Below are 131,070 nucleotides of genomic sequence, written 5' to 3'. Positions count from 1 at the left end.
CATTGTCACCTCCCAGTGCCCAGATCAGTGTGCAGCGCATACTTGTTGAATGAATTCAATGTTTGTTGAATGAATGTATAAATGTACATGATTTTCTGAAAGTGGCTGTGGAATAATCCTTCTTTTGGAGATAACAACTTAATCATTTTAACTTCATTCTTATAAGTTTTCAGGGACTAGGGTTGAATGTAAGAGCTGGAATTGACCTAAAAGAGGGTCTAACAAACCCAAGTGCTAAATTTTACAGAAGGAACTGAGGCCAAAGAGGCAGCCTGAGTAGAGGCCACACAGATGCCCTGCATCTGTGACTCCCGGCCCACCCTCCTTTCTTGACCTGCCCTGTTGCCCGAAGTGACCATTTCCCAGGCCACTACATCTGGAAGCTTTACCATATTCCAAAGAGTCTCGTCTCTTTTTTAGGTGATTGAGTCGCATAACACTTGGAAGCATCCCAGAGCATGGAGACATTCAATCAAGAATGAGGAATCATTTTGTTCAACATAAACTTTTCCTCTGATCTTCTTTTTAGCCTCAGATCTTTACATCTTTGTATGAATCTTCTCACGTACCTCAGGGAGTGATCTGATTTCCCAGTCAAGCTGTTTACCTCTTTGGAGGTTACCGTACAATGTGGTTTAATTTTTTTTTCTCTTCTGTATTCTACTCCTTTATGAAAGGAAGATAATACTTCCTCAGAACAAAGGAAAGGAAGTAGTGGTTTTACTAACACACGCTACACGCTAGACGGAAGAATGAGCTGTAGTTCAGATCAATAGATTAAACTCAACTGCTTTCTGAAATAACAGAATTATCTTAGTGTTTTGATATCCAGAGGGACTTCAATCAAGATATGATTAACAAAGGATCTGATTGATGTGTCAAGAAGGACTTGGCAAAAATTCACCAAAGGAACCTTCTTCAGGGTATAGTAATATCCACAAGCTGTACTAGGATATAAACAGGTGTCTGTCACTATAGTGCTTTAAAGCTAAACATTCTAAGCAATGTTTCTCAAATGTTATTGTGCTTATGAATCACTTGGCGATCTGGTTAAGATGCAGATTCTGATTCATTAGGTCTGGGGTAGGACCTGAGAGTCTGACTTTCTCACGGGTACCCAGGTGTTTCACAAGCTGCTGGTCCCATGGACCATGCACCATGGACCACCCTCGGTGTTGCAAGACTCTGCACTACACTGTCCAATATGGTAGCCATTCTCCACATTGTGGCCATTTCAATGAACTTAAGTTAAAACAGTTCACTTCCTCAGTCACATTTCAAGAGCTCGAAAGTTCTATTGAACAGATTTACTAAGGAAAACACAATGTATTAAATAATTCCGAGTCGCCACGATCTTGCCGCCTCTCTTTCCTAGCTGTAGGCTGCCAGCTTTTATTGGGAGAATAACAAGCCTTGGTTGGATAAGCAGGTGTGTTTGAAGCTGGGGGAGATGGGGCAGAAGAGAACCAGGGCGAAGAGTTGTTGAGGCATCCAAAGAATAAAGGTATTTCAAGGAGGGTGAGGCCAACAGGCTCCAATTTTACCAAGAGGACAAATAAGCTAAGGTTTGAAAAGTGCCCATCGACTGTGGCAGCATGGGCAGAGGAAGCGGCAGTAGTTGATGGAATATAGGATTAAACTAGGGTTGTTGGGCTTCCCTGGTGGCGCAGTGGTTGAGAGTCCGCCTGCCGATGCAGGGGACACGGGTTCGTGCCCCGGTCTGGGAAGATCCCACATGCCGCGGAGTGGCTGGGCCCGTGAGCCATGGCCACCTAGCCTGCGTGTCCGGAGCCTGTGCTCCGCAATGGGAGAGGCCACAACAGTGAGAGGCCCGCGTACCGCAAAAAAAAAAAAAAAAAACTAGGGTTGTTAATGATGGAAGCTTTTTGCTTATTTCCATGGTAAAATTTTTAAATGCTGGTCTTGGACCACAAAGGAGAGACTGGCCATGGGGATATACTAATTTTGAATTTTCAAGTCAAAATGGGCCCTCTGGTAACCTAGTTCATGCTTTGACTATTCAGAGAACTCAAATAAATACCATTAGCCATCAGAGATTTCAGAGTCTCCAGTTCCGAGGAGCACATCTCAAGCCTTCAAAGAAACCTCAGATTTCCTTCCGGCTAAGCAGAAAAATATAATAACTTTGTCTTTGTTACACCAGTAATTACAGAACTCTTTGCTTTCTTTGTGGGCTCCAGTTAGGATGAAGAGCAATTTCACCGATCACCTTTTACTCAAAATCTCACCAGACCCTTAAAAATAAACTCTCTTTTCAAGGCAAGGCCAAGCCCTAAGGGATGTTGTCAATCGAAATCTGACACCTTGTTCAGGGTGTGAAGACCAGTTTTAATTCGGCGCTCAGCCCAGCCTCCTTTTCAGAAATTACATTCATTTCCCTATTATTAGTAAATTTAAAAAAAAGAATACAAAAGCTGATAGAACTTGGTGGTGGGCACAGCTGATTACATTCTCCTGCTACTACAGCAGAAAAGCCCTTTCAAGGAGAATGGCATGCGTTACACTTGAGGATGGACAGGGTTGGCTCTCCAGGAGTCGTGTTGAGCCTCTGTGACACTCTCAGAATATTGCCTTCCTGATTGCTCCAAATTGCTAACAGACCATTGTGTCATTGTGTTACCTGGTGGCACAGGAAGGCTGACCCGGTACTTGAATTGGACTCCTGGGACCTGTGGGACACTGGAGTTTGGACTCAGGTGGGCACCATGTCATTTTGGGCAAGACAGAATCTTTGAATCCCTTTATTTTTAAAATAGGCAGCATATTGACTGTGCCCATTTGACTGATAGCTTCTGTGAGGGCAAAGTGGAGATCTGAATCCTGGGGTCTCAGGCCCACTCTTCACTCACTCGCCTTTCCCCAGTTCCCCTTCTGGGAGCAGGAACCCCTCGGGCGTTGAGGGAGGGAGGGTTTCTGGGGCCCCTGAGTTGGAGCGGGTCACATTGCATAGTCTTCATGACCATGTAGCTCATGTTGAAAATTAAAGTTTTTGGCTTTTCTTGGGATTTCCCTGGCGGTCCAGTGGTTAGGACTCCGGGCTTTCATTGCTGACGGCCCGGGTTCGATCCCTGGTCGGGAAATTAAGATCCCACAAGCCACATGGCACAGCCAAAAAATAAATAAAGTTTTTGGCTTTTCTTTAAAAAAAATCAATAAATAAAATAGGCAGCATATAATTTTTTCCCTGTCTTAAGAAGCTGTTTTTAAAGGAACGAAATGCAAAACTGACAGATAAATCCAAAGCATCTTGATTTCCTAAGATAGCTCTGCAGTGCTGACCTAGCTGATGCTGCAGCCGTTCTCTAAGTTCATGGCTGGGATTTTTCTTTTCAGGAATTTTTAAAAATCTGAGTTTCGGGCTTCCCTGGTGGCGCAGTGGTTGAGAGTCCGCCTGCCGATCCTGGGGACATGGGTTCGTGCCCCGGTTCGGGAAGATCCCACATGCCGCGGAGCGGCTGGGCCCGTGAGCCATGGCCGCTGAGCCTGCGCGTCCGGAGCTTGTGCTCTGCAATGGGAGAGGCCACAACAGTGAGAGGCCCGCGTACTGCAAAAAAAGAAAAAAAAAAAAAAAGCATCTTGATTTCATAAGATAGCTCTGCAGTGCTGACCTAGCTGATGCTGCAGCCGTTCTCTAAGTTCATGGCTGGGATTTTTCTTTTCAGGAATTTTTAAAAATCTGAGTTTCTGATGATTAACTAGTGGATTTCAGTCATGTGGACATTGGCTCAGTGGGGACTTAGTGTTGTCATGATTAATTAATTTTGGCTTAATGATGGGCCCTGGGGAGAAAGATGGAGCCAGGAAAGATGGGACTGAGGAAATGGACTCCACCCAAGGGGCTTGCCCCTGAGGGCAGGTGGGCAGTCCAATGACCCATCCAGAGGAAGTGACGGACTCTGGCAGGTTCAACCTGGTGTCAAGGACGAAGAGGCGGGAGGAAATCCAGGTGGTTGGATGTAACCCAAATCCGGGAAGATAGAGGCAATGAACCTGGTGGTGTTCTTATTCTCACATGGGCCCAGTGAAAGGACAGTCAGAGGGTAAGGCAGAGTTTTCAGCTTTCACCTACATCAGAGTTAACTGGGCAGCTTATTAACACAGCACTTCCTGACAACCTGTGGATGGGGCCAGGCGTCCACACTTTCAACAAGCCACCAGGTCGTCCTGATTTATCCTGATGCTGTCCTTCAGAGGACCACTTCCAAGAAGGGTGAGAGTGGGCCTCATCCTTCCAGGTGTCAGGGGAGCACATGAAAGGGCTGGAGTTTACTTTGGGGCCATATCCCTAGAAGGAAGCTGAAGTTCTAGAGAAGAAACTGAGGCAGAGTCACAGCTTTATGGAGCAAAGCAACAGACAGGTAGGTAGAAAATAGCTAACTTGGTGGCCAGGCTCACTGCATACATATTGGCAAAACATCCTGCCCCATTTCCTGTCCTGATCATGGTCTGAGAGCTATGACCTTAGAGGCAGGGCTTACAGGCAGATCAAAGTCTGGGATGTGGGGATACACCACATCTAAATTAGCCTCACTGTGTGTTTCTAATTAAGTGATTTCTGCTTTGAAGTAACAATACCAATACAAGTGTCTTGAATAAGATGAGAAATTTCTTCTCTCACGTTACAAGAGATCCAGGGTGGGTTTCTCTCGAGCACCCAGAGCTGGCAGAACTCTGCTGGTTGCCCCGTGAGTCTCATGGCTTTCTTCTCAAGGCTACAGAATGGCAGCTGTTGTTGCAGTTTTCAGGTTCTCACACAACCTTGTGGAGAGGAAGAAAAAAGAACTGTATCCCCTTAGTCACTCATTATCAGGAAAGAAAACATTTCTGGAAGCCCTCCAGCAGACCTATCTTTACACCTTTTTGGCCAGAAAGGGTTGTTTGTTGACCCCTCCACCCATCTTAACACCCCCATGGTTTATATCCGGTGGCCGGAAAAAGGGCTCTCTTCCCTGTCCCCCACTACTGAAAGTATTGTGGTGCAGTGTACCGGGAGGGAGCAGGGAGATCTCCTCAGGAGGCAATCAGTGGTGTCTTCATCACTCCTCTCAGGAACATGATTAAAGGATTCTAAATGCTGGGAAAAGGTCCCTGTACAGTTTACTGCATGAACTCCTTATGGTCTGTCTGTTATCAAATGATGGCAGTAAAGTTCTCGTTAAGGAACTAAGCTTTTGCACATAACTCAGAGCACTGCCAGTCCTTCATTCATCCTCCTCTAGGACACAACGTAAATTCCCGGCACACACCCTCCTGTGCAGGACCCTGCGAGCCTTCTCCCAGGGTCATCTCAACCTTTGTGTTGAGAAGCACAGAGTTGTACTTCTTAACTTGGGCATTTTCTCACTTTCCTTTTTTTTTTTTTTTTTTTTAAGCAGTACGCGGGCCTCTCACTGCTGTGGCCTCTCCCGTTGCGGAGCACAGGCTCCGGACGCACAGGCTCAGCGGCCATGGCTCACGGGCCCAGCCGCTCCGCAGCATGTGGGATCCTCCCGGACCGGGGCACGAACCTGTATCCCCTGCATCGGCAGGCGGACTCTCAACCACTGCGCCACCAGGGAATCCCCTCACTTTCCATTTTTGAAAACAAAGATTCCTTCTTCCAGCCTCCTTTTTATTTCATATTAATCAAACTCATCTCAGATATTGCAACTCTAATGTACTTCCTCCTTCAAGGGAAAGTGAAGAAACATTTCTTCAAAAGTGCTGTGGGAAGGTAGGCTGGGTTCTGTTTTTGAAATGAGATGAAGTTGTGTTTTTCTGCCTGCTCATGAAAATGTCTTGCCTGATAAGTTCTGTGAGTAATGCAACTTAGAAACCCATAGACTTCCTGCTTGATTCCAGTGATGATTCATAATTTTGTCATCTAGTTTGTGCTTTAAAGCTATTTCAGGAAGATAAATACATGCGGTAAGAATGTCTTAGTTGATTTTTGTATTCCTTCTTTCCATTTCCTTTTCCAACATTAAAATAAAGAAATGAAACATGATCTCAATATCAAGACAATCTAAACTGTTGGAGGAGGTAATCAAGAGGATGTGACCACTGGTTGGCCCACAAACTGCACCCAGGCAGTAGAAGGCTCCTCCCTCCCTCCCCTGTCCTTGGAATGAACACTCCACTTGCCTTCCCGGAGCTGGAAGAGGAGATCTTATACAGACCTTGTAAAGAGCTGGAAGAAAAGATCTACAGTCATCAAGACAGTATGGTACTGGCACGCAAACAGAAATATAGATCAATGGGACAGGATAGGAATTCCAGAGATAAACCCAAGCGCCCATGGTCACCTAATCCGTGACAAAGGAGGCAAGAGTATACAATGCAGAAAAGACAGCCTCTTCAGTAAGTGGTGCTGGGAACACTGGACAGCTACATGTAAAAGAATGAAATTAGAACACTCCTAACACCATACACAAAAATAAACTCAAAATGGATTAAAGACCTAAATGTAAGGCCGGACACTATAAAACTCTTAGAGGAAAACATAGGCAGAACACTCTTTGACATAAATCACAGCAAGATCTTTTTTGATCTACCTCCTAGAGTAATGAAAATAAAAACAAAAATAATCAAATGGGATCTAATTAAACTTAAAAGCTTTTGCACAGCAAAGGAAACCATAAAGAAAACAAAAAGACGGCTCTCAGAATGGGAGAAAATATTTGCAAATGAAGCAACTGACAAGGGATTAATCTCCAAAATATACAAACAGCTCATGCAGCTCAATATCAAAAAAACAAATAACCCAATCAAAAAATGGGGGGAAGATCTAAATAGACATTTCTCAAAAAAAGACATACAGATGTCCAACAAACATGAAAAGATGCTCAACATGACTACTTGTTAGAGAAATGCAAATCAAAACTACAATGAGGTATCGCCTCACACCAGTCAGAATGGCCATCATCGAAAAATCTACAAGTACTGCTGGAGAGGGTGTGGAGAAAAGGGAACCCTCCTACCTGTGGGTGGGAATGTAAATTGGTGCAGCCACTATGGAGAACGGTATGGAGGTTCCTTAAAAGACTAAAAATAGCGTTACCATATGACCCAGCAATCCCACTGCTAGGCATATATCTGGAGAAAACCGTAATTCGAAAGGATGCATGCACCCCAATGTTCATTGCAGCACTGTTTACAATAGCCAGGACATGGAAGCAACCTAAATGTCCATCAACAGAGGAATTGATAAAGAAAATGTGGTACATATGTACAATGGAATATTACTCAACCATAGAAAAGGAGTGAAATAGTGCCATTTGCAGAGATGTGGATGGACCTAGAGATTGTCATAGAGTGAAGTAAGTCAGAAAGAGAAAAACAAATATCGTATAATATCGCTTATATGCGGAATCTAGAAAAATGGTACAGATGAACTTATTGGCAAAGCAGAAATCAAGTCAGAGATGTAGAGAATAAACTTACGGTTACCAAGGGGGGAAGAGGGGTGTGGGATGAATTGGGAGATTGGGATTGACATATATACACGACTATGTATGAAATAGATAACTAATGAGAGCCCTCAGTAGCACGGAGAACCCTACTCAATGATCTGTGATGACCTAAATGCGAAGGAAATCTAAAAAAGAGTGGATATATGTATACGTAAAACTGATCCACTTTGCTGTACAGCAGAAACTAACACAACGTTGTAAGGAAACTATACTCCAATAAAAATTTAAAAAAAAAAAGAAAAGAAAGAGGACGTGACCACTGGTTGTTGCCCCATGAGCTGGACCCTGGACCCAGGCAACTGAAGGCTCCTCCCTCCCTCCCCTGTCCTTGGAATGCACACTCCACTTGCCTTCCCGGAGCTGGAAGAGAACATCTTATAAATGCTCCGCCCCTATACTTATGGTGGTCCCTACAGCGTGTAGAAAGGGAAAAAGTAAGATTCCCCAGATGCCTGCTATACAGATGGATCTAAAGGAGGCAATTGGTCCACAGGGTCTGCAGTAGCTCTTAAGCCCAACACTGACACCATCTCGATAGAAACAGGAACAGCAGAAGTCTGTGGGCTGAACTCAGAGCAGTTTGGCTGGGGATCACCCAGGAGCCCTGGCCATTAACCCTCTGAACTGACAATTGGGCTGTTCTAAAGAGATTAACCCTGTGGCTTGGACAATGGAGAGCCAAGGAGTGGATGATATAAATAAGCCCTTGTGGGGTCAGGATGTTGCCTGCAAGAGCCTGAGTCCTCACTGTCTCCCATGTCCCAGCTCGTAAAGCACTGACACCCCCTTGGTAATCAGGAAACGGATGCCCTAGCTTGGGTAGGACCCCTAGCGACTGATCCTTCAGTAAATACAGCAGATTGAGTGCAAAGAAAGAGTGGTCACCGGAGCGCCCTGGTGGGATGCCATATTGCTAAGGATGCTGGGTTGTCCTTGAAAGACAGTGACTCAGTTAAAGCAGTAGCAAGATGTAACAAGATGTCCTGGGTGTTCTCAACAATGTCCCAGGCAACTGCCAAAGGAATTTGGGGGCATCCTCTGGAGACCGCAGCTGGTAAGGGATTGGCAAATGGATTATATTGGGCCCCCCTCTTAAATGAGGGTTCTAAGTGTGCCCTAGTTTGTGTGGATACCTTGTGTGGCTTAACACAAGCTTTTCCCTGTCGCCAAGCCAGCCAGGCTACCTCCATTGTGGGGTTAGAGGAGCTGAGTACCATGGGTGGATGCCCTCATCGAATAGACAGTGATTAGTGGTCACATTTCAAAGGTCGTGATAGGCAAGCCTGAGCAAAAGACCATGACACCGATTGGAGGTTCCACCTCCCCTGTAACCTGCAAACCGCAGGGTTGGTAAAAAGAAAGAATGGACTCGTAAAGCAGCAGATGAAATTACTAATAGGTAAAACCACTTTGGCCAGGTGGACTGAAGTACTGTCCCAGGCTTATTACATTTGAGTGATCCGACACTAGGGCCTATTGCCCCATATGCCAGACTGGGGACCCCTGCTGAGACATCCAACACCGTGCAGGCATAGAAGTCACCAGAAACAGCCATTGCCCGGACTCTCGCTGTGGATGAACAAGCTGTGCTGCTGGAAACACCAAGCCCCGTCACGCCTTGGTGAGGCATTATCTATTGGAAGTTAAGGTAGGACGTCCCGCTGAGATGGGAGAGCTACTTTGTACCCCTGGGTGGGGGGGCGGGGTGAAGACTAGTCAGTTTCCAGTGGGGTCCCATTGTCCTGCTGCAAGCGGAACACGCACCATTGAAAGAGGGGAGAAGGTGAGGGTCCTGCTGTGGCATATCCCGCCCCTCGTCCATCTCCTCTGTCCTGACAGTGGTGCCTCTCCGACAGCTATGAAACGCAACCAGGTCAAGTTCCTAAAGCCGCTAGACTCCCTCTTCTCAAGGCCAGCTGAGCATGTTCTGTTTTCCAGTTACTTTTGGCCACTCTCTATGTCCCCACCTGGAGGATATTATAGCACACATAGAAGCCGTAACTAAGTTCACTCACAAGCCTTAAATAACATAAAATGACGTAAAAATAAAGAAGAACCCAGAGGGACCTCTTGTAGAAAAGCGTACTCTTACTATTTGCAAGTTTTCTGTAACCACACTCTCTCCCCATCACTTTGCTACGCCAGCCTCTCTTTGCCAGGTACTTTGATTTCTTTTTTTTTTCTTTTGCCTAGGGTACTTTGATTTTTAATTTGAAAGAGAATGTTCTAGATAGCATATATCCAGAAAAAGCTACCTACGTCCCATTGTAAAAAAAATACATTGGCATTCTCATGAATCAAAATCTCTTACAAAGAGCAGAACGGTAATGGTTACCAGGAAGTGGGTGGGGAGGGATGGGAAGATTTGGTCAAATGGTACAAACTTCCAGATGAATTAAGTTCTGGGGATATAATATACCACATGGTGATTATAGTTAATAATACTGTATTCTATATTTGAAAGTTGCCAAGAGGCTGTATCTTTCTCATCATTAAAAAGAAATGATAATTAGGTGATGGAGATGTTAGCTAACACTATGGTGGTAATCATTTTGCAATATGTAAGTGTATCAAATCAACACGTTTTACAACTTAAACTTATACAAGGTAATATTTCAATTATATCTCAATAAAACTGGGGTGGGAGAGAGAACACATGTAATAAAGGGTTCTACTGACTTTCTATGCTGTGAACATGTTTCATCAGTGAGCGGATATGCTGCCCAGTAGGTGCTAAAGGACAAATGTAATTAAGATGTGCTACTTGGGGGGAAAAAAAAACCTCTTATGAGTCTGATTAGAGTTAATTCATTTTCTAAAAGTCTGATCATACCTGAAGCTATAAAACTGGTTTCTTAAATACACATATTTGGAGACTGTATTTTGCATCCCCAGGAAGCCCACTCTGAAACAATTTGGCACTCTTGTGCACCACAGTACTATCAGTTGGAAGAGATGTGTAGAGGCAACCCAGCTTTACATCTAGTTGTACAAATTGTTTTGGAATTAGTGGGAATTGGTTGAGTTTATGAAGAATCCCAATATCCCCTAGACTTTGTTTTTTAATCAAACATTAGAACTATACCAAGGAGTTCTAGTTGATTGGATGGCCTTTGAGAAATGATTCAGTCTTTACTGTATTTATTTATCAGTAATAAATGCTATTTTTAAATTATTATGCTTAAAAAGAGATTTTAGGATACCTATATAAGTATCATAAAGCTAACAAAATCACTCTAGTCAGAATATCTTGATTTCCTTAGATTTAAGATCCATTATATGGGATATATACATCTCGATTCTCTACTGGGCATAAAGCAAAGCCAAGACATTTGGGTGTAGAGTTTTTTAAATCTATAAATACAATGACCTATATAGACTATATAGTCACACCTATATAGTGCAGGTAGTCTTTTCTTTTGTTATTTAGAGAAGCTGTTTTTTTTTAACTGACCTATAGTTGATTTACAATGTTGTGTTAGTTTCTGCTGTACAGCAAAGAGATTCAGATATATATATATATATATATATATATACACATTAATTTTTATGTTCTTTTCCATTATGGTTTATCATAGGATAATGAATATAGTTCTCTGTACTATATAGTAGGACCTTGTTGTTTATCCATTCTATATTTAATAGCTTACAGCTAATCCCAACCTCCCACTCCAACCCTCCTCCACCCCCCTCCCCCTTGGCAACCACAAGTCTGTTCTCTATGTCTGTGAGTCTGTTTCTGTTTCATAGATAGGTTCATTTTTACCATATTTTAGATCCCATATGTAAGTGTTATCATATGGTATTTGTCTTTCTCTGTCTGACTGACTTCACTTAGTATGATAATCTCTAGGTCCATCCATGTTGCTGCAAATGACATTATTGTCTTCTTTATTATGGCTGAGTAGTATTCCATTGTATATATGTACCACGTCTTCTTTATCCGTTCATCTGTTGATGGACATTTAGGTTATTTCTTTATCATGGCTATTGTGAATAGTGCTGCTGTGAGCATAGGGGGGCATGTACCTTTTTGAATTACAGCTTTGTCTGGATATATGCCCAGGAGTGGGATTGCTGGATCATATGGCAACTCTATTTTTAGTTTTTTGAGGAACCTCCATACTGGTTTCCATAGTGGCTGCACCAACTTACATTCCCACCAACAGTGTAGGAGGGTTTCCTTTTCTCCACACCCTCTCCAGCGTTTGTTATTTGTAGACGTTTTAAGGATGGCCATTCTGATCGGTGTGAGGTCATTCCTCATTGTAGTTTTGATTTGCATTTCTCTAATAAGCCACATTGAGCATCTTTTCACGTGCCTGTAGCCCACCTGTTTGTCAAGAAGCCATTTTTTAAAATATAGAAAATGGTGTAAAATGTGCCTTTTGCAACTTTCAAAATTGTTTAATAAGTTTGAAGATATTTGAAATAGTATTTTTCAAGGAGATTGGAGTCAGGTTTTACTTCCTCTTTCTATTTGTACAGCAAGTACATTTTAAAGTTAAAATTACTTCTGTAATGTTGAAGGAGGTAGAGGAAGGTAACACCAATATCCTTAGGTGGTTTCCAGCGGGTGATTAGTGTTATGGGGTGTTATCGGCGTAGCATGTCCCCCATCTCTTCCCCATTGCCCACATCACATTTGGGGGATTATTTTACTTTCGTTTAGGAATTTTTATCCCCTACAGTCTGATTAACTCAAAACCATTCATTTGAGTTATAGTGGTTGGCGTACCAGCTAGCTAGGCATTTCCTTCACTCATGCTGCCTAATTCCTGGCATTGTACGTGTTTGGCTGGGGGGAAAAAAAAAGGAGGGAAGCTTTTTCATCTGTGCTTCCTTGATGAGCTAAGATTCTCTCCTGACTCACACTTTGGGATTCCCTTGAATCATTTCACTTCCTGCTCTTTGGGGATTCGTAAGGTGCATCATAGTTTCTGAATATTTCAACTGCATACAGTCTTGCTTTGCCTACTCTAAAGTCTGTGACTCACATATGTAAGTAAGTAATTTTCCTAGAGAGAACTAATTTCCCATTCCTTTTACTTTATTTTTAAAGATTTTTTTTGATGTGGACCATTTTAAAGCCTTTATTGAATTTTTTACAATATTGCTTCTGTTTTTTTTATGTTTTGGTTTTTGGCCACAAGCCATGTGGGATCTTAGCTCCCAGACCAGGGATGCAACCCGCACCTCCTGCATTGGAAGGCGAAGTCTTAACCACTGGACCACCAGGGAAGTCGCCCCCATTCCTTTTAGACAGATCTTTTCCTCTTCTTCTCAAGGTGTTCAAGTGTTTTTGATCGTTTGTTCATTTATTTAATCTGATTAATCTGAATTAATTAATAGCTTCTGCTATTACAGCCATATTACATTTGTAACTTGAATATTCAAAAATGGAATGAACAGGGAATTCTACTCAATATTCTGTGATAACCTATATGAGAAAACAATCTGAAAAAGTATATGTATATGGATAACTGAATCACTTTGCTATACACCTAAACTAACAAAACATTGTAAGTCAACTATACTCTGATAAGGTACGTGGGCCTCTCACTGCTGTGGCCTCTCCCGTTGCGGAGCACAGGTTCCATACACGCAGGCTCAGCGGCCGTGGCTCACGGGCCCAGCCGCTCCGCGGCACGTGGGATCCTCCCGGACCGGGGCACGAACCTGTGTCCCCTGCATCGGCAGGCAGACCCTCAACCAGTGCACCACCAGGGAAGCCCCAGCATAAACATTTTAATCAGGGACATCATATGATTGGATTTGCACTTTAGAAAGATTGTCTTGGCTGCACAGAAGAGAATAACTCTGGGTCAGAGGTCAGTTACAGGCTGGAAAACCATTTTAGACAAGATTTAAACTAAGGCAGTGGAAACGATGTAGAGCAAAGGAAAGGTGCGGGAGATTCTGCAAGTAAGATCGTCAGACTTCAGGGCGGTTAAAGGTCTGGGGGTTAAATGTATATGGGTGGACACGGCGGGGAGGGAAGAGCAAAGGAGAAGGAGAACTTGAGAGTTTTAAACAAATTTCTGGCAAGGGAAGAAAATCTGGATATTTGATAAAGTCTGACTAACTTAGGGAATAAAGGAAAACAAGGGCAGGGGATGGATGGTTGGAGGGTGACAAAGACTTTCTCATTGGTAGAAGTTTAACTTGGTTTTTCTGAGCCCTTTTCTGTCAAGGCTTCCTGCCCGGGCCCTGTCTTTGGTCTGCCAAGTCCAGTTTTAGCAAGAATCCTGCTGAGTCAGTTTAGAGAGAATCTCCCACCCTTGATATCTGATCACCCTCAGTGTCTAATCACAGTCATCAGTTTTTAGCAGGAATCCTGTGAAAATGGTTTAGCAAGAGTCACCCGTGCCCTTGGTGTCCCCTCTTAGTAATTTTCCATACACTGGCCCCTCTCACTCTGCTCCTGGGCTGCACATCTCCAGCTGCCTTTGTTGTATTTGCAGTTGAGCCCAATCTCTCTCCCCCACTGTAAAAGTCTTGAGTAAAGTCTTCCTTATCGTTTTAACAAATACAATTTTTTCTTTAACAATGGGGAAAATCTCTCCGGAACTAGTTACTTCCATATGCCTCTAAAGTTTAGTTTGTGCATACACCTTCTAACTAGCGTATGGCTAAATAACATGCCTAGATCTTGCACTGCAGGGGTTTATCGGGCATTATGCTGTACACAGTCCCGCCATTTATGCCCCAAGAACCTAGCAAGCTGGCTTCCTCCCCTTGATTAAAAAAAAAGGAAAAAAAAAAAGTGGCAGTCTAACACCCACTATGTGGCAGCTCATACAATTCCTTCCTTAAACACTTTACAGTCATCTTACAGGGGGCTAAAGCAGCAACACTCCTGTGAGACCCGGCAAGCCTAGAGGAAAGAGAGACTAATAGTCTTGGGAACACTTTGAGGTTGAGGTCTAGTAAAGACTACTTTTCTGTTTCTAACCTCAACTTATTTAAAGGAAGCTATTGTAACCATCCAAATTTGCTGTTGTAGCATGCAAGCTTCTTGATAAATAAAAGAATGGGCATGGCTATGCTGTAAAAAAATCTTTTTTTTAAGGACACTGAGATTTGAATTTCATGTCCTTGTCATGTGTCCCAAAACAGACTTTTATTTTTTTAACCGTTGAAAATGTAAAAACCATTCTTGGCTTACAGGCGCACAAAATCAGGCGGTGGGCTGCATTTGCCTTATGAGCTGTAGGTCGTTTGCAGACTTGGTAGTCATAAAATGTCGGGATTCAAAAACTGTCTTAAGTGTGGTACCTGGCGGGGGGCGGTGCCGTAGAGGGACTTCACAGGCTAACTTCTAATACTATAACATATGTGAAAGCAGTTTCCACTGATTTTTAGTCCAAGTGGCCAAGCCCAGGAATGGTGACAGCAGAGTGGTAGGGACCGCGGTCCAGGCCGCTCACCACCCTCCAAGCGGCTGGTGACGCAGTCCCCTCTTCGAGGACCGGACAGAGCGTGGACAGCATCTTCAGGGACGCAGAGATGGAGGTTTAGCTCAGCCGACCGTCGGACGGAGTCCCGCAAACACAGAGCAAAACAAACTCCCTCGGCCGGCCGCCAGGCGGCGCCTCTCCGGGTGTCCGCAGGCACGTGCACGCACGCACGTTTCCGGCCCGCCCTCAGCCGGGCTCTACTGCGCATGTCTGGGAAGGGGGCGGAGCGGCGACTGATGGGTGGGCCGAGGTTCCAGCGAGGCTGAGGAGGTCCTCGCCGGTGGGCGGGTACACTGGGGCCGCCCTGCGTCACTTCCGTCGGGGAAGGACGGAGTTGGGGGAGGGTGGCGTCCCGGCTGTCGCGCCGCTGTTTGTGCTGGATGCTCAGCTGATGGCAGCCGGCCGGCCGAGGGGACGCCCGTGCCGGGAAGAGGCGCGTCGCCACTGCCGCCTAAGTAGTTGAGGCCTGCATCTCGGTAAGTTGCCCGTGGGGGGCCGGCGGGACGGTAGGCTACGGGAGAGGGCAGCCGGGTCGCCCGGGCACTCGTCTGGGATTCCAGGTCTTATCTCTCCCCGGAAGGTGCTTCCAGGGCGAGAGAGCGGGGAGACGCCCGGCCCCGAAGACGTCCCCGGATCCGGGCTCCGGAGGCGGCCGGGCACCGGAAGGAGCCCTCGGGTCCCGGGCCTGATGGGTGCACGACGCTCTCCGCCTCCTCGGACCCCGTGGGCTTTGCTGGTCCAGACGCGCAAACTGTTTTGGTTTTTCTGGTCCCGCCCCGCGTTGCCTGTCCCACCCCCCAAGCCTCCCAGCCTAGGTTCCGAGTCGGCCTGGCTTCCCCTGGGTAGTAGGTTCTCCAGTAGTTCGCGGGAACCTGTTAAAGCGATGTCCTTATTCTACATCATTCTCCACTGTCGGCGCACCTGGTTTGTCGGCTGCTCCTTGTTTTTAATTATCAGCAGTTTCTTTGTAACCCTACCCACGTTGAATTCTGCCGTTGGCTGCTGTTGCTTCAGGCGGATTGAGGTGCGTGCTTTTTGAAAGGTGAAGTTGTGTGGATCAGTGTGTTGGAGTGCTTCCCCCGCTGTCGTGTCTGCCATCATGCCGGGAGGAACCTGGTTTCTACGCCCAATACAATAACTTTCAATGAAAGTGGTGACACCTAGGAAAAACTTGGACGTGGCATGAGGAACTATCACATTATCCTATTTAAAGTGAAGTTTTTAGTTCCAGTAACATCCCAGTTGGACTGCATCCCAATCTACAGTCCCAATTCTTGAGCTTTCAAAAATGACAAAAGTAGGTTTTAGTGTATCGAGAAACTGCTGTTAAGACAGTGAAATATTAATAATTTTGAAATCCGGGAGTTGAAAAAAAGTATATTACACTGTGAACCGAGAGTTTAATGCCGCTTATGAGGCAGGTGTTTCAAACCCATTGCAGTTATTGTGTTAAATGGCTTGTGCAAATTAGTTGTACTTTGAACATAAGAAGGTGCTCTTATTTCGGGATTTTTATTAAACTTTTTCTCAGGGTTGCTCATTTTTCTGTTTCTGTATCAGATCTAAATTAAAACCTTGAAAGTATTGTCCTTTTAACAAGTGATGTCGGCTGAAAAGATCACTTTCACTAGCTTGTATGTTTACTTGTTTCAGTGTACCTTGAGTTGTTTTTTTGCTTAGCAATAATGACAGGATTTGGGCCAAAGGGTACATACTGTCTTGCTTGTGAAACATTAATTTGTGTAAAGGTCATAGAACTCTTAGCCCAACATCTTCCTATCATGTCTTAGTTCTAACCTTTCTTTCCCATGTCTTATATTTTACTGTATTCATTATCCTTGCTTTTTAGAAGTGCCATTGCCCTGAGTTTTTCAGGATATCTTTTGTCCTGTGCTTTTTTTGTTTTCTTGGAAGACTACCTTTTCCTAACTTTGAATGGCAGTCAAGGCTCTACCCTCGTTCTCTCTACGCCAGAGTGTTAAAATTTGAAACCCGAGGAGTATTTTAGTAGTTCCATGAATATCCTGAAATGTCTTGGAAAATAAAGTGTATATATGCAAATAAGCATTTCTCAAAGAAGAGGAGCTTTTATCAAGTTCTGGGATCCCCACATTCTCAAGAAGTGTTACTGTACACCCTTCTTCGGTAAATTCAGTCTTATGGTTTTAGCTGTCATTGTGGTAATAACTCCAAACATGATTCCACAGCCTGTGTTCCTACAGTACATCTCCATTTGAATATCCCACTGTTAACTGCATCCTGTAAGTCCAAGAGATTTTTATTAAATTGGCCCCCTTCCCAGTTATCTCGTATTCACAAATGGCACTCTTGCTGTTTCTCGGTTTAAAAACACTTAAGTTGTCATGACTCCTCCCTCTCCTTACCCCATTCTTTCCTGTCGCCAAGTCCTGTGTTTTGTTGTTTACCCCACTTTCAAAGTGTGGCTCAAAGTAACCCTCGTTTCCATTATAGTACCTTTACCTTAATTCAAACCCTTGTCACTTCATGTCTGCATTATTGCAATAACTCGGCGAAGTCCTCCATACATTCATTCTTTCCATCGTCAGTGAAGCCTCCACCTATTTCTTAACCTATTTCTTCTAGTTAAAACGTCCTTCCGTCCTCTAGTGGGGGGTCTAAGCCTCACTCTTCTGTTTATATCTCTGTTGTATCTGTGCTACCCTGTAAATAGGGAGTCTGGTCCTCCCTGCTCTTATCTCAGTTGAGATGGCACTTCCCAGTTTACCTTCTTTATCTGTTTGCAATCTAACTTTTGTCCCAGCTGAATTTGCTCTCCAAACCTTTGTCTGCATTTACTAGTGTTGTGATTTGGGAGCAGTTAAATTCAGCTTGTTGATTTTGTTGACAGCTCTCTCTGTTGAGTAATTTTTACTTGACAACTGTAGTTTCTAGATAGATGTATTAAAATAGTATGATCATGAGATCGTCTTGTTTTCCTTTAATTGTTCCCTTTTCCAAATTTGCTTTATATGCTGTATTTCAATGCCAAGTCGATAGGTGTATTCATAATTGGTCATGGGGATTATCTCTTAACGGAAAGAAACATTGCAGATCCCTTACCTCTAAGCTATGTAGCTCTGTCCTCTGCTTGACTCTTAGGCCCATGTCTACCATCTTTCCCACTTCTAACTTTCCTTTAACTACCTTATTCTTGCTATTCCTGAATAGACAAAGCTTATTCCTGTCTCCAAAGCCTTGGTTGCTTCTCCCTCTTCCTTGAATGCTTTTTATCCAGAAACTTTTAATAATTTAGGTACCGCTTGATTCAGGTCTCCAGCAACATGTCAACTCAATTCTTCTCCCGACCACATCAACTAAAATAGCACTTTCTGTGCCCTTTCTCCCCAACCCCCAGCTTTATTTTTCTTCATGGCACTTCTCGACCTGTTGCTATACATTATATTAGTTATTTGTTTATTAGTAAGTAGTCTTTTTCTCCAAGACCTAGGAGACTACCTGAGGTTTAATAAGTAAGTGGATTATTCCTTTTACTATGAAATAGTATCCCTTTTTAATCTTATTTCATGCCTTTGCCTTAAATTTGCCTTAAAGGGCTTTTTGCTTTCTTTTGGTAATATAGGCCTGGTATATATTTTCCCTTATTCCTTTATTTTTAACCTTTCTTTATCATTATTTTACAGGAGTGTCTAGTAACTAGTATGTAGCTGGAGTTTTAATTTCTAAAATTTGCTCTTCCTGTACACTCTTTGTACAGTTCTCTTTTTTTTGTTTCCTTATTTTTGTCCCCTCTATCATTGAATGTTTTAAACCTACTGAATTTTTTTCTATTATTTCTAATCTTGGTTACACGTTTTCCTGTTAGGTATACTTGCTGGTACTCCCTTGAAGTGATTCTTCTTTGACTGTGAGTTAATCTTCAGTGGTGGCTGCTGAGTGTGGGAGTCTCTTGCCGTGAGCTTTGAAAGTGTCCTTCCATGGTAGTTTCAGTGAACTCAGCAGAGGCCCCATGGAGTTCACTAGCTCTGACTAGTTTTCATTTGCTTAGGGTTTCTGCACCATAAAGGTAATGTGACTGCAGATCCAGGCATGTGATTCCTCTTCAACTGTGGATTTCCCACTGTTGGTTTTGTTTTGTTTTGTTTTGTTAACTTTATTGTGGTAAAAAATATATCATAAAATTTACCACCTTAACCATTTTGAAGTGTATAGTTCAGTGGCATTCAGTGCATTCATGTTGTAAAAACAAATCTCCAGTACTTTTTCAGTCTGCAGAACTGAAACCCTACCATTAAACAACAGCTCCCCTCTGACCCCTTCCTCCAGCCCCCTGTAACCATTATTCTACTCTCTGTCTCTGAATTTGACTGCTCTAGGTACCTCATGTAAGTGGAATCACACAGTACTTGTCCTTTTGTGTCTGCCTTATTTCACTTAAGCTCATGTCCTCAAGGTTCATGCATGTTGTAGCATGTGACGGGTTGTCCTTCCTTTTTAAGGCTGCATAATATTCCATTGTGTGCATAGACCACATTTTGTTTATTTAACTGTCCGTGGACATTTGGGTTGTTCCCACCTCTGCTATTATGAATAGTGTTGCTATGAATAGAGGTGTACAAATATCTTTTTGAGGCCCTGCTTTCAATTCCTTTGAATATATATCTAGAAATAGGATTGCTGGATCAAATGGTAGTTCTAGTTTTAATATTTTGAGGAACTGCTATACTGTTTTCCATAGCAGCCACACCGTTTTACCCTCCTAGTAACAGTGCTCAGGAGTTCCCAGTTCTCCACATCTTTGCCATCACTTGGTATTTTCTGGTGATTTGTTTTCTTTTTGGGGCTTAAACAACAGAATTTATTTCTCAGGTATTTTCTGTTTTGTTTTTTTGCTTTGCTTTGTTTTGTTTTTTATACTAGCCACCCTGATGAGTGTGAGGTGATACCTCATTTGGATTTGATTTGTATTTCTCTGATGATCAGTGATGTTATTCATCTTTACATATGCTTGTTCACTGTTTGTATGTCATCTTTGGAGAAATGTCTGTTCAAATCTTCTACCCACTTTTTAATTGAGTTATTTGATTTTTTTGTTGTTGAGTTGTAGGAGTCCCTTATTGGTTTTGAGTATGGCTTTTTATCCACGAGTACTTTAGTTGTATTTTATCATGTTGTTTCTGTCTTGGGGATTGTGAGGCTTATTAATTCGGCTTATTACATTGACTGCAAGTCCTGAGGGGTTCAGGAGAGCCAGGAAAGCAGATAGTATGCTTCTTTTCTCTCCTTCCCTCTATAAAATTGGGTGGTTTAAAATAATATGCTTACATTGCTATTTAGACAGATTTTAGTTTGGACTGTCACCTTCTGAAGAGTCATGATGGGTTCTTGGTTTCTGTCTTGGTTACTCCATCTGTCAGCGATCTGCTGGAAGCAGATCTAATGTCATTCCTTTGCTTATCATACTTCATTGACAGTTCGATCTTTAATCTCCTTGGCAAGATTATCAGACCCTTCGTAACCTGGTCCACCCTGTCTTTGCAGTATCCCCGTATACCTCTCGCTCATCATTCTCTCCAGGTCCTGGAATGAAAACAACTACTTGCAATTTTTGCTTATATTGTGTATATTTTCTTAAATGCTTTTTTTGTGTTTCCTTGTGTTTGTTTTTCCCATTATCTAGAATTCTCTCCTTCCCCTCTTATCTTTTACAAGGTAATGAATTCCTTTTTTGCTCAGTTTTCAGCTTTTTTCAGACTTACCTGGGTATCTATTCTTACCTTGTGTCTTCCATTCACAGAGCACCATCTGTTAAAGTGCATTAAAGTGTTTGCTTTTTTTTTTTTTTAAGTACAAAAGTGATACCTGCTCTTTGTAAGTAATTGAGTCTGTCCAAAAGTAAAAGCCCTTCTCATTCTCTTTTGATTTCACCTCTCAGTTCACAGGAATTAATAAACAGGTACTTACCCTTTCAGAATCTGTGTGTGTAGCCACAGATTTAAACTGCATATATAGGTTTTTGTTTTCTTCTATTACATAATATCTTCGTGTTTACGTCTTTGTATCCTCGTGTGTATTGTATATATGATATCACAGCTTGCCTTTCGCACTGTACTGTATATGAAGGATATATAGGCAGATCATCTATTCTCCTTAACTGCTGTGTAACATTACAGTTTAACTCAGTTTATTGTCTGTATGTACCATAATTTATTTAACCATCCCTTGCTAGAAGAAACTTAGAGTTGTTTTTCCGTGTTTTGTTATTTCAAGCAGTGTGGCAGGGAATGTGTGTATATACCTTTACTCCTATGCAGTTATTTCTGTAGGATAGATTCTTAATAGTGGAATTGCTAATCAAAGAATATGTGCCTTTAAAATTTTGATAAATAGCATTTAAAATTTCATTAGATACTGTCAGATATTTCATTAGACACTGTCAGGTAGCCCTCTGTGTCCCATTTCCCCAGGTATTATCAGTACCGGATATTATCAGTCATTTATATTTTACCAATTGAAAGAACAAAATAATCTGTTTTAAACAGCATTTATGTTGTGGTTATGAACCCCTTGTCTGTTAGAAGTGGCACACAGCTTATTCTAGTCTGACTTCTTTGATTAAATAAGCACTTTGTACTAGACAGCAAAATCTTCCTTACAAGGCTATCTTGAGCTCTAGTCTGAAAGTTTCTTGGTATCTTGCTTGTGGTCTTAGCATCTAGCACTATGTCCGGTGTAGAGTTGTCGTTGAACGCGTGCCCAACATACAGTGAGGCCAAACAAACTGAAATGTCCCCGTTTGGAGTGGGAGAAAGGTTTATTGCAGGGGTCATGCAAGGAGAACGGGTGACTCCTGCTCAGAAGACCTGAACTCTGATGGGTTTTGGGAAATAGCTTTTATAGGCAAAATTTGTGGGGAGGTCTGCAGGGTGTGTGCCCCTCCTCTGATTGGTTGAGGTAACAGGGTGGTGTTCCAGGAATCTCAACCATCAGTCTTCTGGTTCCAACCAGTCTGGGGTCCTAGTGCGTGTGCTCAGCCTGAAGTTACCATCCTCCACCTGGGTGGGGGCCTGAGTTCCTGTAGAAGAACTCAGATATGTACCAGATTGTTCTGTACATCCCCCCAGGAGGAACCAGGACCCTGCCCCATCTCTGCACTGTTGTTTCTTTCTGCATCACCTCATTCCCTGAATTAGTAACTGTTTGAATCTGCCCTTTGGAACTCAGGGAAGGTCTAAGAGGCTGAAAGCCTTTTTCCTACAAACAAGAACCTGGGGACACAAAGGCTTTTGTGCCTGGGAGGGTCCTGCTCAGTTTCAGCCCTGCTTTTCTTTGATATGCCTCAGTCTTGAGTGGAACAGCTGTTGGAAAGGAAAATAACATTTTGGATAGAGAGGTTAATCATAAACTCAGCATAGGACCTGGGTTTTAGGGGGACTCAGTTTCAGATTAAATATTCTACAAACGGTTTGCAATGAGTAGGAGTGTAAGACTTGACTCTTGTCTTAAAAGAACTTATAGTCTAGTGTCACATAAACTGTCAACATTTTAAATAGCATAGGAAGGAAAAAAAGCAGCATAATATCTAAATTGTGTCAACGAAAAAGTAATCAGTAGATCTAAGAAAGAATTGGAAAATTTTATTTGAGCCAAATTTGAGGATTATAACCTGGGAAGAGCATCTCAGAAAGCTCTGAGAACTGTTCTGCCAGTTAGAAGTCAAGACACAGTTTAAGTTTTTTGAGACAGAGGCTGTATGTTAAATGATGTATATTGACAGTTTACGTAATCCAGATTTAAGTGCCATCGTGGTGGATCAAGAAGGAATGCTCTGTCTTCATGATGCTAGGAGAATGTTGCTGTTTATGATTGAGCAGGTATTCCTGCAGATGGGGAGTTCTGGTCAAGTCGTGATACAGATGCACCATGCACAGCGTGGGGAGAGGGGAGGCCAAAGGGCAGAGAAGAATTTTTCTGTTTAAAGTTTTCTTGTCTTGCCATAAATATGAATTTTATTTCACAATTGCATGTTCAGTTTTGTGCTGTAGGAAACCTTATCTATTGGGTAGCTTCTCTAAATTAGTTTTCATGAAACATCCTACTACTCACTATTTTTTCACTGACTTCCGTAATAAAAGATGACTGATTTTCTGTTTGCTTAAAGTGAAATCTATTTTGCCATAATGAAAATATATTATCCTGTCTTCTTTTGAGACAAGTTGCTGAGTTTAGTTCAAGTAGTAATTTACCTTGAATCCTAATTTTTTTTTTCTTGCATTTCAGGTAAGACCATGAATTATGGCATTTCTTAAATGAAGCATTCAGGAATGAAGTGAAAGTCATAACGTATAGAAAATAAATGATTTTTAAATTATGTCTGTTAATTTGACTGTAGGTCTATATTATATTTATCTCCTTAGTAATACGAGAAGTCTTTGTGGGAAGCAGAGGAGCAAGCAACTGCCTTTCTTGTGCTCGCCTAAACATTACTGGAGGATAAGCCACAGCAGTCTGCAGAGAGGTTTTCATACAAGCAAAATAAGATGTAAATGGACCAAAAGTGAAGCTCATTCTTGCAGTAAGCACTGTTACTCTCCAAGCAACCATGGTTTACATTTTGGAATTTTGAAACTTAGCACTTCTGCTCCCAAGGGACTTACAAAAGCGAGCCTTCGTATGTCCCGTATTAAAAATACTTTGAACGCTGTTTCGAAGGCTGTTTTTGGCAAGCAGAATGAAATGATCTCTCGTTTAGCTCAACTTAAGCCAAGTTCTCGAATATTAAGAAAATTGTCAGATAGTGGCTGGTTAAAACAGAAAAACATTAAACAAACCATCACATTTCTGAAAAAATACAGCAACAAATTAGCAGAAAAGGATTCTTTTGCAGCAAAGGAAAGTCACGTTATGGAGAAAGAAGATACAGGTAAGCAAAGCCTTTTTCATTACACGAATAATCTAACCACGAAATTTGGAGAGTCATTCTACCTTTTATCAAGTCATATTAATTCATACTTCAAGCGTGAGGAAAAAATGTCTGAACAAAAGGAAAATAAACATTTCCAGGACAAATCAGAACTTGAGCTTAAAAAGACTGAAGACGACGAGAAACCCAGTTCTCCAGATCCTGGCGTCCTGACTGATAAGAAGCTGGGCTCAGAAGCTTCTTTATATTCTGAGGACGATGCTGCAAGTCCCAGTGGGACGCCTGAGGTTCTTCCCATTTCTACTAAACAAAGTATTGCTAACTTTCTTTCTCGTCCCACTGAAGGTGTACAAGCTTTGGTAGGCGGTTATATTGGTGGACTTGTCCCCAAACTAAAGTATGATTCAAAGAGTCAGTTAGAAGAGCAGGAAGAGGCAATGAAAGCTGAGCAGGCCATCAGCAAAGACAAAAATGCAGAGGAGAAAAGGCGGTTATCTCTTCAGCGAGAAAAGGCAAGTCGTTATTCAGTGTGGTTTTAAGTTTTAATTTTTGTCAGATTTCTAAGTTCCGTTTCCTAATGGGACCTAAGAAACTTTAATCATCTGTTAGAATCACTGGAGCAGTTGCATACTCAAATCATACATATTTTAACATGTCTTTGTAGATTATTGCCAGAGTGAGTATTGATAACAGAACCCGGGCGTTAGTTCAAGCGTTAAGAAGAACAACTGACCCAAGGCTCTGCATTAATAGAGTTGAAGAACTGACGTTCCATCTTCTGGAATTTCCTGAAGGAAAAGGAGTGGCTGTCAAGGTAATTCTGATTACCTTTAATCTGGTTTTATCTTGGAATAAAAATACTAATAAACCTTCTAAAATGGAGAAGGCAACGCATTTCATTTTTCTATTTAAATATTTTTGTGGTTTTATCCTACATGTGATGTGTTATATATTTAGTAATTGCCCTATGATATGCATTATGCTGAATGCTCCCTTTAATTCTGTGATATGTTATGCTTCGTACTCATACCTATACTTTAAGATTAAACATTTGAAAATAGAGGATAAATCTCAGTATATTAGTTGAATTGCCTATTAGCTGCCACGGTTTTCTTAAATGCAGTATAGGTATTTATGCTGTGTAACTACTCTGAAGACAGGAGTCGTAATTCATAAGTAAAACCATTGCTAATTTTTATTTCATGATCTTTCTGTACTTGAAAGTCTAAAAATTTTCATGATCTTATTGATAATTGAACTTGTGATCCTATTACTAAAACAATTAGGTTTTCTTTGCCTCAGTGTTTTCAAGTATAAAACAGTGGAGATAATTTAGACCCATTTAAATAGACCATTTTCAGAGAAGTAATATAAAATGTGAATGATGCGGCTAAGTCTCTTTACACCTTTACAAGGTTATTTGTAATACATAATGAACAATTTGGAAATATCATATAATGAATAGACAGTGTTAACGTTTCGTTAGAGATCCGTTAGTGCTTACTTTTAACCTGCCACCCAGAAAATTACAAGTTAACTTAGTTCGTATTTATTCAACGTTTTGATAACCATCTTGCTGAAAAGTTATGTTTTTAAATTATTTATCCTCTAGTTTTATATTGTATAATACATACATTATAATAGCTAAACTTTAGAATTTCATGTTCATAGAATTTGGGATTATCTTTCATATATATGTAATCTCTTACTTAAAAGATAAAATTTCCAAATATAGATGTGCTTTTAGGTTATTTAACATGTTGGTGATACACTGAAAGTAGAACTCTAAGATGGAATTGCATACTTTTTTTTTTTCTGCGGTATGCGGGCCTCTCACTGCTGTGGCCTCTCCCATTGCGGAGCACAGGCTCCGGACGCGCAGGCTCAGCGGCCATGGCTTACGGGCCCAGCCGCTCCACGGCATGTGGGATCCTCCCGGACCGGGGCATGAACCCGCATCCCCTGCAAAGACAGGCGGACTCTCAACCACTGCGCCACCAGGGAAGCCCAGAATTGCATACTTTAAAGAACTTTTAAAAAACGTTTTATTGAAGTGTAATACACATGCAGTTTTAAGTGTCGAGTTCAGTGAGTTTTCACATATATCCACGTAACCAGCACCCAGATGAAGAACAGAATTTGTCAGCACTTCAGAAGCCTCCCTTGGGCCCCCTTTCAGTCACAATCTCCCCCAGAATAATCACAAATCAGTTTTACCTGTTTTTGTACATTATGTAAACTCTTATGATTGGCTTCTTTTACTCAACATGCTGGTAGGAATCTTTTACATTGTTGTGGGTAGTTGTAGATAATTTATTCTTGTTGCTTTTGTCTTCCGTGGTGTGAATGTATCACAGCTTATTTTTTCATTGTAGTGTTGTTGGATTTCTGGGTAGTTTTCAGTTTAGTCTGTTATGACTGGTTTTGCTAATAGGAACTTTGAGAAGTCTTATTTTATATAACTGATCCCAAATCTAGGGACCCTTCAGTACCAAGGAGAAATGTGATATGTGTTTTCCTATAGAATGGCTCACCTTCTGGATTTACCTGGCTTCCTTCTCGTTGGTATAGTTGATGTATTCCTCTTTCCTTTTTATTTCCTGCACATTGGAATTTAAATATAAAGACCTGATTGAATTAAGCATTTTCTTGTTAGGACACATTGTAGATGACATGCACCTCATATTGCATTGTGTCAGAACACATATAATTGGTTGAACAACAGTTAGTAATGCTAAGGTTGACCACTGGATTAGGGAGATCTTTTCATTAGTCTGATCTTTGCATTGGACAGTTAGGCTAGAACCATTAACCATCAACCATTAACCTAATTGTTTCTAGAACTAGTCATTTCATTAGGGTTGCAGAATGATAAATTTCTAATTCTCTCATTCCTTCTGCATTATAATTGACATTCTCCTGTAAAACTAGAGCTTACTTCACCAACTAAAGCTATTTGATTACTCTCAAAGATCAGTGTTGCAGGAAAAGCAAAAGAAATGCTTAATTTCTTTCTACTTAGTCACCAGTTTTCAAAGTAAAGAGTTGCTTTTTTTTTAATCTTTATTGGAATATAATTGCTTCACAATACTGTGTTAGTTTCTGTTGTACAACAAAGTGGATCAGCCATATGCATACATATATCCCCATATCCCCTCCCTCTTGAGCCTCACTGCCACCCTCCCTATCCCACCCCTCTAGGTCATCACAGAGCACTGAGCTGATCTTCTTGTGCTATGCTGCCTCTTCCCACTAGCTATCTGTTTTACATTTGGTAGTGTATATATGTCGATGCTACTCTCACTTCACCCCAGCTTCTCCCTCCCCTCCCCGTGTCCTCATGTCCATTCTCTATGTCTGTGTCTTTATTCTTGCCCTGCCACTAGGTTCATCAGTACCTTATTTTTTTTTTTTAAGATTCCATATATATGTGTTAACATACCTGATTTTTCTCTTTCTGACTTACTTCACTCTGTATAACAAACTCTAGGTCCATCCACCTCTCTACAAATACCTCAATTTCGTTTCTTTCTATGGAGTAACATTCCATTGTATATATGTGCCACATCTTCTTTATCCATTCATCTGTCGATGGACATTTAGATTGGTTCCATGTCCTGGCTATTGTAAATAGAGCTGCAGTGAACATTGTGGTACATGACTCTTTCTGAATTATGGTTTTCTCTGGGTATGTGCCCAGTAGTGGGATTGCTGGGTTATATGATAGTTCTGTTTTTAGTTTTTTAAGGAACCTCCATACTGTTCTCCATAGTGGCTGTATCAATTTACATTCCCACCAGCAGTGCAGGAGAGTTCCCTTTGCACCACACCCTTTCCAGCATTTATTGTTTCTAGATTTTTTGATAATGGCTATTCTGACTGGTGCGACGTGATACCTCATTGTAGTTTTGATTTGCATTTCTCTAATAATTAGTGATGTCGAGCATCTTTTCATGTGCCTCTTGGCCACCTGTATGTCTTCTTTGGTGAAATGTCTATTTAGGTCTTCCACCTTTTTTTTTTTTTTTTTTTTTTCCCAGTACGTGGACCTCCCACTGTTGTGGCTTCTCCCGTTGCGGAGCACAGGCTCCGGACGCGCAGGCTCAGCGGCCATGGCTCACGGGCCCGGCCGCTCCGCAGCATGTGGGATCCTCCCGGACCGGGGCACGAACCCGTGTCCCCTGCATCGGCAGGTGGACTCTCAACCACTGCGCCACCAGGGAAGCCCATTCCACCCATTTTTTAATTTAATTGTTTGTTTTTTTGATATTGAGCTGCATGAGCTGTTTGTATATTTTGGAGATTAATCGCTTGTCTGTTGTTTCATTTGCAAATATATTGTTCCATTCTCAGGGTTGTCTTTTTTGTCTTGTTTATGGTTTCCTTTGCTGTGCAAAAGCTTTGAAGTTTAATTAGGTCCCATCTGTTTACTTTTGTTTTTATTTCCATTACTCTAGGAGGTGAGTCAAAAAAAGATCTTGCTGTGGTTTATGTCAAAGAGTGTTCTTCCTGTGTTTTCCTCTAAGGTTTTTTGTTTGTTTGTTTTGTTTTTTAAATTTTATTTATTTATTTTTGGCTGTGTAAGGGTCTTCGTTTTTGTGCGAGGGCTTTCTCCAGCTGTGGCGAGCAGGGGCCACTCTTCATCGCGGTGCGTGGGCCTCACTATCGCGGCCTCTTTTGTTGTGGAGCACAAGCTCCAGACACGCAGGCTCAGTAGTTGTGTCTCATGGGCCCAGTTGCTCCACGGCATGTGGGATCTTCCCAGACCAGGGCTTGAACCCGCATCCCCTGCCTCGGCAGGCAGATTCTCAACCACTGCGCCACCAGGGAAGCCCCTCCTCTAAGGGTTTTATAGCATCTGGTCTTAACGTCTTTAATCCGTTTGGAGTTTATTTTTGTGTATGGTGTTAGGGAGTGTTCTAATTTCATTCTTTTACATGTAGCTGTTCAGTTTTCCCAGCACCACGTATTGAAGAGGCTGTCTTTTCTCCATCATATGTTCTTGCCTCCTTTGTCGTAAATTAGGTGACCATAGGTGCATGGGTTTATCTCTGTACTTTCTATCCTGTACCATTGATCTATATTTCTCTTTTTGTGCCAGTACCGTACTCTCTTGATTACTGTAGCTTTGTAGTATAGTTTGAAGTCAGGGAGCCTGATTCTTCCAGCTCTGTTTTTCTTTCTCAAGATTGGTTAATCGGGGTCTTTTGTGTTTCCATACGAATTGTAAAATTTTTTGTTCTAATTATGTGAAGAATGCCATTGGAAGTTTGATAGGGATTGCATTGAATCTGTATATTGCTTTGGGTAGTATAGTCATTTTCGCAATGTTGATTCTTCCAATCCAAGAACATGGTATAGTTCTCCATCTGTTTGTCATCTTTAATTTCTTTCATCAGTGTTTTATACTTTTCTGAGTACAAGTCTTTTGTCTCCTTAGGTAGGTTTATTCCTAGGTATTTTATTCTTTTGGTTGCAGTGGTAAATGGGATTGTTTCCTTAACTTCTCTTTCTGATTTTTCATTGTTAGTGTATAGGAATGCCATAGATTTCTGTGCATTATCCTGCAACCTTACCAAATTCATTGCTTAGTTCTAGTAGTTTTCTGACGGCATCTTTAGGATTTTCTATGGTATAGTATCATGTCATCTGCAAACAGTGACAGTTTTACTTCTTTTCCAGTTTGTATTCCTTTTATTTCTTTGTCTTCTCTGATTTCCATGGCTAGGGCTTCCAAAACTATGTTGAATAAGAGTGGTGAGAGAGGACACTCTTGTCTCATTCCTGATCTTAGTGGAAATGGTCTCAGTTTTTCACCATTGAGTGTGATTTTGCTGTGGGTTTGCTATATATGGCCTTTATTATGTTCAGGTAGGTTCCCTCTGTGCCCATTTTCTGGGGAGTTTTTATCATAAATGGATGTTGAATTTTGTCAAAAGCTTTTTCTGCATCTATTGAGATGCTCATATGGTTTTTACTCCTTAATTTGTTAATATGGTGTATCACGTTGATTGATTTGTGTATATTGAAGAACCCTTGTATCCCTGGGATAAATCCACTTGATCATGAGGTGTTATCCTTTTAATATGTTGTTGGATTCTGTTTGCTAGTATTTTGTTGAGGATTTTTGCATCTGTGTTCATAAGTGATATTGGGCTATAATTTTCTTTTTTTTTGTGGTATCTTTGTCTGGTTTTGGTATCAGGGTGTTGGTGGCTTTGTAGAATGAATTTGGGAGTATTCCTCCCTGTGCAATGTTTTGGAAGAGTTTGAGAAGTATGGGTGTTAGCTCTTCTCTAAATGTTTTATAGAATTCACCTGTGAAGCCATCTAGTCCCGGACTTTTGTTTGTTGGAAGATTTCTTTTTTAATTAATTAATCTATTTATTTATTTATTTTTGGCTGTGTTGGGTCTTCGTTGCTGTGCTCGGGCTTTCTCTGGTTGCAGTGAGCGGGGGCTACTCTTTCTTGCAATGTGCAGGCTCCTCGTTGCAGTGGCTTCTCTTGTTGTGGAGCACAGGCTCTAGGCACGGGCTTTAGTAGTTGTGGCTCATGGGCTCTAGGCGAGCAGGCTTCAGTATTTGTGGCACACGGGCTTAGTTGCTCCGCAGCATGCGGGATCTTCCCGGGCCAGGCCTGTGTCCCCTGCATTGGCAGGCGGATTCTTAACCACTGCGCTACCAGGGAAGTCCCTGTTGGAAAATTTTTAATTACAGTTTCAGTTTCATTACTTGTGACAGGTCTGTTAATATTTTCTAATTCTTCCTGATTCAGTCTTGGAAAATTGTACCTTTCCAAGAATTTATCCATTTCTTTGTGGTTGTCCATTTTATTGGCATATAGTTGTTTGTAGTAGTCTCTTATAATCCTTTGTATTTCTGTGGTGTCAGTTGTGATTTCTCCTTTTTCATGTCTAATTCTATTCATTTGCATCCTCTCCCTTTTTCTTGATGAGTCTGGCTAAGGGGTTATCAATTTTGTTTATCTTCTCAAAGAACCAGCTCTTCGTTTTATTGATCTTTGCTATTGTTTTCTTCATTTCTATTTCATTTATTTCTGCTCTGATCTTTATGATTTCTTTCGTTCTACTGACTTTGGGTTTTCTTTGTTCTTCTTTCTCTACTTGCTTTAGGTGTAGGGTTAGATTGTTTATTTGAGATTTTTCTTGTTTCTTAAGGTGAGATTGCATTGCTATAACCTTCCCTCTTAGAACTGTTTTGCTGCATCCCATAGGTTTTGGGTTGTTGTGTTTTCATTATCATTTGTTTCTATGTATTTTTTTATGTCTTCTTTGATTTCTTCAGTGATCTCTTAGTTATTTAGTATCACAGTGTTTAGCCTCCATGTATTTGTGTTTTTTACAGTTTTTTTTCCTGTAATTGATTTCCAGTCTCATAGCATTGTGGTCAGAAAAGATGCTTGGTATGATTTCAGTTTTCTTAAATTTTCCAAGGCTTGATTTGTGACCTAAGATGTAATCTATCCTGGAGAATGTTCTGTGTGCACTTGAGAAAAAAGTGTATTCTGCCACTTCTGGGTGGAATGTTCTATAAATATCAATTAAATCTGTCTGGTCTATTGTGTCATTTAAAGCTCTGTTTCCTTATTTTCTGTTTGGATGATCTGTCCATTGGTGTTAGTGGGATGTTAAAGTCCCCTACTATTATTGTGTTGCTGTCAGTTTTCCCTTTCATGGTTGTTATCATTTGCCTTATGTATTGAGGTGCTCCCCTGTTGGGTGAATGAACATTTATAATTGTTATATCTTCTTGGATTGATCTCTTGATCATTATGTAGTGTCCTTCCTTATTTCTTGTAACAGTCTTTATTTTAAAGTCTGTTTTACCTGGTACAAGTATCGCTACTCCAGCTTTCTTTTGATTTACATTTATGTGGAATGTCTTTTTCCATCCCTTCACTTTCAGTCTGTGTGTGTCCCTAGGTCTGAAGTGGGTCTCTTGTAGACAGTATATATATGGGTCTTGTTTTTTTATCCATTTAGCCACTCTGTGTCTTTTGGTTGGGGAATTTAATCTGTGTACACTCAAAGTTATTATTGATATATATGTTCCTATTACCATTTTCTTAATTGTTTTGGGTTTGTTTTTGTGGGTCTTTTTCTTCTCTTGTGTATCCTGACTAGATAAGTTTCTTTAGCATTTGTCGTAAAGCTGGTTTGGTGGAATTCTGAATTCTCTTAGCTTTTGCTTGTCTGAAAAGCTTTTGATTTCCCCGTCGAATCTGAATGAGATCCTTGCTGGGTAGAATAATCTTGGTTATAGGTTTTTCTTCTTCATCACTTTAAATATATCCTGACACTCTTCTGGCCTGCAGAGTTTCTGGTGAAAAATCAGCTGATAACCTTATGGGGATTCCTTTGTATGTTGTTTTTTGTTTTTCCTTTGATGCTTTTAATATTTTTCCTTTGAATTTGATTTTTGTTAGTTTGATTAGTGTGTGTCTTGGTGTGTTTCTCCTAGGGTTTATCCTGTATGGGACCCTCTGTGCTTCCTGGACTATTTCCTTTCCCATGTTAGGGAAGTTTTCCGGTATAATCTCTTCAAATATTGTGTCAGACCCTTTCTTTTTCTGTTGTTCTTCTGGGACCCCTATAATTCGAATGTTGGTGCATTTAGTGTTGTCCCAGAGGTCTCTGAGATTGTCTTCAGTTCTTTTCATTCTTTTTTCTTTATTCTGCTCCTTGACAGTTATTTCTACCATTTTGTCTTCCAGCTCACTTATTCGTTTTTCTGCCTCCGTTATTGATTTCCTCTAGTGTATTTTTCATTTCAATTATTGTTCTGTTCATCTCTGTTTGTTTGTTCTTTAGTTCTGCTAGATCTTTCTTAAACATTTCTTTTATTTTCTCAGTCTGTGCCTCCATTCTATTTCTGAGATTCTGGATCATCTTTACTATCATTATCTGAATTCTTTTTCAGGTAGATTGCCTATTTCCTCTTCATTTATTTGGTCTTGTAGGTTTTTACCTTCTTCATCTGTAACATAGTTTTTTGCCGTCTCGTTTTTTTTCTTTTCATTTTTTGTACAAGTGGGATTGTGTTCCTGTCTTACTGGTTGTTTGGCCTGAGACTTGCAGCACTGGAGTTTATAGGCTGTAAGGTAGAGCTGTGTCTTGGTGCTGAGATGAGGACCTCTTGGAGACTTCACGCCGATGAATATTCCCTGGGGTCTGAGGTTCTTAGTGCAGTGGTTCGGACTCAGAGCTCCCACCACAAGAGCTTCGCCCTGACCCTCGGCTTGTAAGCCAAGATCCCGCAAGCCGCGCGGGGTGGCAAAAAAAAAAGGGGTGAACAGTAACAAAGTAAACAATAATATTAGACTAGGAAACTAACAGCTATGTTAGAAAAAATATAAAAATAAAACTATAGATGAAAAAAAGAGGAGGTAAAAAGGTGGAAAAGGCCTTGGCTGTGGAGGGCGGGGCCTAAGCAAGGGCGAGGTTTGGGCGGTGTGTGAGACCTATGTTTAAGACCCACAGGGCTGGAAAAGGCCCGGGGTGGGGGGACATAGGGGGAGCTTAAGCTCAACAGAACAGAAGGGGCTTAGGTGTGCCTCTCGCCTGTGGTCTCAGAGGGCGAAGGACCCACCTGGGAGCCCAGCAGGCTTCCTGAGCTTGAGTGGACGGGGCAAACACCCTCTGCTCCTTTCCCTCTCCTCTGGTCCTGGAGGGCCCGTCCTGCCTGCCTCTCCGGTTCTTTCCCGGCCTCCCTCCTGTGCCCCCAGGATCAACCCGGCCCGGAGGGGACCACTGAGGGCGTAGGACCTCTGAGGGCAGACTTCCCCAGCCATTTGGGCAGGAGAAACGCTGGGCTTGCTCCACCCTGATCCAAGGCCCCGAGGGTCCCTCCAGGCGTGGGAACCCCTCCCCCCTCTCAGGCACTCCTGAGGGTGCCTGGCCTGGCCTCCACTTCTCTTCCCGCCTCAGTCCCTCCACATCCTCCTTGTTTGCTTGGGTGTTCTTCCCATCTCCCTGGGTGTTGGATTCCCCCACCAGTGTCCGGCAGGTGCTCTAGTTGTGGGGAGATGCAAACTCTGCATCTTCCCACGCCTCCAACTTCAAGAGTTGCTTTAAAACCCGCCTCAACGGTGAGATGAATTTTTGGCATTTTTTTTCTTTTTTTCTTTTTATTATCATTATGCCCTCATAGTTTTTCATAAATTGTGTTTCTGTAATCTTTCCCCACCTCCCTTTTTTCTAAATGCTGAATTTGTCTTAACTTTGACTAGTAGGAGTCCCTTCAAGCTGATTCATGTTTCTTTTAAAATTTTTAAAAAACATTATATGTAGAAAATATAGGGCTTCCCTGGTGGCGCAGTGGTTAAGAATCACCTGCCAATGCAGGGGACATGGTTTCGAGCCCTGGTCCAGGTAGATCCCACATGCTGCAGAGCAACTAAGCCCGTGTGCCACAACTACTGAGCCTGCGCTCTAGAGCCCGCGAGCCACGACTACTGACCCCACGTGCCACAACTACTGAAGCCCGCACGCCTAAAGTCCGCGCTCCACAACAAGAGAAGCCATAGCAATGAGAAGCCCACGCACCGCAATGAAAAGTAGCCCCTGCTCGCTGCAACCAGAGAAAAACCCTTGTGCAGCAATGAAGACCCAACACAGCCAAAATAAAATAAATAAAAATTTGAAAGAAAAGAAAATATACATACTATAAGTATACAGCTCCATGAATTTTCAAAAATTGAACACATCTGTATAACAACCACCCAACTGGGAAACAGAATGTTACCCAAAGCACTCCAAAAACCCCTTTATGCCCCCTTCCAGTCGTTAACTTTAAAAAGATTGACCAATTTTCTGGCAGTGTACGTTAGTTGTACCTCTTCCTGTGTGTTATATAAATGGAACGATACAACGTGCTCTTTTATGTCTTATTTTTTCCCCCCACTCAACATGATGTTTGTGAGAACCTTCTATATTGATGGGTGTAGTTAAGGAACATTCATTCTCATTGTTATGTGTTCTATTGTATGAATATAGTGCAATGTATTTATCCATTTTACTACTGATGGGCATTTGGATAGTTTCCAGTTTGGGAATATTTAGGAATAGTGCTTCTCAAATGTATCTTTTGGAAAACCTAAGTCTTCATTTCTTTGGGATATATACCAAGGAATAGTAGTCCTGGTTATAGAGTATGCCTATTCTCACCTTTAGTGCATACTGCCAAATGTTTTTACAAAGTGCTTATACCAGTTGATACTTTCACCAGAACTGTATGAGCCTCTTGGTTGTGTTATTTCCTCTCCAATGTTTTATATCATTATTTTTTTATTTTAACCATTTTGTTAGATGTTTAGTGATGTTAAATTGTGGCTTTCATTTGTATTTCTCTGGTAACTATGCAGTTCAGCAACTTTCCAGTGTTTACTGGCCTTTTGTATACTGCCCTCATGAAGTGCCTATTCCAGGTCTTGCTCGTTTTTCTATTGGGTTGACCAGCTTTTTCTTACTGATTTGTTGAATTTCTTTATGTATTATGGATGTAAGTCTTTTTATATGTATTGTAACATGTATATATTACACACACATATATATATATATATACATATACATGTCTGATAAATATATTCTCCCAGGCTGTAGGTTACCTTTTCACTCTTTCTAATCATTTTTGACAAGTAGATATCCTTTTTTTTTCTTCCTGGCCGCATTGCACAGCATGTGGTATCTTGGTTCCCTGACTAGTGATGGAACCCATGCCCCCTGCAGTGGAAGCGCGGAGTCTTAACCACTGGATTGCCAGGGAAGTCCCGATGAGTAGATATTCTTAATTTTAATATAGTCCAGTTTATAAATATTTTCCTTTATGGTTAGCACTTCGTGTCCTATTTAAGAAATCTTTGCCTGTTCTGAGATCATAAAGATATTATCCTGTGATGATCTGTATGTGTTGCTTAAAAATAATCTTACATCTTCACTCTTGATTTGACAAAAGCAACAAAATATTTTTTCTCTCAATATAGGAAAAAATTATTCCATATTTACTACGATTGAGACAAGTTAAGGATGAAACTCTTCAGGCTGCAGTTAGAGAAATTTTGGCCTTAATTGGCTACGTGGATCCAGTGAAAGGAAGAGGAATCCGGATTCTCACAATTGATGGTGGAGGAACAAGGTAAGGCTAGAAAAATGATTTAAAAAAATTTTTTTTTATCGAAGTATACTTGATTTGCAATGTTGCGTTAATTTCTGTTGAAGAGCAAAGTGATTCAGTTATACACATATTCTTTTTTTATATATTCTTTTCCATTATGGTTTATCAAAGATATTGAATATAGTTCTCTGTGCTATACAGTAGGACCTTGTTGTTTATCCATTTTATATATAATAGCTTACATCTGCCAACCCCAACCTCCCACTCCATCCTCCCCCAGCCCCCTCCCCCTTGGCAACTGCAAGACTGTTCTGTATGTTTGTGAGTCTGTTAGAAAAAATGATTTTTTAAAACTATAGATTCTAAATATTAAAAATAGAACTACCATATTATCCAACCATTTCACTTCTGGGTATTTATCCAGAGAAAACAAAACACTATTTGAAAAGATATATGTACCTCTAGTGTATTGCAGCATTATTTACAATAACCGAGATATAGAAACAATGTGTGTCCACTGATGGATGCATGGATAAATATGTGATGGATAAAGAATATGTGAGGGCTAAGTATACACACACACATATAGGTACTACACACACAGGAATAATACTCAGCTATAAAAAAGAATGAAATCTTGCCATTTGCAACAGCATGCGTGGAACTTGAGGTTACTGTGCCAAGTGAAGTAAGTCAGACAGGGAAAGACAAATACCATATGATTTCACTCATATGTGGAACCTAAGAAACAAAGCAAACAAAACAAGACAAAACTCAAAGATACAGAGAGCAGATTGGTGGTTTTCAGTTGGAAGGGGGATTGGAGGGTGGGCAGAATGGGGAAGGGGGTCAAAAGGTACAAGTTTCCAGTTATAAAATAAGTAAGTTATGCAGATGTAATGTACAGCATAGGGACTATAGTCAGTAATATTGTATTGCAAATTTGAAAGTTGCTTAAGAAAGTAAATCTTGAATGTTGTCATGACAGGAAAAAAATTTTATGACTTATAGTGATAGATGGTTAATAGGCTTATTGGACTGATCATTTTGCAATGCATACAAATGTTGAATCCGTATGTTGTACACATGAAATTAACACAATGTCATAGGCAATTACACTTCAAAAAAATATATACATCTAGTTCAGTTGTAGGCATTTTTTAAGCTGATTCAGTGTATTTATATCATTATAAAGTCAAATTTTTGAAATAAAACATGAAATCATTTTTCTTAATTTACTAATTTATAAATCTAAGAACTTACTTTGAACATATACCTGAATTTCCTTTGATCTTTTTTTTTCTTAACACCTTTATTGGAGTATAATTGCTTTACAATGGTGTGTTAGCTTCTGCTGTATAACAGTGAATCAGCTAAAAATATACATACGTCCCCATATCTCCACCCTCTTGTGTCTCCCGGCCACCCTCCCTATCCCACCCGTCTAGGTGGTCACAAAGCACCAAGCTGATCTCCCTGTGCTATGCGGCTGCTTCCCACTAGCTGTCTGTTTTACATGTGGTAGTGTATATATGTCCATGCCACTCTCTCACTTCATCCCAGCTTACACTTCCCCCTCCCTGTGTCCTCAAGTCCATTATTTACGGCTGCGTTTTTATTCCCATCCTGCCCCTAGGTTCTTCAGAACCTTTTTCTCTTTTTGTAGATTCCATATATATGTGTTAGTATATGGTATTTGTTTTTCTCTTTCTGACTTATTTCATTCTGTATGACAGACTCTAGGTCCATCGACCTCACTACAAATAACTCAATTTCGTTTCTTTTTATGGCTGAGTAATATTCCATTATACATATGTGCCACATCTTCTTTATCCATTCATCTGTTGATGGGCCCTTAGGTTGCTTCCATGTCCTGGCTATTGTAAATAGTGCTGTAATGAACATTGTGGTATATGACTCTTTGAATTATGGTTTTCTCAGGGTATATGCCCAGTAGTGGGATTGCTGGGTCATATGGTAGTTCTATTTATAGTTTGTCAAGGAACCTCAGTACTGTTCTCCATAGTGGCTGTATCTACTTACACTCCCACCAACAGTGCCAGAGGGTTCCCTTTCCTCCACAACCTCTCCAGCATTTATTGTTTGTAGAGTTTTTGATGATGGCCATTCTGACTGGTGTGCGGTGATACCTCATTATAGGTTGGATTTGCAGTTCTCTAATGATTAGTGATGTTGAGCATCCTTTCATGTGTTTGTTGGCAATCTGTATATCTTCTTTGGAGAAATGTCAATTTAGGTCTTCTGCCCATCTTTGGATTGGGTTTTTTGTTATTTTGATATTGAGCTGCATGAGCTGCTTGTAAATTTTAATCCTTTGTCAGTTGCTTCATTTGCAAATATTTTCTCCCATACTGAGGGTTGTCTTTTCCTCGTTTATGGTTTCCTTTTCTGTGCAAAAGCTTTTAAGTTTCATTAGGTCCCATTTGTTTATTTTTGTTTTTATTTCCATTTCTCTAGGAGGTGGGTCAAAAAGGATCTTGCTGTGATTTATGTCATAGAGTGTTCTGCCTATGTTTTCCTCTAAGAGTTTGATAGTGTCTGGCCTTACATTTAGGTCGTTAATCCATTTTGAGTTTATTTTTGTGTATGGTGTTAGGAAGTGTTCTAATTTCATTCTTTTACGTGTAGCTGTCCAGTTTTCCCAGCACCACTTATTGAAGAGGCTGTCTTTTCTCCATTATGTATTCTTGTCTCCTTTATCAAAAGTAAAGTGACCATATTTTTATGGTGGGTTTATCTCTGGGCTTTCTATCCTGTTCCATTGATCTATATTTCTGTTTTTGTGCGAGTACCATACTGTCATGATTACTGTAGCTTTGTAGTATAGTCTGAAGTCCAGGAGCCTGATTCCTCCAGCTCCGTTTTTCTTTCTCAATATTGCTTTGGCTCTTTGGGGTCTTTTTTGTTTCCATACAAACTGTGAAATTTTTTGTTCTAGTTCTGTGGAAAATGCCAGTGGTAGTTTGATAGGGATTGCATTGAATCTGTACATTGCTTTGGGTAGTAGAGTCATTTTCACAATGTTGATTCTTCCAATCCAAGGACATGGTATATCTCTCCATCTGTTGGTATTATCTTTAATTTTTTCATCAGTGTCTTATAGTTTTCTGCGTACAGGTCTTTTGTCTCTTTAGGTAGGTTTATTCCTAGGTATTTTATTCTTTTTGTTGCAGTGGTAAATGGGAGTGTTTCCTTAATTTCTGTCAGATTTTTCGTCATTAGTGTGTAGGAATGCAAGAGATTTCTGTGCATTAATTTTGTATCCTGCTACTTTACCCAATTTGTTGAATAGCTCTAGTAGTTTTCTGGTAGCATCTTTAGGATTCTCTATGTATAGTATCATGTCATCTGCAAACAGTGACAGCTTTACTTCTTCTTTTCCAATTTGTATTCCTTTTATTTCTTTTTCTTCCCTGATTGCTGTGTCTAAAACTTCCAAAACTATGTTGAATAATAGTGGTGAGAGTGGACAACCTTGTCTTGTTTCTGATCTTAGAGGAAATGGTTTCAGTTTTTCACCATTGAGAACGGTGTTGGCTGTGGGTTTGTCATATATGGTCTTTATTATGTTGAGGTAAGTTCCCTCTATGCCTACTTTCTGGAGGGTTTTTATCATAAATGGATGTTGAGTTTTGTCAAAAGCTTTTTCTGCATCTATTGAGATGACCATATGTTTTTTCTCCTTCAGTTTGTTAATATAGTTTATCACATTGATTGATTTGTGTATTTTGAAGAATCCTTGCATTTCTGGGATAAACCCCACTTGATCATGGTGTATGATCCCTTTAATGTGCTTGCTGCTGGATTCTGTTCGCTAGTTGTTTGTTGAGGATTTTTGCATCTATGTTCATCAGTGATATTGCCCTGTAGTTTTCTTTCTTTCTGACATCTTTGTCTGCTTTTGGTATCAGTGTGATGGTGGCCTCGTTGAATGAGTTTGGGAGTGTTCTTCCCTCTGCTATATTTTGGAAGAGTTTGAGAAGGATAGGTGTTAGCTCTTCTCTAAATGTTTGATAGAATTCGCCTGTGAAGCCATCTGGTCCTGGTCTTTTGTTTGTTGGAAGATTTTTAATCACAGTCTCAATTTCAGGGCCTGTTTATATTTACTATTCCTGGTTCAGTCTTGGAAGGTTATGCTTTTCTAAGAATTTGTCCATTTCTTCCAGGTTGTCTGTTGTATTGGCATATAGTTGCTTGTAGTAATCTGTCAGGATCCTTTGTATTTCTGTAGTGTCCATTGTTACTCTCCTCTTTCATTTCTAATTCTATTGATTTGAGTCTCCTCCCTTTGTTTCTTGATGACTCTTGCTAATGGTTTATCAATTTTGTTCATCTTCTAAAAGAACTAGCTTTTAGTTTTATTGATCTTTGGTATTGTTTCCTTCATTTTCATTTATTTCTGATCTGATCTTTATAATTTCTTTCCTTCTGCTAACTTTGGGGTTTTTTTGTTCTTCTTTCTCTAATTGTTTAAGGTGTAAGATTAGGTTGTTTATTTGAGATGATTCTTGTTTCCTGAGGTGGGATTGTATTGCTATAAACTTCCCTCTTAGAGCTGCTCTTGCTGCATCCCATAGGTTTTGGGTCGTCGTGTTTTCATTGTCGTTTGTTTCTAGGTATTTTTGATTTCCTCTTTGATTTCTTCAGTGATCTCTTGGTTATTTAGTAGTGTATTTTTTAGCTTCCATGTGTTAGTATTTTTTACGATTTTTTTCCTGTAGTTGATATCTAGTCTCATAGCGTTGTGGTCGGAAAAGATACTTGATACGATTTCAGTTTTCCTAAATTTACCACGGCTCGATTTGTGACCCAAGATATGATCTCTCCTGGAGAATGTTCCGTGAACACTTGAGAAGAAAGTGTATTCTGTTGTTTCGGATGGAATGTCCTTAAGTATCCATTAAGTCCATCTTGTTTAATGTATCATTTAAAGCTTGTGTTTCCTTATTTATTTTCATTTTGGACCATCTGTCCATTGGTGAAAGTGGGTTGTTAAAGTCCCCTACCATGATTGTGTTACTGTCAATTTCCCCTTTTATGGCTGTATTGAGGTGCTCCTATGTTTGGTGCATAAATACTTACCATTGTTATATCTTCTTCTTGGTGTGATCCCTTGATCATTATGTAGTGTTCTTCTTTGTCTCTTGTTATAGTCTTTATTTTAAAGTCTATTTTGTCTGATAGGAGAGTTCCTGCTCCAGCTTTCTTTTGATTTCGATTTGCATGGAATATATTTTTCCATCCCTCACTCTCAGTGTGTATCTGTCCCTAGGTCTGAAGTGGGTCTCTTGTAGACAGCATATATATGGGTCTTGTTTTTGTATCCATTCAGCTAGCCTGTGTCTTTTGGTTGGAGCATTTAATCCATTTACATTTAAGGTAATTATCGATATGTATGTTCCTGTTACCATTTTGTTAATTGTTTTGGGTTTATTATTGTAGGTCTTTTCCTTCTCTTGTGTTTCCTGCCTACAGAAGTTTCTTTAGCGTGTGTTGTAAAGCTGGTTTGGTGGTGCTGAATTCTCTTAGCTTTTGCTTGTCTGTAAAGGTTTTAATTTCTCCATCAAATCTGAATGAGATCCTTGCTGGGTAGAGTAATCTTGGTTGTAGGTTTTTCCCTTTAATCGCTTTAAATATGTCCTGCCACTCCCTTCTGGCTTGCAGAGTTTCTGCTGAAAGTCAGCTGTTAACCTTATCGGGATTCCTTTGTATGTTATTTGGTGTTTTTTGCTTGCTGCTTTTAATATTTTTTCTTTGTATTTAATTTTTATTAGTTTGATTAATATGTGTCTTGGCATGTTTCTCCTTGGATTTATCCTGTATGGGACTCTCTGTGCTTCCTGGACTTGATTGACTATTTCCTTTCCCATATTAGGGAAGTTTTCAACTCTCTTCAGATATTTTCTCAGTCCCTTTCTTTTTCTCTTCTTCTTCTGGGACCCTTGTAATTTGAATGTTGGTGCATTTAATGTTATCCCAGAGGTCTCTGAGATTGTCCTCTATTCTTTTCATTCTTTTTTCTTTATTCTGGTCTGTAGTCGTTATTTCCACAAGTCACTTATCCGTTCTTCTGCCTCAGTTATTCTGCTATTGATCCCTTCTAGAGAATTTTTAGTTTCATTTATTGTGTTGTTCATCATTGTTTGTTTGCTCCTTAGTTCTTCTAGGTCCTTGTTAAACGTTTCTTGTATTTTCTCCATTCTATTTCCAAGATTTTGGATCATCTTTACTATCATTACTCTGAATTTTTTTTCAGGTAGACTGCTCATTTCCTCTTCATTTGCTAGGTCTGGTGGGTTTTTACCTTGCTCCTTCATCTGCTGTGTGTTTCTGTGTCTTTTCATTTTGCTTAACTCTCTGCGTTTGTGGTCCCCTTTTCGCAGGCTGCAGGTTCGTAGTTCCCGTTGTTTTTGGTGTCTTCCCCCACCCAGGTGGCTAAGGTTGGTTCAGTGGCTTGTGTAGGCTTACTGGTGGAGGGGACTGGTGCCTGTGTTCTGCTGGATATGTCTGGGTCTTGTCTTTCTCCTGGGCAGGACTGCGTCCAGTGGTGTGTTTTGGGGTGTCTGTGACCTTTTTATGATTTTAGGCAGCCTCTCTGCTAATGGGTGGTGTTGTTTTCCTGTCTTGTAGTTGTTTGGCATAGGGTGTCCAGCACTGTAGCTTGCTGGTTGTTACATGGAGGTGGGTCTTAGCATTGAGATGGAGCTCTCTGGGAGAGCTTTTGCCGTTTGATATTACATGGAGCTATGAGGTCTCCGGCAGACCAATGTCCTGAACTCGGCTCTCCCACCTCAGAGGCACAGACCTGATACCCGGCCAGAGCACCAAGACCCTGTCAGTCACACGGATACTGTTGTCCTAAAACGAGCAGACTCTCAGTTATTTCTCCAGCTAAGATAGGTTTCTTCTGGATCAGAAGAGAATTACATTTCTGGATCTGTAACCATGAGGAGCCATGAGCAAATCCCCTTCCTCTGATTTTAATGTGACCTAGTATTTATATTTTAGTTTGGTCTTTTCAGACATTTTTGGTAGTTTAGGACAGTTTATCAACCGTGATTCTCTTAAAATCTTGGCAGAGTTCTGCAATATTCGTTTTCTTTTATTGTATTTATCTTACCCACATGTATCAGTCAACTAGTAATAAAGTGAGTGTTAGAAAAGGAGCCTATGGGAGTAGCTTCCTGACTCCCTACATCTTCTCACAGATGCCAAGCTCAGAAGGAGATAATTTCACCATTAGGCTCCCTTCTTACTAATCGCAATCCATCCATGCTTCCTATTTGGTCTTAGTTTGTCTAGTTCCTTATTTGTTGGTCAGATGCTTTGGCTTCATTTCATGAACCTTTCCCCCTAAAATTTCTAGCTTGTGTTCCAGTTCCCTGCCATCTGTGCTCTTCCCTTAAGGACAACAGCTAGAAAAACAAAAATGTATTATTGAGTAGTAATCGGTGCTATGAAGAAGTGTAAAGCAAAGTAAAGGGATAGAGAGTAACAGTGCTGTTACTCTCTGAAGAGTGATCATGGCTATGAGTTTTTGAATAAATAACAGTTGAGAAGAGATCTGAAATAAGAACATGGAAGAACATTCAAATGTCTGTTTAGAGTGAGGGAGCTATATAGTGAAAAGGGATCTGTGATCAATAAGTAATACTTGATTTCATAGAATAGGGGTTTTATTAGTCATATGGGGAGGAAATTAGAGTGAAGATATTTGGGAAAATCTAGAGGCTGGTTAGGATGAAGGTGGGGTTAGATCAGTGATTCTCCACTGGAGGTGATTTTGCCCTCTAGAGAATATTTGTCTGTCTGGAGACATTTTTAGTTGTGACAGTTGGGGGATTGCTACTTACATTTAGTGAGGAGAGTACAGTTGTGCTAAATATCCTCCAATGCCTAGGACAGTCCCTACAACAAAAGATTACCTGGCCCAAAATGCCAGTGGCGTTGCTGTTGGGAAACCTCAGTTTAGGGGACTGTGAGAAAGCAGCCAGAATGGGAAATTGGTACTGAAAGGAGTAAGGTAAGAAGGCTCGTGAGAAAAGAACCCATATCTTAACATTTCTTTTGTCTACGAGAGCCTGGTAGAGAGTTAAGCATGTAGAGTCAACCTAGCAATAATACTTATTTTTAAATTTGTCCTGAATTAATTTATAAATACTGCATTTTAAAATAGTTCCCTTCTGGCTTATACAAGTGAAACTTGGGAGGAAAAAAAAAAAAAAGAAAAATATAAAGAAAAACAAACCAAATGAAACAATCATAGCTCACAATTCCAAGGTTATTTTTACTATTTTGATTTATTTCTTCAAATATTTTTTTCTGTTTGAATATATATATGTGCATGTTTTATTTCCTTTTCATAAGATAATGGAGGGCACACTGTTAAATATGTTTTATCTAGCATGACCTTTAATTCTTCATGTCTCACATTAAAAATACATTGAATTCACAGTGTATTGTCCTCATAAGCCATCTTTTCTTCTCTGACCGCTCTTCAAATCCACATTACTTCTGGCAATTAAAAAAAAAAATCTGTATCTTTCGTCTTCTATGAAAACGTCTTGACAATGTTTTCTAGTAACTTTGTGCTCGTAGTATCAAAGCACGATTTAAGACTCTAAATTTTATTTTGTGGTGCCTAATACTGTGTTCTCTGCTCCACACCTTGTATTGGGATTAGAACTTTTCATTATGTCTGTATATCCCCCAGTATTAAGGATTTTCCAGCGCCTCCTGCACCTCCTAGGCTGTTTCATCTTTCACATTCCATCATGAAGCTACTTGCTGCCTTTGGCAAGAGTCCAGAAATGAACAAAGTCAGCACAGAAATGCATACATTCTTAGTGCAAAGCCTTGTTTTGAGGTAGTTGAAAGTTTTTAAAAATGAATAAATAAAAGAAAGCTTAAAAGTATGACTAGTAAAATACATGAAATGTATAGAAGCACAGGTAACCAACCACATTGCTAAGTGGAGAAACCCAGTACGTGGCACCCCAAAACTGGCGAGTGGAAGTTTGAAGAAATTTCCACAGTTGGAGTGTTTGATGAAATATTTTACGTTGCCATATCTTTGTTGTCTTATTTAAAGAGATACTAGTGTAAATTCAAAATGTGGTACCATGACACAGGTTTTAATACCATTATTTAGATATAGATTTTCAGAAGTGATCCAGAAACCTTTGTCAGTTTTAACTTATGATAATTTATATTGTTAGTTTTCATGTTAGCATATAAGCTAGGAAACCAAAGATTGTTTTATTCAATAGTTTAACTTTCCTTAAAACAAGAATTCTCATTTTTGCCTTTTATTTTTCCTACAGGGGTGTGGTTGCTCTTCAGACCCTACGAAAATTAGTTGAACTTACTCAGAAGCCAGTTCATCAACTCTTTGATTACATTTGTGGTGTAAGCACAGGTGATTGTTATTATCGTGTGGAAGTGTGCATCCCAGCAGTGCATTAAGAAAAATAACATTAAGCACTCAAGTTTAAGATCCTGGTCATTTCCTGAAATGATGGATGTTAGTTTCATGTTTTGATGATGAATAGACCTTTGATTTGCTTAATGAACTTTTTAAAATGTTTATTGGGAATAAGTTAATATTCAGAAGTAGATTTTAGCATGCTTTTCTAATACGGTTTAAATAAGCCACAGTGACAAGTATAAATTATGAATTATCACCTTATGGTATAGTCACCTGAAGGAAAGTAGCAAAGTGATAGGTGCTCAAATTGTGCTTGAACAAACAGAACATTAAGGATGGATAAGATTTTACTTTCTTTTGAAAGGTATCCCTCTGTGAGGAAATTGCTTCTTATATCCTTTTTTATCTGGTTGTTTGAAAGCAAACGGATAAATGTGAGAATCTATGTTTTTTAAAAGCTTTTTAATATTGCTAGTTGATGTACATTTAAAATTCTAGTTTCATGCTTGTATAGAAGAAATTGGCAACTTAGAATATGATAGCTTCTGAATAATTTTCTAGTTTTCACTGACTCACCAACAGATAAATTTTTGTTTTGCTTTCTGTTTGTTTTGTTTTTCTGTTTCTTACATCAACTCTCTCACCCATGCATCACCCCCATCCTCCAGGGTGTACATGAAGCCTTCTCAGGGTACCTATAGCTATTGCTTACCTCCCAGGTAACACTCAAGGACTGTTAGCATTGCAGATCCCTGCTGTACATTTTACTATTTGGCCTGATAATTTCTCACTTTACATTAGTTTATCTTCATAGACTTTTCTATTTTTTCTCATTCTTCGGAATTATAATAGTAGACCTAAAGACTACCAGCAACAAAATCAAATGATTTCTCTACGTTATCTGTGTCAAGTATGACATATTCCCAAAGGGCACGTTAATTGATGCTCCATTATGAAAACTAAATGTGAGCAGTTGTAGGGATAATTCAGAAGTATAAGGAATCGGTGATTCCTGTGATGTTCCACTGAACAGTGATTCCTCAAGATGATAGCAGATTTGGAAAAGGTTGGGTTAAAGAAAGTTAAAGCAGGTTTCTTTACAGAGGGACTTCTGAGATCTTCTAGCATGTTAAAAAATGCCTTGTGACTCTCAGGATAGGAAAATAATATGTATATCCCCAATTGATATAACTATAGAAATTAAGAGAGACCTTCACAGTGCAAGTGTTCTTGGTATTTTTTCCTGAAGCTGTTACCCTGGCCATTTCTGTTAAATTTTGGAATGGTCCTAGCAATTTAAACCTTTAAACATATCTACAAGCTAACTTCTTGCTTTGGCACCATTGTTAGTAGGTGGGTGCTCAGTGAAGAGAATTTTAAACCAGAGATTCATCTACCGAGTACAGTATTTGTGTATGTAATATGTACGTTTCTGCACTTATCACAGTATATCTTTTCCGTTGTGTCTTCTAGCTTACTTTAACCTTAACTTATAATATAGTGCTTATAATTTTCCTTTCTTTTAACTATTTTGTATATTCTAATGTAGAAATTTTGTTTGCACATTTAGTGTTTGTTTGTTTTGGCTGCGTTGGGTCTTAGTTGCGACCCATGGGATCTTAGTTGCGGCCTGTAGGCTCTTCATTGTGGCATGCGGGCTTCTCTCTAGTTGTGGCGTGCAGGCTCAGTAGCTGCAGTGTGCAGGCTCTCTAGTTGTGGCGCACAGGCTCTAGAGCGCACAGGGTTAGTTGGCCCTTAACATGTGGGATCTTTGTTCCCTGACCAGGGATCGAACGCACGTCCCCTACATTGGAAGGTGGATTCTTAACCACTGGACCACCAGGGAAGTCCCTACACATTTAGTTTTTATAAAGTTAAAAATATATATTTAGTTTAAGGGTAATGTCCTTAACCATTCAGTAAAATTCAGTTTTTTAATATCTGTTCATCTTTGTAGTAGCTCTTCTTAAAAGCAACTTAATTTTTTTTTGGCAAGTTATTTCTTGTGTTAATTAAACATTTTCTGCAAATTGATAAGTAACAATTTCTATCATATAGTTATGCCATACAATGTATTTTAAAACAAGCTGACTTGTCTTTTACTAGAGTAAGACTGAGAATAATAAAATACATAAAATATTTTAAATACATTATAATAGTGATTTCCTGCTTTTTACTTTGTTCGTTATCTTAATGTAAGCAGTGATACTCTACAGGTCTTCGCCCTTACCACCCTCTCCCTGTCACTTAAAGCGTTTCTCTCCCCTTTTCCTCCTTAGTTCAGGGCTATGCCAGTTAGGTACACTAGGTGGCAGTGTGTCCTATCAAGTGCGGCTAGGGTATGCAGTTAGCTGTTTAAAAAGACATCCCAGAGACCTAATTTCTTTATTTATTACATTGGTTCCCAGGACCAACCTGAAGGAGTAATCATTTTAATGAATTGGTAAGTTGTCAAATATACTGTATTCTCTGACTAAAACTAAGGAATTTATTAATTCTTAGTTATAATTTAATTTAATGCAGAACAACACATTTTAATATTTTTTAAATTATCGTCATCATCAGTGGTTAGTATTTATTGAATCCTCATTGAGGCCTGGTAATGCCTTTTACGTGTGTTATCCCAGTGTTATAAAAACATGTAAATTTTAGTTACTGTTATCATCCTTATTTTGTAGATGAAAAAAATTGGGGCTCTGGGAGGTTAAGTAGTTTGTCTCAGGTGACACAGTTAAAAAGTATCAAAGCTAGAATTTTAACCAAGTCTGTGACTCAGGAGATCTTATAAGTACTATAATGGCAGGGCTGATAAAAACTAAGGATTCTTTCTTTCAGGTGCTATATTAGCATTCATGTTGGGATTGTTTCATATGCCTCTGGATGAATGTGAGGAACTTTATCGAAAACTGGGATCAGATGTGTTTTCACAAAATGTCATTGTTGGAACAGTCAAAATGAGTTGGAGCCATGCATTTTATGACAGTCAAACATGGGAAAACATTCTTAAGTAAGTTGTACTTACTCTCTTTTTATTTTTTTGAGATTAATTTGTGCTTTTATTTGCCAGTATAACTACAGTAGCCTGCAAATTTTTTTAATCTAAAAAGTAGATTTTACATCACAGTCCAACAAGCACACATATAATATGTATACATATATAAAAATAAAACTTTTGCCGAAAGTGTCTACCCCGAGTGTTAATTCCAAGACTTTTTTTTTTAACCAAGGCTGAACTGCACTGACACATCACAATCACCAAAGTCCCTAGTTCATCTTAGGGTTCACTTTATAAAATGAATAGGGTTGCACGTTCTATGGCTTTGGACAAAAGTATGTCCAAAGTATGGTATGACATAAGTATGTCATACCATATGATGAGTATGATGACATAAAATCATTATAATGTCATACAAAGTATTTTCACTGCTCATAAAGACTTCTGTACTATATGTATTCATCTCCCCTCTCCCCCCAAACTCCTGGCAACCATTGATCTTTTTATTGTCCCCATTGTTTTGCCTTTTCCAGAATGGCATATAGTTGGAATCTGTTTTTCTTTTTTCCTTGAAGAGAGGGGTTCAAAGCCTTTATGCCTATAAGACCACTCATGGGTCACACACACATGGACCAGACAGGCTCTAGGTGGCAGACTCCCCCACTGAATACTGTGGCTTTCCTTCCAGTACTGAGCCCTGTCCCACTGGTCCTGCCCAGCAGCCACGTGAAGTGCATGGGGACACGTGTTGGGTATTTGTTCATAGGAAGGCTACAAGTTTTGTGCCCTTTGTCACAATGAACCCAGATTCCTGTCGGGTGTGTTGTAAACAAAGAAGCCATTTCTTCATACCCCCTGCTCTGAGCACAGCCCATGTACTTATTCTTTTTTAAAATGTCTTGATTTATATTTGAACAATGCAGAAAAATATAAAGAAGAATACTAAATTATTGATCTCACTAATTAAAGATAACTACTGTTTTGGTGAATTGTATTCTTTTCACTATTTTCTTGGGTTCACATGTTTGAGATTTGCGTGTAAAAGTTGCAATTGTCTTTTAAAAAATTGAGACCATATTGTATATAGGACATGTTTGCACCTGTTGTTTTTCCTTAACATACATTTGGCCCTAGGTATCCGTGAGGGATTGGTGCCAGGACCTCCGAGAGTACCAAAATCCACAGGTGCTTGAGGGCCTTATTTAAAATGATGTAGTAGTATTAGTCTTTCTCAAGTCATTAACAAATATTCTTCTAAAAGATTTACTAATTTTTAAACATTTTCTTCCAAAATATTACAAAGCTGTTATACTCACTTTCTAAAAATATAAGCATAAAATAGAAACTTAAAATCACCCACAATCTTGTTTAGAGCTGTAGACTTTGCAGTATGTTTTCTTCTAATTTTTTTTCCTAGACTATGTACATTTTCATATATGTTTCATATGGTGGAAATTATATTGTAGTTATAATTTTCTACCTTTTCCCCTTTTTCAACTTTATGAAAATTTCTTGACAAATTTTTAAAAGACTGCACTGCATTCTGCAGTGCCATATTTTCTTAATCGCTTATATTTGGGACATTTATGTTATTCCTGGTTTTTTGTGATCCTGAACAATGCTATGGTAGGAAAATTTACATTTCTGCCCACACTTCAGAATGTATCAGTAGGTCAGTTTATAAGAAACATAATTATTAGGTCAATGTTGATGGCTTTTAAAAATAATCATTATATAGGAAATAGAGAATATATAAATAAAACAGTGAAAATAGCTTATAATCCTACGAAGAACAAAAGCACTATTAACATGGTGTTGTATGTTTTCTGGAATTTCTTGGAGATAAATAAGTATATGTGTACGTGAGGTTGTGAATGTGAGTTTGTATTCATCCCCTTCACAAAATTGGGATAATGCACGTGTAGTTTTGTATCTTGCATTTTCACTTAGCATTTTATTGTGGTTGGTTTCCTATGTTTTTAAATATTTTTTGAGATAATTTTTTTTTAATTTCTTTGGTTGCACCAGGTCTTGGTTGTGGCAGGCGGGCTCCTTAGTTGTGGCAGGCAGGCTCCTTAATTGCAGCTCTCTGGCTCCTTTACTCACAGCACGTGGGCTCCTTAGTTGCAGTAGGTGGGCTCCTTAGTTGTGGCATGCAAACTCTTAGTTGCAGCATGCATGTGAGATCTAGTTCCCTGACCAGGGATCAAACCTGGGCCCCCTGCATTGGGAGCACAGAGTCGTAACCCCTGCACCACGAGGGAAGTCCCTTGAGACGTGTTTTAATGGTTGTTTGCTATCCATTTTATGGATGTACTGTTTTTTATTTAACAAATTCCCTAGTGGGAAAAGAGGATATTTCAGATATTTTTCCCATTCAAAGTAAAGTTTAGGTGGATATCTTACATCTCTACTTAAGTCTCTGGTTATATATTTAAGGTAAACTTCTTGAGTGAAATTTTGGGTCAGAAAGTATACATGTTTTAAGAAATTATTTTTTAGATAGATAGATAGATGTATATACCTGAATTGTTCTTCCACACAGTTGTCCCAGCTGACCCACCAACATCAGTTTGTGTTTCCATTTCATGAAATACTTATGAACACCAAACATTTTAATTTTTAGAACTTTTTCAGTTTGAGAGATTTTAAAACTGGTGTTTACAGTTTGCATCACTTTGGTTATTGATGAGTTTAAACATTTTTTGTTTTTTTATTTATTTCCTTTTTGTGTGTGAATTTCAAGAGCATAATATTTGCTCATTTTCCTACCAGGGCATTGCTCACTATATTAGAAATGTATTAACCGTTTGTTGATATATTGAAAACGTGCTTTTTAGTTAAAAACATTTTTTTAATGTGGAGGAGTTTGAAGTCTTCATTTGTCAGATCTTTTCCTTTAATTTTGAACTTTGCTTTAATATTTAGAAAGTCTTTTCTACCTTGAAATCAGGTAAATCTTTATATTATTTTCTAGTCCTAAGGCCTAATTAAGTTTTTTTTGGGGGGTCATGATTAAGTCTCATGATTCTGTGGTTCGACTGCACATTTCTTCTGGTCTTGTATAAACTCACTCATGGTTACTGGCAGCCAGCAGGCAGCTCAGCTGAGATGGCTGGGACAGCTGGTCTCTCTTGTCCTGGGCTTCATCCCATCATGGTGGTCTCAGAGTTCCAGTTAGGGCCAGCCTCAGTGCATGAGGACTTAACCAAGCCTCAGTTTAGTGGCATATTTGCTGATGTCCCATTGACCAAAGCCACTCAAACCCAGGGTCTGTGTGGAAAGGGACTGTATACAAGGGTATGGAAATCAGCAAGTGTAATTCAGTGGGGGCCTTGTTGTTATGCTTTACCATGCCCACTCCCTGGCCTTTATTGTCATTTTTTTTCTTTCATTGTTTATTGAGAACATTTTTATATTTTTTCCTGTGGTAATGATTTTGTGTTATTATAGGGATGCTGGTTTTTTTGATGATTATAGTAGCTTTATTCTTTTTTTCTTTGAATTTTATTTTATTTATTTTTTTTAGACAGCAGGTTCTTATTAGTCATCCATTTTATACACATCAGTGTATACATGTCAATTCCAATCACCCAATTGATCACACCACCACCACCACCCGCCCTGCCACTTTCCCCCCTTGGTGTCCATACATTTGTTCTCTACATCTGTGTCTCAATTTCAGCCCTGCAGACCAGTTCATCTGTACCATTTTTCTAGGTTCCACATATATGCGTTAATATACAATATTTGTTTTACTCTTTATGACTTACTTCATTCTGTATGACAGTCTCTGTGTCTATCCATGTCTCTACAAATGACCAGACTTCATTCCTTTTTATGGCTGAGTAATATTCCATTGTATATATATGTACCACATCTTCTTTATCCATTTGTCTGTCAATGGGCATTTAGGTTGCTTCCGTGTCCTGGCTATTGTAAATAGTGCTGCAGTGAACATTCGGGTGCATGTGCCTTTTTGAATTATGGTTTTCTCTGGGTTTATGCCCACTAATGGGATTGCTGGGTCATATGGTAATTCTATTTTTAGTTTTTCAAGGAACCTCCATACTGTTCTCCATAGTGGCTGTATCAATTTACATTCCCCAAAACAGTGCAAGAGGGTTCCCTTTTCTCCAGACCCTCTCCAGCATTTTCTTTTTATAGATTTTCTGATGATCCCATTTCTAACTGGTGTGAGGTGATATCTCATTGTAGTTTTGATTTGCATTTCTCTAATAATTAGTGATGTTGAGCAGCTTTTCATGTGCTTCTTGGATATCTGTATGTCTTCTTTGGTGAAATGTCTATTTAGGTCTTCTGCCCATTTTTGGATTGGGTTGTTTGTTTCTTTAATATTGAGCTGCATGAGCTGTTTATATATTTTGGAGATTAATGCTTTGTCCGTTGATTTGTTCGCAAATATTTTCTCCCATTCTGAGGGTTGTCTTTTCATTTTGTTTGCAGTTTCCTTTGCTGTGCAAAGGCTTTGAAGTTTCATTAGGTCCCGTTTGTTTATTTTTGTTTTTATTTCCATTACTCTAGGAGGTGGATCATAAAAGATCCTGCTGTGATTTATGTCAGAGAGTGTTCTGCCTATGTTTTCCTCTAAGAGTTTTATAGTGTCCAGTCTTACATTTAAGTCTCTAATCCATTTTGAGTTTATTTTTGTGTGTGGCGTTAGGGAGTGTTCTAATTTCATTCTTTTACATATAGCTGTCCAGTTTTCCTAGCACCGCTTATTAAAGAGACTGTCTTTTCTCCATTGTATATCCTTGCCTCCTTTGTCATAGATTAGTTGACCATAGGTGCGTGGGTTTATCTCTGGGCTTTCTATCCCGTTCCAGTGATCTGCATTTCTGTTTTTGTGCCAGTACAATATTGATCACTGTAGCTTTGTAGTATAGTCTGAAGTCAGGGAGTCTCATTCCTTCAGCTCCGTTTTTTTCCCTCAAGACCACTTTGTGTATTCATGGTCTTTTGTGTCTCCATACACATTTTAAGATTTTTTGTTCTAGTTCTGTAAAAAAATGCCATTGGTAGTTTGATAGGGATTGCATTGAATCTGTAGATTGCTTTGGGTAGTATAGTCATTTTCACAATATTGATTATTCCAATCCAAGAACATGGTATATCTCTCCATCTGTTTGTATCATCTTTAATTTGTTTCATCAGTGTCTTATAGTTTTCTGCATACAGGTCTTTTGTCTCCCTAGGTAGGTTTATTCCTAGGTATTTTATTCTTTTTTTTGCAATGGTAAATGGGAGTGTTTCCTCAATTTCTCTTTCAGACTTTTTGTGATTAGTGTATAGGAATGCAGGAGATTTCTGTGCATTAATTTTGTATCCTGCAACGTTACCAAATTCATTGATTAGCTCTAGTAGTTTTCTGGTGGCATCTTTAGGATTCTTTATGTATAGTATCATGTCATCTGCAAACAGTGACAGTGTTACTTCTTTTCCAATTTGTATTCCTTTTGTTTCTTTTTCTTCTCTGATTGCTGTGGCTAGGACTTCCAAAACAATGTTGAATAATAGTGGCGAGAGTGGACATCCTTGTCTTGTTCGTGATCTTAGAGGAAATGCTTTCAGTTTTTCACCATTGAGAATGATGTTTGCTGTGGGTTTGTTGTTGATGGCCTTTATTATGTTGAGGTAGGTTCCCTAATGCCCATTTTCTGGAGAGTTTTTATTGTAAACGGGTGTTGAATTTTGTCAGAAGCTTTTTCTGCATCTGTTGAGATGATCATTTGGTTTTTATTCTTCAGTTTGTTAATATGGTGTATCACATTGATTGATTTGCGTATATTGAAGAATCCTTGCATCCCTGGGATAAATCCCAATTGATCATGGTGTATGATCCTTTTAATGTGTTGTTGGATTCTGTTTGCTAGTATTTTGTTCAGGATTTTTGCATCTATATTCATCAGTGATACTGGTCTGTAATTTCCATTTTTTTGTAGTATCTTCGTCTGTTTTGGTATCAGGGTGATGGTGACTGCAGAATGAGTTTGGCAGTGTTCCCTCCACTGCAATTTTTTGGAATAGTTTGAGAAGGATGGGTGTTAGTTCTTCTCTAAATGTTTGATAGAATTCACCTGTGAAGCCATCCTGTCCTGGACTTTTGTTTGTTGGAATATTTTTAATCACAGTTTCAATTTCATTACTTGTCATTGCTCTTAATATTTTCTGTTTTTTCCTGATTCAGTATTGGAAGGTTATACCTTTCTAAGAATTTGTCCATTTCTTCCAGGTTGTCCATTTTATTGGCATAGAGTTGTTTGTAGAAGTCTCTTAGGATGCTTTGTATTTCTGCGGTGTCTGTTGTAACTTCCCCTTTTTCATTTTATTGATTTGAGTCCTCTCCCTCTTTTTCTTGATGAGTCTGGCTAATGGTTTATCAATTTTGTTTATCTTCTCAAAGAACCAGCTTTTAGTTTTATTGACCTTTGCTATTGTTTTGTTTCTATTTCATTTATTTCTGCTCTGATCTTTATGATTTCTTTCCTTCTGCTAACTTTGGGTTTTGTTTGTTCTTCTTTCTCTAGTTCCTTTAGGTATAAGGTTAGATTGTTTATTTGAGATTTTTCTTGTTTCTTGAGGTAGGCTTGTATTGCTCTAAACTTCCCACTTAGAAGTGCTTTTGCTGCATTCCATAGGTTTTGGATTGTCGTGTGTTCGTTGTAATTTGTCTCTAGGTGTTTTTTGATTTCCTCTTTGCTTTCTTCAGTGATCTCTTGGTTATTTAGTAACGTATTGTTTACCCTCCATGTGTTTGTGTTTTTAACTATTTTTCCCCTGTAATTGATTTCTAATCTCATAGTGTTGTGGTCAGAAAAGATACTTGATATGATTTCAGTTTTCTGAAATTTACTGTGGCTTGATTTGTGACCCAAGATGTGATCTGTCCTGGAGATTGTTCCATGTGCACTTGTGAAGAAAGTGTAATCTGCTGTTTTTGGATGGAATGGCGTGTAAATATCCATTAAATCTATCTGGTCTATTGTGTCATTTAAAGCTTCTGTTTCCTTATTTATTTTCATTTTGGACGATCTGTCCATTGGTGTAACTGAGGTGTTAAAGTCCCCCACTATTATTGTGTTGCTGTCGATTTCCTCTTTTATAGCCATTAGCAGTTGCCTTATGTATTGAAGTGCTCCTATGTTGGCTGCATATATATTTATAATTGTTATATCTTCTTCTTGGATTGATCCCTTGATCATTATGTAGTGTCCTTCCTTGTCTCTTGTAACATTCTTTATTTTAAAGTCTATTTTATCTGATATGAGTATTGCTACTCCAATTTCTTTTCATTTGCATTTGCATGGAATATCTTTTTCTATCCCCTCACTTTCAGTCTGTATGTGTCCCTAGGTCTGAAGTGGGTCTCTTGTAGACAGCATGTAGATGGGTCTTGTTTTTGTATCCATTCAGCAAGCCTGTGTCTTTTGGTTGGAGCATTTAATCCATTCACGTTTAAGGTAATTATTGATATGTATGTTCCTATTACTGTTTTCTTAATTGTTTTGAGTTTGTTTTTGTAGGTCCTTTTCTTCTCTTGTGTTTCCCACTTAGAGAAGTTCCTTTAGCATTTGTTGTAGAGCTGGTTTGTTGGTGCTGAATTTTCTTAACCTTTGCTTGTCTGTAAAGCTTTTGATTTCTGCACTGAATCTGAATGAGACCCTTGCCGGCTAGAGTAATCTTGGTTGTAGCTTCTTCTCTTTCATCACTTTAAATATATCATGCCACTCCCTTCTGGCTTGTAGAGTTTCTGCTGAGAAATCAGCTGTTAACCTTATGGGAGTTCTCTTGTGTGTTCTTTGTCGTTTTTCCCTTGCTGCTTTTAGTAATTTTTCTTTGTCCTTAGTTTTTGCCAATTTGATTACTATGTGTGTTTCAGCATGTTTCTCCTTGGGCTTATCCTGTATGGGACTCTCTGCGCTTCCTGGACTTTGGTGGCTCTTTCCTTTCCCATGTTAGGGAAGTTGTCAACTATAATCTCTTCAAATATTTTCTCTGGTCCTTTCTCTCTCTCTTCTCCTTCTGGGACCCTTTTAATGCGAATGTTGTTGCGTTTCATGTTGTCCCAGAGGTCTCTTAGGCTGTCTTCATTTCTTTTCATTCTTTTTCTTTATTTTGTTCTGCAGCAGTAAATTCCACGATTCTGTCTTTCAGGTCACTTCTCCATTCTTCTGCCTTAGTTATTCTGCTATTGATTCCCTCTAGTGTATTTTTCATTTCAGTTATTGTATTGTTCATCTCTGTTTGTTTGTTCTTTAATTCTTCTAGGTCTTTGTTAAACATTTCTTGCATCTTCTCAGTCTTTGCCTCCATTCTTTTTCTGAGGTCCTGGATCATCTTCACTATCATTATTCTGAATTCTTTTTCTGGAAGGTTGCCTATCTCCACTTCATTTAGTTGCTTTTCTGGGGTTTTATCTTGTTCCTTCATGTGATACATAGCCCTCTGGCTTTTCATCTTGTCTATCTTTCTGTGAATGTGATTTTTGTTCCACAGGCTGCAGGACTGTAGTTCTTGCTTCCGCTGTCTGCCCTTTGGTGGATGAGGCTTTCTAAGAGGCTTGTGCATGTTTTGTGATGGGAGAGACTGATGGTGGGTGGAGCTGGCTGTTGCTCTGGTGGGCAGAGCTCAGTAAAACTGTAATCCGCTTGTCTCATGATGGGTGGGGCTGGGTTCCCTCCCTATTGGTTGTTTGGCCTGGGGCGACCCAACACTGGAGCCTATCCGGGCTCTTTGGTGGGGCTAATGGCGGACTCTGGGAGGGCTCACTCCAAGGAGTACTTCCCAGAACTTCTGCTGCCAGTGTCCTTGTCCCCACGGTGAGCCACAGCCAGCCCCCGCCTCTGCAGGAGACCCTCCAACACTAGCAGGTAGGTCTGGTTCAGTCTCCCCTGGGGTCACTGCTCCTTCCCCTGGTTCCTGATGAGCACACTACTTTGTGTGTGCCTTCCAAGAGTGGAGTCTCTGTTTCCCCCAGTCCTGTCGAAGTCCTGCAGTCAAATCCTGCTAGCCTTCAAAGTCTGATTGTCTAGGAATTCCTCCTCCCATTGCTGGACCCTCTGGTTGGGAAACCTGACGTGGGGCTCAGAACCTTCACTCCAGTAGGTGGACTTCTGTGGTATAAGTGTTCTCCAGTCTGTGAGTCACCCACCCAGCGGTTATGGGATTTGATTTTACTGTGATTGTGCCCCTCCTACCGTCTCATTGTAGCTTCTCCTTTGTCTTTGGATGTGGGGTATCTTTTTTGGTGAGTTCCAGCATCTTCCTGATGAGGCTTGTTCAGCAGTTACTTGTGATTCCGGTGCTCTCACAAGAGGGAGTAGGGATGCTATTTTTAATTATAGCATCAGTATAATCTGGGAATATCGAGAATTTTTTTTTTTATTTTGACATCTCTCTAAAGTGACCAATTAATGTTTGTGATTTTCTCTTCCCATTTATATTCATAACAATTCACTAAAGCATTTTAGCTTTTTATAAAATCAAGGTTTAAACAAAAAATAAATGTGAACTTTGCTTTAAGTGTGAAAGCAGCATGCTTCTAGTATCTCTGTCCCAATTTTACAGCAAGATTTCTATGAAAAGATAAAGTGAAAAGACCCTTAGGAGAATAAAATTGCGTTGATCTTCATTCCAAGGAAACACACAGATCAGGTTGGGAAAGACAAAGATCTTGTCTGTTTTAGAAAGCATTTTACATTGTATTTATAAAAGATAATAATGGGTAGATTACTACCTAATTTGTAACTATGTGAAATTCAGTAATATTCTATTTGTGAAACATGAGTGTCACTTGAAAAAATGTCATTAGAAAAATGTTTTTCCTTACTGAGTCAGGTTGGTCAAAAAACATAGTCTTTGTATTCAGTACAGGGGGAAAATACATAATTTTTAAGTCTAGAACAAGTCTGCACTGAAATAAAATTACCTTATAATGGAGTTGTGAAAATTGCTACCCACGGACAATTTCTATTATGTTGCAGTAATTCAAATGTCAACTCAGATGATTTAAAAAGCATTTTTGGGGGGTGGCATAGGCTCTATATTGCTAAAGCAGGTTTGAAGTCTGAGTATCCTGATCTGGTTTTTAGACTGTTCTGCAACTAGTCTGCCATACTTCTGCAGGCTTATCTCAACACAGCTCCTTTGTCCTATCAGGAGGACCCTGAAAACATCAAGTTGTTCTGCCTCTGTGCCTTTACTCTGGACATGTCCTGGTTTTTAATGTGTTTTCTTGCCATGGTTGGTGTCCTTCTTAAGCTACACCTCTGTGCATCTTTTCCAGATACTGCAGCCTGTATTGATTGCCCCCCTCAGAATTGTACCTACTTGCAGTTTGAATCAGAGGTTAATGGATAACTATATATTGTTTTATGTGCATTAGTTGGATTATAAGCTTCCTAGAGGAGATTCTTATACTACTTTTATGTCCTGCATGGTTTTGACAAGGCATGAGCCAACAGTAATTGCATAGTGTATGTTCACTGATGTTGGGAAATAAAATTGATATACTTTAATTCTTCTCCTTTAATAAAGGGATAGAATGGGATCTTCACTAATGATTGAAACAGCAAGAAACCCCATGTGCCCTAAGGTAAGTTTAGAGTCTCCTAAATATAACACGTAATTGGAATTGAAGGTCAGGTGAACGGATTTATTATGAAGGAAGCTCTTTTAGTAGATTATATTGATTCCTTATATATTGGCTCATTCTGTGAAGGTACAGAATGTGATCATTGGACCTTTTCTATATCAAGTAAAAGTATAACGAAAGTTTAAGAACATGGAAGACTGGGACTAAAGATAAAGAATTATTTTATTATAGGGTTAATCAAATCTAGGTATTTAAGGAAAATTGTGGCATTTCCTCCCAGATTTTTTTAAAGAAACTTTATGTGCCTCTTAGATAAATATTAAATTAATATACAAATGGAATCCCAGTTTTTTAAATGTTAATGTCACTAGAATCAGTCTCAGTTCGGCTTCTCCTTTTATTTACTTTGTTTGAAACCCAGTGATCTGAGTAGTGCTTGAGTTTTGTGTTCTTTAATAAAATTCATTATTTGATTAAGGAATAAGGGTTTATGTATGCAGAAATCCCATGCAGGTTGTGTTTATTCTTGAATGACAAGCTGTAACCAGAAAAAATCAAATACAGCTCCCTCTATTGCTCTTTCACTCTTGCTTACACATATTTTTATTCATTCTTTAGATATTAATTATGTTACCCCATGTGCCAGCATAATGCTAGGGACTTTGGATACGTTAGTGAGTGAACGCATACATGGAGTTTACAGTCCAGTGGGGCAAAGTAAGCATTAATCAAATGATCACACAAATGAGATACAGTTTTCCCAAAATAAGTGCTATGGAGCACAAAAACAGTTCTCTGAAAGCATATATTTAGAGACGTGAGGGAGACTGCTCTAAGGAAGTGGGCTTTGCGGTCTCAGTGTGAAGGCTGATGAGTGTTCCTGGCAAAGGGAACCGTGTGTACAGAAGGATCCATGGAGAAATGCAGGCCCTGAAAGAGTTCTTGAAGGCTGGAGCCTAAGGATCCTAGGGCAGCGTGTGCAGTGAGGCTGGAGGGGTAGCTCCGTCAGACCACGCGAGGCCATGATAATGAAATGCACTAGCTCATTGGAGAGGACCCTAAGATACACACTACACCTCTTGTTTATTCTCTTGTATCTTCAGGGCTTCTTGTTTATTTGTTCTTAAATTGTGAGAATTGCCAACTTAAAAAAAAAGAATAGAGTGGGTGTGGGGGAACTGCAGAAATCTCAAAAAATACTTCACTCGTGATAAATGAGGCAGCCATTGACACGTTTCTTAATCGAGCCTGCCTGTATACCAATTAATGGAAAGACCCTCTGGATTTTAGTGTAGGGCCAGCTCTTGTCCACAGTGGCCTAGAGACACACTTGGGTCACTCACACGAACTTGGAATGTGACTTTTGGTTTATAAAATAGCAAAGCACACAGGCCCCTGACGGCTTGGCATGGAGACCTAACAATTTAGCCCTCACCATTACCTTTCAGCCTCTTAAGTTTATATTGCAGATCATTAGGATACATCACATTTTACATAAATTCAGCTGACACTGAGAAAATCTGAGACCCTGGGTGATAAACATTGTTTTTTTTCAATAAAAAATTGTCCAGCGGGCTTCCCTGGTGGCGCAGTGGTTGAAAGTCCGCCTGCCGATGCAGGGGACACGGGTTCGTGCCCCGGTCTGGGAAGATCCCACATGCCGCGGAGCGGCTGGGCCCATGAGCCATGGCCGCTGAGCCTGTGCGTCCGGAGCCTGTGCTCCGCAACGGGAGAGGCCACAGCAGTGAGAGGCCCGCGAACCGCAAAAAAAAAAAAAAAAATTGTCCAGCTACCGCTTATTAACTACAATCAGAAAGCCTTGAGAGTTTGTTTAGTGTCAGAGTTTCAGTTACTAAAGTCATAATGCTTTCAAAGAGCACAGAAACAATGACTAATTTATAAATGATATGAAAATAGTATACTTATTCATCTTTAAGTAGTTTTTATTCATTGCTACTACTGCAGTATCAATTATTATATAAAGGTCTGCAAATTTATGCTTTCTTCAGTGTCTTTTTCAATAACTATTCAAATCATGTAGTCAAAAAATATCTTTTATTATTGTTCTCTTATAATGCATTTCTCAAAATTGTCTCAGCCCGTGTATCTATTTTCCTGTAAAGAAATACCTATTTGAAAGGATCTGCTTCCCTTTGATTAATATTATAGTTATGTTATACATTTATCTTGATGGGTGGGGTTGTAGATTGTTCATACTACTAAATAATATTTAATTTTTACAGTTCCCAAATATTGCTGCTTACAGTGCGTATTGTTCACTTTTTAATTTACTAGGTAGCTGCAGTAAGTACCATAGTGAACAGAGGGATAACGCCAAAAGCCTTTGTGTTCAGAAACTATGGACATTTTCCTGGAGTCAACTCTCACTATTTGGGAGGCTGTCAGTATAAAATGTGGCAGGCCATTAGAGCCTCATCTGCTGCTCCCGGCTACTTTGCAGAGTATGTGTTGGGAAATGATCTTCATCAGGTAAGTTGACTAATGTGGTTTATCTTCTAAAACTTTACATAATTAAAAAGAGTCAGCGCTTATTAAATGTCACCTGAACTTACAGAGGGATCAACCAAGGAGACTTTCCTCGTGTCTCCACGTGGCAAAAGATGTGCGTGCGGTACAAGATAGTTGTACTTCTTGTTTGTTTTTCTTAAATTAACTTAACAAGCCTTCTGGCTTGAGAGCATATTTTAGGAAAGATTTATTTGTATCTTCTGTAATGTGATTCATGGCCAGTTATGACAATTTTAATATGATAGGAAAATGAAGTAGTGTGTATGCTTGGCTTTCCAAATGTAATAAAAATTAAAAGTGAAACACAGTCACTGAAAATGCAGAATGCCGTCTGTTTGACAGTTTTGGTGGACGTAGTTGGAAGGAGATGATGTAATAAAATAATAATAGTAAACACTCATTAGGTTAGCTAGGTGCCAGACACCTATGTAGTCCTTTGTGTGCATCTCCTCATACAATCCTCACTGCTTATGAGGCAGATAGAGTGATTTCCATTTTGCAGATGAGAAATTGGAGTCTTAAGAAAAGCTAAGTAACTGGACTAGGGTTGCAGCTGTTAAGTGACAGAGTTAGGATGCTATCTATAATTACACTGTTTTAAAATTTATGGCTAAATGATCTATTAAGTTGAACATTATTTCTATGATGTTGAATGATGTATACTTTCTCTGACATAGACTCATTTATTTATCATAAATTTTTTCTTTGTCAAGTTTTTCCACTATTTTTGGAAATCTGAACTCATAACTTATACTGATAAAAGTCAACAGAGCTTTTGAGCTGATACTTCCAAAATATATGTTTTTAACATATGCTTAATTTTTTATATGCTATCCCACTGCATTCTCCTTTGACGGAGTCAATAACCTTAACTCTCCTCTCCACTCACTGGTATGCACTTGGTATTCACATATATGTTGAGAAGAAAACATATTTTGCCAAGGATTTTTAGATGTTCAAAAGCTCACAGATCTGCTATATAAACTACATATCAACTATATAATTTTAATTTACATGTGTCAATATTATAATAACTAAAATGTGGTTATCAGTTTTATTTTCTCCTATAATTTTATGTAACAGCTTAGATATATTTTTAAATGTTATCCCATTTTCAGCTATCCCATTTTCTTTCTGTCTTACCAGAAGTAATGTCATAATCTTAGTAGTTAGGAGATGAAAATGGGTTCCTTTCATCTTTGGAGTCAATGCAGACTATTTCCCACTTGGTCAGATCAGTCATTGCAGAGTTATGTAAGGCACTTCCCCTTTCTGCCTTTGTCTGCTTTATCCCACCCCCTCAGGGCAGAAAGTGCTAGCTGTAGAGTTTCTTTCTGACGTAGATTTCAGGACTTATTGGTCAAAATTAAAATTTTATTTTAATATGTATCTTGCTGTTTGTAACAACAGTTTCTCCATATTCCATAGTATTTTCACCATGTCATAAATGGAGAAATAACAGTGTATTTGGGAATATAATAGTTTAGGTTTGTAACTTACGACTTTAAGATGGTTGTCATGCTACAAAATTGCAGTTACGCCAAATACTAGTGAAAGTCTCAATTAAGTTACTGCATTTCAGGACCATATGTTCCCAGACTCCCAAAGAAGTTATCTCATTTGCTCATTATTCTTTATCTAAGAGGAAGTAGTTCTAAGGTTTAATTCAGTCCTGTAGAATACAAATAACAAACCAGAGTAATTCAGTGGTTCTTCTTCCATTTCAGATAAGCTAATGATATTCCTTTCCATGCATAGCAATTTTTATTTTGATGACTATAATCTTTGAACTTAGGCTGATCTACAGATTAAAATAACTTCTTACATAAATTTTATTTAAAGCATATAACTATACACGGAAATATACTCAGTATTTTGTAATAACCTATAAGGGAAGAGAATCTGAAGGAGAATATATATATATATAAAACTGAATGGCTGTGCTGTATACCTGAAACTAACATGATATTGTAAATGAACTATACTTCAATTTAAAAAAATTAAAAAGTGTGGACTTCCCTGGTGATCCAGTGGTTAAGACTCCATGCTTCCACTGCAGCAGGTGCAGGTTCGATCCCTGGTCAGGGAACTAAGATCCCACATGTTGTGTGGTACAGCCAAAAGTAAAAATAAATAAATTAAAATAAAATAAGTAAAAAATTAAAAAATAATGCATGTCACCACATATACAGAGAATATACGTTCATGTAAATCAGTGACTTGATTCCAAAAAGACTGGCACATCTAACTTAAGAATATTCAGAAGGAAGCTGGAGTCTAAGCAAACCTTATTTAAGCAAATATTTTTCTTATTGCGTATCCTTTTCAGGATACTTGAGGAAGAGGGATATTTTTCTCCTCTAAAGACACCATGAAAGGTTGATTAGAGTATTCTAAGGTGTGAATGATCTTAATTGTTTAAACAAAACATTCAAGCAAAGTTCCTTTCCAACCCTTCAAAAGTTGCCAAGAAGTTTAAAACTAAAATACGCTACTTATTACAATCCTCTTATCCTTAGTTCTTAGAATAATTATATTCAGTATTTCCAGTCTCATTTTTAAAATCCTTTTTAACTGTCATGTCTGACATACGTTTTAATGAAAGTTCGTATCCTTTTTCAGGTAAAGTATAAATTATACATTTATCAGGTAAAGTATAAATTATACATTTATATTCTATTTGAACAGTTATTGAAAGCACTGCTATAAGTAATTAAGAGGTATGAGTCAGTAGATGGGTAGATTTCATTTGTCTTTGTAAAGAGAAGAGTGTTATTACAGTATTACAAGGCTTATTAGATGTCCTAGGAAATTATAAAGTAGGAAGAATTCTTTTTGAGTAGCTTCCAATGTATTATTTCTCTACCCCATCCAAGTAGCATCATATGTATCAAATAATACTTTTTACACAACATTATCCCTTCTCTCTTTTTAACAGCTTTATTGAAGTAAAATTGATAAAAAAAAAAACTACACATATTTGATATATACAATCTGATGAGTTTGGTCATATGCATATCCCTTCTCTCTTACCTTTTTCCATCTCAACCTCCAAAATTAAATCATTTATTCACTGTCTTTGGAGAAAGATCCTGATAAATTAGCTTGCGCTGAAGGTTTTGATGGCAGATTCTAATATATTATTTCTTTTAGACTTTATTTACATTTTAAAAGGTTACGTTCAGAACTCAGCATACATTAACATAAAATGAATTATGATATTTCATATGAACTTTCCAGGTAAAGAGTGTTTTTAGCAGAAAGAGCCTGCCTAGCATTTTCTGTGCTAAATTATGCCTGTGCCAGGCCACAACTAATAATTTTCATTATAACTGGACAAAAATGTAGTGAGTGCTTACTCAGTGCCAGGCCCTGTGTTAACCATAAAAAATATGAAGGTTTTTAATCATTGCTAGCATATTGTTTGTGTTTCCTGGATCTTACCCTCAAATAGCTCAGACCAGGAGAATATAAACAGAGTTACAGAATGAGATGATAAATTCAATAATAAAAATATGTACAGGGTTAAGAAGTAGTGTAAAAGATGTGATTTATTTTGTCAGGATTGGCTCTACAAAGAAGTCTTCTTCTGAGTTTATGTATAAAGAGTGAATAGTTGATTAGGATAGAAATAGGATGGGGAGGGGAGGTTGGGGAGTCATTGCTTAATGGTTGCAGATTCTGTTTGTGGTGATAAAAACGTTTTGGAAATAGTGGTGATAATTGTAAAACATTCTGAATGTTATTAATGCCACTGACTTGTAACCTTAAAAAAGGTTAAAAGGACCAATTTTATATATATTTTAACATAATAAAAAACAAATTTTTTAAAAACCCTATAGGGATTTCCCCGGTGGTTTAGTGGTTAAGATTTGGTGCTTTCATTGCCGTGGTCCAGGTTCAGTCCCTGGTTGGGGAAGGGACTGCGCAGCGTGGCCAAAAAAAAAAGAGTTTCTTAAAAAATAAAATTAAAATATTAAACCCTAAAAAATAAGATGAGATGATCAAGAGGCATTCGTGTTGCCCAGTGGTTATTTTCTGGTATAAATTCTGATTTATGATTTGAAATAATTAAATATACATTAAAAGCAATAAAAAGTATCTAAATATTAGGCTATTAAGTACATGCATGATGTACTGCAGTTAAAATACAATCGTGTGTGTAGTTCTAAAAGATAAGCATCAATTTATTTAATAAGTATTTTTCAAGTCTGTTTTACCTCAGCACCTAGCGTGAGCAGTGGCTGACAAACACCAAGTACACAGTAACTAACTGTGAGTATGAATACTGTAATGAATGGAAAGGCTTCAGGAGATCCCGTAGACATAACGTTAGCCTAAGGACTTGCTGACAGCAGAGGCGTCTGACGAGAGTAGGCTAACTAAACAGAGCTTAAGGAATGGTGTGCCTCACCACTGGACTAAAGCGAGTGCCAAAAATGTGAACTTCTGTACTGTTTTTGATGGAAAGCAAGTAAAGTTTAAGGAACAGGGATTTAATTTGAAGCATGGCTATTAAATCTATTGAAAACTTGGCAACTTTTGATGTGGGATTAATTTTACTATTATCAATTCTTGGTAAACCTTGTTTGCCCCTTCTTTTCTCCCCTTTTTGTCTTCTCTAATCCTTCTTTATAGCTTTTATAATAATGAAGAAGTGTTTCATGTAAAATACCTAGATGAGAGAAAAACAAATACCTTATGCTAACATATATATATAATATGGAATCTTAAAAAAAAAGGGTTCTGAAGAACCTAGGGGCAGGACAGGAATAATGATGCAGACGTAGAGAATGGACTTGAGGACATGGGGAGGGGGAAGGGTAAGCTGGGACGAAGTGAGAGAGTGGCATGGATGTATATACACTACCGAATGTAAAATAGATAGCTAGTGGGAAGCAGCCGCATAGCACAGGGAGAGCAGCTCGGTGCTTTGTGACAGCCTAGAGGGGTGGGATAGGGAGGGTGGGGGGAGACACAAGAGGGAGGAGATATGGGGATATATGTATATGTATATGTATACGTATAGCTGATTCACTTTGTTATAAAGCAGAAACTAACACACCATTGTAAAGCAGTTACACTCCAATGAAGATGTTAAAAAGAAATAAAATAATAGAAAATACCCAGATGATTAGAAGTTACACAGAGTATAAGTATAGAATTTAAGTTAAAAATAATATAACAAAGAAATAACTTTTTTGCTAAATTAGAAATGAAATATGGGATGGGTATCATTCATATTAATTGAGAACAAAGGTAATAGTTGAAAGGATTAAATTAAAATTTGTACTCGGGAAAGCCTTTAGGAAATAACTTATTACTATCCACATTTAATGAGTCCAAGTAGATTTTTGCAGTTGAATAATACAAATGCCTAGCCAATTCATGACTTTCAACAGATATATAGATAGCTAAATTTAAAAATAGTTCCTTTCAACTGCTGAATGGATAAACAAACTGTGATACATCTGAATAATGAAATATTCCTCAGCAGTAAAAAGGAATGAATTACTGACATACACAATGACACGGATGGATCTCACAAAGCATTATTCTAGGTGAAAGAACCCAGACCCCAAAACCACATACTGCATGATTCCGTTTATTTTGATAACAAGAGCTAACGTGTGATCTTGGAGAGTAGATAAAAGAATATTTTTTGAAGATAAGATTGAGAACTGAGAGTCCAAGGTGTTACAAAGATGTGAAGTCACATGGGGTAGTAAAAAGAATTTCCACCCCTTTCTACATGGGATAGATAGAAAGTCTGTGAGCCAGGTGCTGACTTAATTAGTTGACTGGGGAGGTTGCTAGGTGACAACAGTGATGCGGAAGTGGTGGCTTGGCTCAATAGCAGAGCCTTTAAAGAGCATGAATTTCCCAAGTGGATTAGGACTAATAATGGTCTGGAAGGGATGCTAAAACAAGTAAGACATCATCCCTCCTCCTAGCCACTGAGATATGAAAGAATCAACACCTCCTGGGAAATAATGTCAGGGAAGAGCTGTGTTTCTGCTAAGTCAAAGAAGAGAGGGGCTTCCCTGGTGGCGCAGTGGTTGGGAGTCCGCCTGCCGATGCAGGGGATGCAGGTTCGTGCCCCGGTTCGGGAGGATCCCACGTGCCGCGGAGCGGCTGGGCCCGTGGGCCATGGCCGCCAGCCTGCACATCCAGAGCCTGTGCTCCACAGCAGGAGAGGCCACAGCAAGTGAGAGGCCTGTGTACCGCAAAAAAAAAGAAGAGAGCACTTTCAGAAGTAGGTGAGACTACGTTGGGAGTTCTAACAATTCCACAGAGCACAGTGGAAGGGTTTGGGATGCAGGGAAGGAGTATTGGACTGTGTCAGTGGCCAGGAAGCTCAGAGAATTAAATGCCATTACAGTAACAAGGCACGTGGAGTTTCAAATGACATGTGAATTTAGTTCCTACTTGTTCTTTGAGGCAAGCGGGTGATCGGTTCCAGCAGATATAGTCTCAGTTCATCTGCTGTCAAACTCAGCACACACAAGGATAGTGGTCCCCAAAACTATAGTCACTACATGCTTTTTGGCCTCTTTGAATTACTATAATAAAGGTGTCTTCATTTAAAATATGTACTGCATTACTGCATGACAATTTTAGGTTGTATTTCTCTTCCCATTCTTGCAGAAAGCATGTTTTTTCAAAATTCTTTTTTAATGTACTGGTACAGAATTCAGCATTGTCTTATCTTCCAGTAGAAATGGATTGTTTTCTACTAAGTATGTTAGGATTATTTCAGTTAGGTTCTTGCGGGAATAATGACTCTTGGACCATGTTTTGAAGAATAAGTGGGAGCTGAGCAAAGAAGGGGGCTGGGGAAGGAGAATTTTGAGTTGACAGCATGTGCAGAGCCCTGAAGGCAAGAGAATGTGACTCCTTCTGAAAACTGCAAGTAATTCATGAATGGCCAGACCGTAGGATTACAAGATATTGAATTTCATGTAGCTTCAAAATACAAGTCTAGAATTAGTAGGTACAGGTTACAGGGAGGGAGATTTGGGCTTATTAGAAGGAATAATTTCTAACAGTTTATAGCTTTTCAAAATTGAATGGATATACTAATACCAAGTGAGGTTTATCCCAGGAATGTGAGACTAGTTAATATACTTTTTTTTTGAAATTTTTTTAAATTGAAGTATAGTTGATTTACAATGTCTTGTTAGTTTCAGGTATACAGCAAAGTGATTCAGTTATACATTTTTATATAAATCTATTCTTTTTCAGATTCTTTTCCCATATAGGTTATTACAGAATACTGAGTACAGTTCCTTGTGCTATACAGTACGTTCTTGTTGTTTATCTATTTTATATATAGTGGTGTGTATATGTTAATTCCAACCTCCTAATTTGTTCTTCCTCCCTCCCCTTTCCTCTTTGGTAACTGTAAGTTTGTTTTCTATGTCTGTGGGTCTATTTCTGTTTTGTCAATAAGTTCATTTGTATCTTTTTTTTTTAAGATTCCACATATAAGCAATATCATATGATATTTGTCTTTGGTTACATACTTTTATTCTGCTACATTCTTAGAGCACTCTATCAGCATATTTTACCCTTCCTGCCCTGTGGAGTCTTCGAAATCAATGCTTATTTTGAAGCATTGATAAATGCTTAGAACTATAAAGTTGCCTTTTTTGTTTAGGTTATATCTGCAGTAAATGAATTTGGTACTTTGAAATTGTATTGTTAATAAAATTTCAACTTAAATTAATAAATTTGGTTATATTAGACTTGTGAAAGAACTGGTCTTGTTTGTTTGGTAGAACCACAATTCTTTTGTTAGATTTTATACAGAATCTATATTAACCACTAAACAAGGATAAAAATCTTAAAAAACTAATTCAGTTCATTTCAGTAGTTTTGAGCAAAATATACAGAGCAATCCAAGAAGTTCAGAGAATTTTGTAACAGGAAAGGAAAGTTTAGTAAAGCCAGTGAGGCCAGTGAGTTTTCACATGACTTCTTTTGCACCTGTAGTATATAAAATAAATTCACTTGAAAGGAATCTCTTGTTTTTAAATAATTTGTTCAGTTTATTACATAGTTCAGCTTTCCTGGTGAGTAAATTTCAAACTGTCGAAAATATAATTTGTTTTCATATTTGTAAAAGAGAATTTCACTTTGAAGAGTTCTGTCCTGTATTTGCTTGACTTATGTTTTGCAGGATGGAGGTTTGCTCCTGAATAACCCTTCAGCGTTAGCAATACACGAGTGTAAATGTCTTTGGCCAGACGTCCCATTAGAGTGCATAGTATCCTTGGGCACTGGACGTTATGAGAGTGACGTGAGAAACACCGCGACACACACGAGCCTGAAAACCAAACTGTCTAACGTTATCAACAGTGCTACAGACACAGAAGGTTAGTCTGTTTATTTGCTGCCTTAACGTACTTCTAGAATTCGGTTTCTGATAGAATATGCTGATGCTCACTGCGAAGAGTATGTTGTTATGTCTCTGTCGTAGGCTTAGGAAGCACATGGGAGCAGGTGTTTGTCGTTTCTCTTTCTTGTCACTCATTTCTTCCCAGTAACCCTGCAGTAGTGATTTCTCCGTGTGGGAGCTAGAGCTACCTTGCCCTCCTTACAGCTGGAGAAGTAGCTGAAGCAGGAATAGCACAAAGGCTTGGTTGGAGACTCTTAAGAAACAGGGAAAAGGAAAGGTGTCAGGTTAGTTTAGATAAACACATGGTAACAGGGAGAGAGTCAGAGTACTTATGGAATTTCGATTATTTAGTAATGTGGCGGCAAACTGGAATAAGTCCATACTTCCACTCTGGCTGCCTCTGTAATCTAGTCTTCATATAAAGGCCCAAGTGGTCCTTTTAAAATCTAAATTAAATCACATCTTTACCCGGCTCAAAACCATCTACGCTTCCCATCACAGAACAAAATCCAAAAGCCTCATTCACTGAAATTCACCAGGCCCTGGAAGGACCTGGCCTTTGAATGCGTCTTCCCCCTCTCTCAGGACGTGTCTCCTGTATAAAGTGTGTCCAGCTACACCATAACTCTTGCTGTTTCTCAGACTTGCTAGGAAGGCTCCTGCCTCAGGGAATTGTTGTCTTCTCTTTGTAAGGCCTTCCCCCAGATACATGCTTGATTCCCACCCTCACTTCATTCAGGTCTCTGTTGAGGTATCACTTCCCCAGAGAGCCTTTTCTGATCACTTTCTAAACCCGTCACCATCTCACTCACTGTAACCCCTTATCCTGCTTCTTTCTTTCTTTTTTTTCCTTCTTAGAGCATTTATCTCATTATGGATGTATTGGTTTAGCCAAAAAGTTCATTCGGGTTTTCCAGTAAGGCGGTACGAAAAACCCGAACAAACTTTTTGGCCAACCCAGTATATTACATGTTTGCTTGTTGAATTGCTTATGGTGTCTGTAGCCCACCAGGATGTAAGCAGGAACTTCTCCTGTTCACTGTGTGGACTGCAGTGCCTGGCACATAGTAGGCAGTCAGTACTTGTTGACTTTCTAGTTTGGGCCTTGAGGTCTAGATCTCCTTATTTTACTATATTATTTTTCAGTCCTATGTGAAATCTGTTATTAAATTTGTAAAAGTTATTGTTCACAGTTAACAGCCCCTTGCTTCTGAATCTCATTCTTTCTATATTGTCATGTTAGTGACTGAGTCATTAGCCTACATGAGGCTCTTAAACTCCCCGCTAAGGATGTTTATCTATTAAATGATAACCCAAGAAAAGGTGACATTCTGGATTTTTCACTATCTGAAATTTTGTCAAATCAGTAAAATATTCTTACTGTAAGCAGTCTTAGAAAAAAATAGCTTTGATCACCCAGTCTCATAATACTTACATGTATACCTTGTGCAAACCATGTGATGGGCTCATTTGAAATTTTCAGGAAATATGAAATGCTGCTTTCATTCACTTGCATTCTAGTTAATGAATAATTAAGAGTGAAACATACGTAATTGCTGATACTAGATGGTTATCGATGTGTAGAAACAACAGTGTCATTTGGTTCAGTCTAATATATTATCAGTTGCCGAATAAATGGTGAATAGATGTAGACGGTTAAGCCTATGAGAAAACTAAACTAGACTGCTGTAGACAATTTACAAGAAGCAAATTAGACTCGATATGGGTCTTAAAAGATAGTTAGGGTCTGGACATTTGAAAAGAGGATTCAGACTTCAACTTCTGGCCATGATGGAATAATAGGAGCCATATATTTCCTCCTACCTTAAATCATTAGAAAACTGTACAGAGCAATGGTTTTCAGACATTAGATGACAGATGGCAAGGCCACTGATTCCTGAGAGAGGGAAAATAAATGAAGTAATCACATGATTGCCCAGCTTGTTTCTAGGTGATAGCATGAGGAGTGGGGAACTCAAGCAGGACAGTCCCAGGCTCTCAGAAAACAGCGTTTGGGATGCAAAGAGGCCAAGGAAATTAGAATTTGTGGGCAAAATACTACAGAGAAGGCAGCTTCATAGAGAGAGTGCTCTAGAGCTGTGCAGAGGAGTCCCCTTGAGTACTGATCTGTGTTGTGTGCAAGCATGTGAGGAAACTACCCAAGGCAGATTACCCCAGAAAGGATTAAATAGAACAACGCTTGGGGCTCACACGGGACCAGGCAGCTCAGATTTCCATCACCTAAATTAGAAAGACCTTGTAATGTGTGGGATGTGCAGTGGAGTCCTCAGAAGGGTATGGTCTCAGTAGTGACATCAGATTAGTTCTAGACTGAAGGCTGCTCTGGGTCCACCCTAACACAGCTTCAAAGCAATTCTCAAAAAGATCAAATTGAGTTCCAGTTAACAGCATCCACTGTTGGAATAAAAGCCAGCAATATTTAAAGGAATGCAACAAATTCCAGCACACAAAAATATAAGATTCACAATGTTTGGCATGCAATTAAAAAATTACCAGGCATACAGAGAAGCATGAAAAGATACATTTAACCAGGAGAAAATCCGATCAGTGAGAACAGACCTAGATATGAAACATATGAGAGAATTGGCAGACAGAGGATGTTACAATAGCTATTCTAAGTATACTCCATGTTCAGTGAGATAGAGGAAGATTTGAACATGATGAGGAGAGAAATGGATGATATAGAAAGGACCCAAATCAAATCTGTAGAAGTGAAAAATGTAATGTGTGAAATGAAAAATACAGTTGATAAGATTAACAGCAATTCTGTACAAAAACATGGAGAAAAGAGAAGAAGAATAAATACTTACCAGCTCATTTCCTAAAGCCAGCATTACCCTGACACCTAAACCTGACAAAAACATTATTAAAAATATTAAAATACCAATCAATATTCCCTATTAATACGTATGCAGAAGTCCTAAAAATATACTAATAAATTGAATTCAGCAGTATATAAAAAGGAGAATACAGCATAATCCAATAGGGTACATCTCAGGAGTATGGGTTTGGCTTAACATTCAAAAAAATCGTATAATTCACTGTATGAACAGACAGAAAGAAGGAAAAATTTATGATAATCTCAACAGATGCATAAAGGGCATTTAGTAAAGTTCATCAACTATTCATGAGAAAAACTTTCAGCAGATTAGGAACAGGAGGGAACTTCCTCAGTCTGATAAAGGGCCTCTATGAAAAAGCTAGAGGTGGCATCGTGTTTAGTGGTGAAAGACCAAATCCTTTCTACTTAAGATGAGGAGCAGAGTAAGATGTTTCTCCTCGCTTCCAGCTAGTGTTGTACTAGAGGTCCTTTTCTGTGCAGTAAGGCAATAAAAGGAAATAAAAGGCATATAGATTAGAAATGAAAAGTAAATATTTACAGACAACCTAGTCGTCTATGCTGACAATTCTAAGGAATCTATAAAAATCTACTAGAACTAATAAGTGAGTTTAGCAAAGTTGAAGAATATAAGGTCAATAAAAATCAATTGTATTTCTGCATGCTAGCAATGAACAATTAGAAATTGAAATTAAATATATACACAGATATTATTTATAATAGCATCAAAATATTAAATACTTAAGAAACTATTTAACAAATTATATACAAGACCTGAGCAGGAGAAACTACAAAACACTACAGAGAGAAATTAAAGAAGGCCTAAATAAATCGATATATCAGTACCGTGCTCATGAATTGAAAATCTCGGTATTGTTATGGTGGCAGACCACAGATTGATCTATGGACTTCATGCAACTGCTATATAAATGAAAACGGACTTTTTCTGGAGTAGGGATTAACAAGATGACTATAAAATCTATATGAATATGCGAAGGACCTAGAATAACCAAAACAATTTTGAAAAAAAAAAAATTGGAGGACTTAGACCCCCTGATTTCAAGACTATAAAGCTACAGTAAGCAAGGGTGGTATTTGCATAAAGACAGTCAGAAGATCAGTGATACCTAATAGTACAGAAATTGATCCAGACATGTATGCTCAAAAGATTTTTGACAAAGGTAATTCAATGAGGAAAGGATAATCTTTTCAACAAATAGTACTGCGACAGTTAGATAACTGTATTTTAAAAGTTGAACCTTGACCCTTCACATCATACACAGAACCTAACTGGAAATGGATCACAGACCTAAATACAAGAGTTAAAACTGCAAATCCTCTAGAATACCCTGGAGAAAATCTTAATGACCTTGGGTTAAGTAAAGAGTCTTTGATAGGACACAATAAATGTGGACATAACAGGAAAAATAGATAAATTAGACTTCATCAAGTTATAATTTTGTTCTTCAAAAGACACTTTTAATAAAATGAAGACAAGCTATAGACTGAAATAAAATATTAGTAAAATATGTTTGATCCATCTTCAGAACCAAATGTATAATCAGATGCAATATATATAGAAAATGCTTACATTGTATAATATAAGGAATATACAGAGATGAAAACAAAAATTCAGTGGGGAAAAAAATGGCCAAGCGTCTATTTGAACAGACACTTCACTGAAGAAGATGTACAGTTGACTAAGAAGTACATGGAAGACTTTTCAACATTATTAGTCCTTAGGGAAATGAAAATTAAAACCACAAGATCCCAGTACATATCCTCTAAAATGATTAAAATTGAGACCGACAGTACTAAGTCTTGGCAAAGATGTGGAACAGGGGGAACTAAGATATCCTAGTGGTTGGTGTGCAGAATGGTGCAACCATTTGGAAAACAGTGTTGTGGTTCTTAATACGATAAATAAACTTTTACCATATGAATGAGAAATATCATCTCTGAGTATTTACCCAAAAGAAATGGAACCATATATCTACAAAATGATTTAGGATTATTTCTAATAGCTAAAAACAGAAGAGAACCAGACCGGAGAGAACAAATTGTGTTATATCCGTACAGTGGATTACCACTTAGCAATAAAAAGGAAGGAACTATTGATCCATGCTGCAACATGTATTTCAGAAGCATTTTGCTGGGTAAAAGAAGCTAACCAGACCCAGAAGCGCTATATGTATTTATGATTCTGTTTATATGAAATTCTAGAAAAGGCAAAGGGTAAGGGAGGACCAACCATAAAAAGGCATGAAGAAGCTTTTGGGATGACAGAAAATGTTCTATGTCATGATTGTTGCGGTGGTAACAGTGTATATGTTTGTCAAAACCCGTCAATTTAGACACTTAAAATCGGCAAATCTTATTGTATGTAAATTATACCTCAATAAAGATGATCTCAAGAAATTAAAAAACATGTACTCCCATAAAAATTATTTATAAAAGAAGAAATTAAAAAACAAAAAAGGAAGGTTGGAAAGGCATTTCAGCAGTGGCTAACAGTATGACCGAAAACAGAGAAGAGAGTCCTGAAGCAGGGGTCCTAATTTATCAGAATTATATGGCGTATTTTGGGAGATGAATTTCATTTCATAGTTATATTCAATATTATGGATTCTTTACTCCTGCTGTTATTTAGCTGGAGTGTGGAAGTAAGCAAGGCTTTGTAATTTGCCTAAAATTGGATAATTGTAAAGAACGTAAAATTAGATCATTGCAGAATAACTCGATTTTTTAATTCACCCTATCCTCTGTTTGTTTTAACAGAAGTCCACGTAATGCTTGACGGTCTGTTACCTCCTGACACCTATTTTAGATTTAATCCTGTTATTTGTGAAAACATACCTCTAGATGAAAGTCGAAATGAAAAGCTGGATCAGCTGCAGTTGGAGGGGTTGAAGTACATAGAAAGAAATGAAGAAAAAATGAAAAAACTTGCAAAAATATTAAGTCAAGAAAAAACAACTCTGCAGAAAATTAATGATTGGATAAAACTAAAAACTGACATGTATGAAGGCCTTCCGTTCTTTTCAAAATTGTGATGAGTGTGTGCACAGTTAGCCTCCTAACTGAAGGCCTGTTCAGAAGATCCACAGAGTTCAATAAGGAATTGTGGGGTTCAGCATGACTACCTTTGAAATGCTTAGAATTCTGGGGAATCCTGAAAAGACAGTGTTCGGACCAGCTTGCACAGTACAGAGAGGTTGTGCGTGGTTACAGAATTCATCTGGGAATTAGGTTTTTATGATGTTAATAATTAACCACGTGTTAGGAATCTTACTGTGCCCGTTGGTTTTAGTACATATTGGTGTTGTATTGTTTGATGTTTGAAAATTTATTAATATATGTGCCAAACAAGGACTGAAAGCTGTCATATTATACTCGGTATTTTTACTTTAGTCACCATATTCAAGTTAAATTTATTTGATCATTGATTTTCTTTCATGTGGAAAGCTAATTTCTTCTTAAAATAATTCATCTCTTTAAACATCACTTAGGTTTTCACTAGCTACATTCTGCATTCCAAATGTTGCTTTCTACTATTGTCATATCATCTAAACAGATAGAGAAAAAATGGGATTCTCTCTATCAGAGGACTTATACATTTGAAATATGAAAGAGCTAGATACAGTTTTCTATTCCAAATGTGTTTATTTCAACATCGTTTGGTTCCGAAAGATAGGTGAAGTTCCAATCAACCACTTATTCCCCCTGAAATTTCAAGGTAATGCTGTATGTTAACTTTTCTAGCTCTAGCTTAGCATTCACTGTTATGAAAGTAATTATTTGAATTTACTGAGAAAATGCCCCATCATTAACAAAAATAAGCTATTGAAATAATCTATGTTAAAAGGCTAATGTCATTTTTAAATTATTTATTGTTCATAAAGTAGCCCTTCTTCTCTTTGTAGCATTTGAATATACCTGTCAACAGTATGCTTTAAAAAAATGTCAGGCTTGTTTTACCTTAACTCCTTTAACCATCTGGACTTCACAGAGGTTAACAACATATACACCAACCCGAATCATTGTTTATGCTAATCAGATTCATCCTTGTTGTGTTATCTATCTGCCATGTAAATCTTTCACCATGTTTAGATTTGTGAAGAGAAATGAAAAAAGGTGAGTGTCCTTTGCTTTGTACATGTAAACTAGAGCTAAACCCCTTACGGGGATTGTCATATTGTGTCTTTGCAACACTGATGCAAAGAGGCAGTGAGGCATGGTTCACAGACGCTGGGGGAGCTGAGTGTCTGGGTGCAGCTCGGGCTCCAATGCAGAGCCCTTCTCTTTGTGACCTGGAGGAGGGTGGACAGCCTCTCTGGCCTTCAGATATTTTATTTGTAAAATGAGAAGAGCTGCCTCTAAAATTTTATTTCCTCTTAACGGCAACTGAAAAGTAAATTCTGCAAATGTACAAGCAAAAGATAGGAAGAAGTGTGAAAATGAATTTTCAGTCCTACACAGGTAAAATATCTGCTCTTTTCAAAGAAGCAAAGAATTGTCTGTTTTAAAAAGAAAATGTAATAAATTATCCAACTTATCAGTTATTTTAAACATAGAAAATAAAAATTATTTTGTAGCTCAGTCCTTTTGGGGTGTTTCAGTTCTTATTTCTGTAATAAATGCTGTGGTGGTAATATTTCAGTTCTGTTCTTGCTGCTGATGTTATTGTTTATTAAAAATAGCACCGGGACTTCCCTGGTGGTGCAGTGGTTAAGAATCCACCTGCCAACACAGGGGACATGGGTTCGAGCCCTGGTCCGGGAAGATCCCACATGCTGCGGAGCAACTAAGCCCATGAGCCACAACTGCTGAGCCTGCACTCTAGAGCCCGTGAGCCACAACTACTGAGCCCGAGCACCACAGCTACTGAAGCCTGTGCGCCTAGAGCCTGTGCTCCGCAACAAGAGAAGCCACCGCGATGAGAAGCCCGCTCACGGCGACGAACGGCAGCCCCCGCTCGCCACAACTAGAGAAAGCCCACGCGCAGCAACAAAGACACAACACAGCCAAAATTAAAAATAAATAAATAAAATAAAATGTATTTAAAAGAAAAAAAAGCACCTCGGGACTTCCCCAGCAGTCCAGTGGTTAAGACTGCACTTCCACTGCGGGGGGCACAGGTTTGATCCCTGGTCGGGGAACTAAGATCCTGCATGCCGTGTGGCGTGGCAAAAAAAAAAGAATTTGAAAAATAGTACCTCAGATAGAGTTGTCCCTAGAGGCATATTGGCTGGATGGGGTTTCTGCTAGGGATTTCTCCTAGGGAGTGGAGAGAGCCTGGCCTGGGTTGTAATTACACTCTGTACCTCTTCCTCTCCCACACCACATTTTATCCAGGAGAAAGTAGATGTCAAAGGAATCTTCTGAGAAGGAAGTAAGTCACAAAACGTGAGCATGCAGTCTGAGGGGATAGGGTGCCCCCCAGCAGTTGCTGACAGCTGCCTCCCCTTTTCACTTAGGGTAAGGTTGCTAATGACTGAAGGGCTGGGACCCCTAAAGTTCCATGCTCAAAATATTACCTAACCTGCTATACTCCAGAAATAATTCTAGTTACAGTTTTAAATATTTCACAGGTATCAGTGCTAGTAATGTGACTAAAAACATCAATTTGTAACATCCAAATTACAGTTTTTAGACACAGTGTAAGTAACTATGAAAGTACCAGTGATTTCTAAAGATAGTGTAAAATAGTCCTTTCTGACCACAAATACTGCATATTCATATACAACTAGAACAACTTGTACATGTAAGAAAAATGCAAATAATTGGAAATCAGAATATTTCTGGGTATTCATTGTAATAAAGCAAATTTCAAGTACAATAAAGTATCACAAGTATGTAAGTTGCGTTCTTGTCCAAACCTGATGCAGTTCGTCTGTTTTACGGTTGCTTGGCTGATTATTTCCCTCTTGAACAGCACAAGGTACGAGTGTACTCTGGCCATAGCTTTTTTCTTAAACCACACAGCATGGCACGTAACTATGTTCCCATGTCCCTGTCCCTGTAGCTTTTTTCACTCTAACAAAGGTACACCCAGTTGGGTGGTGCACCCATTTTCAATTATTCTTGTCCCCATTTGTACTTGAAACTGATTATCTGAAGAACGGTGTAATTCACCTGAGATAACCTTCACTTAACAGTGAGGCCAGTGCTTTCCTTTGTCCAAAAGCAGAGTGGATTTCTTTTCAGGAAAGAAGAGAAGTAAAAGAATACTCTTCTGGGGGCTTCCCTGGTGGCGCAGTGGTTGGGAGTCTGCCTGCTAATGCAGGGGACACGGGTTCGAGCCCTGGTCTGGGAGAATCCCGCATGCCGCGGAGCAGCTGGGCCCGTGAGCCACAACTGCTGAGCCTGCGCATCTGGAGCCTGTGGTCCGCAACAAGAGAGGCCGCGATACTGAGAGGCCCGCGCACCGCGGTGAAGAGTGGCCCCCGCTTGCCACAACTAGAGAAAGCCCTCGCACAGAAACGAAGACCCAACACAGCAAAAATTAATTAATTAATAAACTCCTACCCCCAGCATCTTCTTTAAAAAAAAAAAAATACTCTTCTGAAAGATGAAGACTCACTACCAAGTAGGTTATGGATTTTTCGTGGGACTGTTTTTAAAGTAGGATCAGTTCTTTATGAGAAAAATCTTTTAAAGACAGATAAATGGCCTAATTAGGTTATTTCCAACGCAATAGTTCTGTGATAATTTATAAAAGTAAAGTGATCAACTGAGTTAAAAGAAATGTCTGTCAGTCAAAGAAGAAATTAGGATAGTTAGTCTTCCTTGTTCATTCATATCACTTATTCTATAAGGTTTAACTGATGTCTTTGGCAAACAGTTTATGCTTCTTGATAAATTCATTCAAATCAAGTTTTCATTGATGCTACTGGTTATATCTAATTTTTAAAATTTTGATTTTTAAAAAATATAGCCGTGTGTGCCTTGCAAGTGGCTATATTTTGAAAAATTATTGAAAAACCAAAATTTATCCACTGTTAATAGTTTTATTACAACTAACTGGTAAAGTTATTAAATTGTTCCATTTTTACTTTAAGGGAAGTCTCATAACTCTGAAAGTAGAGGAACATAAAGGTGTTTAAGTGCTTTCACGTCTGTAGAGGAAACGTGAGTATTTTTATGATTGTTAATAGCTAATATCTAGCACTTACAGGCCAACCACTATACTGAGAGCTCTATGTTCATTATCTCATTATATTATTTATGTCCCTGTGAAAGAGGTACTATTATTCTTCCTAGTTTTCAGCTAAGAATACCAAGGTTATAGAAAGTTAAATAATAATGAAGTAAAGAGGAAAGTCATAAACATTTTAAACTTTTCCTTTTGTCTCTCCCAATTAGCCAGGTTCAGAAGTTCATTATTCATTGTGCAGACGTTTACTGACCGCCATCTTTCTTCCAGGACCGCTTGCACCCCCTGCATCACCCATATTTGATCATCAGTTTCTGCTTTCAGAGGAAGTGCCTTTTTTTCTTTTTTACAGCTTGAGCAAAGTGTAATTTACGTACCAAAAAAGTCATCCATTGTAAATGTACAATTCAGTACTTTTTAGTAGATTTATAGAGTTGTGCAACCATCCAGCAGTCCAGTTTTAGAGTAATTGCATCATCTGCAAAAGTTCTCTTATGCACATTTGTAGCCATTCCCTGCTCCAACCACGGATACACTTTCTTGTCTGTATAGATTCACCATTTCTGGATATTTCTAAAAATGGGATCATACAGTACGTAATCTGTGAAAAAGCATCTAGCTTTTTTCACTTAGCATGTTTTTGAGATTCATCCAGCTTGTAGCATGTATCAGTAGTTGGCTCCTTTTTATTGCTGAGTAGTAGTCCACTGTATGGATAGACCACATTTTATCTTTTCACAAATTGATGATCGTTTGAATTTTTAGTATTTACCTATGATGAATAATGCTGCAGTGAGGTTCATGTACGGGCCTTTGTGAGGACGTATGTTTTCATTTCTCTCAAGTACATATCTGGAAGTGGAGTGACTGTAACAGTTGTATGGTAGGTGTGTGTTGAACTTTGAAGAAACAGCCAGTTTTCCAAAGTGTCTATACCATTTTACATCCCCATCAGCAGTTCCATAGAGTTCCAGTTTTCGATACATCTTCTCCAGCCCTGGGTATTGTTTGTCTTTTTGATTATAGCCATCCTAGGGGGTATGTAATGGTATTACAGTGTGGTTTTGATTTGCAGTCCCCCAGTAACTATTGATGTTGAGCATCTTCTTAGGTGCTTATTAGTTATTTGTACATCTTCTGCAGTGAAATATCCATTCAACTCTTTTGCCCATTTTTAAATTGGTTTCTTTGTCTTTTTATCGAGTTGCCAGAGTTCTTTATATATTCTGGATGCCGGTCTTTTGCCAGCTATATATATATCTCCCAGTCTGTGGATTGTCTTTTCATTTTCTCCATAATGTCTTTTAAGCAGACATATGAGTTTTTAATTTTGATGGTCAGTTTATCAATTTATTCTTTTGAGTTAATTTTGTTTATGATGTAAATAAGGGTCAAGTTTCTCTCTCTCTGTCTCTTTTTGCATAAGGATAACCAGTTGTCCCAGCATCATTTGTTAAAAAAAAATCCTCTCACCACTGAATTGTCTTTGTACTTTTGTCAGAAATTTGTTATCTTTATATTCGTGAGTTGGTTTCTGGACTCTCTTTTCTGTTCCATTGATCTATGTATTAATCCTATACCAGTACCACACTGTCCTGGTTACTATAGCTATATAATAACTTTTAAAATCAGACAGTATAATTCTTCCAGCTTGTGCTTTTTCAAATTTATTTTGGCTTTTCTGGTTCCTTTGCATTTCCACATAAATTTTAGAATCAGCTTGTCAGCATGCGCACACACACACACACACACACAAACACACACACACACACAGCTGGCTGGAATTCTGATAGGGATGCACTGAATGTATAAAGTTGAGAGAACTGACATAGTAACAATATTGAGTATTTCAGTTGTGCCTGTTCTTTGAAGCATACAATGAACATGGACTATCTCGATTTAGATTAAAAAAAATTTTTTTTCTAAGCAGTGTTCTGTAGTTTTCAGTGTACACAGTGTACACTCCTTTCGTGAAATTTATTTCTAAGTATTTTTATTAATTTTCATGCAATCGTGAATGGAATTTTTTTTTAATTTCATTTTCTGATTGTTCCTAGTATGGAGCAATATGTACAGTGATTGCAACTCTGGTGATAGCATGATTTTCCATCTTATGAATTAACCAGTTAGTAATGTCGCAATGACCTAATCTATGAAGTATGGACAGGGTGCTACAGGTTGTGAAAAATGATTGCAGCATATAATGGTCTCACTGGTAATTCGTGACTATATGATAGTTCTGTGTTTTTGTATATTTGGGCAGTGAACACCTATTTTAAGTGTTCAAATCTAATTGTTCAACAATATGTATATACATTAAATATTGCATTTACATTACTGTGTTATTTTGGCATAAAGGTATTTAAATCTCCGGAAATAATATTGATTTAGAAAAATCAGGTCCTGGATTCTGGATTAGATGATATTTTATTGTTGTAGGCGCTCAGTAACTGGTGAGTTACTGAATTACATTTTAACATTTTGTCTTACGTTATTCGTACGTAAAATGTTTTAAATTTATTTCTGATTAAGTATGTTGAGTTGGGTTAGCATTTAGTCTCAATAAATATAAACATGTTTGGTTTTTTGTTTTTTTTTTGGCCGCGCAGCACGACTTGTGGGATCTTAGTTCCCCAGCCAGGGATCAAACCCAGGTCCGCAGCAGTGAAAGCCCACGTCCTAATCACTGGACCACCAGGGAATTCCCTCAATCAGTAAAAACATTAATTATAGATTAGTATTTTAGATAAGATCAATATGGTAGGTGCTCAATACATTCATTAGATTCAGAATTTAGGAATTCGCTTGCTTTCCTTATTTTCATATTTCTTCATTGTAGATTCCTGTGCTGAATATTAACTCATAAAAAAAATATTTTGACATAGGCTGAGCAATTGTGAACTCTCAAGTGTAGAAGTTCCTGAAATGCGTATATTTAAAACAGGAGTCAGTGATGAATTTAAACTATGGCACAAAACAATAAACATGAAAGCTCATCTCAGGCTTTGTGAATTTATGAAAGTGTGCACTGTCTTCTTTTTCTTTTACCAGTTAGCAGAACAAGAAATAAGACCTTTCTAGTAGTGGAAATTGGCCGCTTGTCTTATTTTTTAATTGTTTCTGAGGCGGCCGTAATTTACCTTTGTTCATTCCAATGTATGTTATTCTGACAGCTTCATGCTCCTTGTGAGTGACAGCCATTAAATGTATAAGCTTCCACTTTACTACCTTTATGCGTAACAGCCATGACATTTGAGTGTTTGCTAAGTACCAGGAACCGAGCTAAGCAGGTTACATGTATTATAGCACATTTAATCCTCCCAGTAAGCCTATGAGGTGAATAGCATAATTACCCCTTTCTTAGAAAAAAAAAGTTGCCCAAGATATCACAGCTAGGACGTGGTAGATGAATCCATTTTCTAAACCATGACTCTTTCTATGCCTCGTCCCTAGACTGTCCTTTCCTGAAATGCTGTAAGGAGATTTCAGATCCAGTTTATTACTAAACTGAATCTGTAAACTCTTGGGTTTAATCAGTGAAGAAGTATAATTCCAACATCAAATTGTGTGAATACTTCTTATGTCCTTGTCTACCACAGTGGTTCTCTACTAGAAGTGTATTATCCCTCTCCCTGGAAGGATTTGAAAATCTGGGGGAGTGAGAGGAGATTGTCTGGGGAAACTACTGGCATTTAGTACCCCAGGAGGCAGAGATAGTAAATGTAGGCATGGCACAGGGCACAGAGCAGCCTCTCGTAATGAACTCTCCCACCCAAAATACCAACGTTGCTCCCTTTCAGAAGCATGAGCTGCTGTCCACACAATATAAATGATGAGTCTCTTCCACAAGAAATTGAGGGTATACTTTGCCCAGAGTTAGGGTGCATAAACCATTTGTAAAATTCCATTTTGATTCCATCTCAAGAGGAATTCTTTTTGCATTAGTTGTCCCTTGTTTATCTTTTTATTGGCCAAGTTTAAATACAACTGAACTGTTCACTTAATCTTACTTTTCTGGACCAAATCTATGGCAGTTATTCTTTCATGACTAGGAAATAGGAAGGAAGGAGATCACATTAAAAAACAGTTTGTTCTGTTCCTGGCAGAGCTATCCACCATCCAAAAAAAGATTCGTAGAGTACAGATGGCCCCGGACTAAACGGTTTGCATGTGCTAGGCCAAGGGTTTGATAAATGTGTGTCTCTCAAGGGTCACACTGATGGCCTTGTTCATTATAAACCTTTATTCAACTGATACAAGTCAATTGAAATTCATCACATTCCACAGATATGTATTATTAGTTTAGTCTGTTAAAGTATTGATTGTAATGTTGACTCACGTTCTTGATGAAAATGTTTAACTTAACACAGATTCATTCCTTGCCTCTAGACAATATATATATTCTGAGTTGTATTTTAAAGATTTCAGTCTGATTGAATATGAACAGATTACATGGTCCAAAATGGTTGAGAGTTCCAGTAATAGTTGTAGCTAATTTATTGCCATTTAATCTTCATAACAAGGTGCTATCATTATCCCTGTTTTATACTAGCACTGTTTTGATGATGATGGTGAGAAAAGTCTTATTTTTCTTGCCTGCTATTAAATTCAGACTCTGTATCCTTCCCCAAAGAGAAGCAAATATTCATTATCAATGGGAAATAATAGATCGTAATGTGAACATGGGTGGATAGCTGTCTCTCTTAAATTATAGATCTAAAATAACAAATACCTTAATATCCTTTCACATATTTTTTTCTCATCTACATCACATTTAGATGCCTGATTTGTATTTTTAGACAGTTTTCAAGGATCACACCAAGATAAGTGTACTACCCATCTTATAGGAGAATAAAATGGTAAGTTAACAATTATGACTTGTAGCACTCTTCCTTATAGCATGTGCTACTACTGACAGTGTTTGTAGAAGACAAAGTGATAACAGCAATCCAGAAGTCCATCCAGTTACCTGAGACGAAAGGAAAACTATGTCGTCTTATATTAATTATATGACATTGTATTCCCAACACTCCTTGCTCTAAAATAGTATTTAATGTACGTTTTAATTAAATTACATATCAAAATAATTTTAAAAGAACTGTGAGTGCAATTACAAATAACCCATACCTTGGCCAAATAGAACAGAATATTAAAAAGAAAAAGTCATCAAATGTTTTATGCCAAAATACACTTGGCATAAAAATCCTTAGGATTCACTCTAGGAATCTTGCAAAAGAAAATCTTATGTTTCATTATGTTTTGTACAGTTGGACCACATTTTCAAAAACAAATGTTCCACACTTCAAAAACATAGTCGTTGTGCTTTTGTGTTTGTGGTATGAATAATCTAAAGAATTCTTAAAAGTCCCTCAAATTAAAAAAGTTAAGTAAAACCAGTGTAACTTGCACCTCTCTCTGTCTTTCAGATTTGGTCTTAAAAACATGTTTTTAAAAAAATAATACTAATTCAATTAAGAGCCATTTAAAATTCACAATTTTTTTTTCTGTCTTAATCATTAAAGCCACAGCTTGTAAATCACGGGTGCTGTTATTTTGCTAAGTTTGAATGAACGTGTTTGGTATCAGGATACAATTAATCCATATACATCTAAACATGTTGAATTCCTGTGTTGAATTCCATTTCCTTTGTTGAATTATGTGATAAGTACCCAATGCTAACATTCAGAAACTGTAGAAATGATGGAACTTTACACTGTTTGCTTAGTATATAATGCATATATATTTACATATGTGTATAGTGTATAACAAAGAAATACATGCTTCAAAGTATATGATGAAGGTTAGATGGTATAGAATTTTGTGATATAGGCTTATACCACTATCATTTTTTGAGCATAGGTGAGTGACTATGTCCTGATCTTCAGATATAGTATCCCAGGTGTCTGCAATAGTGTGTGGAACAATAGTGCTACATCCATCTCATCACAAGTATAATCATCAGCTCACAGAATAATATTTCAACTCCAACTTTCTTTAGAGTAATTTTCACCAGAGAGCTACTTTAAAAAAAAAAAAAAAAGTATCTTATGTGCACTGCAGTCATTTGAAAACATCTTCAAAAGTCATGATTACAAGCTTAAAACATGTAGATAGAAGTATATGTGCTTCTTTATAAAGCAGGAGAGAGAAGGGAAAATTCTCAGTCAACAAATAATTGCAATAACGTAGCTTGCTTTATTTATCTAATTATATTATGCATTCCCAACTCAACTTGTCATATGCTTCTCACGACTATCTCACAGCTTCTAGCATCCTGCTAGATAGATTATAGGCCCTTAATAAATGTTTTTAAGTTGGGCTTAATTAAATGACCTATCTGCCTTACACCATTATGAGGAGATGGGGAAAATGAATATGCTTTAAAAGGTACTTTCTGAAACAGTTTACTTTTAAAATCCGAAAATGAGGCTTGTTCCCAGTGCTGGTGGGTAGAATCATGGCTGGGATCATTTTCCTCAGTGTGAGTGGGACCCTTTCCAGACAATAAAAATCGCACAGGTTACAAAGCCTGTCATTTTCTCTCACCTAGTGCCCGAGGTAAACACTGTTCAGACTGTTTGCATGTCTTATATTTTGACAGGGACTCAAATACAACCCTTCTGGGCACAGAAGAAAGGTTTCTTCTGTTTGAAATGTGAACTTTTTTCTACCTCTTACTGTCGTATCTGCTCATTCTAAAGCCACAACTGCCTTGTTGCCTAGATCCTTAAAGACAACTTATTTTAGTAAATCTGTGGGTGGGGACCTTTGTACCTCCAGTGAACAATAAACTATAGTCATACATTTGTATACAGCACTTATTTATAATTGCTTACAGCATTTATATACTTTCCAAAACACCTTCAAGTGTATTTCTTCATTTTATTATAACAGCTGTCTCGCGGCTTGGCAAGGCAAGCATTCTTATCCCACAAGGAATGTATGAAGTATAGCACTGAAATACCCAAAGGCTTGTCTGACTTCACTCTGTTTAATATGATGGTTTGAGCCAGTGAATTCCCAGCCCAGGACTCTTTGCACTACTTTCCAAAGAATCACTGGTGGTGGGAGTATTGGCTGCAATAAACAGGTTCTGGTCATAGTGGGAATTTGTATTCTTTCCCAGTGTTGCACAAGATTTGCACTTCTGTCATCATAAATGACATGTGTTAAACGCCCATTTGTATCGTGAACCTGACTCTGAATGAGATTTCAGTATATTAAAGGAATGTGTCCTTGAACGATTCTCTGGAGATCTGGATGTCAGAAAAATAAAACAATACAGTGAGCGATATCCTACACACTTTGGAAGTGCGCAGATGGAACAAGGTCAGTGCAGTGTTGTCCAGTTCTGGGTCTAGTTTCAAGTCCCTGATCATAGCCCCAGGGAGGTAATAGGTTTTGTGTTAAGATGAAGGTCTTTGTCGAAACTTGAATGGGCTCAAAGTGAGGCCCTAGGCAAGTTCACTGCCCTGAGAGTTTCCCTACCTGAAAAATGCAGAGTTGTTATGGGCCCTAAGAATAATGTAGGTTAAAGTGCCTGGAATATAGTATGTAGTTGCTCAATAGCTACATGTTTGTAATGTATATAACACTAACTACGAATATATATTACACCAGTATATACTGAATAATAGCAATTATTTTTGTGTTCTGGGAAATTAAGATTCCGAGGGAAAGTACATTAAGTTAGTAATTTTTATTGAGTTATATAGCTTTAAAATCACAGGGTTCTGTTTCTCAATGTCACAGAATTACGTTGTGCAACATTCCTCCCCTCCAGTCCTTGAAAGGATCGTGCATTCATTTGATACGACCTCTTCTTTTTTCTGCATTATCTTTTATTACTCTATTCTGTTGTACCATATGATGCATTGCTAAAAACACTACTAACAGTATTATACTTTGGGGTTATAAATTGAGGATATGTATAATGCCCACTCTTGTTTATGTAAAAATAATGTTATCGACCTTGGAGTCAAATGATCTTGTTGCACGTGAATTATTGCATCCCGTGTTATTTGCTGCCAAATCATTTTCAACAGTTTTCAATGCCCTTGTTTCTAAAATTGATTTAAAAATAAAACAAGCATGAACATAGAAACTGTAGACCTTACATATTTTATTTATGCTAAAAAAAGATAGTTTAAGATGTGCAGCAAATTGTTATTTCCCTTATGTTGCAGAAGCTACTAACTGTACAGGTCATACAATTGGAAATGAAACCAGTTAGCTGTGAAGAAATGTATCCTGGGCCTGACTGTCCTTACCACGTCAAACCCTGACTGCAGAGTCTACTCTCTTCGCACAGAGACTACGCCCATCAAGAGATGAGAAGAGGGAGGTACTTCAAGTTTAGTCCGGGTTACGTGGCAGCAGTTTTGGCAGGCAGGGGAAGAACAGTGTTCAGAGAATACATTGATTTTTGTTGTCCTGGATCTGGGGGTTTAATCTTGCTCTGCAGCTGAGGAAAGATGTTCTTTGCACTTTATGCTTAGAGTGTCTTTAAACTCACTGTTATTCAATAGACTATCCTCATGGTGCCTCCCATTATACAGTCCCCCTCCCCTTAATATACACACACCATGGTTCCTGAGACCTATGACTTCCCTATACTGACATTTCATTCATTCATTCAGTGAATATTGGTTAAACGCCTAATATGCGCCAGACATATTTAAGAAATTATGACAGAAGAGTGAGGCAGAGTGGTGAAACACCAAAGTACCAGACCTTGTGCATCCCAAAGAGAGTTGTTTGGCCTTTAAAGCAGTCCCTCTGGGGACTTCCCTGGCAGTCCAGTGGTTATGATTACGTACTGCCACTGCAGGGGGCAACGGGTTACATCCCTGGTCAAGGGCCTAAATTAATTAACTAATTAATTATAGAAACAACAACAAAGCTGTCACTCTGGGAAGCTTTACAATTTTTTTTTAGCATTTTTAATTTTTTTTTATACAGCAGGTCATTATTACTCATCAGTTTTATACACATCAGTGTATACATGTCAATCCCAATCAATTGGGACTGCCCAATTCATCACACCACCCCCACCAACCCCCGCCACTTTCCCCCCTTGGTGTCCGTATGTTTGTTCTCTACCTCTGTCTCTGTTTCTGCCCTGCAGAGTGGTTCATCTGTAGCATTTTTCTAGGTTCCACATATATGCGTTAAAATGCGATATTTGTTTTTCTCTTTCTGACTTACTTTACTCTGTATGACAGTTTCTAGATCGATCCACATCTCTACAAATGACCCAATTTCATTCCTTTTTGTGGCTGAGTAATATTCCATTGTATATATGTACCACATCTTCTTTACCCATTTGTCTGTCGATGGGCATTTAGGTTGCTTCCATGTCCTGGCTATTGTGAATAGAGCTGCAATGAATATTGTGGTACATGACTCTTTTTGAATTATGGTTTTCTCAGGATATATGCCCAGTAGTGGGATTGCTAGGTCATATGGTAATTCTATTTTTAGTTTTTTAAGGAACCTCCATACTGTTCTCCATAGTGGCTGTATCAATTTACATGCCCACGAACAGTGCAGGAGGGTTCCCTTTTAACCACACCCTTTCCAGTATTTATTGTTTCTAGTTTTTTTGATGATGGCCATTCTGACCGGCATGAGGTGATACCTCATTGTAGTTTTGATTTGCATTTCTCTAATGATTAATGATGTTGAGCAGCTTTTCATGTGCTTCTTGGCCATCTGTATGTCTTCTCTGGAGAAATGTCTGTTTAGGTCTTCTGCCCATTTTTGGATTGGGTTGTTTGTTTTTTTAATATTGAGCTGCGTGAGCTGTTTATATATTTTGGAGATTAATCCTTTGTCCATTGATTTGTTTGCAATTATTTTCTCCCATTCTGAGGGTTCTCTTTTTGTCTTGTTTATGGTTTCCTTTGCTGTGCAAAAGCATTGAAGTTTCATTAGGTCCCATTTGTTTACTTTTGTATTTATTTCCATTACTCTAAGAGGTGGATCAAAAAAGATCTTGCTGTGATTTATGTCAAAGACTGTTCTTCCTATATTTTCCTCTAAAGTTTTATAATGTCCCATCTTACATTTAGGTCTCTAATCCATTTTGAGTTTATTTTTGTGTATGGTGTTAGGGAGTGTTCTAATTTCATTCTTTTACATGTAGCTGTCCAGTATTCACAGCACCACTTATTGAAGAGACTGTCTTTTCTCCATTGTATATCCTTGCTTCCTTTGTCATAGATTAGTTGACCATACGTGCGTGGGTTTATCTCTGGGCTTCCTATCTTGTTCCATTGGTCTGTGTTTCTGTTTTTGTGCCAGTACCGTATTGTCTTGATTACTGTAGCTTTGTAGTATAGTCTGAAGTCAGGGTGTCTGATTCCTCCAGCTCCGTTATTTTCCCTCAAAACTGCTTTGGCTATTCGGGGTCTTTTGTGTCTCCATACAAATTTTAAGATTTTTTTGTTCTAGTTCCGTAAAAAATGCCATTGGTAATTTGATAGGGATTGTATTGAATCAGTAGATTGTTTTGGGTAGTATAGTCATTATCACAATATTGATTCTTCCAATCCGAGAACATGGTATATCTCTCCATCTGTTGGTATCATCTTTAATTTCTTTCATCATTGTCTTATAGTTTCCTGCATACACGTTTTTTGTCTCCCTAGGTAGGTTTATTCCTAGGTATTTTATTCTTTTTGTTGCAGTGGTAAATGGGAGTGTTTCCTTAATTTCTTTTTCAGATTTTTCATCATTAGTGTATAGGAATGCAAGAGATTTCTGTGCATTAATTTTGTATCCTGCAACGTTACCAAATTCATTGATTAGCTCTAGTAGTTTTCTGGTGACATCTTTAGAATTCTCTATATATAGTATCATGTCATCTGCAAACAGTGACAGTTTTACCTCTTTTCCGATTTGTATTCCTTTTATTTCTTTTTCGTCTCTGATTGCCGTGGCTAGGACTTCCGAAACTATGTTGAATAATAGTGGTGAGAGTGGACATCCTTGTCTCATTCCTGATCTTACAGGAAATGCTTTCAGTTTTTCACCATTGAGAATGATGTTTGCTGTGGGTTTGTTGTTTACGGCCTTTATTATGTTGAGGTATGTTCCCTCTGTGCCTACTTCCTGAAGAGTTTTTATCATAAATGGGTGTTGAATTTTGTGAAAAGCTTTTTCTGCATCTATTGAGATGATCATATGGTTTTTCTTCTTCAATTTGTTAATATGGTGTATCACATTGATTGATTTATATATACTGAAGACTCCTTGCATCCCTGGGATAAATCCCACTTGATCATGGTTTATGATCCTTCTAATGTGTTGTCGGATTCTGTTTGCTAGTATTTTGTTGAGGATTTTTGTATTTATATTCATCAGTGATATTGGTCTGTAATTTTCTTTTTTTGTAGTATCTTTGCCTGGTTTTGGTATCAGGGTGATGGTGGCCTCATAGAATGAGTTTGGGAGTGTTGCTTCCTCTGCAATTTTTTGGAAGAGTTTGAGAAGTTTGGGTGTTAGCTCTTCTCTAAATGTTTGATAGAAATCACCGTGAAGCCATCTGGTCCTGGACTTTTGTTTGTTGGAAGATTTTAAATCACAGTTTCAATTTCATTACTTGTGATTGGTCTGCTCATATTTTCTATTTCTTCCTGGTTCAGTCTTGGAAGGTTATACCTTTCTAAGAATTTGTCCATTTCTTCCAGGTTGTCCATTTTATTGGCATGGAGTTGCTTGTAGTAGTCTCTTAGGATGCTTTGTATTTCTGAGGTGTCTGTTGTAACTTCTCCTTGTTCATTTCTAATTTTATTGATTTGAGTCCTCTCCCTCTTTTTCTTGATGAGTCTGGCTAATGGTTTATCAATTTTGTTTATCATCTCAAAGAACCAGCTTTTACTTTTATTGATCTTTGCTATTGTTTTCATTGTTTCTATTTCATTTATTTCTGCTCTGATCTTTATGATTTCTTTCCTTCTGCTAACTTTGGGTTTTGTTTGTTCTTCTTTCTCTAGTTCCTTTAGATGTAAAGTTAGATTGTTTATTTGAGATTTTTCTTGTTTCTTGAGGTAGGCTTGTATTGCTATAAACTTCCCTCTTAGAAGTGCTTTTGCTGCATCCCGTAGGTTTTGGATCGTCGTGTTTTCATTGTCATTTGTCTCTAGGTATTTTTTGAGTTCCTCTTTGATTTCTTCAGTGATCTCTTGGTTACTTAGTAACGTATTGTTTAGCCTCCATGTGTTTGTGTTCTTTACATTTTTTCCCTGTAATTCATTTCTAATCTCATAGCATTGTGGTCAGAAAAAGATGCTTGATATGATTTCAATTTTCTGAAATTTACTGTGGCTTGATTTATGACCCAAGATGTGATCTATCCTGGAGAATGTTCCATGAGCACTTGAGAAGAATATGTAATCTGCTGCTTTTGGATGGAATGTCCTATAAATAGTCATTAAATCTATCTGGTCTATTGTGTCACTTAAAGCTTCTGTCTCCTTATTTATTTTCATTTTGGATGATCTGTCCATTGGTATAAGTGGGGTGTTAAAGTCCCCCACTATTATTGTTTTATTATTATATTGTCGATTTCCTCTTTTATAGCTGTTAGCATTTGCCTTACGTATTGAGGTGCTCCTATGTTGGTGCGTATATATTTATAATTGTTATATCTTCTTCTTGGATTGATCCCTTGATCATTATGTAGTGTCCTTTCATGTCTCTTGTAACATTCTTTATTTTAAAGTCTGTTTTATCTGATATGAGTATTGCTACTCCAGCTTTCTTTTGATTTACATTTGCATGGAATATCTTTTTCTATCCCCTCACTTTCAGTCTGTATGTGTCCCTAGGTCTGAAGTGGGTCTCTTGTAGACAGCATATAGATGGGTCTTGTTTTTGTATCCATTGAGCAAGCCTGTGTCTTTTGGTTGGAGCATTTAATCCATTCACGTTTAAGGTAATTATCGATATGTATGTTCCTATTACCATTTTATAAATTGTTATGGGTTTGTTTTTGTAGGTTCTTTTCTTCTCTTGTGTTTCCCACTTAGAGAAGTTCCTTTAGCATTTGTGGTAGAGCTCGTTTAGTGGTGCTGAATTCTCTTAGCTTTTGCTTGTCTGTAAAGCTTTTGATTTCTCCATTGAATCTGAATGAGATCCTTGCCAGGTAGAGTAATCTTGGTTGTAGCTTCTTCCCTTTCATCACTTTAAGTATATCATGCCACTCTCTTCTGGCTTGTAGAGTTTCTGCTGAGAAATCAGCTGTTAACCTTATGGGAGTTCCCTTGTATATTATTTGTCATTTTTCCCTTGCTGCTTTCAGTAGTTTTTCTATTGCCAGTTTGATTACTATGTGTCTCGGCGTGTTTCTCCTTGGATTTATCCTGTATGGGACTCTCTGTGCTTCCTGGACTTGGGTGGCTATTTCCTTTCCCATGTTAGGGAAGTTTTCAACTATAATCTCTTCAAATATTTTCTGGGGTCCTTTCTCTCTCTCTTCGCCTTCTGGGACCCCTATAATGTGAATGTTGTTGCGTTTACTCTTGACTCAGAGGTCCCTTAGGCTGCCTTCATTTCTTTTCATTCTTTTTCTTTATTCTGTTCTGCAGTAGTGAATTCCATGATTCTGTCTTCCAGGTCACTTCTCCATTCTTCTGCCTTAGTTATTCTGCTATTGATTCCTTCTAGTGTAGTTTTCTTTTCAGTTATTGTACTGTTCATCTCTGTTTGTTTGTTCTTTAATTCTTCTAGGTCTTTGTTAAACATTTCTTGCATCTTCTCGATATTTGCCTCCATTCTTTTTCCAAGGTCCTGGATCATCTTCACTATCATTATTCTGAATTCTTTTTCTGGAAGGTTGCATATCTCCACTCCATTTAGTTGTTTTTCTGGGGCTTTATCTTGTTCCTTCATATGGTACATACCCCTCTGGCTTTTCATCTTGTCTATCTTTCTGTGAATGTGGTTTTTGTTTCACAGGCTGCAGTATTGTAGTTCTTCTTGCTTCTGCTGTCTGCCCTCTTGCTTTACAATTTTATCCATGATTTTCCCATCTCTCTTTTGGAACTTTATTCCTGAGCCAGTACATGTATGTTTGTATATATACTGTGTATATTCTAATAACTTCAGTTTTATATATATATATATATATATATATATATACACACACACGTATACATACATACACACATAAAATTTCTCTTATGTATATAACCATGTGATTTCTGTTATATACAAAATATATAATTTCTGTTATACATATGTATATGTTTAATTTTATATAATTAACTTCTTTACTACTACTGTTGTAGTAAACTCTGGAACAAAACCAATGTACATGATCTTTCAGGAAGTTATTTAACCTTTCCAAGGCTCAGGTTTTTTACCTGTAAGACTGGATAAACAATGGAAAAATCATACGGTTGTGAAGATTTATTTATCATTATTAAATTAATCCAAAATGGGATCAGTGACATTGACAAAAATCTCTCTGGACATTTTAAAAGATTGAATCAATCATATCAATTTTTAATCAGAAATACCTTCTGTATTGCATAGACCTTTTATGCATTTACATAGCAGTATGCAGTGATGAGCAGAATTCTATCGAAGTGTTCAGCATTTTTGTTTTTTACTTCTGCCTTCAGGTTTTTCTATTTCAGAATACCATGCACTTCTAAAGAGAATCACCAAAGGGCCAAAGTCTGGGAGTTCTTTAAGCAAGTACAGTCTTTGCCTTACTGACGTGTGCCTGTCTTGTTGGAAGGTTGAATGACTAGTATGCATATTCTATTTCTGGACCACGTTTTGAAGATCACCAGAATGCAGAGGCCCCTTTGCCCCAAGTCCTGTATTCATGGGACACACTATCCCTGGGCTCTGGAGTAAGAACATTAGCTGCCTTAGCTCCAAGTTTCAGTGCCAAGGCCAAGCAGTGTCCAGAAGCCCACCAGGTACCACTCTGGTCTAGGGCATGACAGTAGAGAAGGGATGCCAAGGAAAAAATAATGAGAAAATAGCCCCAGATTTTAAATAAATGTTTTATTGAATAGATAAGTCTAGTCAAACTTTAGACAAGTGATTTTTAAATCCTCCATAATTGTCATCTTAACAGAGCTTTTGTTTTAATTGAGAGATAGTTGATTTACAATGTTGTGTTAGTTTCAGGTGTACAGCGAAGTGATTCAGTTATACATACACATATCTATTCTTTTTCAGATTCTTTTCCCTTATAGGTTATTACAAAATATTGAGTATAGTTGCCTGTGCTATACAGTAGGTCCTAGTTGGTTATCTATTTTATATGAAGTAGTGTTTATATGTTAATCCCAACCTCCTAATTTATCCCTCCCTCCCCATTTTGGTAACAGTAAGTTTTTTTTCTGTGTCTATGGGTCTATTTCTGTTTTGTCTATAAGTTCATTAGTATAATTTTTTTTATATTCCACATATAAATGATATCATATGGTATTTGTCTTTCTCTTTCTGACTTACTTCACTGAGTATGATAATCTCTAGGCTCATCTATGTTGCTGCAGATGGCATTATTTCATTTTTTTATGGCTGAGTAGTATTCCATTGTATATATATCTACCACATCTTTATCCATTCCTCTGCCAGTGGAAATTTAGGTCGCTTCCAGGTCTTGGCTATTGTAAACAGGGCTGCAATGAACATTCATCAATAGTTATTAGAACTATTTTCATTTGCATATTATCCTTCTCTTGTATGCATTTTAGAGTTGCAATAATAGTGCACATACCATTCCGTGCTGCACTATTTTCACTTAAAATATAGCGTATAAATATTTTCCTTATTTTTCAGTCTTAATTATCATTTCAAACTCTAGCATATTTTCATGTGTTACACCATAAGTTGTTAAACTATTAATACAGTGGTCCTCTAATTTTAGCAAGTAGAATCAAGCAGTAAGTGAAGTGATTTGATTTTTGCCTCCTCTTCCTGTCTCAAAGTAACTCTTGGTAAATAACTAGAACAAATAAAACAACAAGGACAACAAGATGAACAATAGTCCTGGACAATCAAGCAAACTGAATAATCAAAACATTGAAGGGTGGAAACACATTTACCTTTAAATGTAGGCTTTGGATGAAATCCCAGTGAGTTTTTCAAGCTAGGGAAGAATAGTAGGAAGGCGCTTTCTGTACTATAGCAACATTAGTCAATTTCAAGAAAATCTTATTGTAACAATAACCCCTGCCTCAAAAAAAGAATTAAGATTTGGTGCAAAATAAATTACCATTAAACCAAAATTACTTAAATCCAGAAGTAACCTTATTATTCTAACAATGTTTTAGTACATCAGTATATCCATTACATTAAGAAATAGATTCACGAGGGGTGTGCAGTGTGGGGAAAGAATACAATTGGACGTCCAAATATTGAAAAGTTATAAGCTATCTTCCTACCTTGACAAACACCTTCATAAAAGTCTTTTTTTTTGGCTGTACGTGGGCCTCTCACTGTTGTGGCCTCTCCCGTTGCGGAGCACAGGCTCTGGACGCGCAGGCTCAGCGGCCATGGCTCACAGGCCCAGCCGCTCCGCAGCATGTGGGATCTTCCTGGACCGGGCCACGAACCCGTGTCCCCTGCATCAGCAGGCGGACTCTCAACCACTGCGCCACCAGGGAAGCCCCTTCATAAAAGTCTTGACATCCACATTTGAACTTTAAAAATTCTTGAAGTTCTGTGCCAGGATACGGTGGTGTAGGGAGAACAGCCCCAGACCCCAGCCCTTGGCCCACCCTTGGCTTAGCCCTGAACCTTAAGGGCTCAAGCATACTTAGGTGAACCCCCCAAAGTACATGTCTAAGTTCTGTGCGCAGTCCTGCATCAGCCACTTACCGTACCTCCAGCTGTTTGTTTTTGTTGTTGTCTTCCAGTTTTATTAAGATATATTTGGCATATAACCCTCTGTAAGTTTAAGGTGTACAATGAGATGATTTGATATATTGCAAAATGATTACAAGATTAGTTAACACATCCATCACCTCCCATTGGTACTTTCTTTTCCATGGAGGTATAATTGACATCTCACATTATGTTAGTTTCAGGTGTACAACATAATGACTTGATGTTTGTATATATCGTGAAATGATCAGTAGAATAAGTCTCGTTAACATCCATCACCACACATTACAGATTACAGATTTTTTTTCTTGTGATGAGAACTTTTAAGATCTACACTCTTCAGGCCTCCAGTTTTGCATACCGGCAGAGCAGTTTTCTTTTAGGAGCCTGAGAAGGAGGCCTTTGCAGGTTCTGTGGGGATCCTGGGATCTTAGGTACCCAGAGGAGGTAAGGGGGGAGGACAGGGTGACATCTGCTCCTGCAGAGGCCAGAGCAGGACTTCCTAAAGTGCAAGGCCCAGGGCAGGATGGTACTGGACTTGCTTACGTCCTATGGATATCTGACATTTAAAAACACTGAAAGACCTTACAGTAAAATCTAAATTGAGGCTTAAAAGAAAATATTAATGGAAGTACAGCGTCAGTGTTTATTAACCTAACAGCTTTATTCTTCTAAAAAAAACCCCATGAAACACCAAATGAGAAAGGCTTTGAGTCAACCATTCATTGAGACCCCAGAGTATTGAATCTGAAGCCATTTCCTTTCTTTCCTCCACAGTGAATTCATCACTTGTCATCTGTTCCCTCTTAGGCCAGAAATGAAGGGTCCGTATCAGGAGTGCTTCTCAGCATCACTGTTTGCAGAGTGACAGTTCCCAGTCCCCGATGACCCCATCTGCAATGGCTGATCGCACACTGCCCTTGGCTAGTCTCACATCCATTCGGCAGAACCTGTGTACATTCTTGTAGACAGAAGCCGGAGGAACAGATGGAGGAGTTGGCCACGAAACATGCTTATTATCCCTGAAAATGTTCCTCCCTTCTCCCGACTTGGTGCCCCAAGAATGGGGGCGGATTGAGCCGAGCAGAAGGCCCTAGTGACTCACAAGCTTCCAGGGAAGAAATCCACATATGGCAACCACTGAGGTCACATTTTCCTCGCATTGCTTGTGCACTGCATTCTCGACATAGGTGCAGGGATGCTGTGTTGCTAAGCACCGGGCAAGGAATGGGTTGCAAATTTCTGGGTTCTGTTTGACACATGCCCAAGCGGCACCAGACAGGCACACAGAGTTCTGTGGTTACGTGTGGCAGATGGTGAGGAGAGCCATGACAGCGCTCAGTGTGTTCGCATCTGTGGAAACTTAGCACTGCTCGCTGGTCAGGTGATCGATGAAATGGCACGTCCTATTATTATTCGTGGTGGGTAATCATCATCCACTCTGAAGCACAGGAGATGTGGTCCAGCTGAGACTGTGGCTGGCGTCTAAGAGCAGAAAGGAGCAGGTCTGAGTGGGCACCGTGGATGGCCAACTCAGGCTTGGCTGTAGGAGCAAGGTGTGATTCCGGGGTGTGGAAATCGGAGCTGCTGAGATTAGCCTCAGAGAACTCACTGATGTCTCATCTGTTTTCCACAGTTCCTTCTTTAGCCGGCACCGTGTGCACATCTTATGTGCTACCGTTTAATTCATTTGATCCTTTCTTATCCCAAAAGTAGATGTGTGTGGTCAGATGCAAAGTCAGAGTTCTAAAATGCACTTCACTGACTGTACCAGGGATGAATTTAGAAGCTTAAAGCTAGAAACATTGCTTATCTCCCAACTGCTGGGGGTTGAGAAGCCAGGGGCAGATGAACGAACTGGGCCACTCTCTCACAAGGCTGCGGTCACGGCTCAGCCTGGGCTGGGGTCATCTCAAGGCTCTCCTGGGGGATGAGCTGCTCCCACGCTCACTCAGATGGCTGAAGCAGGAGTCTGGTCTTCCTGAGGTGTTGGACTGATGGCCTCCCTCAGATCCCTGGACGTGGGCCTCTCGTAGGGCAGCCCCCAACATGGCAGCTGGCTTTCGTCTGAGCAAACAAGGGAAAGAAAAAGATGGCAAGAAAGAAGCAGCCAGGGTCTTTTTGTAACCTAACAGCAAAAGTGACATCCTGCTACTTTTGCCATATTATTCGTTAAAAGTGAGTCACTAGGTCCCATCTACCCTGAAGGAGAGGGGATTATAGTAGGACATACACACCAGGAGGAGCGGTCACTGGGAGCCATCTTAGAAGCTTCCCGCCATGACATCTATGCTTTTTGACCATAATCGATGATAATACTCTTTCAAATAGAAGGGCTTTAAAATTACTTGGTTCACCACATCCCCGTCAGAAACCTTATGCGTGCTGCCCAACCAGAGTAGATTAAGACAATGATGACATTGGTATAAGCCACTCTTGGCGAACAACCTTGTTATACTACTACAGAACACTTTTTTAGAGTTCCACTCTTTTTTAACCTAGAGTTCAGCCTATAGGAGTCTAAGAAATGCGCTTGGTTACCACCAGAATCATCAAATGACACAGTTAATTTTTTTTTGTTCTTACCTAGCCCAACTCCTTCATTTCAGGTGTGGAAACAGACTGAGAGGGGAAATAACCTGCTGGTGGACTCACAGCTCAGGACTGGGGTCGGATCCACGCTAGGTTTTGGTGAACTTACTGTTGGGTTTTGGGCAGGGCCAATTGCACTGCCACCTCTGGGAGAACCGAGGCATGGATGGGGATTAAGAAAACTAGGATAGAAAATAAGGTGAGGGGAGAAAAAAAGTGGAAGAGGAATAAAGGGGAGGGAGAATTCCGAGAAAAGAGAAACAGGACAGCAAAAGAGGGGGGAAGGAGAAAGGCTCAAAGCTTATTCACCGCAGGTACCACTGGGGGGCTCCATGACATGCCCGTGTAGCTGCTCTAACGTACAAACGTTCTGATGCATCCATCGAAACAAACTTTTAGCGTCACTTTCATTGAAAGGAAGCAGAGTGCAGTCGTTTAGACTGTGGACTCTGGAGCTAGAATGCCCACCCTCGAATCCCAGCTCTGCCACTAGCTGTGTGACCTCTGCAATTTACTTTTAACCTCTCTTTCTGAAACGGGGAGAATAGTACACACTGCATGCGATGGCCGTGGAATCGGTTTACTTAATAAATGTACACTGCTTAAGTAGCGCAGGGCACAAGGAGACTTCTGTTACCAGCAAGTGGTGGGGAAGACAGTGTACGTTATCCTCAGCCCTCACCTGGGTTTGAGGATGGAGTGAAGCTTGGGGTGCAGGACAGGGTGAGGCTTAGGAATGGAATAAAGGGTGGCAGTTAAGGTAAGGAGGTGTGTTGTGAGTTATCTCTGTGGGTATCAGCCGAATCCGAATGCCTCCTGCATCACCAAGCAGATCAGGTGGAGAGTCCTGTTGCCCACTCAGGCATCCTTCTCATCCTTTTCCAGATCATTCCTCTTTCCCCTCTTGCTCCCTTCCTTTCAGCTCCTCATGTAACAGCTGTTAGGTTCTCCCGGCAGAGCTGCAATGCAGTTGAATAAACTGGAAGTTAAAACTATATAATCATTTTATATTGTTACAAGTATTTTGCAGTATCAAAATTACTTAATCTGTGGTGCTGTCACTGTGGTTCCCGTTTCCTCCAGAACTTTTTTCCTCTTCTGTCTTTGTTCTTTTTATTCAAGTATGTATTCACTTGACAGACATCTGATCACGCAATTGCTTTTCAAACTAGAATTTGCTGAGTACCTATTATGTCCTAGACACTGTGCAGTGCTTTAAACTGACCCTAACGATAACCCTGAGTATTAAGTACTGCTATTACACTTGTAGAGATAAGGAAAACTGTCCCTGGGGAAGTTGTCCCTTGCCCGAGATTCCTTCATGTCTGCATTCCTTGAGCACTGCCCCCCACACCCAGCCCCATCCCCCCGATTACCGGCCAGAAGGACATGCAGGACAACCCAGGACTCTTTGCGGTTACTGAGGTAAGGAGGGTTTGGAGGGGTCTGAAGCCCTTTACACAGGTGGGAATGATGAGGCGGTGAGAATGGAGTTATGATTATCCGTGGCTCCATTTCTTTCGGTGGGAAATGAGGTCACACAAAAATAAGATGATCCTCATTAAGAAGTGAAATTTTGGTCTTCCCTGGTGGCGCAGTGGTTGAGAGTCCGCCTGCCGATGCAGGGGACATGGGTTCATGCCCCGGTCCGGGAAGATCCCACATGCTGCGGAGCGGCTGGGCCCGTGAGCCATGGCCGCTGAGCCTGCGCGTCCGGAGCCTGTGCTCCGGAACGGGAGAGGCCACAACAGTGAGAGGCCCGCGTACCGCAAAAAACAAACAAACAAAAAAAAGTGAAATTTTGTGGAGTCAGGCATGGAAACATCATTCAAATGTGGCAAGTACTCTTACAGTAAAAAACAGAGACTCGGCAAAGACTTCATAGAGGAGGTATCAGCTGAGCGAGGCCCCGAGGGACGAACAAGAGTTTGCCAGATGAACAAAAGATGGAGGAATATTCTAGATGGGAGAAATCTCACATGCAGAGACAATAGAGTTATGAAAATTCTTTTCACTGGAGGACAGACAGGTAAGTTACCGGCAGATTGTGAGGGAATGTGCCAGAAGATCTGGAGTTCATTTTATAGGCAACAGAGAACCAGACCAGACTTTTAAGTAAGGGTATCATGATCACATTCTTCTTTTTTTTTTTTTAATAAAAATAATTTAGAGGGAGATTTGGAAAATTAACTGAGAGGTGAGAGGTACCCAGGAGGTGGGCTGAGGACCCGGATCAGAAGAGTAATGGGACTGAGGAAACAACTTGTGCAAAGACCCAGTAGCCAGAGATCCCAATACTGTTTCAGGAACTGGTGGGAGGAGAGGATGATGGCATCTGCGAGAGCCAGAAAAGAAGGCTGCTCCCCGGCATGCATGGAGCTGTGGGTTGAAGTGGCAAGTTCACACTGAAGTCAGAGCAGAGCAGAGGAGTCGTCAGCGCCTTGAAGGATGACCCTGTGCCTTTTTTATTCCTGAACCCCGCCCTAACACAGGGCCTGGAGCCTGGGGATGAGGAGAGGGGATGAGGGGTTCCACAAAAGTCTCCCTGAATTAAACTAGAGAAAGGAAGGAAACAAGGCTCCAGCAGAGGGGAGGGAGAGTTGGAGCCTGCAATAAATGGTCAAATGATCAAGTCAGGTGATGCCTGATGATTGGGAAGAAGCCCTGGAAGGTCAGGCTGCAGACCAGAGTAGATGACTGAGGATGAGTTATCAGGCTAACGATCTTGGACATCAGCTAGGATACAGCGCAGACCTCACTCCGGAGCCTGAAACTTGCGGCCCCAGTGTGTTTGCTAAAATACACATTTAGAAAATCTTAACTCTCTTTTTACATTTCAAATAATTCTCCATAACGCTCCCAAATCTGAAAATAATCAAATCTGAACTAATCCTGTTCTCTGGAACCAGAGATCCAACTCCCACCGCGCATAGACCGCTGAAGCTTCCCTTTCTGGGGGCTGCCTGGAAAGAAGAGTTGCCAAAAAATTAAAAGCAAAACAAAAAGACGTCAATTTCAACCATCCCAGCTGGTGAGTCTCAACGAAATTAAATGCTTTAAAAGAAGGTGTAGCGGTGGGAGACCACAGACATCACACAGAAACCAGCACCACGAGAGTGACATTTCAAAACCACCCATTTTCTGGAACATCTCTTGTAGCCAAATTCCAGACCCCAGCCACCCTCGTTCCCTGCACGCTCCCGCCCTCCGTCCCTCACGCGCTGGCTGGATGACGTGGTTGGTGGTGGCGCGGCCGCTCAGGTGAGGGGCCACCCAGCTCCCGGAGGCGCGGGCGCTCGGAGCCCATTCGCCGCCGCAGCCGCCGCAGCAGCAGCAGCAGGGGCGGCGCGGAGGGGAAGGGGCGGGGCGGGCGGAGGGAGAGCGGCGCGCGCGGGGAGGGCGCTGCGGCGGGGGCGCGCGCGGGCGCAGGGCCAGCCCTGCTTCGCTCGGGTCGACGGCTGACGCGCGCCGCAGTCGGAGCCTGAGCCGCGCGGGCGCAGGGGACGGCGCGGGGCTGCTGGTGGCCACAGCTGCGTCGGGGACGGACTACACCGGTGCTCGGGGTCGCGGGCAGCTGCGCGTGGGCCGAGTGGTGGGCGCGGCGTAAGAACGTGAGTAGCTCCGCACGCGCGGCTGGCGGTGACACTCGGTCCAGCTCGGGGGCGACGGCTCGAGCGGAGGAGGGCGCGGGGGGCGGCTGTGTTGTCGCCGGGACACCGGAACACCCTGGCTTCGCAGCGCTCCTCCAGGTCTCCCTGCCGCAGGGGCAACCTGGCAGCCAACTCCCTTCCCCTCCGGTCCGGGCGGGAGGAGGGGACCGCAGCCCTGTGCGGGCCAGGCTGAGATACAGCGGCGCCGGCGGGCCCCCTTCACCTCCCCAGCCCTTGGCCAACTTGTGCATCCGTGCCCCCCGCTTTCCGGGAAGCCCTGCCTGGAGGTGGCTTTGGGGCCAACTGGGCCTGGAGAGGCTGCTGGGGCCCGGCACTGCGGCTTCCCGGGCAGGGAGGCGGAGGGCGCGGGCTGTCAAGCCGCAGGGCCGGCGGGGCGAGTAGTGCAGGTGCCGGGGCAGCGCGCTCCGGCGTGTGCATGTTCCGGTCCCCGAGGACGTATCTGGGCGTGGGCTTTGTTCGGATGCGCTCACACCTGCGCGGATCGCCGGAGTTCAGGGGCGGTCCGACCTCCACTCTCTCCGGCCTGGAGAGAACTCGGGGAACAAGGGATGGAGGACGGAAGAGACCCCGAAAGCAGTAGGTAGGGGGATTTCCGGGGTCTTTGTCGGCCCTACAGGTGCAGGTCCCCGGGGTCCCGGCGCCCCGCCCGGCCTCGCGGGACTGGGACTTGTTGGGACTCGCACGCCGCGGCTTGAGGCTGACTCAGAAGAGCCCCTTCCCTGCCCAGGCTCCCAACGGTGGGATCTGGCAACAGCTTCTCCCAGGGATGTTGTGTTGAGCCGCCCGTCACTGCCGGCTCAGGCGCATCCATCTCCCGGCGAGCGCCATCTGCGCCGCGCGCTGCCTCCGGCCCCGTGCACGCCGTGCGGGTGGGCGCCGCAGCGCGCGGGTCCGCGGCGGTTAGCCAGCCCAGCCATTCCCCGCCCGCATCTGCCCGTGCGCAGAGGGGGAACCGGGGTGCCGTGGTCTTGGAAGCCCGGGAGCGCTCTTTCTCCCAGAGCCGTGTACTCTGGGCAGCAAGCACCGCCGGAGGGTTCCCTGGGTCCGGAGGGGCTGGTGAGCAGGCCACTGTCCTCCCCTCCGGGTCGCCTCCCTCCCGCCCGGCTCCCGGCCCGCGGCAGCATCTTCTGTTCCCCGCACGCTAGGGGGCCGTCCCTGTGCAGCTGCCGGCGAGGAGGGGGGCCGCCGAGCGGTGGCGTGTCTTTACCACCCCGCCTCTCTCCTGTCGTTTTCGCACCAACAGCTCCAGCCAGAGGCTACATCCGGCGCGGAGCACTCTGTCCTAGGAGCGAAGCGTTCTTTTCGTCCCCTTCCCGCTTGGTTAAGGCGCAGAGGTGCGAGTATCCGGGGCAGGGCCCTTCCCCGCCCGAGGCTTTAGCAAGCAGAGACGGAGGAGAGTGTAATGGGGCAGGAAGCAACTCTCCTGGGGCAGGAGCTCCCCCTGGGGCTATCCGGAAAGGAACAAGGTAGCCACTGAATACAAACGTACATAAGGAGGCTAGGCTGCTTTGGCTGCCACTGCTTTATGCTAACCATGCCCTGTTATTAAAATATTGTAATAATACCTCAGAAGTAAATGAGACCTTCCAGAAGTACTGAAGTGGATTTAGGCAATTGGATACTTTCTACTTTAATGGTAATGATAGTCAACATTTTCTGAGCGCGTCAGAGGTGCTGGGCCGCTGTGCATGTTACATGTAGCTATCATATCAGTTTCCATAGCAACCCCATGTTAAAAATTAGGAGACGGAGACTTACATCGAGTAACTTTCCCAAGGCCACAAAGCTAGGAAGTGAGGAAGCAAGGATTAGCTTTTTGGCCAAACAAGGCTGTGAAAATGTGGCCTTTTGGAGGCGTATCATTAGTTTAGAGGAAGCCTAAAACCACCCAGTGCTCAGAAATCAGGGACATACTGTAAGCCCATTTAATTGTGGCCCCTGCAGACCTCACAGTAGCAGGCAGTATTGTAATTCAGCGAATTGTATTGCGGAATAGCCTTTTGATTGCCCTGTATTGCCCTTCAGTTCCTTTACATGTTCCTTTATCCCTGCTAGCTTTTAAGTACTTGGCTGTTAACCCACAATCCAACCACAGTCACTGGGCTCTTCTTAGTGACTAGAGCCACCTGCGATTCCAGAGAGGCTGAGAGGTTCCTGGCACATCACAATTTTTGAGAGAACTTCTTCTTTTTTATTTTTTAAGAAAAGGCAAATATTTCCATTTGGCAAACATTTCTGTTGCAGGTCCCCAGCCCTGAATCTCCTTTGTAGATTCTTTTGATGGCAGCAGCTTTACTCCTCCAATTGGATGTTGAATTTGAATAAGACCCTAGTATAAAATCTTAGGAAAGCATTAGCTGTCCTAAGTATATGACTGGGGCGCATTTATAAAGATGTTAACTAAAAGAAACAAGAGTGTGAATGACAGTGAAATCAGCTCTTCCTGGAATAGCTTTTGGAATGATTGTAATTGACTGACCGGTTGGAAAAATGAATTCATTTTGCTTTCTTAATCCTGCTGACTCATGGTCTTCTTTCAGCTTGCTTTCTACTTCATTACAGGAAAGGTGCTAAACATTTCACATAATCCAGGAATTTTAGAGCTGTCAGAAAACATTGTTCCTAAATCTTTGGGTTTCAAAATGAATACACTGGGGCTCAGAGAGGTCACCCAGCTGTCTTATGCAGGGTAGTGATGAGGTGCTTGGACTGTAGGCCAGTCTCCTTAATACACATCATTTTTGTTATTGGAGTAGCCACAGTAAATGAAAAGCAAGTCATCTTTGGAAACGGTACTTGCGGTGAGGCAGATGTGACAACACATTGGCTGTGAGTGCTTCAGAAGGGGGAGCACGTGCTGAGAACGTGTACACTTGGGCTGTAGGAAATTTCCTTAAGACTCATTTCAAATAATTCTTTCATGTAGGATAGTTTTCCTTGCCTAATTGATTGAATATAATTAGAATCTGCAGGTATTATGTAGTGTATGTACAAAGGACCTATTTAACGGAACCCCTCAGGAAGCTTTTCTGGTATAGAGATACTTTTATTCATTCGTTCATTTATTCACAGATATTTACTGAGTGCATGGCCTGCTGTTCTAAGCACTGGGGTTGCAGTGGTGAGCAAAGCAGAGTTCCTGCCCTCGGGGAGATTAATTCCAGTTTTATCATTTATGGCTACACACTTACACACACAGATTCTTTTTTTCCACATACAAATGTACAGCTTGATGAATTTGCACAGATGGAATACACCATGTAACTGTGCCCAAATCCAGGACCAGAACATTGTGAATGTCAGAGAAAGCCCTCTTGTGGCTTCCACCAGTCATTACTCTCCCCTAAGGGTAACCACCGAGATGCCAGTCTTTTTTTCCCTCTGATGTTCTCACTTTGAAATCAGAAGGTCTTTGTCTTAGTTAGCTCAGGCTGCCATAACAAAATACCATAGACTGGGTAGCTCAAAGAAGAGACCTTTATGTTCTTACAGTTCTGGAGTCTGGAAGTCTGAGATCAGGGTATCAGCCTGGGTTCTGGTGCGAGCTCTCTTCCTGGCTGGCTGATGGCCGTCTTCTCCCTGTGTGCTCATATACCCTTTCCTCAGCCTGTATCTTTGGAGAGTTCCCTTCTCTTCCTCTTCTTAGAAGGCCGCTGATGCTGTTGGATTAGGACCCTGCCCTTATGTCCTCATTTAATCTTAATTACCTCCTAAAAGCCCTATCTCCAAATGCAGTCACATGGAGAGTTAGGGCTTCAACATATGAATTTTGGGGGAAGCAATTCAGTCCATAGCAGTACAGATTTGCTGCCTCTGCCAGCAGCCTTTGGAGTCTCATCCCCATTTGCAAAGAACGTTTCCCATCTGAGAAGTGTGGTAACCCATAACAAATGTAGCTAGAATACAGAGCTCCTAAAGTATTCTTCTGTAGGAAGTTTTGTCTGTTTGCATCCAAAGACTGCTTTAGGTCAGCCTTCAAATGCTGAGATGGTTGCTGAAAAGGAAGTGATTTGCAAATGATTGGAAATTACTAAATACAGTTAGATGTATTTTCCCTTTTCTGTTTCATGCTTCTCCCGAAGGAACCCAGAATTTTTCTGCCAGGTAAGGACCGAGGAGCAGGTAGGACACTCCTAGCCTCCAGGGATGCTAGGGGCAAGAATCCAGTGGTTTATTTTATTTAACCCTTTGTCCACCCAGGCAAATGAAAAGCCCCTTTAGTTTGAAAGAGTCTTTATTGGCATCAGAGGCTGAAGTTTCTAAGAATAAGAAAATGTGCCAGAAGGAACTGATGAATGTTTATTTTCCCTCTTAAAATGTGAAGGAGAGGGCTACATGAGGAAGACATGGGAATGGCTCTGCTTCCAGGTTTATAGCAGCTCTGACATCTTTAGTATCAGGTTGTCTCTAAATGGGGAAGCAAATGCAATATATTTGTAGAAAATGTGATTTTTTTTTGGCTGTTACTGTTTTTGCTATGACAGAATATATATAACATCAACTTTACTGTTGTAATCATGATTAGCTGTAGAGTTTAGTGGCATCAAGTACTTCACATTGTTGTGCAGCCTTCACCCCTGTCCATCTGCAGAACTTTTCTCAGCTTCCCAAACTGAAACTCTGCGCCCATTGAAACAGTAACTCCCTGTCCCCCCCTCCCCCCCCCGCCACCGTCCCCCAACGCCTGCTGAGTACCTTTCTATTTTCTGTCTCTATGAATTTGACTACCCTGAATACCTCATACGAATGGAATCATGCAGTATCTGTCCTTGGACTGGCTTAAGTCACTTAGCATAAGGTCTTCAAGGCTCATCCACGTGTCAGAATTTTTTTCCTTTTTAAAGCTGCAGAATATTCCATTGTATGGACACACCATGTTTTTATAATTCATTCATCTGTCAAGTTGGGCACCTGCCACTTTTTGCTGCTATGAATGTGGGTGTACAAATACCTTTTTTGAATCACTGCTTTCAACTCTTTTAGGTATATACCCAGAAGTAGGATTGCTGGATTGTATAGTAATTCCACTTTAAGTTTTTGAAGAACCACCATACTGTTTTCCATGGCAGCTGTGCTGTTTTACATTTGCGGCAGCAGTGCACAAGGGTTCAGTATCTCCACATCTTCACCAACACTTGTTTTCTCTTTTCTCGATAATAGCCATCCTTGTGGGTGTAAAGAACTGTAGCTGTTACTTTTAAAAGGTATAAATTAATATACTGTGTATATTATGAATAAGCCATTCGCAATATTTTCTAATTTACTGGTTTAATTTTTATTAATAAGGAAATGTGTGATCCCTAACAAGTGTTAATTGACCCCATACTTTGTGCAAAGTCCGGGAGAAGCCAGCCTTGGTGACACACATTCATGTGATATTTTTAAAAATGTGGAATTAGGGCTTCCCTGGTGGCGCAGTGGTTGAGAAGTCCGCCTGCCAATGCAGGGGACACGGGTTCATGCCCCGGTCCGGGAAGATCCCACATGCCGCGGAGCGGCTGGGCCCGTGAGCCATGGCCGCTGAGCCTGCGCATCCGGAGCCTGTGCTCCACAGCGGGAGAGGCCGCAACAGTGAGAGGCCCGCGTACCGCAAAAAAAAAAAAACAAAAAAAAAGTGGAATTACAGTATGTATGTCTGTAGTTCTCTTGTGCTAAGTGATTTTGCTTGGAGGTTAGATTACATATTAGTATGCTTTTATTTTACCGGAAAATTTGACATTGTTATTTTAACCCAGACCAAGAGCACATTTGCCTCATATCTGGGAACAGATAGGAATATGGTACATTGACTATTTAGGGATGTGCCCAAGTTGTCATTTACAAGTCTGCATCGGACATTGTTCCCTGCCACGGAATCTTCAAAGATGACAGCATAAACTCTCACCACCCAATTATAATTGCTTAGCTGAGCTAATAAAAAAGATACGGTGTCAGCTTCATTGACCTATTTTACTGGCCTACAAGTTTGGAATTTCAAACGAGAAAAAGGTAATTTTTAAAAGTCTGATACAGGGTTTCCTTCAAGTGACTGAAAACCTAGTGAATATAAGAAATGCCAGTGATAAAGGGACTCTACAAATGCTCATCTGCTGCACACACTGTCCAAGTGGCTTATTCAGTTTAAAAACAGGAATGACAAATAAACCTTATCTTGTCTTAGGTGTTCCCTGATTTTGTTCCATATTGTCCCATGCTAAGGCATTGTTTAATTCACATGAGAATGAAAATGACAGTTACTGTCAGAGGAAAATGATACTTTCAAAAATTCTTTTTTTTTAATTTTTTTGGCCATGCCGCGCAGCATGCAGCATCCTAGTTCCCTCACCGGGGATCAAACCCGAGCCCCCCTCAAAGGAAGCGTGGAGTCTCAACCCCCAGACCGCCAGAAAAGTCCAAAAAATTGTTCTTATTAAATGATAGGAAGAGCTGGAAAGAATATTTTGAATATACATCCATATTCATATGTATATTTCAGTTTTCTGATGTGCGTGGTGTATTGGTTCAAAACCCTCTGTCACCAGGAAAATATATTCCCAAGGCCATTTGAGGGAATCCTGTAGGAGGTCTTCTACTGTGTAATATGCAATGAATTTGATTTGTCTTTCTCAAGTGGGCTGAGAGCATTCAAAAAATTCAGTAGATGCATTCAGCACGGAGTGATCTTTTCTCCGAATTTCAACTTTAAAGCTAATTTCATGCCACTTTCCAGTGCCCTTGGCTTTTTGAATGGTGTGATTTACAGCGTTCGTTTTGGACGAGCATTATAAACTCCTGTTAAACACCCTTAACAGATTCTCTCTCAAGGGAAAGGGAAGGGAAATGTACTAATCTTCCATTCATTATGCCTTAAGGTAAAAATGGACCGTGTTTCGTCCAAGAGTTTCGTCCTGGAGTTTTGTGGTCTTTGAGGAAGGATGGCTGGAGCTGGTGCACTGCTGCCTTCCAAAGCCTTGTGCGGCTTTTCAGTCTCTCACCTCAATAGGGAGCTGAAAGGACAAAAGTGAACAAAGGAGGTCTGTTTTGCCTGCCCCACTTGCTGGGCTGTTGTCTTGGCCCTTTTCAGCGAAGGCGGGGCGGGGGGAGCTGGGTCAAAGTTGAAGAACACTGAAAAGGAATTCAAGCTTCATGTCGAAGTTTGAATTATAGCTTCAGTTTGAGTGCCGAGTAGATTAGTTTGAATTGAAATTTTTGAATCCGGGGAAGCTTAAGTGACAGATGGTGTTGTAAGTGCGTCCAGAGAGCTGGATGGCGTACCCGGGATGTTGAGTGCCGAAGCGAGGCCCTCGGTAAACATCTAGTTAACTGACAAAAGTTTTCAAACTGTAGGAAGTGCAGTTCGATGCTGTGCGCCCCATTAAGACGCTGGACTGTGTGAATTAGGGGAGGCCCCTGCGTCTGGCATACACTCAGATGTGCTGGTCCCCCTCTAATTGCATTGCAAATACTCTTCTGACTGTTTTGCTGCTTCCCCCTCTAGTCTTTAGTGAAATAAACACAGAAATGCCCAATCAACGTCCCTTGCAAAATGTCCTTACAGTGTCTTGATATTGATTGTTTTGGTATATGACAAGATCAATCTGTCCTAAATATGGACTAATCAGTGCTTTTTCCTGTATGAGTGTATTTATGCAGCGTGATTTCAGCTTTCTGCTTCTCGTGGTAGACCATCACTGTTACATTTCCTACTGAAGTTTTTAACACGGCACATGGTTTCCCCATTCAGTTTGGTTGGGAGCATCTGATTTAAAATATTTCCGAAGGAGAAGTTGGCTGTGTGTATAACTAGAATAATGAGATAGCTACTGGGAAGTCAGGGTTATTGAAATGCAATAATTTGGGGTAATTTGCGGGTTTTAAAAATTTTCTCCTTTATTGGATTATAGTTGATTCCCAATGTGTGAGTTTCAGGTGTACAGCAGAGTGATTCAGTTATACATATACATGTATCTATTCTTTTTCAAATTCTTTGCCCATATAGGTTATTACAGAGTATTGAGCAGAGTTCCCTGTGCTATACAGTAGGTCCTTGTTGGTTATCTATTTTAAATATAGCAGTGTGTATATGTCAATCCCAAACTCATTGGCGTAATTTGAAACACTTCCTGGTACTCCATAAAAACTACAATTAGAAAAATCTTGCTTTGATATCTTTGACCATTAAAATGACTTGATGACATAGTCTTTTGTTCTGATGGTTAGTGGCATGGTAGTGAAAAGCCTTATTTATAAACATGTAATACAGTCAGATGAATAGTTCTACTGTAAGGGCAGTAACATTGACAGGGCGATAATACGAACTAAATAGTAAAGTAAAAATTCAGAGATAATTAATACTGTAATAAAAACAAGTGATTTTACTTCAGATTTGATTATATAACTTACATCACATGTTGTGTTTTACATAAATCATGATAGATACTTGCCATGTCTCATAGATTTTAAGGTAACTTGCATTTTCATACTTGGAATAGGGTTTAAAAACTCCATGGCTCTGTCTCTGTTTCTAGTTACAGTTACTGTGGTGCAAAATCATAGTGGATGGTAAAATACATCAAGGGTTTATTGCTGTCCTAGGGCTCTGAGGGGACTCGGTAAACAGTAGGGAGAGAGGGAGTCAGATTTATTTGTTTGGACTGGGGTGGGGAGAGTCGAGATCAGAGACAGTGAAGGATTCAAATGGAAGGAAGACTCAGGTGGGTAATGAGAATTGTGACATCCTGGAGAAGTGTCCCATGGTAGAAGGAGGGAGAGGCATTTTAAGTAATGAGGAGAGAGTAAAGAACAGAGTGCTGGAAAAGTAATAACAAAATCTGAAAGAAGAGAATGGGCGGAGAATAAAAATGTTTGCGGCAGTTGCTCAGCTAATGGAGACTAGTTTCCATAGCATCCTATACTAAATATTCAGAAAAAGTTTTTTGAAATATAGTTGATTTACAGTGTTGTGTTAGTTTAAGGTGTATAGCGAAGTGATGCAGTTATACATACATTTTCTTTTTTTTACATTCTTTTACATTATAGGTTATTACAAGATACCGAGTATGGTTCCCAGTGTTAAACAGGAGTAGGTCCTTGTTGGTTATCTATTTAATGTATAGTAGTGCTTATATTTTAATCCCAAACTCCTAATTTATCCCCCCCCACTTCTAAATATTTTTTAAAGATTTTATTGTGGTACATTAGGTCATTGAAGTTACTTGACATCAGAGAATAGAAATAACTCGTAAATCACTCTGCAAAGACAAAATATGATGGTACATTATTTATGTTGAAAAGAAAGGCATTGACAAGAATTTACTGGGAGTCAAAGGTAAAGTTCTTTCAGCATAACACAGTTAAATTCTCAGTGAGATCATCTCTTCTCACCAGCTATTTGTTCCTCTATATACAGATGGCTCTGGGTAGAGAAAATTAGATACATGAAAACGGGAACTTGCCATGCACATTTTGGGGTGATTATTCAGGCTATACAGGATTCTTCACTTTGCACAAGGGTGATATGATGAGTGAGCTTCTATAACGCATCGAAGTTCAATTCAGGAATGATTTTTCAAGGATGTCTAAGTAGACGAATAAAGAGCATGATAGATACCAAGTGAAACTCAAGCAAATATGGCTAAATAAAAATCAGTAAAGAGGTGGACACGTGGTAGGTGAGGAGAAGTGCCCCAGTTGTATGAAAATATTTTATATTGGCTCTAGATAACATTGAGAGGCCAGTAAAGGAAAGCCACTAACAAAATAGTCACCCAGGATAGGCATTTTTTGGCTTTGCTCATAAGAGACTTCCATCAGCTTTCCTTAGGCTTCTAGGCGTGGAAACCCAGCCCTTGCACTGTTCCACTAGAAACCTCAGCTGCATTTCTCATGCATGGTGGTGTATATGCACGAGTCCCCATGTTTGATGAAAGAATGAATGACTGAATCCATGAATATTGCAAAATATCAAGTGGATCTTTGGTTGGACAACATTGGGGAATTTTGTCCCCAGCCCTGTTTGAAGACATAGACAAAGTCTAGACCGTGGAAAATCCAACATTCATAATTTCATGCCTGGATTCTCTATGATTATAATTTGCTTCCTGGTTCTCAATTAGACACTTGAGTGGGCAGGTGAAATCACTCCATCCAGAAGGGTACCATTTTTGAAATTGCCACTGTGTAGCCCTAAACGGCATCCTTGTGACGCCAAAGAGCTCCTCTGTCATTTTCTACCTTTGCTGGCAGCTGCTGATTCCAGGTTTGCACACGGCTTTCCTTTCCTTCAAGTCTGAAGCTGACGCTCATTCCCCTCCGGAGGTGTCTGGGTGGGTGCACACTGATTGAGTTGGAGCACTTTCTGAGATTGCTTTCCACCATCTGAATGGGAAGAAATCAGAAGTGAGGCATACAGGACTGACATGCAAAGTGGAAAAAGGCTGGTGTGGGAAACACATCAGGAGACCTCAGTCTGCAGCTTTAAAAATGGAACTTTCTCCCTTTTTTGGTTGTTTATTGAGTACTCCTACCTGTACTTTTCTTTATATTCCAAGATGTGAGTTGAGTTATAGCATGGCCCTTCCCAACTAGTTAGTGGATTATAGTGAGTGATTGGGTTTGAAGCAGTGGGTCCATGTTTGAGAGATACCAGAGTGAAAATTTTTCTTGAAATTTGTAATTAATTAAATTTTGAAAAGTACTGGGCTACTCTGTATAGACTAGGAAACTTGGCTTTACTGTGTGGCTTTGGATAAGTTGCTTAAGTTCTTCTTTTCCTTGAGCTGGAAAATGAAGATAAACCACATAAATTTTCTCATCATCAACCCTACCTCATGAGTGTATGTCATCACTAGGACCAATGATGATGAAAAGGAAAGTGCTGAAAGACAACATCGGTCTGTGTTCTTATTAGGTAGACAGTAGCCATTTTGTTCACTATGATACTTTGCCAGATTTGCTTCAGAGATATGTATGTTTCATACATCCTTAGCAACAACCATGTCTACTTGATTTTGAATAAATGAAGTGGTCTCATGCTGCAGTCTGTGAGATGGGTACCCTTTTTGGTGCTTCATGGTGGGACTGTTTTCAAAACACAAACTATATTCTTAACTTTCAACAAACGATAATATATATGTGAAAGTCAGATTGAGTCCATATGATAAAAAAGGTGTAAATTCAGCAAATACATTTTTTCCAGTTGTATTCAGTGTCCGTAATAGTCTTTGAAATCTAATCGTGTTTTACCCAAGCCATATTCTATTCATAGGACAGCCAGTAATTTTTTTTGTCAGCCATGACTATCAATACCGCAAATCAATAAAGCATGAAACCATTTTAATATATTAAATTCATCCAGCTCACAAACTGCATGTGCTTAGAGGTTTGCTATAAAGAGAGACACATATAATGAGGCTTTTGAGCACGTTTATATGTATATCATTGTTTGTATTTACTCTGTGCCTTTGTACCTCAGACAAGAAATAGATATTTAAAAATAACAGCCACATAGCCAGTATGGAAAACAATATGGAGGTTCCTCAAAAATTAAAATTAGCACCACCATATGATCCAGCAATCCCACTTCTGGGTATTTATCCAAAGGAAGTGAAAACGGGATCTCGAAGAGATATATGCACTCTCATGTTCATTGCAGAGTTATTTATAATAGCCAAGAGATGGAAACCACCTAACTGTCCATCAACAGACGAATGGATGAAGAAGATGTGGTATATGTACACAATGGAATATTATTCAGCCATGCGGAAGGAGGAAATCCTGCCGTTTGTGACAGGATGAGCCTGCAGGGCATTATGCTAAGTGAAATAAGCCAGACAGAGAAAGACAAATAACTGCACGATATGACTTACGTGTAGAATCTTTAATTTAATAAAAAGGAGTCAAACTCATAGTAGAACAGTGGTTGCCAGGGGCTGGGGGTGTGGGAAATAGGGAGAGGTTGGTGAAAGGGAGCAGCCTTTCAGCTAAAAGATGTCTGAGGATCTAATGTATAACATGCTGACTGTAGTTGGCAATACGGCATTGTATCTAAGAGAGCAGAACTTAAATGTTCTCACACACAAAAAAGGAAATATGTGAGGTGATAGGTGTGTTAATTAACAAGATGGGAGGAATCCTTTCACAATGTATACATGTATCAAATCACCACGATACACACTTAAATATCTTACAATTTTATTGTCAAATTATACCTCAGTAAAGCTGAAAAACTACTAGTCATCATTGACCTGGGTGTAGACACAGAGCTTTAGGAATGGGAAGGTGGTCAAAGGGTGTCCCCCGTCAGATTCGTATGTTGAAGCCCTAACCCTTGGTACCTCAGAATGTGACCTCATTTGGAGATGGGGTCTTTACGGTTAAAATGAGGTCATTAGAGTGGGCCCTAGTTCACTGAGTAGTGGCTTTCTAAGGAGAGGAAACTTGGAGGCAGGCATGGTTGAAGAAAGCTTTGTAGAAAGGAAGGCAGAGACCTTACAAGCCAAGGAGTGCCAGAGATTGTGAGCAAAGCAGCAGAAGCCAGGAGAGAGCATGGAACAGACTCTCCCTCACAGCTCTCAGGAAGAACCGACCCTGCTGACACCTTGATCTTGAATTTCTAGCCTTCAGAACTGTGAGGCCATAAATGTCTGTGGTTGAAGCCACGCAGTGTGTGGCTTTGTGACGGCAGCCCTAGGAAACCAATACAGAATGCAATAATAAGGTCACCTGTTTCTAAGTTTATCCCTTACAAAAAAGAAAGGGTGAAAATATAGCCCCTTCACATCTCTATGTTCATATGTCTGTATCTATATCTGTCAATGTCTACTTCGTGTACCAAGGAGTATGTGTATATAAGTCAGTTAGTTAGAAAGGCTCTGTACTTTGAATTAAAGCACAGAAATATTGGGAGTGGTGGTGGCAGAGTATTCATTTGATTAACTGGACAAAGGTATGAAGTTGGTAGTTTAATCAGTCGATTACTCTTTTTTTTTTTCGGAGCACAGGCTCCGGACGTACAGGCTCAGCGGCCATGGCTCACGGGCCCAGCCGCTCTGCGGCATGTGGGATCTTCCCGGACCGGGGCACGAACCCGCGTCCCCTGTATCGGCAGGCAGACTCCCAACCACTGCACCGCCAGGGAAGCCCTCGATTATTCTTTTTGGCTGTAATCAAGTGGACTTCTACTTGGCTGCCTTTCTCGCGTAAATTGCCATCACCTGGGAAATTCCGCAGGCGTATTTTGTTGAAGTCTCTGCAGGTGCCCTGGCTGCGCCTTGCCAAGCGGGAGGTGTCTCTTGACTTGGAAAACACAGTATGGGGGCTGATATTTCCTCCTGCTGAGGAACGCAAAGGCTTGGTGAGCCACCAGCCTGCTTCAGTGGGACAGGGTGAAGGATGGTCCTGGGGAGAACTCTGTAGCTCACTGTACTCAGGCAGCCCTTCTGTCTAGTTGAGGCAGCGGGATGGCCACGCTCTTTTAATCAACATGAATATTAGTTGGAATGAATTGGAAACTCTGAAGCCATTTTAGCTAGTCCTTCATGACGTCTGGCGGCTTGGTGTGAGTTCCTCATTTCCACCAGCGCCAGCCTTGTCTGTCTTGGATGGTGAGTTCCCGCATGGCAGTGACCCTAATTATTAGTGTCATGTGTACAGCATTTAATGAGCTGCCTCATCCATGGAAGGGCCGGGTTGTTTTAAATCATATCAATGAGATGATTTGGTAGGAAGGTTCTTGGGATGAGCACCAAGAACTTTAAAATGTCTGCATTTGTGTGATTCCGTAATTCCATTTTAATATGTAAACCATTTGCCAATTTGTGGTTCCCTCCTGGAGTTAGGAGAGACTAATGAAAACCCACCAGCATCCAGCAGGAAGTAATTTGGAACCATGGCTGTTTTTAGTCCTGCAGTTTCTTACAGCTTCTCTTTTCCATGCAGGACAGTGAGGCACAAATTGATGGAGTGAAATGTCCAAGGCTCTAGAAGGAGCAGAGGGCAGACGGTGGTTTGTTTCTGAAAATCACTCTCTCGGTATAAACTCTTTAGGTCTTTTAAATATTTGCCCTGAAAGACAATTTAGTGAAGGTGGTTTGAAAGATTTATGGGAACCATTGTAACGTTTGACGTCGACCAAAGTTTATTTGTAAGTGTATTAATACAGGGCTAGCAGTGCCAGTTCTAGATCCATTTTATTATTCTGAATTGTTTTGTTACACTAAACTCACAGTTTAAAATATTATGTGCAGGACTACGCTCCTTATTTCCAGCTCTGGACAAGCACAGTGCATCTTGGGAAAGCAGTTACTGCCAGGGAAAATGGAAAGGGCTGTCTCTGATCATCATCTAAGCATAATTTCAGCTCTTCCCACTCCTCCAATCCCCTCTCCAGTTGGGAGTGGGGCCAGTGATGAATATGCATGTGTCACACACCTGTGACCAAGCGATCCTCCATCAAGGAAGGACAGCGTATCAGTTACTTGAAACGGATGACTCGCGGCAGCTGCTGTCTGTGGCCCACAGGCTCCCTGCCCTGCCCGACAGCTGCAGCTCACATCCTGCCATCACAGCACCTCGGCCACAGTCAATGAAAGGGGCTGAGCCTGTTCGTCCCGAGCCATTGCTTCACGGGCAGCCTGCTCCTGAGGTGGTATGTAGAAAGATGCCTCCCTGAATTGTAGGAAACGAAAGCACAATGATTTTACAACTTTTTACCATTTATAAATAACAGTAATCCTTGACACTTATTGGTTGCTCATCTATATGGAGCACCTTACATGAATGATCTCATTTAATCTTCACAGTAGCATTCTATGTCAGACACCAGCAAATGTTCTCTGGAGAGGGCCAGGTAATAAATATTTTAGAATTTGGAGGTCTCTCCCCAGACAGTCACAGATGATATGTAAATGAGTGGGCATTTTCATGTTCCTATGAAACTTTTTTTAGAAAAATAGACAGTGGGCCAGATTTGGCCACCCCCTCCTTTATGTTATTAAACCCATTTTATAGATGAAGAAACTGAGGCATAGGGAGTTTAAGTAATGAATCAAAATAGCACAGCTGTTAAGTTGTGGAACTGGGATTCTAACCCAAGGAGTCTGACCCCTGTCCCATAGTTTTACCTCCTAAGAGCTACTATGTTATCCTGCTTTGAGAAACAACAAGGAATGGAATTTTAGTTTCTGCATATTGTGAGTTATAGATTATGACCCAAACTTCCATGAGAAACCTTCGTTTCCCTTAGAAACCTTGTGTAGAGAAGATATCAGTTCATGTCCTGAAGATGCTATTTAGGTAAATGTAGAAAGTCTAGTCTGTAGCATATTCAAGTCATGGGACTGTGCCTTCGAATAATGGAATAAAGCTTTCAAGATTCTCCAAATGACCTAATGTTGTGGTCATTTTCATCAATAGGACTGCAGATGGCAAATTGCCCTAATTTTTAAAAATATGTAAATTATTACTTCTAAAAATTTGCTTAAACACTGGTGGTCCCTGTGTTATATAGGCAGATAACTCTGGCACATTCCCAAGAAAGATTTTTATTTTTATAAACAACAAATTATGTAGAAGAGTTCCTTCCACATTCAATAGAAAGCCCTTGAATGAGAGTTCTCAGCAGTTTTTGTTTTCCAGGATGGACAGCTCCTTTTGTATTTTATTTCCATGGTAACAGTTAAGTTTGGACTTAAGAACAACACACCTACAAGATAACCATCCAGGTGACATTGTTGGGCATCCCTTGGGGAATTCGTAATGCTCCGTGGGCTCTAGATAGCACCTGAAGTAGAATTACACTGGCTTGCTGTGTGTTTTGTAGAGCAAGCTCTCATTTAGACACTGAAGGTTCTCGGAATAGACTGAAGTTAAGAAACATTTGGTTTTAGGCAGCAGGTTCAGCACACACAAAATACCATGAGCGGCCAAGCTTCAAAGACGTTCCTGGGACACCAGGAAGAGTTCCAGAACTCACAGTGCCTGACCTCTGGGTGAATGAAACTTTAGGAAGTATGCAGCTGGCAAAATGGAGCCTTCATGTGACCAAACATTGTTGCCTTTGCTTTGTTTGAGGGAAGCTCAAAATGGAACCACTCCCTGGTGGAGAAATCAGAGAGTGGAAACTCTTGTGGTGAGGTAACCCTATTCTCTTCGGAAATCTAAAGTCTTTGAATTGAGTGAGCCTCCATTCATTACTAAGAAAGCTGACAGAGGAATAAAACCCAACTAGGGGAAAAGTTGACTGCAGTGTCCCTGTGAAGTGGTTACTGTGAATTAACTGGTGTAACAAATTATAAAGGGCATGATAAATCAATGCAGATCTTTTTTCTCTTGAATCATTTCCTAGAGAAGATAATCCTAAGGTTTAGTTTATTTAATGAAAAAAAAAGTGGCCCAAATAAAAATTGGAATTATGGTACTATGGACAACTTTTTGTTTTCATGGGATTTGTTTTTTATAGTTGTATTGAGCTATAATTCACATATCATAAAATCTACCTATAGTAAGTATACAATTCCGTGAATTTTAAAATAAATGTGTAACTTGTGTAACTATGGTAAGCAGATTTCTAACTGGCTTGGAAGATTCTTTCCCCTGTAAAATACCCTCCCTGAAAGTGTGGGTGGGACCTGAGAATATGATGGGATGGCACTCCCATAATTAGGTTACAGTATATGGCTAAGGTAAAGGGATTCTGCAGACGTAGTCAAGGTCCCAAGTCAGTCAGTTATGAGTTAATGGAAAGAGAGATGATCTTGGCTGGCCTGATGTAATCAGGTGTGAGCCTCTGAAGGGGAACCTCTCCCACTGTCCTTGAAGGAGCTTCTATCCATATTGTGAATTACTTTTGGAGAAGAGTGACTGCAGTCCTTCAGCCACAAGGAACTGGGTTCTGTAACAACTGAGTGAGTTTGAAAGGGGACCCTAAACTCCAGATGAGAAAGCAGACTGACCCACACCTTGATAGACTCAGCTTAGCTGTGCCTAGACTTCTGACCTATGAGAAACTGTGAGATAATAAATATGTGTTGTTCTAAGCCTCTAAATTAGTGGTAACTTGTCATGTAGCATAGGAAACTAATACAGCAACTGTCACCACCATCCAGCTTTGCATATTTTTATCACTTCCCCCCACATTTCCTTGAAGCCATTTGCAAAGTCTTCTCTCACTCCAAGGCAACCACTGATCTGCTCTCTCGCTCTACAAATTTGCATTTTCTGGACTTTTCATATTAATGGAATCATACAATATGGAATCTTTTTCATCTGGCTTCTTTCATTTAGCATAAATGTTTTGAGGTTCCTTCATACGGTAGCATGTATCAGTGGAATTCCATTGTATTGAGATACCACATTGTGTTTATATGTTCAGCAGTGGATGGACATTTGGATTGTTTCCAGTTTGAGGCAATTATGAATAATGCTTCTGTGAACATTAGCGTGTAAGTCTTTGTAGCGATGTTTTCATTTCTTTGAGGTACTTAGGAGTGGAATTGCTGTGTTGTATGGTATATTTATGTTTGACTATTTATGACACTGCCAAGCTCTTTTCTAGAATGGCTGTATCATTTTACTTTCCCATCAGCAATGTATGAGGGTTTCAGTTTCCTGACATCCTTACCTGTCAATACATATTTATTATGGCCATTCTAGGGGGTATGTAGAGGTATCTCATTGTAGTTTTACTTGCGTTTCCCTAATGACTAATAATATTGAGGATCTTCTCATGTGTTTGTTAGCCATTGATATGTCTTCTTTGGTGAAATGTCTATTTAAGTGTTTTGCCAATTTTTTCAGTTGAGTCATTTATCTTATTGATTCATAAGAGTTTTAAAATTTATATATTCTGGATACAAGTCCCTTATCAGTATGTGATTTACAAATATTTTCTCCCATTTTGTGGATTGACTTTTCACTTCGTTGATGGTGTCCTTTGAAGCACAAAATTTTTATTTTTGATGAAGTCCAATGTATCTGTTTTTTCTTTTGTTGGTTATACTCTTGGTGTCATATCTAAGAATTCATTTACTAACCCAGGGTCACAAAGATTTATTCCTATGTTTTCTTCTAAGAGTTTTATTGTTTTAGACATTACATTTATGACCTATTTTGTGTTAATTCTTGTACATAGTATAAGTTGAGGGTCTAAGTTCTTTACTTTATTTTGCATATGGGTATCCAGTTGTCCTAGCATCATTTGTTGAAAGACTATCCTTTTCTCATTGACGTATCTTGGCAACTTTGTTAAAAATGAATTAACCATAAACGTAAGGAGTTATTCCTGGACTCTCAGTTGTGTTCCATTGATCTATCTATCCTTATGCCAATGCCATCCTGTTTTAATGTTTGTAGCTTATAGTAACTTTTGAAATTAGGTAGTATAAATCCTCCAGCTTTTTTTCTGCTTTAGTTGCAGCCCATACATTTTTCACTTTAGTTGCATTCCTTAAATTTCGATATTATTGATTTGTTTGGGTTTATGTATGATATTTATTTCCTTTTTATTTTCTATTTATTTCCTATTTGTTTCACTGATTTTCCTTTACTGATTCTTTTATTTTAAGTAATTTTTAAAGTATCATTTTAATTCCTCCATTGAAACTTTTACTTTTTTCTTGAATTATTTCCATAATGCATAAGATACATGCATCATATTATGCCCTATTTCAGAATAAAGATAACTTACTTCTAGTAAAATATATAACTTTGCTTCAATATATCTCCTTTTCCTCCTCCCTCCTTTGTGCTATTATCATCATTTAGATTACATTAATATGTGTTATAAATCCTTCATTCAGTGGTATAATTATTGCTTCATAAAATCTTTGTTTATCTAGAAATATCTTTTTTTTTTTTTTGCTTTGTTTTTGAAAAACGACTTTGTGGGAGATATTCTCAGTTGACAATTTTTTTTTCTTTCAGTACTTTGATTATGTCATTCTGCTGCCTTCAGGCCTCTGTTGTTTCTGATAAGAAGTCATAAATTATTTAAGTCGCTGTTTCACTGCAAGCGATGAGTCATTTTTCCCTCCTGCTGCTTTCAAGATCTTTTCTTTGCCTTTGATTTTCAAAAGTTTGATCATGATATTCTTAGATATAGATCTCTTTGTGTTTATCCTATTTATGGTTCATTAAACTTATTAGCTGTGCACATTAATATGTTTCATCAAAGTCGGAAAGTTTTTGGCTACTATTTCTTCAAATATTTTTTCTTCTATTTTTTCCCCTTTCCTCTCCTTTTGGGACTTACCACTGTGCTTATGTTGGTATGCTTGATGTCCCACATGTCTCTGAGACTCTACTTATTTTTCGTCATCTTTATTTCTGTTCTTCAGATCGAATGATTTCTATCGACTAGTTTTAATGTTCATTGATTCTTCCATCTTCTCAATTTGCTGTGAGTGCCTCTAGTGAAATTTTCATTACAGATATTGAACTTTTCAACTCCAAAATTCCCCTTTGGTTCTTTTTTTATAATTTCTTTTATTTTATTGAGGTTCTCTATCAGTTGATTAATTGTCATCATGTTTTCCTTTATATTTTAAACATTGTTTTCTTTAGTTTTTGAACATATCTATACTAGCTGCTTTGAAGTCTTTGTCTGCTGATCCCAACTTTTAGGACAGTGCAGGGACATTTTTCTATTGATAATTTCCCCCCACGTATCTGGATCATACTTTCTTTTTCTTTGCGTGTCTTACAATGTTTGTGTTGAATACTCACATTTTAGATATGTAGTAGCCATGGGGGATTCTGCCTTTTTTCCCCTTGAGGAATTTGTAGCTGTTGTTTATTTGTTCAGTAACTTATTTGTATTAAATTTGTGGGATGTCTCCCCTGCAATGTGCAACTGCTAATGTCTCCACTCAGTTTCTCTCTATTTAAAAACATTTTTTTTTTAGCCTAGCTTCCTAGTGTTTGCTCTTTTTTTTTTTTTTTTTTTTTTGCGGTACGCAGGCCTCTCACCGCTGTGGCCTCTCCCGTTGCAGAGCACAGGCTCCGGACGCGCAGGCCCAGTGGCCATGGCTCACGGGCCCAGCCGCTCCGCGGCACGTGGGATCTTCCTGGACCGGGGCACGAACCCGTGTCCCCTGCATCAGCAGGCGGACTCTCAACCACTGCGCCACCAGGGAAGCCCCTAGTGTTTGCTCTTGTGTCTGTGTAGCTTAGTAGTCAGCAATGATTGCTTGGAAGTTGTGCTCAAACACTTCCAGCCAATAAGGCTTCCACTCTCTGCTGATGGATTTATCTGTGCCTGGGGAATTCATTCAAACTTCATGCCACTTTCAAGTCTTCCCCTAACTTTTAGGTTCTGTTGTATCCCCTTATGTCTACCATGTGGGTGTGCAAGCGCCAGTGGCCATGGGTATGTGGGTGGCTTGGATCCCTCTGGTTTCTGCTCTGCATTTGCACAGCCTTCACCAGCCTAGTAGATATATATACTAGGTATATATATACTTCGTAGTACATATGAAGGGCTTTTTCTAACCCCCGTATGTCTGCTTCACCTACTGAAGTCCCTGTTAAATCCATGATTGGTCCCCCAGTTCTTTGCCCCAAACAGGACTTCAACCTCAGGCTGTCCAAACTGTTCGTATGCCTTTCACTTTCCAGTAAGAATGTCCACTTTGACCGTGAATGCTCCAATCGAGATTCCGATGCTCCAATCAGATTCCGCTCTGGAAGGTTCAGTGAAGCTGCTGGTTTTCACAGTCTTTTCTGCCACAGTCTTTTCTGCCCTGGTTAAATGAACTACCTCAGTGTCAGAGCCGGTGTGGAGAGTGGGGGGCATGGGATGGAAGCAGATCCAGGCAACCACACTGCCTCAGACTCACTCTCCTGACCCTGAGTTCAGTAAGTTGTCGGGAATAAATGCTCCAATTATTGGCTGCCTTGGGTCAGTTTCCAGAGCACTGAAATGGTTGTGGTTTGTTTGACAGTTTTGTCCAGTTTTATAGTTGCTTTTGGGGGAGAGAATTTGTCAGCCTCCTAAGTGTCCTCATCATTACTGCTTGTCTGTTCTTTGAAGCCTCCTTCATCAGAATTAATGGACCCAGGAGTAACTCTGAGACACTTATATGGTCGCGTTATTTAAAGGATAGATTTGTTTCTAAAATGCACTTTTCTAGGCATGGGAGATGTGGAATAGAGATAAAAGGACTTTAAATGTAGATAGACATGGGTTCAAGCCCATCTCAGCTGCTTTCTACTACTCATATAACTTATTTAACTCCTAGGAACCTCAATTTCTCCTTTAGTAAAGTAGAGATTATAATACCTACCTTATAATGTGGTTGTGAGGATTAATTGAGATAATTAAAAATACTGAGGATAGGGCTTAGTACTTAGGTAAAAGCCAGTTCCCCTTGTACAGAGTTGGCAAGTGATTAACACTGAATTTTATGGAATAGATTTTTTTTCTTTTAAAGAACGAGAGTCTGGCACCTATATTTTAACAATTGGAAAATTAGACTCTTAGAAGAAGGTTAAAGGAATTGGAACTGAGTCACCAAAAGAACAGAAAGCAGGGAGAGACTTAAACTTATTAAATGATGCTGAATTAGGAAATGTAGAGAAATGCTGATGAGATGAACACTGGATTGGAAAAAAAAACAGAGAACCTACACAAGGAAGAGGGACCAGTAACGAATCTCTGCCATTAGGTCTGTAGCTCACCTAGGATGGAGGGACGCTGGTAACGAGGACTATTTTACAGCTTTGTCTCCTTAGCACCGCCGTGCCCACTGCTGTGCTCACGGCCGGTGCTCTGACTTGACCACCGTGAGAGGCGGCTCCAGTCCCGCATCTTCCTTCTCATTCCTTGGGCATTTCTCCCAGTCCGGAATGGGTCTCTGGGTTGGAACAAAAAGGATTCAGATAATTAAAACTAAATAGACTGCCTGGTTCCCTGGATAGTCTAATTTAGGAGAGAATTATAGCGCCTCAGACACACTGACTAGACAGTCAATAAATGTGACTGACGGAGGTTGCTTCGACGCCAGCTCAATAAAGGGATTCGAATGTGGATTGAATTGAGTGTGGATTAGAACAGCAGGTCAAGGATCAAGTACTACCCATCTCCCCTCCCCCAGATAATAAATAACATGGAATTTACCCATCCTGCCACTTCCCGAGCAGTCTGTTCTATTTCTTCTGCCTAAATGGCATGTATAGACCACTAGTGCGTATCCCAAGGAAATCCTCTGCAGGCTTTACAGCCATTAGTCTCAGGCAGCCAGGAGTCCTACCCTTGGCCCGTGGTTGGTGGGCTCTGCTCTTCTGCTCTTTGAGTCTGCTGTCCCATGAAGGATGAGAGATCCAAAGGCCAAGTGGATGTCTACTTTGCTTCTCAAACTTGACTGTGTACCTGAATCACCTGGGGATCTTATTCAAATCCTTCAGATTCAGTAGGTCTAGGGTGGCACCTGAGATTCTGAATTTCTAATAAGCTCCCAGATGATGAGAACCCTGCTGGTCCCCCAGCCACACTTTGGGTACCAAGGTTCTAGACCTCTCTCCTGGTACCATGGACCATAGGATTCCCTGTCCGGAGAGCTAGAGCCATATGCAAGACCTGGAGGGGTCTCTGAGGACAGACTGGTTAGGGGTGCACACCCATGGGCCCAAGGGGTAGCTAGGAGGTAGCTGTGTGCATGTTCACGGAGCGGCGGGGAGCGTGGGATTGGAAGACAAAGCTTGGACCTCAGGCTGGGATGTTGTACACAGGAGTATAAGGCCCTGCATGCTGCAGGACTGAGGTAGGGTAGGAGGAAACGGGACCCCCCATGTGTACTCTTATTCCAAGTTAGGAGTAGGCCTGCTCGTGGGTACCTCAGGAAAGATTGGGTTAAAATCCTTTTATTGTGATTCTGTTTCACTATTATAATTTTTATTATTTGATCTCTGGACCTAAATGGACAGATTCCGTTTTCCTTTTCTTTTTTTCTTCATGTTGTTATTGCAGTCTGAGAGAACACTTTTATTTTCCTTTCATGGTGCACACTGAATACTGGAAGTGTGTCAACAAATTTTCAGCAGGTTCTTTCATTGTGTTCTTGACAACTTTGAGAATCCTCCATTTTTCTAGCTGGCCACTTAGTGCCGGTGCAGAGATGTATCTTATCATATGCTTACTGTTTGGTGGAAATTGATGGTCTTGTTATATCAATTCTTTGAACAAAAAGCAGCATATCATTTGGCATAACTTAATGGATTCTTATGTTGTCTGAAAATTGGGTGGAAATAGCCAATGATTGCCATTAGTTGCATTGGAAGCAATTCGTATTAGAGGATCAATGCCATTGGCCTTTTCTTCATTCCTCCTCCTTTTTTTTTTTTTTTTTAAAGACTTTTTTAAGAGCGGTTTTAGGTTTACAGCAAAATGGAGAGGAAGGTACAGAGATTTCCAGTTTACCTCTGGCTCTCATACATGCTTGGCCTCTCCTTTTATCAACAACAGTCATCAGAGTGGTATATTTTTTACCAAGGATGGACCTACCTTGACACATCATAGTCACCCAAGTCCATTATTTACGTTAGGGCTCACACTTGGTGGTGTACTTTCTGTGGGTTTGGACAAATGTCTAATGACATGTATTCATCATTATGGTTCCGTACTGAGTATTTTCACTGCCCTAAACACCCTTGGGGCTCTGCCTGTCCATCCCACCCTTTCCACCTGCAGCAACCACTGATCTTTTTATTGTCTCCATAATTTGGGCCTTTTCAGAATGTTACATAGGTGGAACCATACAGTACGTAGCCTTTTCAGATTGGTTTCTTTCACTTAGTAATAGGCAGTTAAGGTGCCCCCGTGTCTCTTCATGACTTGATAGCTCGTTTCCTTTTAGCGCTGAATAATATTCCATTGTCCGGATGTATCCATTCAGTTTATTTATCCATTCGCTACCGAAGGACATCTTGGTTGCTTTCCAAGCGTTGGCAATTAAGCATAAAGCAGCTATCTGTAGGTTTTTGTGTGGACATAAGCTTTCAACTCCTTTGGGTAAATATCAAGGAGTGTGTTTGCCAGATTGTATGGTAAGAGTATGTTTCTTATTCTTTTCTAAAATTTGTAGAAAAGCTGACTTAGTAGACATGAGACAGAGAATAATTTTTTAATTAAAAAAATTTTTTTAATTAAAAAAATTTTATTGAAGTATCGTTGATTTACAATGATGTGTTAGTTTCAGATGTACAGCACAGTGATTCAGTTATACATATCTATCTCTGTATCTATGTACATATCTATCTATCCTTTTTCAGATTCTTTTCCATTACAGGTTATTAAAAAATATTGAGTAGAGTTCCCTGTGCTCTACAGCAGGTCCTTGGTGGTTATATATTTTGTATATACTAGTGTGTATGTGTTAATCCCAGCCTCCTAATTTATCCCTCCCCCCACCAAACAATAATGTTTGAGACAGTAAACATTCTGTAAAGACAACACACACAAAACAGTGTTCCAAACAGATGTAGCAATTGAGACCAGGGGCATCCACTAAGGTTCTAAATACCTTTCTTAGCAGCTCCTCCCCTTGCCTGTCTCCTTCCCTCCCTTTCTAACCATCTGCCAAAACTTGCAGCCAGCAACCAACTTCCAAATTGCCGGTTTAGTCCGAGAAGCGCCAGGTATATGAAACAGCTCGACTCACTAAAGCTAAGTTACCTTAACCTCCACCTCTTGGCATGGCTTAGGATAGCCCTGAAGAGATCTTTTAAGGCTAACGTTTGGCAGTATTACCTTGCCCAGATTTTGGTGATGGCTTTCTTTTTTTTTTTTAATCCTGTGGATTTCATGTTACTCCTGTACACTGTTCTTTTGACAGGGCTTATGAGTCAGGATCAAAACTCAAGACAGTAGCCAATTGTTGAGGAGTGGCTGCAGCCTTTGGCCACCATGCCACACAAGGTCTGAGTTTCCCCAACCCAATATGGACGTCACAAAGCGGGTGCTTACGTTGGTAGTCCAGTCAGACCCCGTGGCAGGGGAAGCAGCACAAGCCGGTGGAAAGAGCACTGCGCGGAGAGTCAGGAGGCTTTGCCTGGAGTTCAGTCTGCCGCGGATGACGTGACTTTGGATGAGTCATGCATTTTCTCCATTGACAGAGGCAATGCTGCCCTCTCTTCTCAGGATTATTATTGAGATAAAATGAGATAATAAGTCAGAGTGGCTTGGGAAGGTGAAAAACGATGGCTAATATTAGTACTTTATTTATTCAGCAAACATTGTATGTGCCAGGCCCGGGTTATCCCCATTAGGACACCTAAATGGCCCATGAGCTGGACCTGTGGGTCCTCAGGGCAGTGGAGAGATGGACCGACAGCGCATCCTTACAGCGCTGCGTCGTTGGGCGTTAGAGCTTCAGCAGCTACGGAATGCTATTAGGGGACAGAGGTGGTCCCGGCTAACTCTGCCAAGGGGGTTGGTGAATTCCTCCCAGAGCTGGTGGGTTTTGATCTACCTCTTGGAAAATGAGAAGTTTACCCAACTGAAAGGGGGCAAAAGGGCATTCTAGGCAGAAGGACGGGCATTCTAGGCAGAAGGACCAGCATGTTCAAGGCATAGAGGTGTGACTGTACATAGAGCATCATCAAATTAAAATTAACCCACAGGTATTCACTGAGTACCTACCCTCCTCTAGGACTGCTAAGAGCTGGGGAAACAATAATGAATAAAACGATATTTGTTCATTGTATTAGTGTCCTATCGCTGCTGTAACAAATTACCACAAACGTGATGGCTTAAAACAGCACAAATATACTATCTTGCAGTTCTGGAGATCAGAAGTTCTAAAATCAGGGTGGTAGCAGGGCCGTGTTCCTTCTGGAGATTCTAGGGGAGAACCATTTTTTTGCAAAGCAAAGAATCATTTTTTTGCCTTTTCCTATGTCTAGAGGCTGCCTACATTCCTTGGCCCACGGCCTTTCCTGCATCTTCAAAGCTATCGGTGTAGCATCTTCAATCTCTCTCTCTCTCTGACTCTGACCCTTCTGCCTTCTTCTTATAGGGACCCTGGTGATTACATTGGGTCCACCTGGATAATCCAGGATAATCTCCGTATTACAAGATCACATTAATTTAATCACATCTAGAAAATCTCTTGCCACATAATGCCACATAGTCACAGGTGCAGGGATTAGGCTGGGAACATCTTTCGGGGGACCATTATTCAGCCTACTACACTCATTCAGCAGATTTTTTTGTTGTTGTTGTTGCGGTATGCGGACCTCTCACTGTTGTGGCCTCTCCCGTTGTGGAGCACAGGCTCTGGACGTGCAGGCTCAGCAGCCATGGCTCACGGACCCAGCCGCTCCGCGGCATGTGGGATCTTCCCGGACCGCGGCACGAACCCGCGTCCCCCGCATCGGCAGGCGGACTCCCAACCACTGCGCCACTAGGGAAGCCCAGCAGATATTTTTTTAGTTTTCCACTATTTGGCACTAGAATAAGGCAGATGAGCTTCGTGCTGTCAGAGATTTACAAATGAGTGTTTTGGATGATGGAGTAATTGTATTCACTTGTGTTCTAGGTACTAGATAGATTAAAAAAATAAGTGATTCAAACCCACTACATCCCAAGCTGATGTCCTGCTCCTCTCCACCCCAGGCTTGCTTCATCTCCGGTGATCCTTCTAGTTGCTTAAACCAAATCCTTGAAGGTACACTTGAGTCCTTTCTTTCTTCCATATGCCCCATCTCATCTGTCAGGAAATCCTGTGTGTTCTACCTTCTAAATATATCCAGAATCCAACCACTTCTCACCACCACCGCCAGTTCTACCTGGGGTCAAGCCACTGTTTGGATTACTGCAAGAGCCTCCTCCTGCTATATTTCCATCCCTGCCTGTTACATTTTATTCTCAACATAGCCAACATAGGATCCTCTTAAAATAAAAGTCAGATTGTGTCATCTCCAATAGCAACGCAGTCCTCTCAGAGTAAACACAAGATTCTCCAGGTATTGTTCCTGCTTTAGGCTTTTGCACTGGCTGTGTCCTAGGTCCAGAACCATCTTTCCCTGGGTTTACATGTCCATCCTCCATCCTCTCATCTCTATAACATCTTTACTCAAGTATCCTCTTTGAATGAGTCTAACTTGGTTACCCTATTGAAACTGTAACTTCCCACCCCTTACTTCTGATTCCCCTTAACTTGCTGTAGTTTTTTTCATTTTCCATAGTACTTACCACCTTTTAAATATTACATAATTTGCTTATTTAATCTGCTTTCCCCCCAAAAGAAATGTAAGCTTCAGAAGACCAGAGATTTCGTATCCCAAGCACGTAGTACCCAGTACACATTAGGTTCCTAGTAAATATTGGTTGAAACAATAAATGAAAAAGTAACTGGGTATGCCATGGAGGAAGGTTTCTATGTGAGGAAACATGATGGGCACCTTCTTGGATTGTTTGCAATGCTGAGAGAATCATAAAAGGTCTGTAATGAGGGGAAGTAAAAATGAATTCAGGTCTTCTGTGTGGGCAATGTGTATTTGAAAAATAAGGGTTTCCCTGGTGGCACAGTGGTTAAGAATCCGCCATTTTTACAGAATGGCCTGTGAAAAACAAGCCACGGGCCAGATTTGGCCTGTGAGAAGTAGTTTGCCACTCCTTGCTATAGAATAATATTTTAATGATAATAATATAGTAATGCCCCCTAAAAATAAAGATAATGAGGACTTCCCTGGTGGCGCAGTGGTTAAAAATCCGCCTGCCAATGCAGGGGACACGGGTTCGAGCCCTGGTCCGAGAAGATCCCACATGCCGTGGAGCAACTAAGCCCGTGTGCCACAACTACTGAGCCTGCGCTCTAGAGCCCATGCTCTGCAACAAGAGAAGCCACCACAATGAGAAGCCCACGCACCACAAGGAAGAGTAGCCCCCGCTTGCTGCAACTAGAGAAAGCCCCCGTACAGCAACGAAACCCAATGCAGCCAAAAATAAATAAAATAAATTAATTTTTTTTAAAAAAGAAAAATAAATATTGAGTGAAAGAGATGCCTCCT

At 39.9% G+C, this 131,070-nt stretch overlaps 1 protein-coding gene across 2 annotated transcripts; it reads left to right on the top strand.

Moving 5' to 3' along the window:
• The first annotated feature begins 15,265 nt into the window (after positions 1-15,265).
• On the top strand, positions 15,266-77,416 carry PNPLA8 (patatin like domain 8, phospholipase A2). Of its 2 annotated transcripts, XM_082662050.1 has the most exons (11): positions 15,266-15,408; positions 23,192-23,834; positions 24,180-24,346; positions 24,499-24,648; positions 35,835-35,986; positions 45,310-45,404; positions 48,249-48,420; positions 58,966-59,023; positions 61,319-61,513; positions 69,735-69,930; positions 75,592-77,416. In XM_082662050.1, the coding sequence occupies exons 2-11, from the start codon at positions 23,282-23,284 to the stop codon at positions 75,864-75,866; spliced, it is 2,013 nt and encodes a 670-aa protein (XP_082518176.1). In that variant the 5' UTR covers positions 15,266-15,408; positions 23,192-23,281; the 3' UTR covers positions 75,867-77,416. The 2 variants fall into 2 exon arrangements, with proteins under 2 accessions (XP_082518176.1, XP_082518175.1); XM_082662049.1 differs by having other exon boundaries at positions 23,192-24,346.
• The last annotated feature ends 53,654 nt before the right edge of the window (positions 77,417-131,070 follow it).

Source organism: Grampus griseus (genome assembly GCF_964374135.1).
Source record: "Grampus griseus genome assembly, chromosome: 9".
NCBI lineage: Eukaryota > Metazoa > Chordata > Mammalia > Artiodactyla > Delphinidae > Grampus > Grampus griseus.
Note: the sequence above shows the minus strand (reverse complement) of the source record. Positions and strands in the feature narration are given on the sequence as shown.

What these genes read in the sequence shown, in the direction of transcription:
- PNPLA8 (XM_082662049.1), top strand. Translation starts at nt 23,282, where the DNA reads ATGTCTGTTAATTTGACTGTAGGTCTATATTATATTTATCTCCTTAGT. An exon ending in GAAAAGGAGTGGCTGTCAAG is followed by an intron (nt 24,649 to 35,834) that starts GTAATTCTGATT and finishes CTCTCAATATAG; the next exon opens with GAAAAAATTATTCCATATTT. An exon ending in GAAACCCCATGTGCCCTAAG is followed by an intron (nt 59,024 to 61,318) that starts GTAAGTTTAGAG and finishes TTAATTTACTAG; the next exon opens with GTAGCTGCAGTAAGTACCAT.